The sequence below is a fragment of the Ovis aries genome, chromosome 25 (genome assembly GCF_016772045.2).
Source record: "Ovis aries strain OAR_USU_Benz2616 breed Rambouillet chromosome 25, ARS-UI_Ramb_v3.0, whole genome shotgun sequence".
NCBI lineage: Eukaryota > Metazoa > Chordata > Mammalia > Artiodactyla > Bovidae > Ovis > Ovis aries.
Genome location: NC_056078.1, coordinates 25,498,760 through 25,615,815, shown reverse-complemented (window position 1 = coordinate 25,615,815; position 117,056 = coordinate 25,498,760). Strand labels below are relative to the sequence as shown.

The following is a 117,056-nucleotide window of genomic DNA, read 5'->3' as shown; positions in this document are numbered from 1 at the left end:
CTGTATGTGGCCCCTCACTGCTGCTCTCTGGTCCTGGGCTCCCAACCAGCAAGCCTTCTTAGCATCTTTCAGACTTCTTTGGTTGTGTCTCTCTATCTCCAGGGTTGTTAGGTGTGCTTAGCAGGAGAAGCAGGGAAAAACAGGTCTATGCCTTCTCGTCTGGACCAGAATCAGGAACATCAGCATTCAGACTTTAGTAGTGTTTCCCTTATTCTTTTATAAGTTCTGTTGCTAAATGCTGCCTCAGTCATGTGGTTTCTGAAGTGATTTGTTAAGATAAAAACTTTTCTAATCAAAGACTATACAAAGTAGGGGACTTCACAAGTATTGGTCCAATAAATAGGAAATCACCCACCCCAATTTTATGGGAAGGAAGGGACACAAGGGACAGAACATTAGTCGGAAAAAATGTCAACAACAGAACCCCTGTTATGAGCGCCTCTGTAGGATGCTTTCACTCCTCTGTTCAAGTAAGGAAATGTAAAATACCCTTGTACTTGCTTACTGGGGCTGCAATAACCAAGTACCACAAACTGGATGGGCTCAACAACAGAAATGTTTTGTCTTATTGTCCTGGAAGCTGGAAGTCTGAGATCCAGGTATCTGCAGGCCTGGGCTCCCTGGGCAGGAGTTATCCCAGGCCTCTCCCTGCTTTTGGTAGTTCCTGGCTTGTGGCAGCATAACCTTAATCTTGACAAGGAATTCTCCCTCTCTGCTTATTTCCAAATTTCCCCTTCTATAAGAACATCAGGGGACTTCACTGGTGGGCCAGTGGTTAGGACTTGGCGCTTTTGATGCCATGGGCCCAAGTTCAGTCCCTACTTGGGGAACTAAGATCCTGTAAGCTGCATGGCGCACTGAAAAAAAAATTAGTCATACTGGGTTAGGTGCCCACTCAACTCCAGTATGACCGCATCTGAACTAATTACACCTATCATGATCCTATTTCCAAAACAGGTCACATTCTGAGGACTGAGTGTTAAGAATTCGAAATATGAATTTTTGTGGGACAGAATAACCCATAACAACTTCAGGCATCTGTTAAGTTCTTCATCACTGGTGCTGGATAAGGGTTATCTGCATACTTAAAGCCTCAAAGAAAGCCTAACCCTTGGGACAACAGTCATTCTACAAACATTTCTTGAGCTTTGGTTTTGTGCCAGGCACTGTTTCAGATCCTGTGGGGAAAGTGGTAATAAGCAGACTGGTGAGGTTGTGCACATCGTCTGGATAGGCCCCCTGTGTTTGGCAATAACCAGATCTCAGTGGCTTAAGAAAACAATAGTTCATTCTTCACTCCTTGAAAAGTCGTCTCTGCCTCTGGGCAGCTGTCCTCCCTGTGACCGCTCGGCCTTGGCCCACCCTGTTAACGTTTGCTTTCTCCTGGTGGTCACCATCACACAGAGAGAGAAAGGGCTGGAGCCTCACACTGCTGATTAAATGCTCTGAAGCGACACACATCATACATGTTCTTGGTCATTGGCTAACGCAAGCCTCATGGCCATGCCTAACCATGGAATAAAGTGTTACTATTTACATACAGTGGGAATGCAAATACTTTGAAACCTTCTTATACACAGGGGAGTACTCTTTTTTTATTTTTATTTTTTGAGAAAAAAAGAGACTCAGAGAACCTAAGTAACTCACCCAAGGTAACTCAAATGCTATGACTTAATCCAGTTACCTGACTTTGAGATCAGGGGTTTTCCCACTATTTTACACTGTTCCTTGGTTTTCACCGTCATTATTATGTATACCTATGACTGATTCATGCTAAGGTTTGACAGAAGACAATAAAATTCTATAAAGCAATTATCCTTCAATTAAAAAATAAATTTTTCAAAAAAGAAACAATGTGTACTTACTAATCCATAAGCTGATTATTTCCTTAATCATTTCTCTTTTGTTAAACTTTTTAGCTCTTTGTTATCAGTATCTTAAGGCATAACTTTTTTCCTTTGGGATTATTTTCTAAGGATAAATTTCCAGGGGTAGATTGTAAGCTCATGGAATACAGACATTTTTGTTCCTCTTATTTTGTTTTCTGCAAGGCTTCTGCCAGTTTTCAATGCAACATATAGTTTCATTTTTCCCCCATGGGCCTGGAAGTCAAAAGGAGCAACTGTATTGCTGTGGCTAAAGGATTTAGCTTATTTGAGCATTAGTATTCCCATCTCTAACATGGTGATAATCACCATCGTCACAGGGTGGCAGAAAATAGGTGAAGGACTTAGCCCAGCACCAGGGTCATAGTGGGGGCTTAGTGAAGACAGGTTGTTCACAGCTGTACTCCAGAGAAGAGGGTGTGCAGAAAAGGGTATCCTCCTACACTACTGGCGGAGTGTTTTTAAACTGGTACAAACACTATGGAAAACAGTATGGAGGTTTCTATAAAAACTAAAAATAGAATTACCATCAGTTCAGTCGCTCAGTGTCCGACTCTTTGCGACCCCATGAACCACAGCACGCCAGCTCCCAGAGTTTACACAAACTCATGTCCATTGAGTCAGTGATGCCATCCAGCCATCTCAGCCTCTGTTGTCCCCTTCTCCTCCTGCCCCCAATCCCTCCCAGCATCAGAGTCTTTTCTAATGAGTCAACTCTTCACATGAGGTAGCCAAAGTATTGGATTTTCAGCTTCAGCATCAGTCCTTCCAATGAACACCCAGGACTGATCTCCTTCAGAATGGACTGGTTGGATCTCCTTGCAGTCCAAGGGACTCTCAAGAGTCTTCAACACCGCAGTTCAAAAGCATCAATTCTTCAGTGCTCAGCTTTCTTCACAGTCCAACTCTCACATCCATACATGACCACTGGAAAAACCATAGCCTTGACTAGATGGACCTTTGCGGGAAAGTAATGTCTCTGCTTCTTAATATGCTATCTGCTGCTGCTGCTGCTGCTAAGTCGCTTCAGTCATGTCCGACTGTGCAACCCCATAGATGGCAGCCCACCAGGCTCCGCCATCCCTGGGATTCGCCAGGCAAGAATACTGGAGTGGGTTGCCATTTCCTTCTCCAATGCATGAAAGTGAAAACTGAAAGTGAAGTCGCTCAGTCTTGTCTGACTCTTTGTGGACCCCATGGACTGCAGCCTACCAGGCTCCTCCGTCCATGGGATTTTCCAGGCAAGAGTACTGGAGTGGGGTGCCGTTGCCTTCTCCAAATATGCTATCTAGGTTGGTCATAACTTTCCTTCCACGGAGTAAGCGTCTTTTAATTTCATGGCTGCAGTCACCATCTGCAGTGATTTTGAAGCCCAAAAATAAAGTCTGACACTGTTTCCACTGTTGCCCCATCTATTTGCCATGAAGTGATGGGACTGGATGCCATGATCTTCGTTTTCAATGTTGAGCTTTAAGCCAACTTTTTCATCAGATGCTCTTTAGTTAGTTCTTCTTCACTTTCTGCCATAAGGGTGGTGTCATCTGCATATCTGAGGTTATTGATATTTCTCCCGGCAATCTTGATTCCAGCTTGTGCTTCCTCCAGCCCAGCGTTTCTCATGATGTACTCTGCATATAAGCTAAATAAACTGGATGACAATATACAGCCTTGATGTACTCCTTTTCCTATCTGTCTCAACCATAAAAAAGAAGGAAATAATGGCAGCTGTAGAAACATAGATGGACCTAGAGATTGTCATACTTAGTGAAGTAAATCAGACAAAGACAAATATATGATATCACTTACATGTGGAATCTTAAGTGATACAAATGAACTCATTTTAAACAGAAATACACTCTCAGAAAACAAGCTTGTGGTAACCAAAGGGGAAAGGTGAAGAGGAGGGATAAACTAGGAGATTGGGATTATCATGTACCCACTGTGTGTGTGCTTAGTCACTCAGTCGTGTCCGACTCTTTGTGCCCCTTTGGACTGTAACCTGCTAGGCTCCTCAGTCCATGGGATTCTCCAGGCAAGAATACTGTAGTGGACTGCCATGCCTCCTGCAGGGGATCTTCCAAACCCAGGGATCGAAACCATGTCTTTTGTGTCTCCTGCATTCCTGGTGGATTCTTTACCCACTTAGCCACTGGGGAAGCTCGTATACTCACTACTGTATATAAAATTGATAAAACAGATTATTTATATATATAAAACATAATCAGAACCTACCGTATAGTACAGGGAACTCTCAATATTCTATAATAATGTATATGGGAAAATAATCTGAAAAAGAATGGATACATGTATAACTGAATCACTTTGCTGTACATAGGAAACACACAACACTGTAAATCAACTGTACTCCAATATAAAATAAAAATTTTGTTAAATATTGTACCCTCAGCAACACTGCATGATCAATGCATTTTTTTTTTTCAGGTAAGGTAATCTGAAGCATTGGCCCAGTTAATATAAAGGGGCCAAATGAGACCTCTGATTGTAAATTCAAAGTTCATTTTCACCATCCCTGAGCCCATGTGTGCATACGCTGCACCTGTAATGGCAATTAAGTCCCATCTAATCAGTGTATTTGCTACGCACAGGTTATATTGTGCTTTTGCACAGAATGTTCTTTACATAGAGAACAGCTGCCCCCACTGCTTTTGGGCCAAAGGGAATTTGCCTTTATACTGACAAAGTGAAGGTGAAGTTGCTCAGTCATGTCCGACTGCAACCCCATGAACTGTAGCCTACCAGGCTCCCCAGTCCATGGAATTCTCCAGGCAAGAGTACCGGATTGGGTTGCCATTTCCTTCTCCATACACTGATAAGAAAGCTGTGCAAATTGCTTCATGATGGGAAGCATTTATTGAAGAGTTATTAAGTCGAGTCAACTGCTGCAGAGTTGATTGGTCCCTCTGTCTCTGGGATCTTTCCTTTAGTTACTACACAACTGTTAACAGAAAATATTCACCAGGAATAAGATTAAGCAATAAAAATCACAAGTGTATGTGGCAATCTGGATTTTTTTAAAAAAGCCTGAAAACAATTTGCAATCTATCAAAATTTTAAATTTGTCTTTACCCTTTGAGTCACCAGTTCTGCTATAGAATTCATGCTTGTTGACTAAGAATAATAGCCAATCAGGCATACAGCCTACGGCAGCTTTGTTTATTACAACGAAACCTGGAAAAAATATCCAGCAGTCCAGTTGAGGAATGGCCAAATATTCATGCCATGTAGCAGTCAATGACATCACTGCATGTGCTGATATAGAAAAGACGTTCAAAAAAATCCAAGTGAAAGGAGAAGGTTGTAGTACTCAACAGCTGCTAGCTATAGCCTGGGGGCCAAATCCAGCCTGCTGGAGGTTTGGTAAAACATTTTACTGGAACACAGGCACACCCGCTCATTTATGAACTGCTGTGACTGACTTCTAGCTACAATGGAGAGAGAATTTAATTGTTGGGATAGAGACCATATGACTTGCAAAGTCAAAAATATTTACTGCTTGACCCTTTACCAAAAACTTTTGCCAATATTTGCTCTATCCTATGATCTTCTTTGTGTTTTTTTAACGTAGAAAGTATTGAGGGGGTGGTGAAAGAGATACGTTAATGGATCTGCTTGTATGGGTATAGACGATTTCTGGGGACAAACAGACAAAAATTAACCACAGCCAACAACTACTCTCTCAGGGAGTAGGCATGAGTTCTGTACGGAAGGAGTCAGGCCCAGGGAATTTCCTTCCACTTTGTAAGCTTCTAGGCTCTTTGGAATGCAAAGAGGCAAAATGGCTGTCTTATAAACAGCTATATAAGGAGGAGACCTTATAAACAGCTATGAAAAAAAGAGAAGCAAAAGGCAAAAGAGAAAAGGAAAGATATATCCATTTGAATGCAGAGTTCCAAAGAATAGCAAGGAGAGATAAGAAAGCCTTCTTCAGCGATCAATGCAAAGAAATAGAGGAAAACAACAGAATGGGAAAGACTAGATATCTCTTCAAGAAAATTAGAGATACCAAGGGAACATTTCATGCAAAGATGGGCACAATAAAGGACAGAAATGGTATGGACCTAACAGAAGCAAAAGTTATTAAGAAGAGGTGGCAAGAATACACAGAACCACCATACAAAAAAGATCTTCACGACCCAGATAATCACGATGGTGTGATCACTCACACTCACCTAGAGCCAGACATCCTGGAATGTGAAGTCAAGCGGGCCTTAGGAAGCATCACTACGAACAAAGCTAGTGGAGGTGATGGAATTCCAGTTGAGCTATTTCAAATCCTAAAAGATGATGCTGTTAATGTGCTGCACTCAATATGCCAGCAAATTTGGAAAACTCTGCAGTGGCCACAGGACTGGAAAAGGTCAGTTTTCATTCCAATCCCAAAGAAAGGCAATGCCAAAGAATGCTCAAACTACTGCACAAATAATTGCATTCATCTCACATGCTATCAAAGTAATGCTCAAAATTCTCCAAGCCAGGTTTCAACAGTCCATGAATTGTGAACTTCCAGATGTTCAAGCTGGATTTAGAAAAGGCAGAGGAACCAAGATCAAATTGCCAACATCTGCTGGATTATCGAAAAAGCAAGAGTGTTCCAGAAAAACATCTATTCCTGCTTTATTGACTATGCCAAAGCCTTTGACTGTGTGAATCACAACAAACTGTGAAAAATTCTGAAAGAGATGGGAATACCAGACCACCTGACCTGCCTCTTGAGAAATCTGTATGCAGGTCAAGAAGCAACAGTTAGAACTGGACATGGAACAACAGACTAGTTCCAAATCGGGAAAGGAATATGTCAAAGCTGTATATTGCCACTCTGCTTATTTCACTTACATGCAGAGTACATCATGAGAAATGCTGGACTGGATGAAGTACAAGCTGGAATCAAGATTTCTGGGAGAAATATCAATAAACCCAGATATGAAGATGACATCATCCTTAAGGCAGAAAGCAAAAAAGAACTAAAGAGCCTCTTGATGAAAATGAAATCAGATAGTGAAAAAGTTGGCTTAAAGCTCAACATTCAGAAAATGAAGATCATGGCATCAGGTCCCATCACTTCATGGCAAACAGATGGGGAAACAATGGGAAACAGTGAAAGACTTTATTTTCTTGGGCTCCAAAATCACTGCAGATAGTGACTGGAGCCATGAAATTAAAAGATGCTTTCCCCTTCGAAGAAAAGTTATGACCAATCTAGACAGCTTATTAAAAAGCAGAGACATTACTTTGCCAACAACTGTCTGTCTAGTCAAAGCTTTGGTTTTTCCAGTAGTCATGTATGGAGAGGTGGACCATAAAGAAAGCTGAGCACCGAAGAATTGATGCTTTTGAACTGTGGTGTTGGAGAAAACTCTTGAGAGTCCCTTGGACTGCAAGGAGATCCAACCAGTCCATCCTAAAGGAAATCAGTCCTGAATATTCACTAGAAGGACTAATGCTGAAGCTGAAGCTCCAATACTTTGGCCACGTGATGCGAAGAGCTGACTCATTTGAAAAGACCCTGATGCTGGGAAAGATTGAAGGCAGGAGAAGAAGGCGATGACAGAGGATGAGATGTTGGGATGATATCACTGACACAATGGACATGTGTTTAAGTAAACTCCAGGAGTTGGTGATGGACTGGGAGGCCTGGTGTGCTGCAGTCCATGGGGTCGCAGAGTCTGACACAACTGAGCGACTGAACTGAACTGAACTGATGCTCTTTGGTTTGTTTTTCTAAAAGCATGTATAAGATTTAATGTAAAGTTTTTTAAGAAAATCAAATAAAGTAGGAGGACACCAATGGACAGTGCTCAGCACAACTAGTGGCAGGGGGCTTCTAGTTATATATATATTTATATATATAATATACATATATATTAATAATATATATGTATGTATTTTTCAGTTCAGTTCAGTTCAGTTCAGCTCAGTTGCTCAGTTGTGTCTGACTCTTTGCGACCCCATGAATCGCAGCAGCCCTCCCTGTCCATCACCATCTCCCGGAGTTCACTCAAACTTATGTCCATCGAGTTGGTGATGCCATCCAGCCATCTCATCCTCTGTTGTCCCCTCTTCCTCCCTCCCCCAATCCCTCCCAGCATCAGAGTCTTTTCCAATGAGTCAATTCTTCTCATGAGGTGGCCAAAGCACTGGAGTTTCAGCTTTAGCATCATTCCTTCCTAAGAATACCCAGGGCTGATCTCCTTTAGAATGGACTGGTTGGATCTCCTTGCAGTCCAAGGGACTCTCAAGATTCTTCTCCAACACCACAGTTCTAAAGCATCTGAATAAGGACTGGGAGGGACTAGGCCCCAGAATCTGATTTTTAACCAGTTCCCCCGGTGATTCAAACATACCCCTATGTTTGAAACTAATGCTCTAGTCATAAATCTCAGAGATCAGCAAAAATTTCTCAAGGGGTTTTAGATCAGCATGAGATAACCCAGCAAACATCTACCACAGCAACAGTGGCAATGATGATAGCTCCCATTTGTGAACACTTCTCAAGTGTTCCGCCTGAGGCTATAGGCTCTATGTATTCATCTAGTGGGTATCCTTGTCCTGTTCCTGATCTTAGAGGAAATGCCAAATCACAAGTTGGAATCAAGACTGCCGAAAGAAATATCAACAACCTCAGATATGCAGATAATATCACTCTAATGGCAGAAGAGGAACTAAAGATACTCTTGATGAGGGTGAAAGAGGAGACTGGAAAAGCTGGCTTAAAACTCAGCATTCAAAACCTAAGATCATGGCATCCAGTCCTATCACTTCACAGCAAATAGACGGGGAAAAAGTGGAAACAGTTGCAGGTTTCATTTTCTTGGGCTCTAATATCACTGTGAACAGTGACTATAGCCATAAAATTAAAAGATGCTTGCTCTTTGGAAGGAAAGCTATGTCTCATGCATCGGCAGGAGTGCCACCATAACCCTTAAATAATTCCCCATTCTTGCCCCCTCCCAGGCCATGGTAACTACCCTTCTACCTTCTGTCTCTGCAAATCTGAGAATTCTAGTTCTCAGTACTTATGCTAGTACCCAGTATAAATGGAATCATATAGTATCTGTCTTTTTGTGACTGGCTTATTTCACTTAGCATGTCCCCAAAGTTCACTCATGTTGTAGCATTTGTCAGAATTTCCATCCTTTTTAAGGCTGAATAATATGACACTTTGTTTATCCATTTATCCACTGATGGACACTTGGGCTGCTTCCACCTCTTAGCTGTCGCGAACACTATTGCTGGGAACATCAGTGTACAAATATTTCTTTGAGACTCTGTTTTCAATTTTGTAAGTTATATACTCAGAAGTGGAATGCTGGATCATATAGTAACTGTATTTCCTATATTTGAGCAAATCCCCTGTTGATTTCTACAGGGGCTGCACAATTATACATTCCCTCCAACAGTATACATATTGGGAACACACAATTAGCTTAAGAATTAAGATTTCTTCCAAATTGTACTCTAGATTATGTTAAAGGGGAAACATTTAGAAATCTTAAGACTTTTACCTCCTCAAATTTTAGATTGATGGCTTTTCAGAATGATTTTTCTAGCATTATATGAACTCCTCTGGCTAATAAAAGGCTAAACATTTACATTTTTCTCAGGAGTTGAATGACTTTTTATGTATTAACACAGACGGTTTTCCAGTTTTTACCATGCTCAATGCAGGAAGGAATCACTAATTTTCATCATCCGTGCCCTTTTGGCTCCCTGGTCTCTCCCCTCCTTCATAGCCACATTTCAAATGGCACTGTCTAGTGTCACTGCCCCCTTTCTTCCCCTCCTGGCCTCCCCTTTGGTCACTCCAGTCCAGCATCCATCCCTGTTACTCCCCTGAAACTGCATGTATCAAGGTCATCCGTGGCCTCCATGCTGACAATTTCAGTAAGTGGTTAATTTTTATGTGTCGACTTGACTGGACTAAAAAACACCTAGATAACTGGTGAAACATTTCTGGGTGTGTCTGTGTTTCTGGAAGACATTAGCATTTGATTCAGTATACAAAGTAAAGAGATGTCCCCTCACCACTGTCAATGGGCATCATCCATCTGCAGAAGGCTCAAATGGAACAGAAACACAAAGGAAGGGCAAAATTTCTCTCACTTCTTGAGCTGGAACATCTACCTTCCTGCCTTTGGGCATCAGAGTTCCTTGTTCCACAGCCTTCAGACTCCAAGACTTACACCAACAGCCCCCTGATTCTCAGGCCTTCACACTCAGACTGAATTATTTCACCAACTTTTTTGACTCTTCAGCCTGCAGACTGTGGGACTTCTTGGCTTCCATCACCAAATGAGCCTGCTCCTTAATAAATCTCCGCTTACACAGATCTATGAACCCTATTGGTTCTTTTTCTCTGGAGACCTCAGACTAACACAGGTGCATTTCAGTTTCTGAGTTCCTGTCGACCTAATGTTGAGCACACATAGGGGAATAAGACTAGAATGAGGAGGAGAATTACATAAAACTCAACAAAAACCCTCCATCTCCAGATCACTCACAATAAAGGCTAAGTCCTCACAGTGGCCTACAAGGCTCTAAAGGTCTGCCCCTATTGAGAGATAACTCTCCATGAATCTCTCATATTTCTGTACTTCTTGTAGTGGAGGTACCAGAGGCCTTTATTTCAACTATCTTTTTTTTCAAAGATGTTTAGATAAAGAATAGCCTTGGAAAAGAGGCTCCATCTGGGCAGGGGATAGGTCTCTCTGCTGGCTAGTGTAATACTGACTCTATCTGGGTCAAAAGTCAGCCAAGTTTGCCTGCAGTCCACTATGAAAGACTGGGGTTCCCTAAGCTCTGGGTTCTTCAGCTGTGATGCAAACCCACTCTATGCTGCTCTGCATCGCCCCCAGAGAACTGGGTGGGGCCAAGTGCAACACATATCAACATGAAGCTCATGCTACTTGCTTTGGGTGAGGTAATAAAATCCTTGGTCTCTGCCCCAGGAGTCTCGTGTTTGCCAGTATCCACGGAAGTGTGCCTGGCTGACTCTTTAGGTGGTCTCAGAACCTTCCCAATTCTTAACCGTCTGCCCCGCACTTTTATCACCTCATCTCTTGCTACTATTTCCCTTGACACCCTGCCTGGCTATGCTGGCCTCCCAGCTGTTCCTGGAACCTGCCATGCACACTCCTCTTTGGGGCCTCTGCACATGCTCTGCTGTTAGCCTGGAACATTTCACCCCCAGATGTCTTTCAGGTCCTCTCCAAATGGCATCTTGGTGGGGCCTTCTTTAACAATAGCTTCACCACCAGTCAACAGGCTGACATTTGCCAACCTTAGTGAAAATGTTATCTCAGTCAGTTCAGTCGCTCAGTCATGTCTGACTCTGTGACCCCATGGACTGCAGCACACCAGGCTTCCCTGTACATCACCAACTCCCAGACCTTGTTCAAACTCATGTTCATCCAGTCAGTGATGCCATCCAACCATTTCATCCTCTGTCATCTCCTTCTCCTCCTGCCTTAAATCTTTTCGAGCATCAGGGTCTTTTCCAACGAGTCAGCTCTTTGCATCACGTGGCCAAAGTATTGGAGCTTCAGCTTCAGCATTAGTCCTTCCAATGAATATTCAGGACTGATTTCCTTTAGGATGGACTGGTTGGATCTCCTTGCAGTCCAAGGGACTCTCAAGAGTCTTCTCCAACACCACAATTCAAAAGCATCCATTCTTCAGCACTCAGCTCTCTTTACAGTCCAACTCTCACATCCATACATGACTACTGGAAAAACCAAAGCTTTGACTAGACAGACCTTTGTCAGCAAAGTAATGTTTCTCCTTTTAAAAACACTGTCTGGGTTGGTCATAGCTTTTTTCCCAAGGAGCAATCATCTTTTATTTCATGGCTGCAGCCACCATCTGCAGTGATTTTGGAGCCCAAGAAAATAGTCTCTCACTGTTTCCATTGTTTCTCCATCTATTTGCCATGAAGGGATGGGACTGGATGCCATGATCTTAGTCTTCTGAATGTTGAGTTTTAAGCCAGCTTTTTCACTTTCCTCTTTCACTTTCATCAAGCGGCTCTGTAGTTCCTCTTCATAGTCTGCCATAAGGGTGGTGTCATCTGCATATCTGAAGTTACTGATATTTCTCCCAGCAATCTTGATTCTAGCTTGTGCTTCATCCAGCCCAACATTTGGTATGATGTACTTTGCATATAAGTTAAATAAATGGCATCTTACTGAGTTTTAAATTTATTAACTTTTATTATTTTCTGTAACCTATATTTTTGTGTTTATGATGATTAACATCCATTTACATTTCCTTCCCTGATAATCATCTGATTCTCTCCTTACCTATTTTTTTAACAAATCTTTTTCATATAAAATTTTTACTTGCCTATGATGTAATTACAGCTTTCCTGGTGGCTCAGTGGTAAAGAATCCACCTGCCAATGCAGGAAAAGCAGGTTTGATCCCTGGGTGAGGAAGATCCCCTGGAGAAGGAAATGGCAACCTACTCCAATATTCTTGCTGGGTAATACCATGGACAGAGGAGCCTGGCAGGCTATAGTGCCTGGGGTCACAAAAAAGTCAGACATGATTAGGTGACCAACAGTAACAACAACGATGAGATTACACGCACTTTTTTCTCAACTTATTATCAATCTTTTGAGTTTATGGTGTCATCATTACTGCTGTTTAGCCATACAAGGTATTTTAATTTTTCTGTGGATGAATTTATCAATCTTTTATGGCTTCTGGATTTTCAGTCACAAATAGAAAGACCTTCTCTATTCCAGGAGAGTTGAGACTATAAAGAGTTGAGGCTATAAAGAAAGCTGAGCACAGAAGAATTGATGCTTTTGAACTGCGGTGTTGAAGACTTGAGTGTCCCTTGGACTGCAGGGAGATCCAACCAGTCCATCCTAAAGAAAGTCAGTCCTGAATATTCATTGGAAGGACTGATGCTGAAGCTGAAACTCCAATACTTTGGCCACCTGATGTGAAGTGACTCATTGGAAAAGACCCTGATGCTGGGAAACATTGAAGGCGGGAGGAGAAGGGGATGACAGAGGATGAGATGGCTGGATGGCATCACAGACGTGATGGACATGAGTTTGAGTAGGCTCCAGGAGTTGGTGATGGACAGGGAGGCCTGGTGTGCTGCAGTCCATGGGGTCACAAAGAGTCTGACACGACTGAGCAACTGAACTGAACTGATAATGTTTGAATATCTGAGTGCTAGATTCCCCTCCACGTTCTTTTTCAGAGACTGTTTTCTGACTATTCTTGTTTATTTTTCCGTTTGAATTTTAGGAACAAACAGGGTAGTTTAATCTTATTTGTACTTTTATAAGAATTATGTTAAATTTGTAATTTTATTTACAGAAAATTGAGATCGTTATATTGCATCTTCTCATCCAAAGGCATCATTCATCTTTCCATATGACTCAATTTTCTTACCTGTAAGATGAGAGCAATAATACCAATCTCATAGGGCTGTCCTCATAATTAAATGGGGAAATGCAGGTGAATGACAGTATAACAGGAACCAAAGTTTTGGTTTGGAAGTGTTTTGCCACTTCCTAGGGTATGAACTTGGGTTTGGTTACCAGGGTATTATGAACTTTGATTCTCTCATTTGTAAACTGGGGATAACAATAGTACCGGCTTCACAGGGCTGTGACGAGGGTCAAATGAGATGAGGCGTGCAAAGTACTCAAGTGAACTGGAACATAAGAACTCAATGAGCATTAGCTGTTCTTCTAGAAAACAGGTTATCCCAGGGAACTGTGACATAACGCTGAAGCTTACGGAAATCCATCTTAGGTCGAGGGCTCTCAGGTCAACTCTTCCTTCCGAGAACCTACCTACCCGCTGGTCGCCACTTGTGACTTTCCCCGAGCGTCTAGAAAAACACGCACTCGTATCTGAAGCCGCGAGATTGAGCGCCTAGTTTCGCTGCTAGACTCCAGAACCCTACCCCACCCATTGGGCTGCAGCGCTGCCACGTCTCGCGTATCCCGAGCTCCCTACAAGAGGTAGAGGCCGCCCCAGAGCGACTCGTCACGCCGAGGCCCGCCCCTCCGCGGCCCCAGTCGCTGGTAGGGCGGCACCGGATGGCCAAGCGCCGTGACGGTACCAGGGGGTGGGGCCGAGCACGCGCCCGGAAGTTCCGGGGAGGGGGTGTTACGTATATCCGGCGAGTAGCTGGCGGTCCCGGGTGCTGCTGGGCTCTGTGCTCTGAGGGAGGGTCCAAGCCGCCTGCTGCCGCCGGAGGAACCCCTTGGGCCGTGAGTCAGGGGGCCCCGGCGAAGGAGGGAGCTGGGGCCGGAGGCGCGAAGGTGGCGGGCAGGGAGGGTCTGGGTGGAGGGCGGCCCAGGCGAGGTTGGGGGAGGAAGTGACACGCAGGCGGTTCTGTGGGGCCGCGGGGCTTGTTCTGGGCGGGGACGGGCCGGCTTGGCCGGGTCTGCTCGGTTCCCTGCCGGCCTCACGGGTATCGGGTCCATCCGCATTTCTTTCGGGGGTCTTGGCAGCTGTTGGGCAGGATACCAGTTTTCCTGTCTTTACTGTGCGTCCCGGTTTGCGAATCGGCTTCACATCCCCTGTCTCGCATGATTCTCAGCCCTCGGTGGGATGGATTGAAGTCCTTGATAATTATCCTTGTTTTTACAGAGACTAAGGCCTGTAGAGGCATAGTGAATTGCTCAAGACCCCGCAGATAGCAAGTGTGACCGTTCGAACTAGATTTCCTGGCTCCTAGTCCAGGGCTCTCCCCACCCCCACTTCAGTCGTGTATTATCATCTGCTGACCTGGGTTGAACCCCGTGTTTTCTTCGGCCTCCCCCCTTTTCCCTCTCTTCAGTGCATGGGAAAAAATCTCGGTTAGTGTTCTCCCTTGTTCTTGTCTTTTCTCTTTTATTTCGGTACATCTGTTTAGGTTGTGATGGGGCTTTACAGAGTTTTGCAGTGGAGCTGACCTTTGACATTTACCCTGCCGCTAAGCAGAGTTTCCTAGCCAAAAGCCAGCTGCTTGCTATCCCACATCTGTCTGAAATAGTGTCTTAAAGTTGCTCGGAGCATATATAAATAACGAGTATGTGCAATATAAGTGATGCATAGGTTTTTTATTGACCGATCGTCAGTCTAGTGCTCTTTATTTATTTGAATCATCCATCCTTAAATTTGCAAATTTTAGGTACGTTGGCAGTGCTTTTGTTGGTAGTTAGAGCCCTTAAGCTAATTTGCCATAAGATGCCATAAGGTGGTAAAGTGGGTCAAGGCTAGAAAAGAAATAAAGTGCTAGTTATTTAACTTACGGTTTAAAAGTTGTGATGAGTTATAAGGATGAAAACATTGGCTTATCATAGGTGTAATTGGTGGTTTAAAAAAGTTTTTTTTTTTTTAAGCAGTTTTGTGATTTGCATTGGAATTTTATGTGATATTAAAAGGAAGGGCTTTGACTTTGGCATTAAAAGAGGAGGGTTTGAGTCTTTGCATTGTTACCTTTTCAGCTGAGCTCTCTTGGTTAAGCTGACTAATCTGGGACCATCAGCACCCTCATCTCGTTAAATGAAGTCAGGGATCCCTACCTCCTAGGGTTAGTGTGAGGCTGAAATGAGATGTATGTACAGGCACCTTATAAACTGAAAAACTACTCACTGGAGGGTGCAAAGCCTAAGATCTCAAGGATGGAGGCACCATCAGAGTCATTTCCTCTTTGGGTAGCACTACTGTGAGGTTCTTTGGGTCCAGTAAGGGGTTTTATTATTTTTTAACATCACCTTCATTTTGGAGGGAAGAATTATAGGATTTTCCAAACGGGGATATCAAGGGAAAATAAACTGGAAAGTTAAAGTAGTTCAGTTAATTATGAAACATTCCTTAAAATGAGATTTTCTGCCATTCTGTCACCTCCAGAGAATTTATCTAGTTGGGAACACTTCTATAATGATGTGGTAAAACTTTACGAAATGTCTGTAAAGTACTGACTGCAAACCAGTGTAGTACAAATGAATATATGTGTTGGGTTTTAAAGTTGAAATCAGTGGGAGTGACCTTAATGAGACATGCTTTCTAAAGGTGAGACATGCTTCTTCAAGTGGTAGAGAAAGAAAACAGGGAAGGATGACTGGTTTGGTAGGATTGCTGAGGAGAGGCATGTTGTTTTTTTACTTACCAACAGTGGAAACTTAAGCACAGGAACTTTGTAAGTGTATTTAAATCATTGGACTTCATACTAAATTTGGTTTTTCTACCAAAATATATTTTGATGTTGCTGAAGAAGGCAAAAAAATCCTTATTTAATATCTTTGTATAAAAGCTTTTCCCTCAGTCTCCACCCCCACCCAAACTCCCAAGCTTCTTTTGACCCACCTATGGTAAGCCATAGCAGATAAGCACTAAGCAGTCCTGAAAGTTTTCAGGTCAGGCCCCAGGCCTGATAAAGAAAACCAAACCAAAAACAGTAATTGGATGAAAAAGAAAATTAACATATGCTGTCTCATTCTTTAAATGAATATAGGTAGGTTTTTGTAGCTAACCCTTTTACAGTAAACCTTTACTTTAAAAAATAAAAATAAAACTTCAGGAATTTGTTTGATAACAATTGGCCACAACTAGTATAAAACCTTGGCGTTCAGGTGTTCTTGCTGTTGGAGAGCAGTGAAAGTGGGGGATCATTCTTTTTTCTGCACCAAATCTGAGGTGCTGAGGCAAAAATGCAGTGTGATCAGGAAATGCTGACTCTGAGAAAACTAAACACCCACCATTGGCTCTAGATTCTATTACTGTTACATTTAGAGGTCCTCTTGCTTATTCCCAGTATATGTATACCTTTTAGTAGCTTTGGGTCATCTTTTGTTTTGTCTAGCCTTATGGGAAACAGTAGAAAAAGTGATGTTAATTTCAGTATTGAGGTATGTACTTGGGTAGGAGCCTACCTCTATATCCTGAATGAATTTTCTTATTTTAAGAAAGTCCATATTTGTAAAATGGGTTAGGTGGGTCTTAATTATTCACATTATGATTGGACTGTCTTATCTCTTCATGGCTCTCCAACATAGTGCTGTCATCTTTTTCTAACTTGAGACATATCTATAAAAGAGGTTAAATGATACTGTTTAAGAAGAGATAGAATTGGTAAATGGAGCAGTGCAAATTGTGCCAGCTAGTAGGATTTTATCGAGCTTGTTTTTTAGAGTTGTTTACAAGAATGGGTTAATATGCTTTTCATTCAGGTTAATATGCCTTTTATTCTTGTTTTCTAGTTAGCACATCAGTGTGACATTTTGATCCAGATTATTGATGAGGGTGATTTCCTAGAAGTTTTGCTAACTGGCAGACAGCTGTGGTGTATCTAGGGAATGTGAATGAGCAGGTGCCTGGAGAAGTGAATCATACAGTGAAAGGAAAGTGTATCTTTAACGCCTAGTCCTCTGTGTATCATAGATTGGAAACTGATAGAAAATCAGGAGTTTATGCAGATCTGTGTACCCCAGAGACTTCCCTCCAGGGTGCAAAATCCTTTGATTTTTAGATCAAAAAACATGGGGCTGGAACCACGCATGAGGGCCAGCAAATGAGAGGTAACGTCTCTAGAAATGTACCAGCATTGAGAAGGCTGATGTCTGCTGCTTTCCTATTTTGTACAGGGAGTAAGCGTTAATAATGTCTTTCATCTTTGAGTGGATCTACAATGGCTTCAGCAGTGTGCTCCAGTTCCTAGGTAAAGCCATTTCCTTGAAATACACATTTCAAATGCTGCGCATTTCCTGAAACAATTTAAATATAGGTAGATTTTGCTGTGTAGAAGCTAATCATGCTATTATTATTATTTTCTTTTTAAGGACTCTACAAGAAATCTGGAAAACTTGTATTCTTGGGTTTGGACAATGCAGGCAAAACCACTCTTCTACACATGCTCAAAGATGACAGACTGGGCCAGCATGTTCCAACATTACATCCAAGTAGGTTTGAAAATACCTGGTGACCTTTTGTTATTTGAGGGTCAGTGTCAGGGTTGGAGGATGGATCTCCAATTGACGCAGTTCTTTTATTTACTGAAGCCCCAAAAGACTTGATAAAAAATTCTCTATAGGATATGCTCAAGTCAAATACCCATGAACCTAAAGACCTCTGGAACTTTGTCACTGTCTGTTCTCACTAGTCCTGCCATGGGACACATCTCCCATATCCACTTCTAAGGAGTAGCAAACACTTTGGAGAAAAAGAGACTTGGCTTTTTAAAATAACTGAAGGGTATTTTCACCCTTGTATCCTTTTCTTCACAAAGTGAAAGCTTCATTGGGTTTTATGTTTGTATTGGATTATAATTTTGGTAGCTTGGCCTTGTTGGATGGAGAAGTTTATTTCCTCCCTTTATTTTTCAGCATCAGAAGAGCTGACAATTGCTGGAATGACTTTTACAACTTTTGATCTTGGTGGGCATGAACAAGGTAAGAGATGATTCAGTGGAAGGGTGATGTTGGCTTCTGGATCATTTTGTTCCCCTTTTTCAAAGCAGAGTCTTTGAAATTGCTTTCTAATAACATGAATATTCCCTTACGTAATCATAATAATTGTCAAACCCAGAAAGTTTTATTTATCTACTCTATAGTGTATACTGCCTTTTTTGGTCATTTGTTCTGGTAAGCTCCTGTAAACATTTTTCCTCTCTTTTAAACAAGATCCAGTACAGTATCACATGTTGAATTTAGTCATGTCTCTTTTTTATCATTTATTCAGTGGAGTGTATGTAGGAAATTATTTGTAATTTTAAGTCATTTTAAATTTGTCAAGAGTTGCAAAGATAGTAGAGTGACTATTTGTGATGACTTTGATCTGAACTGATATTTTGTGTATTCTCCCCATTTGGGGCAGTTGGTGGAACATTTTCTTCTGCCTTGTTGTTCTCCTCAGTGCTTTGTGCCTTACTCAGCCTATGTCCACTTGGTTCCCAGATTCCTATCTGGTGTTTATGCAGAATTTGGGGCATCTTTATCTGATGGATGCCCACTTTATGTTTGGCATGACTTTATAGTCAGTGATTTCATTAACATTACACTTTTTTCATGTAATATTTACATCCTACAAAATCATATATGTAAAATCATCAGCACATAAAATACCTATACAGAAGTGATTGAAAGAACATGTACAGAAACATTAGCAATGGCTATGAGTTGATGGAGGGCTGGTTTCTTTTTTTCCTATAATAAACTTGTATCGTTTTCATTCGGGTAGAGAACAGAGCATGGTATCTTTTCTGCTTCTTTCAGAAGTATCTGTAACCACTTACAGATTTAAATTCAGAGATAAAATAGTTGTAAGCTGAACTGAGACCATCTGGAGAATGCAGAAGGAGGAGGTGTTTTTAGATACCTGAATTGGGAATTGTATATTATTTGGTGTGATAAATTTAGCTTTCAGGTTTTGATAAGAGTAGAAAAGGAAATTAATTTATGTACAGATGGTCTCCAACTTAACAACGATTTAACTTAAGATTTTTGACTTTACGATAAAACAGCCTTTCGTCATGCTGGGCAGCTCCCCGGTCAGCCATGAGATCCCGAGAGTAAACAACTGATACACTTAAAATCATTCTGTGCCCATGCACCATGCTTTTTTTCATACAGTATTTCATACAATCATATAGTATTCAATGAATTACATGAGAGAGTCAACACATTATAAAATAGGCTTTGTATTAGATGATTTTGCCCAACTGTAAGCTGATATAAGTGTTCTGAGCACTTTTAAGGTAGGCTAGGTTAAGCTATATTTGGAAGGTTTATCAAATACATTTTGACTTAGGAGATTTTCAACTTACAATAGATTTATTGGGATATAACCCCATTATAAAGAAAGATTTGTCCATAGTTTTGAGGAAAACGTACTTAACAGAAACATTTTTTCCATAATAACCTTGCTACATTTTACACAAATTACTGAGATGCTGTCTATTTGGAGGGTTTTGTTTTGTTTTGTTTTTTGGTATAACTTAAAAATTCAACTTATAAAAGTAGTCCAGGATTAATGTAGCAAATTCAATATATGATGAGTATACAAATCTGAAAGGTAAAAGTGAAATTTCCCCAACTTCTCCTTCCCAGTCCTGCTCTTCAGAGGTGACCACTGTTAAATGTCTGATGTAGAAGCGCTTCCTTAATCATCCCATAGAAATGAATAGGTTAGAAATTATAATACAGCTAAAGCACTGCTTCCCAGATCATTGTCACATCATGTTATAAACCAAAAATTGAAATTTATAAGGCACACTGGGTTAAATTAGAAGACTGAGGTAATTGGCCTGGAAACGTCAACCACCTGGCAAGCTCTGTCTCCCTGTGGGCTGAGTGGATGAAAGTGTCAGTACGCTTACGAGTTGGTTAGTTAGGAACTAACTTGGGACTAGAGTTATATGGATAAATACTCTGCATCCTGATACTGTAACTCAGAAGTTGCAAACTAAAATGGCTCCAGGGTGAGGTAGGTCCTTTAAGTGAGTGGAATTGGAAATGAGACAGTAGGAAGTGGTGGAAACTTGGACAGACTGAAGATCTGAAGCCGCACGTAAAGGGGCAGCCACCACTCAGTCCCGCTGATTATTATCCACCCAGTATATGTGGACTGATAGGCATGGGATTGCCAGATGTTGTACTTTTTGAGAAAATCAGGCAGAAAACCCTGATTTTAGTATTTAAATAAATCAGATTCAGTTCACGGACCATCAGTTTATTCGTCCTCTGTTTTGACTTAATACTGGCTAGGACTTGGAGAATCTGTACAGAGTTTAATGCTATTGAAACCTGGCCAGAATTTGCTTACTTCATAGACCATTAGGTTATTCATATTCAGCATATATGTTTTTAAATTGAGGCAACTGCAAACTTTGTCTTTTAGCACGTCGGGTTTGGAAAAATTACCTCCCAGCAATTAATGGGATTGTCTTTCTGGTGGACTGTGCAGATCATCCTCGACTTATGGAATCCAAAGTTGAGCTTAACGTATGTTTATATTTTCTTTTTCTTTTCTTGGCCTCTGTTTCTTCTAAGAAATACAACTTAGTAGTGCCAGTACTTAATCATTCCAGGTAACATTTGGTAAAAGTCCTAGCTACAGGAATAAAGTATTTTGAAATAAAAAACATTATTTTTCAATGTTCTGAGGAAACTTGGCTTGAATGCAAGTAAATTAACTTTGCTTAAATTTATCATAGGGTGATTCTATGTGCAGTTTGCTCAGGACATTCTGCAGTTAATGCCTGCTTCCCCAGCATAATTAATGTCTTTCCCTTTCATGCATCACATATGTTCACTCTTTATGATGTGTTGGCATAGTGAAACCTTAAAGGAGATATTAGAGTTCTTTGCGTTTTTGAATCTGTGCTCTCAGGTTGTACCTGCCCAACCTTTGGCACTGAGTGACTTCCCAGACCTTAACAGGCTGTTCTGTCTTCAGTTTTGGTCACATGCATTGTTTGATACTAACTAGGACTCGTGTCGGATTTTTTCCTTTGTCAACATTCCATTTTTCTTGTCTTGATATTTCTGTACCGCCTTTGTAATCCATACTGTGTCACTCTGCCTCTTCTTTCTCTCTGATTTATAACTCTCTGCATTCTTGTTCCTGGCAGTTTGAACCTCTCTTCTGGTGTAAGTATGTTTGTTGAATCTGAAGCTGTAGTCTTAAGATGCTCCCCTTACTTGACCCCTTGGCACTCGTCATTCTCTCTCTCTGTAAACTCCCCTTTACATTCTTGGTTTTGGTGTTTTCTCTGGCTGATACTTCTCTGACTCTTGGCACAAGCACCTGTTTCCCTGCTTAGCCCTTAAATCTTGGTGCTCCCCAGATCTATACTTTTTCCCAGGCTGGTCCAGGCTTCTCTCATTCTTTCATCTGCAACCCATCATGCCAGTGACCCCCAAATGGGTTTCTGTTATTTGACTCTCTCTTGAGCTCCAACTTCATACATAGTGCTACTTATTAGAAACTCTGCCTACCAATTCTGTCCTCCCAGAATGGAACTATTCGTCTTCCCCATCCTGTACTCGGACATGCAGTGAATTACTATAGATTTCACCACCACCTTGACACATACTACTTGTCTTTGCCCTCCTTAATATTCTTGAGTAGATCTCTTACCAGTCTGGGGATGAAATCTACAGCTCTTTCGCATAGCACATAAGTTCTTTCATAATCTTTCTTCTGTTTATTTCTCCAGCTTTTCTATTGCCTACCTTGAACTACATTCCAAACATAGTCAACAACTTGCCCTCTCTTGAATTTTCAGAAGTAACTGTCTCTGCCTGGTTTTCTCGCCTGACCCTTACCTGCTTTTGCTCGCAGATTTCTAAATGTCCTTTAAGAGATCCCAGAATTTAGATATGACTGTTTCTGAGACGCCTTCTTTGACCTCTCAGACTGTTAGACTCTCCAGCTTACCAGCGTCTGTTGTTTTTACTGATTTTATTAGGTCTCTCCCACTGGAACTTAGATATAGGGATCTTGTCTTATTTCTTTGTGAAACCCCCATATCTAGTAAAGCCTTGGGCATATAATATGTACTTTGTTACTATTTAATGAATGAATAACATCCTTACTCTGATTTTGTCTAACATTTCTTGGTACTTGAGATGTTCATAGTAGGTTTCCCTTTATCCTTTTAATTCTGCCCTCCTTTCCTAGCTCTTCCTGTCAGTGAAATAGATTCCTAGGCTTGAAATCTTTGCCACCTTCAACTCCTGTGTTGTCTGTCTTATCATTTAGACATCAGTCTCTTCACTTCTTTCTCCAGAATGCTTGCTGCACTATTCAGTGTGTGCTATTATCTTAGGCTAGATCATCATCCCTTACCTGAGCACCACAGATAGATACTATTTGAGAATTCATTGTGCTGGAAGTGTAGATTCTATCTAATAATTCCTGGATTCAGGGTCTATTGCAAGCTAACTTCTCAGACTGGCACCATAATATTTGTCATACCATCCCAGCTCATTTACTCTGTCAAGACACATCAACATAAATGCTTTAATCCAGCCAGGTGATACTCCATATGACTTTATGAACTCTTTCGACTGTAAAGCCATTGCTTATCTTCTTCATTGTTTGGGAAACCCTGCCCCTCCTTCAGAGTCCAGTTTAGTTTCCACATCTTTGTTAAGACTTTGCTTAAGTCCATGTCACTGTTTTATTTTCCTGAATGTCTTTTAGTATTTGTATTCTCTTCCTATTCATTGTGACAGTTAGTCATCCACTTGACTTGCTTTATTGAGAGATGAGCATAGAGTGAGGATTTCTTGAGCCAGGGATGTATATTACCTTTCTTTTGTCTTCCTGTCATTGTTGGGGATAGTATGTTGCACACAGGGGGCATCTAGTGAATACTTGCGGTTTCCTGTAGTCATCTTTGAGGCTCTGTAGCCAGAGCTTTGTTCTTCCTGGACAATGCTCAGTGGAGAGCTGAGGATGGTCTGTGGTTGGGTGATTTAGCTCAGAGTTAAGGTTCTGCTGCTTTACAGATAGATACAACTTTACATTATAATTGTTTTGAAGCTTTTGGGGAATCTTTAACTAATGTCAAGGTAATTTTTAGGGGCTTTTCGCCTAAAAATAAGGGTGTTATATAATGTCAGGATTAACTTTTAGTTAATCACTCAAGTATAAATATGATCAGATTTTCACTCTGCATTTGGTACCTTGTAGACAAGTGAAAGGCAAAATTATCCTCATTGTCTGGTGGGCTTTTATAGATTCCTCACCCAGCTCTTTTTTTAAAATCTTGGCTTTAGGCTTTAATGACAGATGAGACAATATCCAACGTGCCAATCCTTATCTTGGGTAACAAAATTGACAGAACAGATGCAATCAGTGAAGAAAAACTCCGTGAGATATTTGGCCTTTATGGACAGACCACAGGAAAGGTAAGAGAAAAAATCTTAAGCAGATACATTATAAAGGCAGCTCACAGCTTTTGAAACATTCATGTTTTACAGTCTAGATTTTACTTGTCTTTTAAAAGTAACTGGGTTTAACATTTATTTTTCTAGAGGTGATTTGTAGACTGTGAAGGCTGGAGCATGTTCTTTCTTTTCCTGTTTTCTAATGAGAGTTTTTCTCAGGTAGACAGAGTCTTTAGCTAGAAATTTTTTTGGACTGGAAATTTTAGGTTATGAAGAGTGCTTATTTATATCATTTTCTAAGCATTGAACTGAGAGTACTGGGTTATTCTCTGTGTTCCTGCTGAGAGAGGTGGGACTGTTACCCCCATTTGGAGATGAGGAAACTAAGGGTGATTGGTTCAGGTCTACACAGCAAGTCAGTGATAAAACCAGGAATAGAACCCAAATCTTCCAGATCAGTAGAATCTTGTTGCAGAAAAGTATGCTTGTGAGAGAAAAATCCAGATCGGCTCTAGTTTATTGGAATCCTGGTCTTTTCTGCATACGGTTTGGTATATTTAATTTTTTAAAATTTGCTTTTCTGGAATCTGTAACTTCCTGACTTTTTTTGCATGGTTCCTTAGTCTTGCCTCTTCTTGGTTATATAGTTCTTTCTAGAAATACTTCTTTTCATTAACTTAGTTTTCCATTTTACACACACTTGAATTTTTTATTTTCTTGACATAACCTGCCATTCGTATATATTTCTGAGTGCTTGTATTAATAAGAATGTTCTTATTTCTAAGAAATCCTGGACTTCTTTTGTCCGTAAGAGAACATGCTTTTCTTGGTTTGCTGCCATAGCTTTCCAGATGAACCAGTTCGTGTGTTCAAAGCAAAGGTGCTTCACAGTGAGAGAATCTGGGAGCAGGACTCTACTGAAAGCATGAACCCCAGAGACCTTGACCACATTTCTGTAATTAATCCCTGCTCAGATTTGCTTCTGATGGATGGAGAAAGTGATTTTTGTCATCACCCTTGCAAGCTTTTCCACATGGAAATGCTAACATCTTGGTTTTGCCTCCCCTAGGGGAATGTGACCCTGAAGGAGCTGAATGCCCGCCCCATGGAAGTGTTTATGTGCAGTGTGCTCAAGAGGCAAGGATACGGCGAAGGCTTCCGCTGGCTTTCCCAGTATATTGACTGATGTTTGGACAGTGAAAATAAAAGAGTTTTACTTCTCTGGACTGATCCTATTCACAGCTTCCTCATGAACTTTTCTAATAGAACAAGGAAAGCTCTCCGACCGTGTCTGGCGTTGAGAAGCCAAGAGTCTCTGTCTGCTCTCTCATCGCCCAGTGGTGACATGTGCTCTTCTCCACACTGTTGGGAGGTAACGCTGCCCCACGTGCTGGTGCAGGTCAGCACCCCGGGACTTGGAGGTGGCAGGATTTGTCGAGTAGAGCTGTGTGCCATCACGGGCCACCTGGAAAGAAAAACACGTCTCACCACTGTGGTTGATTTCAAAAGAAAGTGATTCTATTTTTTAAAGAAAGTGTTGTTAATGTAATTGGTGACCCTCCTCATAACTTTTTTTTTAAGTTCACAATATACTTGGTCCAGAGTTTTCTTTTCTTTTTTTTATCTAGTGAATGGCATTTAAATATTTCATAAAATTATGCACAGATACACGTTGGAGTCCAGAGCTGAGTTAAGTGAACAGCAGGCTGGTGAGAGAGGCTCCCCCGTCTCCCTGACTGCCTTTAGTAGGTGGCACCACCCTGTGTGCAGAGCGCCAGAAAAGAGCAGAACTGCAGCCTTGCAGCCGAGGCTGCTTTCCACTGTGCTGGGCTCCGGTCATGTCTCCTCCCAGTATGGATAGCAGATGGGTCACTGTGGAGGAGTTAGTTCTAGTGTGGGTTTTTGTTACTGTCTTTATTCAATAAACTACCAATTTCAGCCAGTCTTTACTTTTATGCAGTTTTAAACTTTCATTTCTTTCTATAGCACCTTTTTCATTTTCAGTTGTAAAAAGTGACTTTCGCCTCATGAAAGATTTGAGAACACCTCCCATGTCACATACTACAGGTGTGTCTCAGTCATTTTTGCAAATTCTAGGGGAACTTTTTTTCTCAATAGGAGAGTCACACAGGACAAAGTTACCAGCTTAAGGACTCTTAATTCTGTGAGTTGAGAAATTCGACATCTGATATTGTAGCATTTGTTTGAATCTAGGAAAGATTTATTCCACTTGCAGAATTTGGTTTCTTTATTGGACTTCATGAACTCTGTTTTTTTGTATTGGTTATCAATTTTTTTTTTTTTTGGTGTTAAAGGTTATCATCTGTAACTTTTCCAGATTTGGGGGGGTGGGTGGGAGGTGTTATGAAATTGTCTTTCTCCAGGCCAGAAATAACCTGGGGAAATTCTAATCCAAGAACTGTGTGTTGAGCTGTTCCTTTTGAGCCAGCATCACTTGTCAGTTAGCACCGGTATAAAAGCCTCTATGTCCACAGCAGTGTGATGAGGGTTATTTTTATAGCATTCCACTTCTCTAATGCCACGTGTGAAATTGGATTTTCATGATCTTAACCAATGTTTTACCCTTGTAGTAAAGGATGAAGGGATAAGAGATGGTCTTCATGTGGAAGGATATCTTCTTTAATGAAAAATTAGAGATATTTTTCTCAGAACTGAAAATTGTGATGTTGAGGCTTATTTGCAGAGGACTGAACTAAATTCAGTGGATTCTTGTTTTTAATGTGAGAGCATGGAAAGTGTGGATAACACATTCCTGGGGTGAGAGTATTTTTCTTTAGTTGGATTTCGCCTCATTAGTCTTCACTGACCTGTTGGGAAAGCATACTTTTCACGGCTAGGTACCAAATGCAGAGGCTCAATGAAGCATAAAGCTGGGAAGAGCAAGTCTTCATTTATTAGCAAGCATAGCTGGTTTGGAAAGGGGTTAAAGCCTTAAGTGAACAAATCTAGCTAATGGTGAATGAACTAGGTAGTTAACTTGCATACTTTTGATTTCCTTTGGCTAAAGGTAACCCACACTTCTCTATCCAGAGATAGGAGAGGTGTGATTGCTTCAGTGTTAGTTTTCTTCTTTTTTTTTTTTTTTTTCTATTTGTCCCTAGTCAATTTTTAGCAAGCTAGAAAACTATGGATTCTACACAGGGCAGCTCTTTGTGAAAGTGGTTTATTTTGGCCACCGGAGAAAGAGCTGGGATCGAAAAATCAAGTGGCGCCTGTCTGTTTCTTGCCCCACAGAAAACACAGTTCCTATGATAAAATAGAGGAAAGAAGCTGCTGTAAGGAGCTCAGCTCCTAACAGGATCAGAGCTTTGTACAGGAACTCCCATGAATTGAGACTTTTCATTCTGTTTTATCAGAGTGCATATATGTCCTATTTCAGGAAAAATAAAACAGTCATTTACAGAAGAGAGTCAATCTGTATCTTAAGCGTTTTAATAAAAAGTTAAAACAAATTTGCTATCTTGCTCCTTTTTGGCATTGGCTTGTTGAGTATGAACATACAACAGATACGAGAGACAAAAATTTTGCTATGAGGGGATGCAGGCTGTGAGTGTGTGGAAAGACCAGGCCAATTTACACATTCCACTACAAGTAATATATTTAGTACTGTTTGAGAGCCTTGCAACAAATGGTGGTCCCAGGATTGGTTATTTCTGCAACAGGATGGACATGGCAGACTTTTTGTACAAAATCTCATATATTAACACGCTAGTAGGGGCTGGATTCAGTTTAGCTGTGTTTCATCATTTGATATAAAATTGGAAAGATTCAGCTAAGTGTTACATTTTGCAAAATAGGAAAAGTAACGAAACATGCTTGAGCATTTACTAGGCTTGTAGGAAGCTTTGATTTAAAAAAACCCAAATAAGGTTATAAAATTTAAGTACTGGGATAAAATAGAATGGGAAGCAAAATGCAGCAGGTTGTTTTTGACTGAGTAGTAAATTACTGGAGACATCTTGAGCTTGAAACATACTGTGAAATGATGGCATGGGTTTTACATTTATATGAATTTATCTGTGCTACTTGAGTCAGATCAGAGCATGAAAATTAAAGGCTGAATCAATGAGCCCAGCACTCGGGGTCAGGACCCTACTGTGATGTGTCGTAAATAGAGAAAAACCTGATGCAAACAGTTCATGCTAGAGGCTTGAGCATCACTCTAAGAGAGAAAGAAACACTTTCTTAGTTTCTGGGAAGTTGGATAGTCAGATTTTACTGTGATCAAGCCATCTTCTGTGTCACAGAACTAACAGAAGACAGTACCTGCTATGGGAAAACTGCTGATTTCAGTACTGCTTCATACTATAATGGATCATTTCCCTTTCTCAGGTTTGTGTGACTGGAACTATTGAACATTACCCTGTATTGTGTTGCAGATAAAACCAAGCAGCATTAATTTATTCAAAAATTGACTAGAAAGGTTATGTAATGTAGTAATTGAATGTTTTTCATTAATGCTGACATAAATATCTACTAAAATAATTCATTAAAATTAATGTGTACTTTAGTTGATAGTGTGATAAACAGACCTTCATAAAATGTCTAGCTTGTGGTGTCTGCTTCAGGGATATCCAAAACACACTTGTTCCTATTCCTCTGCCCTCAGGGTCACTTCATTGGAAAAGATCAGGGATGGCAAACTAGCTTGTGGTCCTGATTTGGCCTGCTGCCTGTTGTATGACCTGTGAGGGGAAAAAAAGTGCAATTTTGTGACATGCTACAATGATAAAGAATTCGAACTCTTTGAATTAAATTTTATTGGAACACAGCCATCACACTCCTTTAGCTTTTGCATGCTATAGCAGTAGAGCTTAGTATTTGAGACAGAAACTATATGGCTCACAAACCATGGTCTATTTACACTATATGGCTCACAAACCATGATCTATTTACAAACCATGATCTATTTTACAGAAAAAGAAACCCCTAAACCATATAAATGTCATATGAAATGTGTATACTGCCAACTATAGGGTTGTGTAATTTAAAACTTTGACTTCGACTACTGTTTATCCTGGGATTCCCTGGTGGCTCAGTGGTAAAGAATCTGCCTGCCAAAGCAGGAGATGCAAGAGACCTGGATGGGGAAGTAAAAGAATACCCATTCCAGTATTCTTGCCTGGGAAATCCCATGGAGAGAGGAGCCAAGCGGGCTACAGTCCATGGGTTCACAAAAAGTTGGACACTAGTTAGCAACTAAACAACAACTGTTTATCATAGTTTTGAAGGGCAATTTTATTTTGAGCAAATCCAGTTTCCATGAGATTGGTAGTGTGGTCTTTGGCATAACGAAAGACCCTCAAGTTGTATCTTATGAGTTCTATTATCGCCTAGTGGATTGCTGTAGGGTTTACTTACAAAATTTCAAAGTACAGAACGGCTTCTTTGCCCGTCTTATCGCAGGGATCAGAGGTCAGATGTCTCCTACACCTGGGCAGATACTGACAGGACCCGTTAGGGACTGGGCAAGTCTACGCACGTCAGCACATATTTGTATTCCCTTTCCTGCAGCTCAGCGAACAGAGACGAGACTAGGCTCCGAAAGACCAGCACGCTCTTATCTCCTGGTAAAAGCCATATTCCTGTCACTCTCCCTGGGGTCGTCCTCCGGTCCTACAGCTCCCGCTTACATTGCGCAGGTGACCTGAACGGTCTAGGCGGGGAAAGGCGGGGTCAGCCTCAGCAGCCAATCAGAACTCGGCCCCTTGCCCAGCCAATGGGGTTTAGCCAATCCGGCCTGACGAGGAAGCCCTGGGACAGTGCTTGCGCCTCTTGCTTCCAGCTTTGGGTGGCGCTACGTGGGGTCAGCTGGTTCCGGTCGTGGTCGTTGCTTGCTCGCTCCCTCTTCGGGAAGCCCTCGGTGTGCCGTCCCGGAGGCCATGGGGCGTCAGTGGGGGCCCGTCATGAGGGCAGCTGAGCAGGCGGGCTGCGTGGTGAGCGCCTCCCGGGCAGGCCAGCCCGAGGCAGGCTCATGGAGCTGCAGCGGGGTGATCCTGAACCGTCGCCCGGGCCTGGTGCTGTGCCATGGGGGCATCTTCACCCCCTTCCTGCGGGCCGGCAGCGGGGCGCTGACCGCTGCGAGCACCGCCTTCCTGCCCGGCGACAGTTGCGGCGACGACCTGCGCCTGCACGTGCAGTGGGGCCCAACCGCCGCAAGTCCGGCAGGCCGCGCGGAGCGGGGTCGCCCGGGGTTGTGCACGCCCCATTGCGCCGGCCTGGAAACCGGCCCGCCCGCCCGGCCCCGCGGGCGGCCACTGCAGCCCCCGCGCCCCGCCGAACTTCTGCTGCTGTTGAGCTGCCCAGCCTTCCGGAGCCACTTCGCGCACCTCTTCGGCGGCGAGGAGGCCGAGCAGTGGCGCTTCGCAAACGCTGCACCGGATGATGAGATGTCGGAGGAGGAGGAGGAGGACCAGCTGAGAGCGTTGGGGTGGTTCGCGCTGCTTCGCGTGCGGCCGGAGACGGAGAAGGAGGCGGAGGAGCGAGGGCCGGTATTGGCCGTGGCGCCTCTCGGGGACGTGCCCAAGGGCGCACCGCTCCTGGCTTGCGGCTCCCCATTCGGGGCCTTCTGCCCGGACATCTTTCTCAATACGCTCAGCCGCGGCGTGCTCAGCAACTCGGCCGGCCCGCTGCTGCTCACCGATGCCCGCTGCCTGCCAGGCACGGAGGGTGGAGGCGTGTTCGCGTCACGGCCCGCGGGGGCGTTGGTGGCGCTGGTGGCTGCACCCCTCTGCTGGAAGGCCCGCGAGTGGGTGGGCCTCACGCTGCTCTGCGCCGCCGCCCCACTGCTCAGCGTCGCCCGAGCCGCCCTCTACCGCCTTCACCCTGACACTGCCGCCCTGGCTGCCCTCCTACCGCCTGAGATGGGTGCCCCGTGGGGCCTGCCCCTCAGATACCGAGACCCCGGGCCCCCTTGGGCAGCTGCGGCCGTGCTGGTGGAGTGTGGTTCTGTCTGGGGCTCCGGAGTGGCCGTGGCGCCCCGTCTCGTGGTGACCTGCCGGCATGTGGCCCCTCGGGAAACGGCGAGGGTCCTGGTGCGCTCCACCACCCCCAAGTAAGGCCCGCAAGGTTGCCCGCACTCCACTTCCTCACCAGCTGTCAGGTCTAGATCCCAGGCCTCAGGTCATAATCCTGAGGACTATGGAGGCCTTCTGGTCTCAGGCTCATGCCTTGGTGGTGCACTGTGTGTAGGGACCTGGGACCCTCCTCTCATCCTTGGTACTCAGAACCTCAGAGTAAGGAGTTCTTTGCTTCCTGGCAGAGGGTGAATGGGACTTGGGCAAGATGCCAAGCAACTCTGGAGGTCTGTGGCAGTGTTCAGCATCCCTGGCCAAGCATCACTGAGCTCCCACTCCCAGTCTGAATTCCTTCTGGGCAACTCCTGTCTTAGCCTTGCACCCACACACCAGAGGCCCTTGAATGGAATCTTCCTAACCCTGTTCTCTTTCCCCTGAATGCCTAGTGAAATGCCAGGGGCCAGGGTGCCACCCTCCTGGAGTAGGAGAGGAGCCTGTTACTCTTACTTGGTTTATTTCTTAGATCTTAACCAGAACATCCCTTCTGGATCAGAATGACAGATATGGGGTTCCACCTAATAAGAGTATTAGTGTGGGGCCCAGGCAAATAGGTATATTTTGAACAGTTGTGGGGTGGTCTTGGCCGCCAGTTTAGAACTTCAGACAGTCATTTGTCCCCTCTCTGCAAGGAAAGCACTCTTGCTGTCATGTACTTTCACTTGCTCTTGACAGTGGAGTCGGCAGCCTTGGCTTCTTGGCTTGATTTTCTAATACATGTTCTTGCTGTTTCTTCTGTAATCCCAGGTGCTTTACCTAGGCCAAAGCAAAGCACTATAGCACCTTGGTGTTAATGCTTGTTGTTCTCCTGTACGTGGTCCAACCCAACTTCTCAGCCCAGATCTTCCCAAATGCCTCTACTGAACTTCCAAGGTTAACCCAGCCTGGCTTTGCCATAAGAATCCCCTCTGACAATCAACAGGATGACCATGACTTTATAGGGAAGACTGATGCTGAGAATTTTCCTCTGTGTGTGGTCCCCAATTCCTCCCCCCTCCCACCATCCCCCACCCCAACCTACTCTTAGTCCTAGGGAACCCACCAGGTCTCCTGGAAGCTACTCCTGCAGAGTGTGTAACAGGCAGCCATGCATAATCTTGGGCAATGTGCTTAATCTGTCTAAGCTGCTTTCCCGGGAATTGACATGTAAAGTCTTCCTACTGCCACATAGTAAGAGCTATGGAAGCGCTAGCATCTATATAAACACGGACCCAGAGGATGAAATTGTATCATGTCTGTCCCACTAAATGACAAGACTGTTGGTATCAAATGAGGCAGAAAAGGAAAACCCTGGGAAAATCAGCCCTGGCTCCTCCCGCTAACTGTGTGCTGGTGCTGCTGCTGTTGCTACGTCGCTTCAGTCTTGTCTGACTCTGTGCGGCCCCACAGATGGCAGCGCACCAGGCTCTTCCGTCCGTGGGATTTTCCAGGCAAGAGTACTGCAGTGGGGTGCCATTGCCTTCTCCCACTAACTGTGTGACTGTGAGATGTATTTACTCAACCTCTCTGGGCTTCAAAAGCACCATCTGAAATGGAGATAATACCAGTGTCTAGTTCATGGGGCTGCTCTGAGGACTAAATGAACTGATGTCCATAGAACATTAACACCAGGCCTGGCCCACAGCGCTCCCTGGGGGCTGGGTGTCTGTGATCATGATAACGTGCAGGAACCTGTATAGAGAGGTACTCTGCACTTGTAAAGCATGTTTGGAAATTCCACAGAACAGCTAAGTGATGTGCCCAGAGTTGCTTGCGGGTATGTTCCAGGGCTAACACCAAATATTTTGAGTCCCAAGTTCATGATTTTTACTGTTACTCATTGTTTTGCTTCCTCCCAGTGCTAAAAGTTGGGAGAGCTAACCTGTCATTTGGTTTCTCTTGTGTCCAGGAGTGCCATAATCTGGGGACGCGTGGTGTTTGCCACCCAGGAGACGTCTCCCTATGACATAGCAGTTGTGAGCGTGGAGGAGGACCTAGATGGTGTCCCTGTCCCTGTGCCTGCTGAGCATTTCCATGAAGGTAATGAACAACGGGTCCCTTTGGTCAGGAAAGGACCTTGGAAAATCAGTGTTGGGCTCATCAAGCCTACAGATCAGGGGCCAGCTCCTCAGGTCAGCTTCCTCCTCACCCCTGCTGGAGTCAAGCTGGCACCTTGTTGCATCCTGGTTACAGTGCTTTGGCTGGAGTTGCTCTTAGAGGCCTCCTTGCTGTGCTCAGCATGCCCGCAGTGCTGGGGCGGGGGGTGAGGGAGCAGGTGGAATTCTCTGCGAAAGGTAAAGCATGTCTTTTTCCTGAGGCCCCGCAGCAGTGTAGTGTGGAAGTGCTGAACCTTGAGGACTCCTTTTAACACTACAGGCTGGTCTGTGAGGCTCCAGTGGCATGATCTGAGTAAAAGGCCTTGTGATGCTGCCACAGAAGTACCAGATGTTTTGGTTTGTGGATGTGATTTGTTATAACGTAACAAGGATTATGAGCTCACTGCTTTGGCATCTCTTCTGCTACTTACTAGCCCTGTATCCTTGGACAGCCAACTTAATATTCTTTGTCTTGGTTTCCACATTTGCAAAATGGGGATAATGCTACTTACTCCTAGGTCTTGTGAGGACTGGGTGAAATATTGCCTGTAAAGCACTTGGTGAAGGAAGGTGGTGCCATTTTGTAGTTATTGTCAGCATTTTATTTTCACCAATAGACTTTTTAGTCCCAGAAGTTGGGTGTTAATTCCACAAACATGTATTGAGCCCCTGGCTAGATGCTAGGAATCCTAAAAAGTGACTACCCAGTCCAGAAGGGGAATGACAGCTGAAGAGAAGTGATGGAGCAGATACAGTGGAGGTCCTGACCTCTTTCTGTAGGGGCCTGGGGAATGTTCTCATGGAGGCAACAGGCATCTGAGCAGAAACTAGAAAGGCAGACAGGGTTTGGAAATTTGGAGAGGACCGGTGGGGAGGGGCTTGGCGAGTGTATGAGTCCTGCCAGATGGAGGAGGCTCCCCAGCTTAACCCTCCTTCCTTCCCTGGCAGGCGAGGCTGTCAGTGTAGTGGGCTTCGGTGTCTTCGGCCAGGCTTGCGGGCCCTCAGTGACCTCAGGCATCCTGTCAGCTGTGGTGCAGGTGGATGACACACCGGTGATGCTGCAGACCACGTGTGCCGTGCATGGTGGCTCCAGCGGGGGACCTCTCTTCTCTGCCTGCTCCGGGGACCTCCTGGGTAACCAGCTCCTTGGCCCTCTCCCAGCCTTCCCCTGGCCAGAGCCTCAGTCCCACCCACGAGTGCTCAGTGGCCAGCCCTGGGAGCCACCCTCTGTCTGGAAAGATGATGGGCCTTATGCCCAGGGGTAATTAGCTAAGGTTTTTGGACTGTTGTGCTTCTGAGGTCGGAGAGGATGGATGCTGGGCTTGGAGGGAAGAGATCTGAGTTCTAGTGCTTTCTCTGCCACTAAGGCACTCCACGACCTTAGGTAAGTCACTTAATATCGTTTGATCTGTGAAACTCAGTAGTTGGATGAGTCCAAGGGCCACAAACTCAAAAGCCCAACCTACCAGTTGGGCAGGTAAAGTGAATGAGTGAATGAGTGAGTGAGTGAGTGAATATCTTCAGTGAGTGGAGGGCAAAGGAGAGACGGGGTGAACACCACTCAACTCTAGCACATTCTTGCCTCATTACAAAGATATATGGGCCTAACACTGGCTGACTTTACAGTTTTTCACAAGGAAGTGTGAACTCTTTTTTTTTTTTTTAATAAATATGTGTTTCTTAAATATTTCGATTTAAAAATTTTGTTAACTCAACTTTTTTTTTTTTAATCTGTTTTAAAAAAAGCCAACCATGAGTCCATATGGATACCTCCACCTACAGTCCAGCACACAGGGTTCATGCAAGCCTTCCCCTTCCCTTATTTCTGACTGAGAAACATTGCCTTTCTGTTGCTAGCTGCAGTAGATTTATTTATTTCTTCAACTGCAGTGTACAAAAGAAGTACTTTCAAAATTCCTAACCACATCCCTGTGAGAAACCGATTTACCAACTAGAAGACAGTATTTGAGTACCGTTCTTTAGCCTTAAAGTGTCCAGTCAAAAGGCTGTTTTCCAAAGTTTCTTAGATTAGCTCCTTCCCCTTCAGAATGGTTATGTGATTCATTTGAAATACAGTTGGGTACATTCATCCTAGTCTGCATTCCATCTTTCTCCCATATACTGGTTGACCTTCTAAAAGATGTATACAGATGAGTGGATATAGAGATAAATATAAATGTGTGTACGCATGAGTTTGCGTGTGTGTATATGTGTATACATATGTCTCTTATCTCGGTCTGCTGAGAGAGGCTCGAAGCCAGTGACATTCCAGTGGCAATGAGCATGCCACGAGTCCAGATCTTGGTTTCTGAGAGTCATTCTCTAAGAGAAAGAACCAGGAACTGACTGATTCCAGGGCTGCTTTGTGGTGCTGGAAAGGAAGGAAACTCTAAGAAAAACCAAATGATGAGCATGTCAAATGTTGAAAAACCCAAGAGCTGATGTGAAGGAGCTCCTGTGGGAACAATTTGAGCAACAAAACAAATAGCAGTAGTATTGCATTGTGACCCAAGAAAAGAATGAATACTCGTGAGTCTATCCTAATATAAGTTAATATTGAATGGATTTAAAAATGGAGCCAAAGGATAGCTTTCCCTTATGGAAGAATTTCTGTTAATAAATGTTGGAGAAATGAAGCTCAGTAGTTGTAGCACATGGGCCTAGTTACCCCATAGCATAGGGGATCTTCCCAGACCAGGGATTGAACTGGTGTCCCTTATATTGTAAGCCAGATTTTTAACCACTGGACTACCAGGCACGCCTATCACCTCAGTCTTAATCGTGAGAAAACATCAGGTCAACCCAAATTGAGGGACATTCTACGGAATAACTGCCCTGTACTCTTCAAAGTGTCAAGGCTGTGAAAGATAAAGACTAGAAGTGACTCAGATAGGAGGAGACCTAGGAGACATGATGACTAAATGCCACGTGGGATCCTGGATCAGAAAAAGAGCATTAGTGCAAACCCTGGTCCATCCAAGTGAGTTCTGTACTTTAGTTAATAGCATTTCACGAAGCTTAATTTCTTGGTTTTGAGCAATGTGGTGTGGTGACATAAGGGAAAGCTGGGTGCTGAATGTACAGGAACTCTGTACTATTTGGGCAAGACTGCTGTAAGCCTAAAATTTTCTTCAAAAAATTCATACACATGCACGGAGCCAGCCACCCAAAACTTATGTGTGAGTCTGGTGCATTTATTCATTCACTCAACAAGTACGTGTTGAGGTCTTGCTATGCCAGGCACTCTTCCAGGTCCTGGGGAGATTATGAATAAAACACAGCAAAAAAAAAACCCAAAAACAAAAACACAGCAGCCCGGCCCTCATGGAGCTGAAAGATAACAGAAGTTGGAGAGAAAAATAACAAAATAAGTGAGACATAGTGTGTCAGATAGTGTTAGGGAGAAAGTAAAGCCAGGAAGGAGGGCTGGGGCGTGAGGGGCCTATGTCGATACATGAAGCCTGGTGTCTGTCACTATGAGGAGTATTCAGCACCCCCGCCCCCCACAGGCCTAGGGCCTCCAGGATAGAGGTGGGTCTCCCTCCCTTCCCTGAGCCTTCGCTCATACCCTCTTTTCCTCTCTGTCTTCTGAACAGGCATCGTCGCCAGCAACACCCGGGATAATAACACAGGGGCCACATACCCCCACCTGAACTTCAGCATCCCCATCACGGTGCTCCAGCCGGCCCTGCAGCAGTACAGCCAGACAGGCGACTTGGGTGGCTTCCGCCAGCTAGACTGCGCCTCCGAGCCAGTGAGGGTGGTGTGGCGGCTGCAGCGGTCCCCAGCAGAGGCCCTGCGGAGCAAGCTCTGAAGCTGTGTCACCCCTCTGCGGGGGAGAACAGCCCTTTGATGCCGTGGGGAGGGCTGATGCTGGCGGCCTCATGATCCAGACGGGACCCACCAGAGCCCAGTTGCCTCCCCTTGACTACCCACCTTGCTCAGCTCTGGAGTCTGGACCAAACTTCTCTTTAGCCTCTGGGTACCTCTTACCGGGCAGGCCGTTTGGAGGTGCTTTCTCTCTCTGCCCCCTGACAGTAGACTCAGCTCTGCTCTTTCCCTTCTGGCGAGCTCAGGAGAGCCGTACAACAGCCCTGGTCCTGACAGAGATGCTGGCTGTAAGACAGGCCCAGTCCTGGTCTCGAGTCTGTCCCCTGTCACCTGATGATCGCTGGCCACCTGGAACAGCATCTTCCCTGGGGCCTTGGCTCCTCTCTGCCCTTGGTCAGAATGGGGCTGACAGAGCACGGGGGCTTCCTCGGAAAACCTCAGCAGAGGGGCTCTGCTCCGAAGACCAGAGGTGCAAGAAAAAGCATCGTCCTGTTCTGTGGACCAACAGTGGCATCCCTGGAAGCCAGAACTCCCGGCTTTTTGTATGTCAGGTGCCCTGACCTCTGGGGCACTCAGACACAGTGCCTTAGTTTTCCAGCCCGTGAAATGGGCCTCAGGGATATGGGGTGGGGTGGGTTGGAGGGGTTGGAATGTGTTTTGCTGGGCTATCTGGTTGGGGTTCAGGAATAAACAGGACCTCCAAAGGATGGGTCCTTATATGTCAGATTCTTTTTTCTTTCTTTGTTTCAAGAGTTGAATGGGGAATAGGAAAGCTCCAGGCACAGAAGTACACACTTTCTGTCCTGCTGTCTCAGTGGGGTTTGATCTCACAGGACACTCTTGTGTCAGACTCGACCTAGTAGCTGGTGGTAGTGCCAATCAGCCCTGGATGGGCTTGTAGGCCTGGGTCAGTAGTGGTCTTGGCCTGGTAGCAGGTGTTTACAGGGTGCCTAGCTGTGCCAGGCCTGGGGATGGACAGGAGTTGGGGAGTTCAAAGGTGAACAAGGCCACGGTGGCCCCTAGGAGCTAAGACCAACCCCTGAAGTCAGGAACATGTATTGCATGCCCAGGGCCTTGTGTGCGCCAGCCTTCAAGAAATAATTGTTAAATCATTGACAGACTGAATGCAATTTGGGAACAACTGGGACAGGAGTGAAATGGGGTGGGGCTCTAATCTAAGCAGAGAGAATTGCTCTGAGTACTTTGTTTCAATATCTATTTGTTGAGTGCCAGCTCTGGGCAACCACAGAACACTCTGGAGACAGTGATTCTCCTCTGTGTGGATTAGGAAAGGGGCCAGAGGGCAAATGTTTTAATAGCTCGAATGAAAGCCTGCAGTGAATTAACGGGTGGCGAAGGAGGGCTGGGGTCTGACTTGGCTGTGCGTGGGAGGGGAGAGGATTCATTCCAGCATGTGTGGGTGCCAAGGAGCCCAGGCTGTGCTGGGGAAACGGGTGTGTGCCCCCCACCCTGCCCCGATTGGTGGAGCAAGCAGGGCCTCTCTGCCCTGTTCAGATGGAAGACCGTGTCCAAGGGCCCCAAGGATGGAGGATGAAGCAAGGATTCATCCACGTGACTCACGAGTTGAACCCTGAGGGGAGACTAAGTGTTTACCAGATAGGCTGGAAACAGGGAGGGTGTCCAGGTTGAAGGCAGCAGGGGCTGGGACAAGGAACTGTGGAACTACACATTTGTCTTGCCAGGCTTCGTGGAGAAAAGATTGGAACGGAGGCTAGAGAACCAGTGACGATGGGCCTGGTGAGGGGAAGATGGCCGAGGCAGGCCTGGTGGGTGTGGAGAAGCTCCAGAGTCACACAGGAAGTGGGCTTGATTGGATGTGGGGCGATGCAGAGAGAGAAGAGGGGTCAAGCGGTGCTGGGTCTCTGGCCAGGATGGTGATGAGCGGCTGGCAAGTGTTGGGACAAGATGTTTCCCTGGGGCGTCTGTGGGACCTCAAGTGGAGAGCAGAGCAGGCTGTTGAGTAAGTCCCATGAGTTAGGATAATGCAGGAAAAGGTCCCTTCTCTCCCAGCTCAGTGGCTAAAGACAATAGAAGTTTGTTCATTGCTCATAGAAAGTCCAAAGCCGTGCACCTGACCAGGAAAGTTGGGGCGGGGGCGGCTGTCATGCATTCGGGGTTAAGGGACCCGAACTCTTTCCCTTCTACGGCTCTTATCCCTGGGCCTGGGACCTCAGACCCTAGCAGGTCTTCTGTATCCTGCTAGTGGGTGGGGCAAGAGAGAGTGGAGAAGATATTACGGCGGCTTTTTGTAAAAAATTATTTTTTATTTTGAAACAGTTTCAGACTTACAGAAAAGTAGCGAGAATCCCGACACACCCTTCCCCCAGACACCCCATACCGCCTGTGCCAAACACCTCAGTGATGTTCTCCGTGACAAAAAGACCGCATCTGGGATCATGAATGGTACCCACTTGCCCTGGCTCTCTCCCCACCTTGACGTGGAGCAACTCCTAGTCTTTCCTTGAGTTTGATGCCCTTGATCTTCCTGAAGTCATTTTATCGAATGTGTCTTAGTGTGGGTTTGTTCATACTTCCACATGATTAGATTCAGGATGTATATCTTTGGGATATTACATTAGTGATGTCTTCTCATTTTCTCCTGCTGAGTATCACACGATCTTTGTCAAATAACAGATGATAATATTGATCCTTTGACTAAGATGATGCCTGCTAGGTTTCTCCACTATAAATTTTCTTTTTTGTTTGTAATTAATAGGTATTTGTGTGGAAATATTTGAAGACTGTGTAAAAATACTGTTCCCCACCCAGTTTCATCTACTATGCTTGTCATGCATTGATGTCCCTTGACTAAATAACTTTAATGTTTGCCAAATGGTAATCTTTTGTTTTCATTTTTCCTCCTGCATTTATTCATGGGCATTCTATTGAAGTGAAAGCTTTCCCTTCTCTCTGTTTAACTATGTTTGTGTGGAATCATGGATTTGTATTTTAATCAGTGGATTATAATCTCTTATTGTCATTATTTTGATGCTCAAATTGTCCCTATTGCCTGGTGGGAACTCCTTCAAACTGACTTCTGTGTTCTTTTGGCCTCTCCTCCTCATTTTTTTTTTTTTTTAAATTAATTAAGTTGGCTGTGCCGGGTCTCACTTGTGGCACATGAACACTTAGTTGTGGCATGTGGGATCGTTCCCTGACCAGGGGTTAATCCTCGGCCCCCTGCTGGGAGCAAGGAGTCTTAACCATTGGACCACCAAGGAAGTCCCCTCCCCATCATTCTTTGAGAACTTCCTTCAAACCATACTGTTCTAGACTTACCTTGTACTTTCCCTGAAATCAGTCACTTCTCTGGGGTCCTTTTTCATTAGAGAATGGTCTACAGAAACAAATAACTAGGTACTGGGTTTACTTCTCACTCAGGTGTTGCTGCTTCCAGGCCCTCTCAGTAGACAGAACTTAGATCTGCATTTGTTTCTGTCTTTATATATTGTAAGCCATGAGTTAACACCGACAGTTGCAGTTTGAAACTACAAGCTCAATACCACAAGGTGCATTCTAGCTGTCCCCTTTTCATATTGGTACCTCCCTCCTTTCAGTGAGAAACACAGCTCCGTTATCCTCAATATATTAACTTGTTTGTTCCACCCCCTGCATGTAGCCAATCTTCTGACCCCATCAGGCTGTCCCTGCCTCTCTGCTCTGATGCTGCTCTTAAACAGGCCTCCATTACTGCTTTGCACAAGCCTGCCTCGTGATTTTTTTTACTTCATTAGTAAAAAGGGAAGAAAGTCACCCTTGCTTCTTAACTGCTTCAGCCCAGAAGTGACATTATAATCGTTCCTGCTCACATTCCTTCCATGAGAATCTGGCCCCAGCCAGCCCCGAAGTGGTGTGGGGGAGATTGGCAGATGCTCCTCGGCAGGCCCCCTGTGCCATGCAAGGGGAGAACGACCTTTGTGGAGAGCTGGCTGGCTCTGCCAAGCTGGGCCTTGTTTCAGTGCTGCTTTAGGAACAAAGACTCACTCGTATTACCAACATAAAAGTCAGTTTGCTGTTAGATGCTCCTGCACAGGTGCGGGAAAGTAGCTTGGCCTGGGGAAGCTCTAGGGCCCTCTCGGCATGAGTGATGACTCAGCATCCCTCTCTGCTTTGCTTCCTCTCCTGTGGCCTTCTGGGCACTGAGTCTCTCCTCCTGTGTTAGTACAATTTGGTCTTTCTGGCCCTTCTCTCCATGACCTTTTACCTCTAGATTTCCTTGTCATGTGCCCCATTATCAGATTTCCTCAATAAATGACCAAGAGAGCAAATATCTGCTTGAGCCCATCATTTTCTCATGCCTTGCTACATCTTGGAGCAGGTGCAGTGAAGAGCCTGGGGCTGCCAATGTTCAAGAGCAGGAACCTACAGGAGCCTGAGAAAGGATAAGCAGTAGCACAGGAAGTAAGCCAGGGGGGCTAAGACCTCGGTCAGCAGGGCAGACACCAGGATCTGTTTTCCTCTCTTCTTTCCGCCCATACACTGGACGGCATCTCCTGGCCATCCCCACGGTCAGGTGTGTCCATGAGTTCCAAAGCACAGAAGGGAGGTACCCCACTTCCAGGCCCTGCCTTTTCTGTGCCCTTACCCCCACCCGCTGGGAGTGGAGACATCCCTTAAAAGACAGCTTGGCAGCCACTTGGTGAAGACAGCCCCTTTAGCTGGTCCTTGGATGATGGTGTGGAGTGGGCAGCCGCGTTAACTAGTCCACTGGCCTGGTACTGAAGCCCAGGCAAGTAATGCACTTCTGTTGTATTTGAGCCATTAGACTGATGCGGGGTGGGGGTGGGGGGGTCTGCTTGTCACAGTAGTAGAATCTAGCTTCATGAATATAGCCTTCCCCTAGCTGTGAGCACTCTGCCAGACCACATTTCAAGGGAGAGAAGAAACTGGAGGATTCCCCCCATTGTTTGAGGGTTGTGAATTTCACTAAAACTGACCAGGTTCTTCAGATAAAGTTAAGAGTTGTCCCTTCCTCAAATGGGAATACCGCTTCCGTTTCTCTGGGCCCTTGAGTTGATCCCAGTACCACGGCGCTCCTCCCAGCCCTGGGAGCCAGCAGTAGAGACACCTGTTGCTGTCATGGAATGTATGCCTTCAGGCCTTGCTGAGAGCCAGCAGTGCGTCTTCCTCTTAGGTTCTGGGATATTAGACAACCTGCCTGATGTTCCTACTATTATTATTATTTTTTTAATTCAAGGTTCCCATCTTTCACTTTTTTCTAGCTATTTTGCCAGTGCTATGCAACATGCGGGATCTCAGTTCCCGGATCAGGGATTGAATCCGCGTCCATGGCATTGGGACAAGCTTAACCACTGGGATGCCAGGGAAGTCCCCCTACTAATCATTAAGGTTCCATAGAACTACTGACGTTAGGGCATCTGAATTGTTCCGGCACCTGGAACAATTCCGGCATCTCCGGCACCTGGAAATTCAAAGACAAAAGTCCCTTATTGGGCAAGGAGCCGCGATTTTCATCGCCAAAGATATGTACACTGTTGAGTGGAAAGAGAGGAGTGATGTGGGGACAAGAAGGTTCCACTGGGACCCCCTCCCCTCTCTTGAATCAAGGTGTTCCCTGGTTGCCAAGAAGGTGTTGAATGACAGTGACACTTTCCCTAGTTTTCCTGGTGGGGATCAGGTCCTTGGAGACAGGCCATACCAGCTCTGCAAGCCACGCCCCAAGGCCAGCATGGACCCCTGCACGCCTCTCTCTCCTCCCTCCCAGCTTCAGGTTTGTGCTGCAATTTTAATAAGTCCTTTCCTTGTACCCTGCCAGTTGGAATCCAGTTCACCTGTATCGGTCCAGTCCTTCCACGAAACTCTCCTTGACCTTCCCAAGCCCCAGGGCTGTGTCCTTGCCCCAGGCAGGCCGTTTCCCACAGTGCCGGGGTGTGTGCCCAGTGCACTTCTGATACCTGTGTGACTCACCACTGAGTCTCTCCTATGCCTGCTCAGTGACCTCTGGCTCCCTTAGGGATGATGCCCTGGTTTTAGGGTCAAGACCCAGCTCCTCTCCTTTACTAACTGTGTGATTTTGCTGATTTATTAGCTTGAGTTTCAGTTTCCTCATCTGTGAAGTGGAGATGAATAAGACTTACCTTGGAGGACCCACGTGTAAAGTAAATTTGAGAAGCTATTCAAAGCACTTAGTTTGTGTTCAACAAATATTAGTTACTATGTTTCTAAGAGTACTGGTAGGGTTGTTTCATCAGATATGAATCATTCTGGTTGTCAGGGGCTGGATGGAGGCAGGAGTGGAGAGGGACTGCTCATTGAGTATGGGGTTTCTTTCTGGAGTGATGCAAATATCCTGGGCTTCCCTGGTGGCTCAGACAGTAAAGAATCCACCTGCAGTGCAGAAGACGTGGGTTCGATCCCTGGGTCAGGAATATCCCCTGGAGAAGGGCAGGGCAACCCACTCCAGTATTCTTGCCTGGAGAATCCCATGGACAGCTATGGGTCCTTGGGGTCACAAAGAGTCAGACACGAGTGAGCAACTAATATTTTGGGCTTCGCTTATAGCTCAGTAGGTAAAGAATCTGCCTGTAAGGCAGGAGACCCGGGTTTGAGTCCTAGGTTTGGAAGATCCCCTGGAGAAGGAAATGGCAACCCGCTCCAGTATTCCTGCCTGGAGAATTCCATGGACAGAGGAACCTGGCAGGCCTCAGTCCATGGGGTCACCAGGAGTCAGACATGACTTAGCAACTAAACGATGGAATATCCTGGAGTTAGATAATGGTGAGGATTGCATAGCCTTCACCCCATTGTTTTACATTTTAAAAGTGAATTTTATGGTATGTGAATTATATCTTAATTTAAAAAAATCATTTAAGCAGGGACTTCCCTGGTGGTCTAGAGGTTAAGAATTTGCCTTGCAATGCAGGGGACTTGGGTTCAATTCCTGGTTGGGGAACTAAGATCCTACATATACCTCAGAGAAACTAAGCCTGTGCACCAGAACTACTGAGCATGAGTTCCATAACTAAAGAGTGTGTGCACCACAGCAAAAGACCCCGCAGGCCACAACTAAGCCCTAGTGTAGCCAAAGAAAGAAATATAATTTTTTAGTCATTTAAGCAAACATTAGTGAACTCTGAGGAAACCAAGGGCTGGGGTCAGTGCCAGATGCTGGGGACTCAAAGTCCAGCAAAGCCAGGTCTCTGCCCCAAAGAGCTAGTCAGTGGTGGTTGTTATCCTCAGTGTCAGAGTTTAACAAGCCCCTCCCCACACCCCACTTTCCTCTAGATCTTCCCAGGTGGTGCTAGTGGTAAAGAACCTGCCCACCAATGTAGGAGACACAAGGGACATGGGTTTGATCCCTGGGTCAGGAAGATGCCCTGGAGTAGGAAATGGCAGTCCACTCCAGTATTCTTGCCTGGAGAATCCCCATGGACAGAGGAGCCTGGCAGGCTACAATCCATTGGGTTGAAAAGAGTTGGGCATGACTGTGTGCGTGCCCTCCCCCGCGCCCCCCCCCCCCCACCCCCCACACACCATTTTCCTCTAGGGATTTCAGGAGGACTACGAGGAGATACAAGCTATTTGGAAGTTTGCAAAGCCCAGGACAAATGAAGGCTCACTGCGCCCAGAACATCAAAGCCACTCGGGGCTCTCTGATGCAACCCTGAGAGGCAGGGGTGGGATAGGCAGGGCTTATGAGCTCTCTGTACCCCACACTCTGGCACAGTTGCTCTCCTGTGACCTCAAGGCCTGAGAGAAGGAGGTGCAGACTCCCATGCCTCTGACTGTGTTCTTTTCTTCAGCTCATGTTCTCACTGGGCAGGGTGCCAGCTGGATGGGAGGAGATGGGAGGATTCCAAAGGACCAGCAGATGCAGCCTGAGGTGTATAGGCTAATGATGAGCATGGGATGTTCATGGGAGGATGCCAGCTCCTCCTCCACCTTGAGATGATTCTGGGTACCAGCATCTTCTAGATGGAATCGCTCACAACACTCCCTACACCAGGGGTATTGAAAACAAGACCTCTGACCACAGCTTTTGGAAAAGGTACAGAAATGCTTACTTCTAGCATAAACAGTCATGAAAACCAAGGCAATAAAGGGCACTATTCAAAAGAGCACCGGGCTGGGAGAGAGGAAGCTGCCAATGTTCTGCGTCATAGCCTTGGGCAACCTAATTTCCTTATATCAAAGAGCTGTAATAAACAGCCGCTCTGTACTCTGCTGCTGCGTGCCAGGCAACATACTAACACACTTCACACAAATGATCTCACTGAACCTTTTATTTTTTTTTCTCCATCAACTCTTCTACAACGCTTTGTGTTAGTGCTAATATTTGCATTAAATAGATGAAGATGGCTTTGCTGTTTTGCTGAGTTGTGTCTGACTCTTGGCGACCCCGTGGACTGTGGCCTGCCAGGCTCCGCTGTCTGTGGGATTCTCTGGGCAGGAACACTGGAGTGGGTTGCCATTTCCTTCTCCAGAAAATGGCTTATCTGTCACCAAATTGGCTCGATCCTACCTCCAGTTTACATCAGTATATTTCTTGACAGAGTCCAACAGCCTTCTTCTTCCCCCTGGACTCTCCTCCTCCTAGTTCCTCGAGTTTCAGGCAGCCCTCCGTTCCCCCATCTTTTCACCTTCCAACTTGACTCAGACCTCACTCTTCTGTTTAAAACCCAGCAGTGGGACGTCCCTGGTGGTCCAACAGTTAGGTCTCCATGCTTCCACTGCAGCGGCGTGGGTTTGATCCCTGGTTAGGGAACTAACATCCCTCATGCTGTGACCAAAAATAAACCAAAACCAAAACCAAAAAAAAAAAACCCCAAACAACAAACCCAACAAACAAACCCAGCAGGTGCTCCCCATTGCCCTGGACAGTCTTCACCAGGGCCTGGAGGCTTGTGCCATCCTGCCACGCTGGGCTGCTCTGTCCCCAGCCTCTCCTGCAATGCCCCCATTGTCAGTTCTTTGCCTCTTCTCTGCTCAGGGCTAATTTATCCTTGGAGAGAGGCCTTGGCACCCTTCTTTTGCCCCCAGTCTTTCTTACTGCAATTAGTAATATATATATATATATATATATTTTTTTTTTTTTTTCTTGTAGTGTAGTATCTTTTCCCAGACTATCAACCTCGAGGAAAGCAGAAACCATACCTTGTCTTGTTCTACCTTTTACAACCCCTCGCCCCAACCCCGCTCGCCTAGCACAATACCAGACATGGATTAAGTGCTCAGCTTTTTACCTAAGCGAGGGCAGAAGGCTGGTGATCCGCGCCGCCGAGGTCCCACAGCCCGCGTCGGAGCCCCGCGCTCCAAGGAACGGCGACTGGTAGGGGGTCCCGCAGGGGAGCCGGGCCGGCGCAGCGCGGGAGGCTTCGGCCGCAGGGGTCAAGGACACACGGTTGAGGCGGTTGATTCCTGGGCCGCTGCAGTTCCCTGGGGGGCCGCCAGGGGCACAGCCCAGGCTGGAGGGCGGACGCGCCGAGTCACGCCGGCCCGGGCGGGGCCTCGGGCCGGGCGGCGACAACGGGAGCTGCTGGCGGGAGCGGGAGCGGCAAGAGGCCGCTGGCAGGTGAGGGGCACGCCGGGCGGGCTCTCCGGGACCCCCGCGGCTGCTGGGCCCCAAGTTGCCCGGAACAGCGGCGGGGGCCGGGGCGTCCGATGTGGCCTTGGGAGGAGAGGGCGATCTGTATGGGAAGCGGGGTTCAGGCCTGCACCGCCCCCCCGGTCCCCCAAAAGTCAAGGAGGAAGTTTGCTCCAGCGAGGATGGAGCAAAGTTGCCTGTCACCTCGTTCATGCCCAACCCTGGAGATCCGTGCTAAGTCTTCCCAAGTAAGACAGACACTTCCCCCGACCCCCATCCCGGGAGGGCTCCGAGGGTCGCGGCTAGACGGTGGAAGCCGCCGTGGGAGGACTGAAGCCGATGTCACAAGGCGGGAGAAAAGCCTCAGGGTCAGGAGGAAAATGCGGGGGTTACCCAGGCTCCAGGGTGCACTGGGAGGTCCGCTCCTCCACGGAGCTCCAGCTTTCCCGGGAACTAAGGCCAGAGGTGACTCAAGTAACTCGGATTTGCCAGCGGGGTCCAGAAGTTCCTGATCCAGCAGGAGTTGCTTTTGGTGCCTGATGTCTGAGATTTTTGTTTCAGAGCACCCATTAAATATACCCTGTCTTTCCCCTCTGGTTACACTGTCTCTGCCCCTTGATTGTACCATGACATTGAGAGAGGCAAGAGGCTTGGGAGTTGATGGTGCCACAGCAGGGCAGGCACAGGGCAGAGGTTCAGACTTGGTTTGGGAAGGGGCTTCCACGTATCCCAGCTCTGCACCTTGTGTTCAAAATATGTAAACGTGTTAAAACATCAAGGAGACCTCCTTGGGTATGTACTTGCCCCAGGCTGTCAGAGGCCTCCAAGGAGTGCAGTCAGTAACCTCGCATTTGGAGAGTCCATTTCAGAGCGGGAGGTGAGACCCAGCTGGATGGGCCTTTGCTCAGGACTATCCATCAGGTAAGTGAGGGGCTGGGCAGAGCAGGTATGCTCCAGGGCAAGCCTGATCTCTATGTCTGGTGGTGAAATGAGGAAGCCAGGGTCCAGGCACAGACTGTGGGGATGTTAGGGGAACCACAAAGTGACTGGCTCCCAGGAGACTGTACAAGTTGTGTGGCCTGGGTTTTGGCACCAGAGGCTATATGACACATGAAGGAACCGGTCTGTCCAAAAATGCCCTCTCCTGGGACATGAAACGACAACCCCTTTTTCAGACTTTGAGTCCCTTTCGGAAACTGGTCTTTTGGGGTTTTGTTCTGCATATGTTTCCTGAGGAGCTGGCTGTGGAGTGCCTACTCTCAGCCCGGGCCCTGGTGTCCGGCGAGGGAGGCCATTCACCCCTTTGCCTTCCCCTGTGGGGAGGGGTATGTTTATGGTGTTTTGAGTTACTCTCTAGGCCCTTTCAGATCTTCCCCAGTGGCTCAGTGGTAAAGCGTCCACCTGCAATGCAGGAGACGCAGGTTCGATCCCTGGGTCAGGAAGGTCCCCTGGAGAAGGAAATGGCAACGCACTCCAGTGTTATTGCCTGGAGAACTCCCTGGACAGAGGAGCTTGGCAGGCTATAGTCCATGGAGTCGCAAAGAGTCAGACATGACTGAAGCAACTTAGCATGCATGCACACACGCATGCTAGGCCCTCTCATCCAGGTCAGCCGCTCTGGAAATGGCTGTGGAATCTACCTTGGGCATAACCAGTGAGCTCTAGAAAGCTGTAGGTTTTATTTGTAATCTCTATGAAACAATTCTGGGGTGATATCCACCCTTTGATCGGAGCCCACATGGTCCCCGCTGTGTGTCTTCTGAGACGTGACCTCTTCACAGCTTTGGCCTAAATGTAACTTGCTTGTTTTTCAGTTGATTTCTAAAAGCCCTTTGTTTTATTAGAGAAGAGTCCCGTTGGGATCAGGCTGAGTGTCCTTGGCAGAGGAAACAGGATTTACTGAGAAAATCTGAGTATAAGCCACATTGTGTGTGTGTTTGGGAAGGGGCAAAGATGGCATTACTTAGGAGTTGCTGGACAGTTACGATTTGTTCTCTTGAACCTTCTTTTATGCTGACATTTCTTCATCTGGGAAGATTCAGTTAAGATCCTCTGTGCTCATTCTCTTGGCTTGATGATCAGTAAAATCAGATGGTGAGTTTGCAGTTCCTCAAAAAGTGAAGTCTAGAGTTACCATGGGACCCAGCAATTCCACTCACAGGTATATACTCAAGAGAATTTTTTTGTTCATGCAAAGAGTTATACATTCATAGCAGCATTATTCACTTTAGCCAAAAGGGGGAAAAAACCCAGATGTCCGTCAGTGGACCAAAGGATAAACACAGCGTGCTATCTCCATACAATAGAATATTATTACTCAGCCATAAAAAAAAAAGAAATACTGATACAAGTAACAGCTTGGATGAATATTGAAAATATCATGCTAGGCAAAAGAAACCAGAAGCAAAAGGTGTGGAGTAGGCACATCTATAGTGACAGAAAGATTAATGATTGCAGGGGTTGGAGGGAGGAAGGAATGAGAAACGAACTCTAATGGATATGGAGTCTTTTTTAGGGGAGTAGTGATGAACATGTCCTGGTATTAGATTGTGGTGATGGTTGTACAACTTGACGAATGTACTAGAATCCACTGGGTTTTACACACTAAGATAGTGAATTTCATAATATATGAAAAACATCTCACTGCACCGCATGGCTAATGGAATCTTGGTTCCCTGACCAGGGATTAAATCTGGGCCCTCGGCAGTGGAAGTGCAGAGTCCTACCACTGGACTGCCGGAGAAATCCCCCAAATATCTCAATTTAGAAAATTAGGTGGTAGGAGGCCTGCTCTGTCTTTAAAACTTTATTATTTCTGTAAAGTGGCATACTCACTTAAACATATTCAAACAATACCAAAAAAGAGGGGAAAAGCTCAAAGAAGAAAGTAAAAACATCATCTGGCAAGCACTATTAGCATTTAGGTTTAGAGTGCAGATGTCAAACTGCTGAGGATTAATCTTGGGCAAGTTCCTGAAGTTCTTGCCAAAATGAAGAGGAACCCCTGCTACTGAATGCAAAGATGCTGCTGAAAGCTCCGTGGATGCCCGCTGTTGTCATCATTCCATGCATGTGTGTAGGTGTGGTTAGGCACCTGTGCTTGGTGGTCCACAAGTGAGATCAGGCTCTATGTGCTGTTCTATTGTCTAACTTTTTCATGGACAAGCTTTTTTTTTTTTTTTTTTTTTTAAGACTTTATGATGTTTTTAGAGTAGTCATAGGTTCACAGAAAAACTGAGTGGAAGGCACAGAAATTTTCAACACGCCCTCTGTCCAGCACACGCATAGCCTCTTCCATTATTGACATCACTCACCAGGGTGCTCTGTTTGTCACATTTGATGAACCTACATTGACATAATCACCCACAGACCATAGTTTATGTTATGGTTCTCTCTTGGTCTTGTATGATCTGTGGGTGCAAATGAATCATGAACAAGCTTTTCATGTAAAAAATCTTTCACTGTTAAATTGCCTCCAGAATATTCCACCGTATGGGTGTATAATAACTAGCCTATAATCTCCCATTGGTGGAGGTGTCCACTGATTGATGGAGTTGCCCATTGGTTCAGGCTGTTTGCCCAGCCCTGCTACTACGTTAGAACCTATAGTTCAACATCACCAATTGCACACTTGCTTTCTGAGCCCCTACAGGGTGTGTGCCTGGGAGTGCAGATCTGTGGCTTAAGCCAAGGGTTTAGGTGTCTGGAGAAGTAGGTCACGGCTGATCAGAGGGGAGTCCAGGGCCCAGGTGAGAATTGGCATTGGATGAGCCAAGGGAGAGGAGGGTATCCAAGAGTGTTGGGCAAGGGAGGCTGCCGAGGAGAAAGGGTGGAATGGGCTGGAGCGCCGCCAGGCCCCCTGTCCGCAAGTGGGTGTGTCAGGGGTCAGTGGAGGAGAGAGAAGGGCAGATTCCAGGAGAGGGGCCTCAGGCAGCTTGTGGCTAAGAAATGCCTCCTTTCCCCAACCCGGCTATGGCAGCCCTTCCTGGGCCTGGGTGTGTGCTTAGGCCCCACTCTGCACCTGGACAACTAGAGAATCAGTTCAATTAGGGCTGTGCCTAGTTGGGTGAGGCCAGGGTTTGCCCTCCGGGGAACCGGTTAATGATCCTGGGGGCGCTGAGGGAGCAGGAGTTCAACTCATCTGACTAACCCACTGCACGTCCAGCCTGTGCTGGGCTCACGGGGCTTTCTTCCCTGTGAGGGCCCCAGGGCAGCCTGTAGGTGCAGACACTGGCCTGACGTGACAGTCCTCTGGCGTGCTGGCCCCGGTCACCTGCTTTCCTGGTTGCCCAGACCTCTTCCTTGAGCCCTTCACACCTCCTCCCCTCCTGCCACTGGACTTCTTGGCCCAAGCTATTTCCTCTGTGATGAAGGCCCCTGGCTCCAGCTGTTTTTCAAGGCTCCACCTCAAGCTTCCCTGGGTGGCCCATGGTGGACCCCTCTCCCCAACAAGCTGGTAGCTTCTTAGTCCTATGACCCCCTGGCTTTGGAAGCAGAGCTCTCTGGGTGGTTCTCTGACCTCTTCACTGGCTGCTGGCCCCAAGGGCAGGCTGGCACAGAGGGGAGCCATGTTGAAGGGGGCAGGTGAAATGTACCCCTTCCATAGCCTGCCTGACCACCTGCCACATTCCCAGGCCCTGTTCAGCTCCTGGTGTCTGCTTCTGTCCCTGGCTGGTCCCTGGGGTCCTCTTGGGTCCTGGCCCAGTTGGCAGATTCAGCCTGATGAACACTCCTCGGGCTATATCTGGGCAACCTTTCTGAGGGCCTGGGACCATGAAGGTGACAATACCTGTGGGGGGGCTTGTTTTGGTCCCAGGCCTGTCAGTTTCTCACTTGTAAAACTGATTCATGTTGACATATGGCAGAGGCCAATAAAATATTGTAAAGCAACTCAGTTCAGTTCAGTCACTCAGTTGTGTTCGACTCTTTGCGACGCTATGAACTTCAACATGCCAGGCCTCCCTGTCCATCACCAACTCCTGCAGTTTACCCACACTCATGTCCATTGAGTCAGTGATGCCATCCAACCATCTTATCCTCTGTTGTTCCCCTTCTCCTCCTGCCCTCAATCTTTCCCAGAAAGATTTCAAATGAGTCTTTTCAAATGAGTCAGCTCTTTGCATGAGGTGGCCAAAGTATTGGAGTTTCAGCTTTAGTGTCAGTCCTTCCAATGAGCACCCAGGACTGATCTCCTTTAGGATGGACTGGTTGGATCTCCTTGCAGTCCAAGCGACCCTCAAGAGTCTTCTCCAACCACAGTTCAAAAGCATCAATTCTTCAGCGCTCAGCTTTCTTCACAGTCCAACTCTTACATCCATACATGACCACTGGAAAAACCATAGCCTTGACTAGACAGATGGACCTTTGTTGACAAAGTAATGTCTCTGCTTTTTAATATGCTGTCTAGATTAGTCATAACTTTCCTTCCAAGGAGTAAGCGTCTTTTAATTTCATGGCTGCAATCACCATCTGCAGTGATTTTGGAGCCCCTCAAATTAAAGTCAGCCACTGTTTCCACTGTTTCCCCATCTATTTGCCATGAAGTGATGGGACCAGATGCCATGATCTTCGTTTTCTGAATGTTGAGCTTTAAGCCAACTTTTTCACTCTCCTCTTTCACTTTCATCAAGAGGCTCTTTGGTTCTTTGCTTTCTGCCATAAGGGTGGTGTTATCTGCATATCTGAGGTTATTGATATTTCTCTTCCAATAAAAAAGTCATAATTAAAAAGAATGGTAGAATGCATAAGTTTCAACACATTGGGGACCATTTAGTCAATGAAAGGCAAAGTTAAAAATTCCCTCCAATCTCCTATGCCAGATCTGCCCTCCCTCACCCAGGTTTTTACTTCCCCAGAGGAGAAATTGGTGTGTATTTGAATACCAATGGCAACAGTGCCTGGAGGTCCAACCATAAGCTGCCCCCATAAGTGTGAGAAGATCTGGTGACCACTGTGTCTTGGAAAGCTACTGTTCAAGGACATTGCGGGCTGGCCCCTCCCATTGCAGAGGGTAAATGAAGGCCCAGAGAGGGGCGGTGTTGTGCCCCAGACCACACTGATGATGCAGGGCAGAGTGGTGGCCTTCCAGTTGCCTGCAGTGCTGCCTGAGGGTACAAGGTGGGCCGGAATGTGCTTCTGCATTGCTTTTTGGCAGCTTGCTGTCTGTCTGCTTCCTCCCCACTCCTCCTTGCTGTGCTCATGCGTGTGTGTGTGAGCCTGGGCCACACCTGGCCTGCAGACCTGGCCCTCTTTCCTTGTAGATGCTCTCTTTGATTGCAGGTCCCCTTTCCTGGACATCAAGCAGGACCTTGCATCACCTGCCGCTCTCCCTGGAGCCCTCATGATCAGCGCTTCTCCAGCCTCTTTCTCACCTGCAGACTTCCTTCCTGGTCCTTAACCAGCACTGTTTCTTCTCTCAGCAGAGCTTCCTTCTTGCCCCCTCTTTCCTGGGGGATGTCACCCAGCAGTCCCTTTGCACCTCCTCTGCTCCAGCAGCCCCCTCCTCCTGACCCCATTGTCATAGCCTCACACCGCAGCCTATTTTATAGGCTGGTTGTCTTACCGGCTAACTGATCTCCTTAGACCTGGGGCTGAAGCTGGTGGCCTGTGAGCTGGGTGGAATCTGGTCACTGTCTGCTTAGTGCGCTCCTTAAAGAATTCTGTTTGTTCCTTTAACGTGGTCTCTGCTCACCAGCTCCCCAGAGGCACACCCACTGTTCCTTGGTACTGTGCACGCATCCAGCTTCCCACATCATCATCTACTGGCCCTTTGAGTTTGAAATCCTCCCTTTAAAAGGGCTAAGCCTTATCTTTCTGTCTGTCTCTGACTATGGCATCCACAGCACAGAACACATCAAAGAGCAAGAGGTTCATTAATTTATATTATTGACTGAATGAATATATTAATGAGTGAAAATAAGTGCAAAATAGTTGTTTAATGTGTGCAAAAAAAAATAATCATGGTTGTAGGCGCACAGAATGTTTCTGGAAAGATTCATATAAACTTGATAACAGTAGATGCCTTGGAGAAGGGAACTGGGGGGCTGGGGGGATGAGATGGAATTAGAATACCCCTTGTTCCTTTGGAATTTAATTCAAATTTTACAAAAGTTGGAGTTTCATTGAAAGGTGATTGCATGCTTTCAGAAAATCAAGTCTTGGCATTTGAGGCCATTTTTGCTGTGGGCCCACCTCTGCCTTCTCAACCTTGAGCCCCCCGAATCTGATGTGGTCTTTCCTCCTATCCCAGTAGTGCCTGGTCCGAGATGGGGTCCCAGGTCTCGATGGATGCGGGAGCCGTGCATGTTGTGATTGTGGGCGGGGGCTTTGGTGGCATCGCGGCCGCCAGCCAGCTGCAGGCACTGAACATCCCTTTTGTGCTGGTGGACATGAAGGACTCCTTCCACCACAACGTGGCAGCCCTCCGGGCCTCCGTGGAGAGTGGTAAGGGGCCCCTCTCTGGGGCTTTCTTTGTGACAGTGGCCTATTCACCACTGTGGGTCAGAGGGTGGTTTTCTCCCTTTACGGCAAGGTGCCTAAATTCCACCATTGACAGGTTCTGGGGAATCCTAAGTCCCTGCCCTTAAGCAGCTACCACATGAAGGCCCCAGAAGTCAGAGTGTGAGCTTCCTTAAGGACCTAGGGCTCAGACTGGGTGCTCTAGGGTGTAGTGGCTACCCAGGGGTCGTTTAACCGGCGGTGTCACTGTTGGCATGCAGCTCAGGATGGGTTCTGAGTTATTCTGGCCTCCTGTGGGCAGCCCAGCTTTATACTGCAACCTCCTTCCTATCCATTCCCCAGGGTTTGCCAAAAAGACATTCATTTCCTACTCGGTGACCTTCAAGGAAAACTTCAGGCAGGGCCTGGTGGTCGAGATAGACCTGAAGAATCAGACAGTGCTGCTGGAGGATGGCCAGGTGAGTCCAGCGGGGCTGGCCGTTCTCAGCTGATTTCAGGAGGCCCCAGGGATGTGGCTGCTGGTGGGAGGATACCTGGGCTGGTCTCCTCAGGGACGAGGCGCCCCCATCCCTTCCCTGTGCCTGGAAGATAGCAGATGCCTCCTGAGCCGAGGCCAGACCCCAGCGGCCACAGGAGTGGTGCAGACATTTTTGGAGCCCTCCCTGTATGCCAGGCACTGTCTGAAGCCTCGTGTGTTCTCCTTTAATGCCCACTGTGACCCTGGGAGGGAGGTGCACCCCAACCCTCCACCAGCATGTGGACCCAGTTTTTTTCGCCCAGCCCAGAGGCCCCCTCGCTGTCTGGAATCAAGGGGTAGGTGCCACGATCCCACATCACCCAGTGGGGGAGGGGTGCAGAGGTTTCCCAGCACCCAGCCTGGTATAAGTTCAGTGTTTGGTGGATCCCCAAGGGACCAGAAATCTGTCAGTGAGCTGCGACCTGCCCACCCACTGGAGGATCCCCTCCAGCCTGGCCCTCTGCTCTAGTCAAAGCTAAGTGGGGGTTGGACAAAGGGGCTCCAATTCCTGTCTTTAATGAATGAGTGGTTTCTTGTGAATTAGTCCTCCTTGAATCAATTTTAAGACTATAGAACCTCTGCTTGGCATGATGATAGAAAAAGTCCTTATCCTGTAGTTTTGGGTCCCTGAGGGCATCTCAGGCCTCCATGGGGGAGTGGTGAGCTGAGTGGGATACAGATCCTCCATCTCCCTCCCATCAGAGCAGCTCTGCCTTTGCCAATTTTATATCTGTAACATCTTACGGAAAAACCCGAAAGAATGAACTTTTTGGCCAGCCCAAGGGATTTTCTTCCCTTTTTTTTTTTCTTCTTTTGGCCAGAATGGGGGAAGTTTCTTCTAGAATAAATGTAGTAATAGGGAAATTCTAGACTAACTCCACATTGGAAGCTAGAATCCTACTTATTCCCCAGAAATAGTTTTTTGCCTGGTAGAGCCTGGGGTTGGATGCAGAAGCCCAGGCTCTACCCTCACCTTTTTTTTTTTCCTTGCTCCTCCCAGGCCCTACCCTTTTCACATCTCATCCTGGCCACAGGCAGCACTGGGCTCTTCCCAGGGAAGTTTAACCAGGTTTCCAGCCAGCAGATGGCCATCCAGGCCTATGAGAACATGGTGACGCAGGTGAGCTGCCCACTGCCAGGGGCAGGGATTGAGGACAGAGCTGGGGGTGTGCCGGGAGAGCGAAACAGCTGCAGGAGCTGTTGTACAGGGCCTATGTTTTACAGAGCGGGCTTGGATCCATGCTCTTGGTTCTCATGGGGATCCTGAGAGGTGGGTGGAATGGGTCTGTCCCCACTGAATAGATGAGGCATGGGGACCTGGAGAAGGTCATGCAGCCGTGTGACTGAGGTCAGGCCTTTCCTTCTCTGCAAAGCCACTGAGAGGCCTGGGGAACTTCTCACATAGTCATGAGCAGACGTTAGACTTGAAGTTAAGAACCTAGCCTATGAACTCAGGCAGATCCGCTCATCTGCAAGGTGGGCAGGTAGTGAGAGCTTAGTAAGAAATGCAGGGAGACAACCAGCAAGAGCCTGATCCCCAGGAAGGTTATTTGGACCCTGAACTTGGAAAGGGTTCTCTATGCTTCCTTGGTCAAGGTACCCACTTCCTAGTCTGGGCCCAGAGGTGGGGTGGACTTGAGGGTGTGCTTATATTTCCTGCTTCTCCAGGTTCAGCGCTCACAGTCCATTGTGGTGGTGGGAGGAGGCTCTGCAGGAGTGGAGATGGCAGCAGAGATTAAAACGGAATACCCCGAGAAAGAGGTAGGCCAGTGACCTTGGGTTTGAACTCCCCAAAGTGGGCTTCTTTTTTGTCTAATGAACCTCAGAATTTGCTCAGGGCCTGGGAAGGGAGTCCCATTAACATAAAGTGGGAGCATGTGTTTCCCATCTCCTGCTCTCTGTACTGGGCCCCCCCTAAAGTCCCATTCTGCTGGGAATTCTTCCTGGAGAGCTAGGGTGTGCCCTCATTCAGTGAGGGGTTCTGCCCTCTAGGCCAACCCGGAGGATCAAGCCCAGGGGAAAAACATTACAAAAGGTTAACTCCTGTGTGCCCTGCAGCAATTTCTCCTTTGTGATAGAAACTTTGATTACCTCTTTTTGCTGACAACCAGCTTGGTCAAAGGTTCCCTCATTGGTGTCTTGTCTGGGTAAGAGACGAATTTCCTTGGTGGCTCAGATGGTAAAGAATCTGCCTGCAATGCAATGCAGCAGACCTGGGTTTGATCCCTGGGTCAGGAAGATCCCCTGGAGGAGGAAATGGCAACCCAGTCCAGTATTCTTGCCTGGAGAATCCCATGGACAGAAGAGACTGGCAGGCTACAGTCCATAGGGTTGCAAAAGAGTGAGACATGACTGAGCGACCAACACTTACACTTTTTCTGGATAAGAGACAGTAGTCTTCTCCCTGGACAGATGGGGGACCCTGCAGCGCACCCCTCACAGCCCCTGCTGGGGAAGGACTGGCCAGCACTGCTTTCTTGCCCGTGAGAGGGTGGTCCTGTTCCCATTTGTCTTGCTGGCATCTTGGAGACAAACGGAGCAGGCTGTAAACGCTCAGCCTAGGGCTGAGTGATGCTCACCAATTATGGGTCCATGAGGCGAGAGCTTGCGTGTAGCTGATGCCAGATCAGCTTCTGGGAGCCACGTGGAGCCTGTGGCTGGTTCTTTTTCCCTAGGGAAAGGCAGGTTGGTTTTGAAAAGAGAGATCAATATAGGCTAATTTAATTATATGGCTATTCTCTGATGATTTATTGGAAATTATTATGAGTGACTGATGTAGAAGTTGATTAATTTTGATTTATGGGGTAGAGACTGGTCTGAAGTAGTAAATAACTCAGTGTAATTCTTGTATGTTTATAATTAGTAGACAGGTAAGAATAATAGTAGTGACCCTTTATTGAGGAGTCAGTATGTGCTGAGTTGGGGCTTCCCAGGTGGCTCAGCAGTAAAGAACCCACCTGCCAACGCAGGAGATGCGGGTTCAATCCTTGGGTCAGGAAGATCCTTTTGAGGCAGAAATGACAACCTGCTCCAGTAATCTTGTCTGGGAAATCCCATGGACAGAGGAGCCTGGTGGGCTACAGTCCATAGGGACCCAAAGAGACATGACTTGAGTACGCACGTACATGTACTGAGCTCTGTACTTTCTGCTTAGCCACTTCATCATTACAAAATTCCTCTGAGTGGGACTGTCCACCTTACAAAGTCTTTGGGAGGTGTCTGAGTGGATATCTGAGATGGGATTTCAACCCAGGCAGTCTGATTTCAAAGTCCAAGCTCTGAACATCTCTACAGGCTGCCTTCCACTTCACTGCACTGACCCAGGCAGCAAATAGACATGCCTGGAAGCACCAGTTTTAGAACCAGCTTTGGTGTAAATGTCAGCCTGATTTACAGGGTGTCAATGGCTTACATAGAGACTGTGTAAGTGTCCAAGGATGCTTGAAAATAATTTTCCACATGTCTCTCGGTGAGGTATGTGTCAAGAAGCATTGGCACATCTGAAAGAATTCTAGTCTGGGAGATATGGGTTCCAGCCCAGCTCACCATTAACTGGTCTGAAAGTGAAAGTGTTAGTCGCTCAGTTGTGTCCAGCTCTGTGCGACCCCATGGAATGTAGCCCGTCAGGCTCTTCTGTCCATGGAATTTTCCAGGCAAGAATACTGGACTGGGTAGCCATTCCCTTCTCCAGGGGACCTTCCTGACCCAGAGATCAAACCCGGGTCTCGTGCATAGCAGGCAGATTCTTTACTGTCTTATAACAGATCTGCCAGTGGGCCACTTACTTCTCTGGGGCCTCAGATTCCTCACCTGTAAACTGGAAGTTGGGAGGAGGTGGGGGAGAAGCGCTGCTCTGTTTTCGGGCCTCTTTGTGTGAGTGGGAGACTCAGTGTTTTTTCTCTGCCCTGTGGTTCTTTGCCCCCAGGTCACTCTCATTCACTCCCAGATGGCCCTCGCAGACACAGAGCTCCTGCCCTGTGTCCGGCAGGAAGTGAAGGAGATCTTGCTCCGGAAAGGTGTGCAGCTGCTGCTGAGTACGTGCAAGGCCCCTCCTGCCTGGTCCCTCTCCCCGGCAGAGACTTGGTCTCTGTCCACAGTCTGAGTGAGGCTGGCCGTGCTCAGCCCAGGCCCTCCGTTCCGTGCCCATTTAGCCCACTGTTCTCCTGAAGGTGTGTCTGGGCAGGGCCGAGGCCCCGGTCCTGACAGACTTCTGTGTGGTGGAGGCAGCACCGTCCTGGATGTTGCTTTGGATGGAGTACAGGTGGGACCCATTTGTTGAATGGTTTAAAAATCACATAAAATATTCTACCTGAATTATGATATCTCTTTGGTGGAGAGAAGAGGTGTTTTTGGTTTGTATTTTGAGGGTGGTGGGACTTCCCTGTGACTCAGATGGTAAAGAATCTAGACCCTGGTTTGATCCCTGGGTCGGGAAGATCCCCTGGAGAAGAGAACAGCAACCCACTCCAGTATTCTTGCCTGGAGAATTCTATGGACAGAGGAAGTCTGGCGGGCTACAGTCCATGGGGTCGCAAAGAGTCAGACACAACTAAGAGACTAACACTTTCACTTTTTGAGGGTGGTGAAGAGCATGGCTTTTGTCCACAGCAGGAGGGAAGAGATCTACCCAGCATATTAGGGTGGGGCTCTTGTTCTGGGAATGTGATCCCCCCAGTTCCCTCCCTGACCCTCTCACCTTTTGCTGGGAGGGTGAGGTGTCTGCTCCATGAGAGCCCTCCCCGCTCCTGGGCTTCATGGAAGTGGCTGTACAGCCCTCCTCTAGGCAACAAGGACAGTGGACCCCTCGACTTCCCTTGTCCCTGACGGGGAAAAGCCTGGAGGGCTCGTCCTGCCTGGCTGGGCTAGTGGAGTGCACATTCAGGGAGGTGGTTTCCTCAAATAACCTTTTGGAGAACCTATTGGGAAACTCAACCTCACTTCCCCAAGTTGCTTCTTGGAACCTGCCTCCCCTTGGGTCCCTTGGGACCAGATGTCCTGCTGTTGCTTCTCAGGGCTGCAGAGTGCACTGGTGTCTGGCTGTTAGGCCAGCCCTGGCTTGGGCCTCGGCCTTAGAGACACACCTGCCCTCCGCCAGCCTCCTGGTCAACGAGCCTCCCCTGACAGGTGAGCGGGTGAGCAACCTGGAGGCGCTGCCTGTCAATGAGCATTGTGAGTGCATCAAGGTGCAGACGGACAAAGGCACGGAGGTGGACGCCAACCTGGTGATTGTCTGCAACGGTATCAAGATCAACAGTGCAGCCTACCGCAGCACGTTTGGTAAGTGGGAGGCTGAGCGGAGGGCCCTTCTGCAGGGTACCTCTTCTCTCTCCAGCCCTTGGGAAAGGTCCTGCAGGACTCTGCCTCAGGAATCGGCGCTCTGCCCCCCACCCCCACCCTATCTCAACAGCTCATTTGGTGTCTTCTGAATGGTGACATCACACTTCAAGTTTGGGTCCACTCCTGCTGTGCTTCCCTAGGCTGTTTTGATGGTGACTTAGTTCAAGGCGAAGGCAATGGCACCCCACTCCATTACTCTTGCCTGGCAAATCCCGTGGGCGGAGGAGCCTGGTAGGCTGCAGTCCATGGGGTCGCTAGGAGTTGGACACGACTGAGCGACTTCACTTTCACTTTTCACTTTCATGCATTGGAGAGGGAAATGGCAACCCACTCCAGTGTTCTTGCCTGGAGAATCCCAGGGATGGGGGAGCCTGGTGGGCTGCCATCTCTGGGGTCGCACAGAGTCGGACTCGACTGAAGCAACTTAGCAGCAGCAGCCCAGTGACCGGACTCTTCCAAAACTGGATCCCGCGCCCCTAGTGGTTAGAGATGGAAACAGGTTTCAGAGAGAAAGATTTGCTTTCTGTTACTTTTCTCTGCTTTTTCTACTTTTCTCTGGGCTTCCCTTGTACCTCAGTCAGTAAAGAATCTGCCTGCAGTTCAGGAGACCTGGGTTCGATCCCTGGGTTGGGAAGATCCTCTGGAGAAGGAATGGCAACCCACTCCAGTATCCTTGCCTGGAAAATCTCATGGACAGAGGAGCCTGGTGGGCTGCAGTCCATCGGGTCCCAAAGAGTTGGGCACAACTGAGCGACTAACACTTATTTACTTTTCTCTGCAGATGCAGGGGAAATTCTAGGGTCAGGCCTTTCTCTGTCCATAGGTGCTGCTCTCCCAAAATCCTGACCCAGGCATTTGACCACTTGAGCTTGGAACAATCTTGAGGAACGGGGGCGATAATGAAACCTCTTGTTCTTAAAGCTCAGCGTTGACTTATTGAACTAAAATGGAGATGAGGGAGCTGGACCCATGGCTCCATCTGTGAGCTGGAGACTCAGTGGTTTCTTCTCAGGCCCCACTGTGGGCGTGTCCCCAGGTCCCCATCATGTGCTCCCCAGTACCTTTCCTAGATAAGAAGCTCCTGTTGTGTGTCTAGCAGAAAAGAATGATCCAATCCCAGAAAGAAACTAGTCCTGGGTGTTTGGGGGTGGGATCGAGGGCTTAAAATGTACAGAGATCCCAGGACTTAACACCTAATGGTCCTAATGTTATATTTCCAAAGGTAAATTGTTTAAAGTCCCTTATAAAGAAAAGTTTATCATTTATTAAAGCCCTGCAGTTATTTAAAAAATCTGATCCTCATTCAGAAGGAAATCCAAAACTTGCCTAGGTTGTGACTTAATCATCATAAGTGAATTCTTGTTAATCGTGGTAACTTATAAAGATTCAAGTGCTTTGTAAGAAGTGACCCTTTCCGATATTTCTGACCAGTTTCCACCCTAGAATTGTAACCTCACCTTTGCATGAAGCATTCTGAGGTGGAGAGGTCAGGCAGAAATAAACCAGGAAGGAGACTTTCCTCTTGAGGATGTGCCTTTAGAGGGTGGCCAGACCAGCACCACGGCCAGCCCTCATTGCGGTTCAGGTGCCACGGCAGCTCAGGATCTTGGTTTCGGGCTGGTTCTTCCTGGCAGGTGACCGGCTGGCCGGCAACGGTGCTCTGAAAGTAAACGAGTACCTCCAGGTGGAAGGTTACAGCCACATCTATGCCATCGGAGACTGCGCCGACGTGAGGGAGCCCAAGATGGCCTATCACGCCGGCCTCCACGCCAACGTCGCTGTGGCCAACATTGTCAACTCCATGAAACAGAGGCCCCTCAAAACCTACAAGCCAGGTCAGGAAGCCCCACATGCGGCACAGTCTTAAGAGAGTTTGGGTTAGATGCGGAGAAGCCTTTGTGGACTTTAGGATGCCTGAATGCTAGAACACACTCTGAAAGTTAGGGATAGGAACCCGCCCCCACAACCCCAACCCCAACCCCAACCCAGAGCTCTAGGAAGGTATGTTGGGGACTTGGCCACCTTCCTGAAGGCCGTATGCATTTCCCCACCCCGACACTGAAGGCCCCGGGAAGGGTTTGTGCCCAGGGAGTTGTAGGTCCGTGAACAGTGAGCAGGATTCTAGATTGTGTGCGTGTTTCTGCTCTGCAGGTTCACTGACGTTCCTCCTGGCCATGGGGAGAAATGACGGCGTGGGCCAGATCAGCGGCTTCTATGTGGGGCGGCTTATGGTTCGGCTGGCCAAGAGCCGGGACCTGTTGGTCTCCACGAGCTGGAAAACCATGAAACAGTCTCCACCCTGATGGGGAATCCAGGAGAGAGACAGGTACCACCGCCGCCTGGGGATCAGATTTCTTGACAGATGGTACCCACTTGACAAATGCCTAAGGGGAAAAGCTCTTTTCCTGGAGTAAGATGTCAGTGAAATGCCGACCAGACACACAATTTATAGAAAACCAGAAACTGGGCGAGGGAGAGGGATGTTAATGTTAAAACAGACACCCCTAAGGGACTCGTTCTGGGTTTGCAAAGGTGTTGCACTCATGCTGGCTGAAGGGTTCCCTTGTTCCTGGGAAGGGCATAGCCTGCCTTCTCTACCCTAGCCTCCTCTTGGGTGTGTGCGTGCGGTATGTGGCATTCAGAGCTCTGAGTAGGGGAGAGAGCTCCCTCTCCTGGTGGCAGGAAGCATCTCCCTGTCTGTAAGGGCAGGAAAGAGGGCCTGCACAAAACCAGCTAAGGAAAGGGGGCTGGGATGGAGCGATGGCCTGCATCCCAACCTCTCCCATCACATGGGGTCTGGGGAAGCCTGTACATCCTGCAACACTCAGATTAATAGGAGCCTGATTTTTCAACTGTTAGTCCATACCATTTTTATTCTTCATGAAACAAATATTTCTATTTTTAGATCCTGATTATATACCATAGGTGGTATTTAAGAAGCATTAGATGAAATTTCCCTCCTGGATAGTCCATTCTACCAGAGAGCGAGTTTTTATAGACCTAAAGGGTTAAGACAGAAGCCTGGTCTGCCAGCTGCTGGGGGTGTTTAAGGAAAGGCAGCCAAGCTAATGTGACCATTTTCACCGGTTGCAATCTGGCTAACATTCAGCGAATAGATTGGGGTTCAGCAGGGGAACCCCTGCATGCTTCCAGGCTAGCATCATGGGCAAATTTGTGACAAATCTCTAGCTGATGCTGGGGCAGGAGTACCCTGTGGGAACCCTGTGGTTTTGTTCTTCTGATTTCCTGACCAACCCCAATGTCACTTATCTGGAGGCTCAGCCTTGTGGCAATAATGCCTGCCACCAATGATGTTAAGGTATAAAAAATAAAAAGTTGACTCCTCTGTTAGAGAGAGGACTTCTAATCAGGCACAAGCCTATTTGGGACCACAAGCCTAAGGTGGAAGTGGCTGAACAGTTCATCTGAATAAATTCAGGCCCTGCCCTGGCCCACCCTCTCTCTCGCTGCCTACTTTTAATGGTAACCTCTGGGTACTTGGCCAGAATTCTTAGGATACCAGCCTCACTAGGGTCTTGTGGTCTATCCTGTCTAGGCTGTGGCCCAAGTCTGTTCCATGCTGTTGCCCATGCCTTAGAGAGACTGTGCCTCTCTCCCAAAGAATGGCCACCCCATGGAGGCTTCACCCAGGCCTCCATTCCTGCGGACCACAACCAACCAGGCTCCCTTCCTGCAAGCGGGACCTGCTGCCTGAGAAACACAAGCCATTGCGTGCCGTCTGCCCTGGGGCCTGGCATGGTGGGAGCCTCTGTCCTGTAGGGACAGGCCCTGTTCTACTTATAACATTCTAGAAGTGTCCATCCACGGGGACACAGTTCTCCAAACTGAGGACAACGTTGCAATAAAAGAATATATTGTAAGAAAGACACTGGATCTTTTATTTTTTTTCCTTTCATTTTCTTTAAAAAAAAAACAAAACGAAACAAAACAAAGCCTGAAGCAAAATCTTTTTAAGAGCAGTTACAGATATTATAGGGTTAAAGGTGGGGGCACTAAAACAGAAAAGAAAAGCACCAGTGAGATGCCTTTCTAATTTTCTTCTCTCCCATCACTGAATACAGACAGCCAACAAAAAGCCCAAGTCACTTTTTTTTTTCCGCCCTCTTCCCTTGCAAAAAAAGGAGAAACAGAAGATTTTAAGAATTTTGAAAGGATTTTGTGTGTGTGTAAAAGTCAATGCTATAAATCTAAACGAAGTCTGTGTTTTTTTTTAAAAAAGTTCTAAAACAACAGGAAGAAAACACATAGAAAGAAAACCCTGGTGGAGACCTGGTTAATTACGGACTGAGGCTCTTTTTTAACGCGAATATAAAATAATGGAAATGCAGAGGGCTCTTCCCATGGGCAGGGCCTGCTCCTGCGGCTCCTGCTACCCGCTTCCCTTTCAGCTGCCCTCCGCTCCCCTGCCGTCACCCTTCCTCTCTCCTTTTAAAGATAAAACCCCGCTCCTGTGACTCTGATCCTCCTGATTCCCGTTGGTGAGTGTGGTGGCCGCCGGTGGGCGCAGGGCGGCTACTTGGCATCCAGCTTGGCCATCTCCTGTACGTAGATGCCGATGCTCTCGCTGTCGAAGAGGAGGAAGTAGACATTCTTCAGCGAGGATGCACTCGAGTCATCAAAGTGGGCCGAGATGGCTTTGAGGGTCACCTGGGCTGCCGTCTGTTTGGGGAAGCAGTTTCTGTGCCAAAGGGAAAGAGGAGCCAATGTCACTTTAGTCCTGGGGCCCATGAAGGAACTCTGCCCTCAGCCCAGGGTGGGGGCAACGTGGTTCCTTCTTATCTTGGCACCAGGCCCTTGTTCCTATCACTCAAGGTCTTACTGTGTGCAGGGGGGGTCCACACACAATCTCTTTTGACCCCAGGAGAGGGACAGCTTGGGAAGGAGACGGGCAAGGTCCTTGTAAAGTCCCCACTTCACAAGTGCCACACTGGCTCAGAGAGGCACCATGGTTTTAGGGCTGGCTGGTGAGGAGCCCTGTGTTTGAATCTATGTGGCCTGACTCAAGTCCGGCTTAGCTTTAAAAAATACCAACTCAGTATTTAAAATACCTGATCTTGCAGAGAGCCTGTATAGTTTTTATTAGCTCACTCAAAACTGGTTTCCATGCTAAACGGATTATCTATTAAAGGGCACAAATGTATGCTCAAAAGAGGCACATCGTCATTAGTTCCTGTTCCATGCATTTCACCTTCCTCTCACTAACCCATGTGGATGTGCCAATGTAATTTCAGCAGTGATGATTCTGGGCAGGGCCCCAAGCCCCAGGATGCCACAGGAGAGCTGTCTGCCAGGGACCCAACCATCGTGGTGACACCCTGGCCCCCCTTGGGTGGGTCTGGGATGGGCTGGCCTGATAAGAATTCTTCTTGGTCAGCTGTCATGTCCCAGCCCAGAACATCCTGGCACGTGGTCGCAGCTGTATGCAGAGAATTCCATTCAAAGTGTCTCCAGGCCAGCCTATGGAGACCCAGCACTGCCCAGTTAGGTTGGGATAGAATTGCGGCAGGAAGCTAAGCCTCATTCCTTCCCTCTCTGCCTTCCGGTATGACTCAGCCGTCACATCTTCAGACTGTAAATCATCTTCGATATGGAGGACTCTCAAGAGAGAGGCTGTTCAAAATTAAAGCAATAATTCCCTCTGGCTGTGAGTGGAAGGGGAGAGGCCATGCTACATGTGAGGACAGACAGCCTCATTATTTGCCTGAAATATTGCTCCCGTGCCCAGCTGGGGTCTGTGGCAGAGACAGCAATCATTTCTCCAAACCCTGAAAGCAAGCCCTTGCTGAGGACCTTTCACTTCTCCAGCCTCAGCCGCAGGGCTCGCCCAACCCCAGAGCAGCATGGGATTCCCCTGGGGACTCTGAGATTTGCATCCTAACTCTGTGGGCTCCCTGCTGCTGGTGGGTGGACCACGCTTTCAGAAGCAAGCGCCTTCGAGCCTGGTGTTTCCCATTCTGTGTTCTAGACAGGGACAGCTGGTGGGCATGTGGCCTTTGAACCCGGCTCTCAAAAAGGAACTCTGCCTCCTGTTCCTCCTGGAGGCTACCTTTCTCTGTTTCGAACGATGGAACCTGGGTTTCTCACTCTGTCGCCTGGTCAAAGTGCTTGGCTGCCACCGGCAGGCCTTGGTTGCGTCCTCCGGGATGGCCAAGCTGGATGTCACCAAGTGGGAGTGCAGCTGATTCCCAGGGAGAAAGCTGGATGAACTGACCCAGCATCCCTGCCGCCCGCCCAGAAGAGAACATCTTACCTGCCGCTGGGGAAGGGCGGGAATGCCACCGACTTCAGCTTCTTGTCCTCTGCTGCCGAGAGGCAATTTTTGATGGTCTCTTCAAGCTGCTCTTCACATTTGTCAGAGCCCCACTGAGGAATGTGACAGTGGATGACAAATTTGGCTGCGAGTCCGCTCGACTGGCTGACGGCAGCTGCGACATGAGAGAGAGATGCTGCAGGTTATTTCTTATGTCTCCACACTAAGCCAGGGGGTTAGGCTGAACCTCCTGCGTCCTCCTCAGGAGAGGAAGAGCCGTGGCAGAATTGCTTCTGACGGTTGGCACAAGTTTCAGGTACACAGTGGAAACAGATGTTACAGTATGCCGCAGACGTTCACATGGTCTGCCTTCTGGCCTCCTAATCAAAGGTGTGGGGCTTCCCAGGTAGTATGTGTGCAGTGGTAGAGAATCTGCCTGCCGATGCAGGAGACGTGGGTTCGATCCCTAAGTTGGGAAGCTCCTCTGGAGGAGGAAACGGCAACCTACTCCAGTACTCTTGCCTGGAAAATCCCATGGACAGAGGAGCCTGGTGGACTACAGTCCATGGGGTCACAAGGAGTTGTACATGAGTGAGCACACATGTGCACACACACAAAGGTACACAGTGCACTCGTCTCTGACTCCTGGAACCTGTGAATGATAACTTACACGGAAAAAGCGACTTTGCAGATGTGATTAAGCGAAGAACAGTGAGATGGGAAGGTTATCTTGGACTATCCAGCTGAGCCCTAAAGGTATCATACAGGTTCTGATAAGAGGGAGGCAGAGAGGTCAAAGGTAGGTGAAGGCACTGTGACAGAGGAGCAGGGGTGGGAGTGATGTGTCCAGGGGCCAAGGAATGCAGGAGGCTGGAAGCTGGAGCGGGCTTCCCAGGTGGCGAGAGTGGTAACGAGCCTGCCTGCCAATAAATGCCGGTTCGATTCCTGTGTTAGGTAGATCCCCTGGAGGAGGGCAAAGCAACCCACTCCAGTATTCTTGCCTGGAGAATCCCATGGACACAGGAGCCTGCCGGGCTACAGTCCATAGAGTCACAAAGAGTCGGACATGACTGAAATAACTTAGCACAAACAGAAGCTGGAACAGGCAAGGAACAGCTGCTTTAAGAAGGAACCAGCCCTGCCAGCACCTTGATTTCAGCTTAAGACTAACTGCGGCCTTCTGATGTCCAGAGTGCTAAGACAATACATTTGTGTTGTTTGATGCTACCAAGTTTGTGCTAAATTGTGCAGGCCTGTAATAGTTTCTAGTGATAGGAGACTAATAAAATGGCTTTTAAAAACTGACAATCCCTCTCTTCTCTCCCCATCTGAGGTCCTGACTTGGTAGGTCTGATGCAGGCCTTGTGCTTGGTGACTTGAGGACCCTCCATAAGTTGAGACCCACTCTACTAGGTTGTACACCTCCTTGGACAGGGACTGTCTTTTGATCATCCCTGTATACCTGAGAAGCCTGCAGCGAGCAGGTGTTCACAATAGGTTGTGAAGTTAAATCACAGCTGCTTGGTCTCATAATTTCAGTTCATACTCCCTATTTTTTTTTTTTACTCCCCCAAACCTCTTTATTGTCAGTGCCAGAGCTGATAGTGAGGAGTTCTAGGTAAGTCCTTGTGGCCATTGATCTCCAAAGGAGCGGTTGGGTCTGATCCACTGGCCACTCTCTGGCCCCTTGGGGGCGTCGGTGGCTGCAGCCACCTGCTGCTTGCCTCTAAGCCACCCACCTTGTGGAGCTGGGGCTCTGTGCCATTCAAGGAACCAAATTTAGCAGAGGCCCCCCACCCTCCTGCAGTGGCCAGGCTCTGGGAGACCGGGGGACTTAGAGCAGGTCACGCTGCTATGGCAGCATTTCTGACAAATATATGTCTGCCGCGTTCCAGAGCAGCATGTGGGGTTGGTTTAAAAGACTTATTTGGAAGGTATGATGCCCATCCAGTACACGAGCTGTGTTTCCTAGTGATGTCCATCCACTGTGCTGAAGAGGCTATACCTGCATAGGCCAGGGTGGGTGGCGACAAATGCAAGGGGCGTCCCTTGCCTGTCGGCTACAGCTGTGAACGCCCTGCCTTCCCAGTGCCCAGGCTGGTGCCAAGTGTCTGATTAGTGACTGAGTGAGTTAAGAAATCAGTCAATGTAAATACTGAGGCAGCAGCGGGCATGACTGGTTGACTCTCCGACCATGCACATTTGTACACCAGAAGCAGAATGTTCCCACTGGCCTTGTGGTTCAAGGGAACCCAGTATCGTGGGGATTGGCACTGCCTGCTTGGGGCAACTTCCCTGAGGCCCTCACTGTTCTTATACGCTGCGGAGATTTCAGCTCCTTACAAACCAGGTTGATTTATTTTATATATGTTTAAAATATGATCATGTTGCCAGCTGAATGATACTCTTTTTAATGTTAAAAGTCATTTTAAATAAGAGAAATGTACTCCTAGTGGTAGTGTTAAGTGAAACAAGAAATGTGTTAAGTTAATCAAGAAAAAATGGCGTGCCTTCTCATCCCCTCTGACACTCTCTATTTACACTAGGTTTTTTTTTGTTGTTGTTGTTGTTTCTTTCTTTGGTTTTTTTGGCCCATGCTACATGGCATGTGGGATCTTAGTTCCCCCACCAGGGATTGAACCCAGGCTCCCTGCAGTGGGGACCGTCAGGGAACTCCCTACACTAGATTTTGAAGGAGGTCCATGGTAGCAGGTCAGCCTAAAACAAAGCATTTCTATGGCAACTGGAAATGGAAACCCCCGCTTATAGTTGTAACGATTTAGTGTTCTCTAGAGGCGCCAAGGTGAAGGTCAAGTGATCTTGGGGCTCGCGACCCTGATATCTGGTAGAAACATCTACTAATACTCTTTATGTGATGTGATGTCCCCTGGTGAGTCACCTTCACTTGGTGGGGACCATGCTCTGAGATGGCAGAGTGGCTGCAAGGAGCCTCTAGAACCTTCCTTCAGGGGAGCCCAGCACCTTTTCAGAGTCACCACCGTCAAGTGGACGGCAGGGCGGCCCCTTGTCCTGCTGGGAGGCTGCGGCTGCGGCCGATCCTTGGTCTCCACGGCCCTGTGCAGCAGCCCCTCCTTCTCCTGTCCACCCAGGCCTAGTGTTCTCTCTGCTGCCACTTGGCCCTGGCTCCTACGAACCATTTTTGTCCTCAGTTTTCATCAGCTGCTTACCAGTGACCTTGCTGGAGCCCCAGGTCCAACAGGTGCCCATCAGAGTCATCGCTCGCGCCCAAAGCCAGTTCCCCTTTCTCTGTCTCTGTCACTGGCACCACCTGTTGGCTTCCCCTGACTTACCTCACTCCAGGCCCGTCTGCTTCACTTTTACCACCATGTCCCACCCCTCTCCCATCCAGCTTCCCGGCTGGAATCTGGATGCACTTATAATCGCTGTGGGCTTGGACCGAGATGAGTTCTTCCACAGGGAAGTTGCATTTGCTTCTATGTCATCTGGGGACTCTACCATACCCAGGTCACGTCCCACTAGCCTTCCCAATTGAGGTTTTGGGGCCACAGTGCAAATCCACAGGCGTACCAGCATGTGGTTCAAATTCCCTAGTGAGGCTTTTCCCCATTGGTCTACCCAATGCCAAGGTCAAGACAGGTACTGGCTGCCCTTTCTGCATGGTGGGTCCATGTTTTGCTTTCTGTTAAACTGAAGGTGCCCAGGCTTTGTGTGGGGTCTCCTACTGGACACTACATCTTGGAAATGTATTCTTTCTTACAATAAGGACATATCTTACAAGTGATGGTGTTTTGAAACTGAATGAAAAAAAAAATGGTCTAATTTAAACCCGATAAACTATCTCCCCTTTTCCAGATGCACCCACACAAAATCCTTCTTCCCAGGGAGATAACTGCTGTTTGGCCCTGGGGCATGAATACTTGGCCCTAACAGAGGGATCCGCTTTCTTAGCTCATGCTTGTTTCCTGCAGCTCTCTCAGTCCTTCTGGATTCATTTCTGTTTCTCCCTGTGAGGCTTCTGCGGTCCTTTCAGCAACAGTCTGTGGACCCCTGACTCTCAACTTTTGCTATCTGAAACTCTGCACATTTTACCCTCCCTGTTGACTAATAACAAATAACATGTGACCTTCTTAGTGCACAGTCCTCCCCCTTGGTGCTTTGAAGACACTTCTGTCTCCAAGCATCTTTTGTTGCTGACAGGTCTGCTGGCAGGAGAACCATCTTTACAAATGTCCTGCCTTTCCATGGGCTGCTTTTCAGGTTTCTCTTGATTTTTTTGGAAATGCCACCATGATAGGCCAGGTTTTGGATTTATTTTGATTTTTTAAATATACTCAATGTTTTCCACCTGAGGACTCAAGGGTTTCATTCTGGAAAATTCTCAGTCAAGACCTTTTTTAAAATGAGGTATAGCTGATTTATAAAATACTAGTTTCAGGTGTGCAACATAGTCCTTCAGGATTTGTATAGATTATGCTTCATTTAACCTTATGATAAAATACTGGCTATATTAGCTGTATTCCCTGTGCTGAACAATATATCCTTGTAGTTTATTTATTCCACACATAGTAGTTTGTAACTCTTCATCTTTTTATTAATTATTATTATTAATTTTCTAAACTTTTTGGCCCATGATACAAGATCTTAGTTCCCTGACCAGAGACTGAAGCTGTGATCTTGCAGTGGGAGCATGGAGTCTTAACCACTAGACTGCTAGGGAAGTCCCTTCATCCTTTTACGTTCTGCTTCTCTACCTCCTATTTCCTACCTCTGGAACTCTTTAGCAGCATGTTGGAGGCTCTCGTTTTATGCAGAGAAGCTATTTTTCTCTCCTTCCCATCCTATCAGGCAGTTTGCAGGTGCTTCCCCAAGACCCCCAGTTAGGATCCTCTCTTACACGGATGATTCAGGGCTGTCTCTGGGTTATACAAGAGATGGGATAGATGCAGGCACTCGGCTGATGGGTGACATGGCCCTGGGCTTGGGTGAGGGGACCTCTGCACCCTTCTGCTACTCTAGAAAATGGACTTCACACGAGCCAGAGCCCAAGATGTCGGTCAGAACCTTGGCTTCCTGTAAGGGCTGAGATTTCATCCAGCCCCTTCTCTCAGCAGGGAAACTGGCTCGCGTCCCTTCCAAGTGTGAGGTGACTCTAGTTCCCTCAGCAGGTGGCCTCCTGATTTCTCTGCGTATTACCAGAACTGCAGCCCAACTCCCACATCCCCTCACTGTTGCTGCTTGCAGCTCTCCTATCTCTGTCTACATGGATGCTTATGTTTTATGTCAGCATGCCACTGTCTTAAAAATTTTTTTTTAGTTTTTATTTATTTTCGGCTATGCTGGGTCTTCGCTGCTGTGCGAGGGCTTTCTCTAGTTGTGACAAGCAAGGGCTGCTCTTCATTGTGGCGCACGTGCCTCTCATTGCAGTGGCTTCTCTGTTGCAGTGCACAGGCTCAATAGCTGGGCTTAGTTGCTCCACGGCATGTGGGATCCTTCCGGACCAGGGACTGAACCCATGCCTCTTGCACTGGAGGCAGATTCTTAGCCACTGGACTACCAGGGAAGTCCAATGTCTTAAAATTTTACAAAGGAAATTCTATCTATCATCGTATGATGAGTGGTACGTGCAGACTGTAAAGTGAGGACATGCGTGTTTTCTTGATCAGTAGCCCTGTAAGTTTTCTTGCAATCCAATCTGATCGTGACATTCCCCAGCTTCTATTTTCAAAAGCACCTCTCTTAGTCTATACGGAGTCAAATCCAGACCATTAGCACAGTCCGAGGGCCAGGCCCATCTCCGGCTGCTGTTCATCTCCTCCCTGCCGGCTCCTGACCTTGCCTTCTCACACTGTGTCCCTACTGCCCACAGTGTCCTTGCCCCCACATAGATCTCGCATCCTCACTGGCACTTCCCCAACTCCCCAAGCAGAGTGTGTGGCTCCCTCTCTGTGCCCCACTTATGTGTCTGTCTCACCTTCTCGACTGTCTAGTGCTGGAGGACAGGAGTGGGTTTTCTTTGTCCTTGGAGCCCCTGCCCCAGGGCAGCACTTGGCACCAACTAGATGTCCCTGGAGGCAGGTGTGAACATGGATCTGAAGTCAGACCCACTTGTCAAAAAGTTACCTTTGAAAGTAAGTGTTCAAACAAACAAAAACCTGTGCACAGGTGTTCAGAGGAACTCTATTCACAGAAGTCAAAGGTGGAAATAACCCAAGTGATGAATGGATAAACAAATGAAATAGTATTCAGCCCTAAAAAGGAACAAAGCACTGATACCAGTTACAGTATGGATGAGCCTCCAAACATTTTAAGTGAAAGAAGCCAGACACAAAAAAATCACATATTATACAATTCAATTTATATAAAATATCCAGAAGAGGCAAATCTATAGAGGGAGAAAGCAGACTGGTGGTTGTCAGGGGCTGGGGGAGGGACGTGACTACCAAATCCATGTGGAGTTGCTACAGAAGGTGGTAACGAGTTCTGGGAACCAGGTAGCAGTGACAGAGAAGCAGCGCTGAGTATACTTAATGCCACTGCACCGCACAGGTTTAAAGGTCACAATGGTAAACTCTGTCATGCATTTTCTGCACACACAGAAAGTTACCCAGCCATTCTAGACCGGTTTTGGGTGAGCTGAAGATGCCAATGGGCCCGAACTATCTAGACCCTTTATAGACCCCGTGGTGTATGAAATGATCTATGTGGGCCTGCTCAAATTATCTGAGAGATGCTAAAAACACCTTCCTGACTGGCTGTGGCCTGTTTTGCTCTGTGAACTGAATGTGTGTGAAGCATGTCCTGCTAGAGGGGAAGGTGGCTGGGGACGTGACCCAATTCCACACTTACCTTCAGCTACTTCCAAAGGGCCCTGGGACTTGCGAAGCTCCTTTACTGTTTCCAAGAACTCCTTGCCCCCAGCCTTTTCCAAGGCCTTACCTGTGAAGGACAATAGCGGAGAGCCATTGTGGTTGCCCTTTTCAAAGCCATTAATTTACACTGGTTAACAGTTTTACTACGTCTTAAAAAAGTGCTTAGAAAGTAGTAATCAACTTTTGCAATTAAATCCTGGTTACCGGGCTTCCCTGGTGGTCCAGCACTTAAGAATCTGCCTGCCAAAGCAGGGGACAAGGGTTCAATCCCTGGTCCGGGAAGACCCCACATGCTGCATGACAACTAAACCCATGAGCCGCAACTACTGAGCCGGTGCTCCAGAGCTGGTGAGCTGTAACTACTGAAGCCCACGCGTCTGGAACCTGTGCTCTGTGACAAGAGAGCCACTGCAGTGAGACCTCTGTGTGCCCCAGCTAGAGCGCGGCCGCCACTCTCTGCAACTAGAGAAAGCAACATGCAGCAACAAAGACCTAGAACAGCCAAAAGTAAATAAACAAACCTCAAAAATTAAAAAATTAAATCCTGGTTGCCAGTGATCACTGGCGGCAGGGGTCCCTATGCTTCTATCCAACAGTACTTAGATGCTAGCAAACTTTTTTTTTTAAAAGAATTATTTAATATTTTATTTCACTTACTATTGCTTCTAACGTATCATAGGAATTATTTCCCCAAAATGTTAATCACAGCTGGATTGAAAGAATATTTCTAAAATACAGTAATGTTGTTTCCAACTGTACCACACTATAAGTCTCCTGGAGAGTCAAGGGGTTTGCTTTTGTGGAATGCGAAACGAGCACAAGGAACAGAAGCTATTGAGGCAGGTCTAGGCCCTTCAGTCAGAATAGGGAAGAGGCAAAGAAGCTGCTCTGAAGATGCAGAATGCCACGCTCCCAAATTAGAAATTTAAAAAATGGCCCAGAAAGACAACAATAAAAAAGAAGCCTTAGAAGTTTGCGAAGAGGGAATTTCATGGTGGTCCCGTGGTTAGGGCTTGGCACTTTCACTGCCGGAGCCCGTGGTGTGGCAAAAAAAAAAAACAAAACAAAAAAACCCAAAACCAAAAGTATTCTGCGAAAACAAAAGTATAACTTTAAGGTTTAGGGTTAGATAAATAAGGTTTTCTTTTTTTTTTTAACTTATGTCTTTATTTCTTAACTTGATATTTTATTTAGAAGAAGAAGTCTCCACTGTAGAGGAAAAGGATACTGGAGATAAAAAAGACTGATCCCTCTTGAAAGCAAAAAGGAAGCATAAGAAAAACCAGAAGGAGAGGCATAAAATGGGAGAAGTTATCCCAGTATGAGTGCTATCAGAGTAAGTCAGTGGTACAAGTTATATTGTTGGCTATCGCCACAAACTCTTCAAAGGACCTTTTTAGAGGTTGATTTGTTCATAGAGCAGTCTCAATGACATGAACTCTTAATGATCTTTTTAAAAAATTAAGGACTCAGAACCTCCACTGGGTTTGGGATCTGACCTTGAGTTTTTGTTTCAGCTCTAGTGTTTTTTTCTATTCTACTATCACCCACTACTTAAAAATAGAGCTATCTTTATTGTTTTCCTGATATAAAAATGCAAATATTGTAGAAATGAAAAAGAAGGTAAAACTTTAAAAAATAAACTTATTTTATTTGTGAGAAGCTGCTGCTGCTGCTGCTGCTGCTGCCAAGTCGCTTCAGTTGTGTCCGATTCTGTGTGACCCCATAGACGGCAGCCCACCAAGCTCCGCCGTCCCTGGGATTCTCCAGGCAAGAACACTGGAGTGGGTTGCCATTTCCTTCTCCAATGCATGAAAGTGAAAAGTGAAAGTGAAGTCGCTCAGTCGTGTTCAACTCTTAGCGACCCCATGGACTGCAGCCCACCAGGCTCCTCCATCCATGGGATTTTCCAAGCAAGAATACTGGAGTAGGGCGCCATTGCCTTCTTCGTGTGAGAAACTAGGACACAGTTAAGTGTTAATCGCCCTGTTGTGTCTGATTCTTTGTGACACCATGGACAGTAGCCCACCAGGCTCCTTGGTTCGTGGAATTCTCCCGGCAAGAATCTTGGATTGGGGTTGCCATTTCCTTCTCCAGGGGATCTTCCCAACTCAGGGATCAAACCAGGGTCTCCTGATTGCAGGGAGATTCTTTACCAACTGAGCCACTGCTGCTGCTGCTGCTGCTGCTAAGTCACTTCAGTCGTGTCCGACTCTGTGCGATCCCATAGATGGCAGCCCACCAGGCTCCGCCGTCCCTGGGATTCTCCAGGCAAGAACACTGGAGTGGGTTGCCATTTCCTTCTCCAATGCATGAAAGTGAACAGTGAAAGTGAAGTCGCTCAGTCGTGTCCTAGGACACACTTAAGGCAGAGCTCCAGATTAAGGCCACTAGGGGGAGGCTTTCCAAACGCAGTGAGTTAAAGGCAGTTGGTAGAGCCTGGGCTGGGTTTGAGGCGTGGAGGAGTTGTCACCATCTCTATGTGCAAGAGAAACCCTGTTTCTCTGTAATACTAGTTTTTGTTGTTTGTTTTTTGTGTTTTCTCCCACCCAGTGCTATCGTATCTCCATTTCAGCAAAGCAAGTGGCCTCTGATGCCAAGGGGGACACACAAGTGAGCCCGGCAGCCTGGGGCCCCTGGTGCTGCCATCCAGGGCTGAGCTACTAGTATCCACCCCAAATCACCTACTTCAGGAGCAAGTCCTCTATCCCAGGAACAAAACCTTTTCTTTACTCATTTCTGTCTTGTAAAAATGGGTGAGATGGTGACCATTTACTTGCCATCTTATTATTTCTAGTGTCTGGAAGCTTACCTTCCTAGGTTCCTCCACTAGCCTCGTCCCACTGGTGGGACAGGGGGCAATCCACTGGTGAAATAATTCAGTGTATAGCCTTACAGACAGCCTAACTTGTTCCAGATGTCAATTTCCTTTTTACCAGTGGTGTTCTCAATACTGCAGCTTAAAACACATGCACAGGTTTACCCAAAACAAGCACAACAATACTTAGAGTAACACTGCTCATTATAGCCCATGTTGGAACGGCCCCGGTGCCACCAGGGGTACATTGGATCAACAAACTGTCATATTCCTACAACGGAACACTGCACAGAAAGACAACGAATGAACTACAACCAAGCTCAACAACATGTGTGGGTTTCACAAAGCTGAGCTAAAGGCGCCAGACACGAAAGGAGACGTACTGCACGACTTCTATAAAATCTAAAACAGATGAGGCCCCTCTATGCTATTAGAAGACAGGATAGCGGTAGGGACTTCCCTGGTGGCCCAATGGTTGAGACTCTGTGCTTCCACTGTAGGGGGCGTGGGTTCAGTCCCTGGTGGGGGAACTAAGATCCTGCATGCTGTACAGAGCAGCCACAAACAAACAAATAAACAAACAAAAAAAAAAAACAGAGGACATCATAGTGGTTACCCTCAGAGAAAATGGTCCTGGGATGAGGGATGAAGGGGCCTTGTGGGGTGCTGGCAAGGTTCTGTTTCATGATCACAATGCTGGTCACACAGTTTTATTCATCAAGCTGTGCATTAATCATCTGTTTTTGCATGACACTTCAATAAAAATTTCAAAAACATATGCATATTAAAAAATTAGTTTTTGATCCCTGGGTCAAACCTGGGTCTCCTGCATTGCAGGCAGATTCTTTACTGTCTGAGGCCCCAGGGAAGTCCCAATACTTCAATGCTGTTCAGTTAAACACAACGGCAGAGTTTGATTGACAGGGTCCACCAAGCAGAGGCTCTCCAGCTGACAGAGACCAGCCTCACGAGAACTTGCCAGAACAGGAGCTATTCTAAGGCACATCTCCTGAAGTCTCAGAACCTTACCTATATCTTCCTTGAGGTCAATCTCGGCTGTGGTCGGGTGGACGATGCCCTCCACTCTCATGGAGCCAATATGGCTGATGTCACTCTGGGTCAAGGACAGCTGCATTGGGAAGAGAAGATGGAGAGTTGGGCGAGTAAGTCCTCCGGAAGACCTTCACATCTGTGCGTTCTTTCACTGACTGCCAACAGAAACGGCTCTACGTGGAACAACCATCTCAGGTTTCCCTGGTGTGTGGTTTTCAGTAGGCTCTTTTGAGCTCAGTGGATTTGATATTCACCCTGAGGTTAGCAACACGCAACAAATCTGCCTCCTCTTCCAGGAACAGGAATGGGATCTCCCTTCCTTTTCTTCTCCCTATAGATTATGTCCTCATTTCTCTTCTGGGTGGTCTTGGCGTTTGACGTTGTAGTTTCTGAGTAGCTCCTGCAAGAAGCTACTCAGTTCCCAGCATTCTTTCCAGAGCAGCACAGACCTCTGGGGACAGGGACGCAAAGCCAATCACTTCTGCAGGAGAGAAGTGATGGGCTCCGGGATTCTGACCTGCCTGTGTATGGCCACCTTGTCTTTTGGGGACCTTGGAGCCACACTTGTGAAATGCTGCCCTAGGGGCGTGAACTGAGTGGAATGGAAACCATTCTCCATCATCTTCCCACCTGAGCAAGAACTTCTTGCTCCCCTATTTAAGTGAGAGAAAGCGAATCATCTCATAACCACTGACAGCCCCTAGAGCGGACATAACTTCCACTCTTTGCTCCCCTGCTTTCATCAGTGATAAATTAGTAACCTGCCACTTTGATGCACTTCTCAAAACATGCTCTTGCCAATGGCTTCAAAAGAGGTTCTACCACTGTCAGGCTGCAAACATTCGCTACCTGAGATATGATTAACTGACTCTTTCCACACGTGTCTTATTGCAGCCCCAGTTGACTTAGTAGATAAATTGTCTGTTATGCTTGTGGGAATGAATTATCTGCATGTTTGGCGGGGGCTGCTGTTGTGCTGCTGAAAACTGTTGAAATGTATAACCCAGTTTGTTTTCTTTCTGAAGCCTAGAAAGGCAAGCAGACTGAATTATTGGCAAATAATTCACTTCTAACACCAGGGATATTCAGGGAACATATCTTTCTATTTTCTTTTCATGATAAATTACATCACACCATGTAAAGCAGGCCTCCCAAAGGCTGGTTGAGAAAGTTAGCCCTGGATTTGTTTTTGGTGAGCACAGGAATAACTGGGACATGGGAAGCAGAAAGATACTGAGCAGAAAGATCCACTGGCTGACCAATGTCAGCATAAACAATTCTCAGCACTAAACAGCTTGTTTATCCTCACAATGCAGACATTGCCATAGCTTTTCAATTTAAAAATGAATACAAGACCAGAGTGAAAGTTATATCAGGGCAGGAATGGATGAAGGTGGCATCATTGCTTGTAAACAGTAGGTTATAAAAGTGCAGTAGTGCTTTATGGCAGCACATTACAACTTTCTTTATTACCTTCTGCCCTAGCACAAGGCTCTTAGAAGACAGGATAGTGAATCCATCCCCTGGCCCGTCTTCAGAGGTGGAATTTGAAGTCCCTTCTTTATCGCTGTCCTTTGGTTTGGACTGTTGGTAGAAACCAGAAGGACAGATGAGAAATCATCCAGAAAAAGCCCAAAGTGGCTTTTAAGTCTTTCCCTTGGTAACCACCCCGTTGGATATAAAAGGAAGTGGTCAGGTGTTAGGTTCTACCGTTTTTGATGGAGGGAAGCAAGGGATACCAATCTGGGGAAAAAAGGATACTACAAAAAATAAAGTGTATTTAAGGGATTCTTCGGAGAAGGCAATGGCAACCCACTCCAGTACTCTTGCCTGGAAAATCCCATGGATGGAGGAGCCTGGTAGGCTGCAGTCCATGGGGTCTCGAGGAGTCAGACATGACTGAGCGACTTCACTTTCACTTTTCACTTTCATGCACTGGAGAAGGAAATGGCACCCACTCCAGTGTTCTTGCCTGGAGAATCCCAGGGACGGCGGAGCCTGGTGGGCTGCCATCTATGGGGTCGCACAGAGTCGGACACGACTGAAGTGACTTAGCAGCAGCAGCAAGGGATTCTTATGCACCCACAGTCCTTACTCAAACCTGGACACAGGTATGTTATTCTTGCTCTTTTCAACACCTGCACCTCATGGAGGCTGGGGTCATTCATAGTACACTGTTCAATCTCCCTTCTCCCCAGGACTCCCTGGGGCACAGCGGCCGAGAAATGAACTCTTTTGTCATCTTTTTAGTCATCACAGAGGTCCGAGGAATGAAAACTTGAAACCCCAGAGCAGTGCTGTCCAACAGAACTTCCTTCCCTCGTGGAAATGCTCTACCTTTGTGCTGCTTGGTACTGTCAAGCATGTGAATTGCGGCTGGAGCAACCAAGGAACTGAGTTTTATTTCATTTTAATTAATTTAAATTCAAATTTAAATAGCCAAATGTCACTAGTAGTTGCTGTACTGGGCAGCATATGAAAAATATGACTCCACAAATGGTATCTCTGAGTTATAGCTACGTAGCATATCAGGTTATCCAAACACCTGAAATGCCAGTGGCTGAACTTAGATGACTCTCTGTGGAAGGCTAGAGATGTGTCAGCATGCCACATGGGGAAGGTGGGAAGTAGTGTTCCAGGCCAGCATCTCTCACCGAAGATTTTGGTGGGGGCAGTGGAAGGGGTCCGGAAATGTGAAAACCACCATGTTTTGGGGTTGGAAATCTCTAGTAGACCCTGCATGATTATCTGAGCTGGTCTCAAAGACTCTTTATTTATTTATTTATTTTAAAGATTTTTTTGGATGTAGCTAATTTTTAAATTCTTTATTGAATTTGTTACAGTATTGCTTCTGCTTTTATGTTTTGGTTTTTTGGCTTCCAGGCATGTGGGATCTTAGCTTCCCGGCCAGGGATGGGTTGAAGCCACACGCCCCTGCAGTGGAAGGTGAAGTCTTAACCACTGGGCTGCCAAGAAGTCCCCTCTTTATTCTTTTTCACAGACATTCCTATCATTTCCTCCCCCCACCCACCCACGGTACCAAACTGAGGCAAGTCCCCAGTCCTTTGGAGATGCTGGCAACATCCTCCTCTTTGGATGGTTCAACTTCCCTCCTGTTCTGTGAGTGTCTGGGGCTCACAGGTACCACTAGGCTTACCTTTTTGGATGTCCGTGGTTTGGCAGCCTTCGATTTCTTTCCCCCCTTCTTTCCTGATGTGGCCTTCCTTCCTCTTTTCTCTGGGGGAGGGGAGAGGATGGTTTCTGACTTGCCTTTGGTCCCTCGCTTTTTGGCCAGCAGTTCAGGGTGGATTCTGGGCAGGACGCCTCCGCTGGCGATGGTGACTCCTTTTAGCAGCTGAAGAGAGACGATGTGTGAGCTCAGACAGCAAAGAGCATGTTGGTTCTGGATTAAAAATGATTCTAACTGTTGGCAAAGAAAGTGTTAAATCTGGTCTCTGCTTTCCAAAGAAACTGCAGGATACACGAGATTTAACTGGTTTTCCCTGTTTCACGGGTAGGGCTTTTCTCTGTAAGGTATCAAGGCAATCCACAATTTTGTATGGAAAAAAAAACAAGCAAAGTGAAATGAAAGCGTAGACAGGGTGGAACCAGGGATGTTGCCCAGAGCTCAGAAATTCCAGACATAACAGAGGATAAAGAGCTTCAGACGTAGGAGCACAGCTTGACAAAGTGGGGTTCAAAGGTTAATGCAAGGGCTAGACTCAGTTAACAACCTTCCTCACTCCTTTGATCATGCATTCCATCAGTAAAATATGTTTGGCCATGCACCTCCCAATGGATATCTGTTTACTCTAACTAATCGACATGAAGTGCTACACTAATACATTCTGCACAGTCTATAGCAGTGCCACTCCGAGTGTGGTCTGCAACCAGGGCCCGTCCATACGCTATTATTACCCATCTGTGGCAAAAGCGGTACAGAAATCATGAGGAAGCGTCTCATAAGTTGATAGAGTTATTGTTTATCTACTGGATCTAGTAACAACAAAATTGTAGCTGGTAGTTTGTATATTTTTGTCTTTTAATTTTTCTAGTAATTACTTTTTATTTTATTTTTGGAAATTATCAGTTCACGTTGGATTGGAAATAGGAACTGATTCTTAGCCACAAACAGGCTGAAAAAATAAGACCAGAAAACAAATACAAATGAAAGTTCTTATACTATCTACCTGCTACCTCGCACATCTTCCGTGGGGGGAATAAAGGTGGGAATTTACTTGATTTTGGAAACAGTTTTAAAGTATAAAGGGTTAGTTTTGATAACAGAAAGAAGGACACTTCTGCCCTCATCAGAATAAATCATCAACAAAGACTGGGTGAGGAAACTGTAAAGAGAAGAACACGTGTGTACCGCACCTCCCCCAGCAACACACAGAGCTTGCTTTTAAAGAGGAAGCGAAGCTCTGGCAAGATTCAGAATATATAATGGAGTCTATTCCAGAGACAATTTTATTTTGAATCTCAGTCCTATACTATCTGAATGTTTCAGTGTAGATGTAACTGGGCACTACAGCAGGAAGGCTTTCTAACCAGCTGGGTCCACAAGCAGTAATGTGTTTGGTAAATCCATTTGGTGGCTGGTGTCAATGCTTCAGACGTACCTGGTTGAGCTCCTCGTCATTGGCAACAGCCAGCAGGATGTGTCTTGGGGCTATCCGGGCCTTCTTGTTGTCCCTTGCTGCATTCCCAGCCAATTCTAGAATTTCCGCTGAAATTTCAAGGGAGTGTTAATAGGCAATCATAGAATGGGGTCTGAGCTTTCCAAAGCTTTTCTTTGGAAATGGTCTTTGAGTTTGATCACTTTTACTCATTTGCGATTTTTATGTCTGGGGCTGGAAAGAAATCCAGAAAACTGAAAAGTACTCAGGTCACAGACATGTAAGGTATTTTAGAAAGACCTGATATATGATCCTGTGGCAAAGTCTTCTAGCTGTCCCTTGACATTAATTCTCCCCCATCTTTCTTAGCGGTAGACCTCTGATTTTTTGCTGAGCCCATAATCACAGGAATGAAGACAGTATTCCCCAATCTCCCTTGTTGATAAATGTGGTCATGTGACAAAGATCTGGTCGTGTTGCGTGGTACTTCTGGGAAGTATCCGTCAATGACAGGACAGTGCTCTTCTTCCCTCTTTACTGGCAGACTGAGGACACGATGGCTGGAATTGAGCAGCCACCTTTGTCCAAGAGTTAAGAAGTGGATTACAGAGCAACAAGATAGAAGGAACCAGAATCTCTTATGACCGTGGAGCCTCCTTGTCTTCTATAGACTTCTTTTGTATGAGAGAAAAAGAAACTGTCTTGTTTAAGCCACATTCAGCAGAAAGAAGGTGAAGTCGCTCAGTCGTGTCTGACTCTTTGCTACCCCATGGAGTAAAGCCCACCAGGTTCCTCTCCATGGGATTTTCCAGGCAAGAATACTGGAGTGGGTTGCCATTTCCTTCATCCAAGGGATCTTTCCAACCCAGGGATTGAACCCAGCTCTCCCACATTGCAGGCAGATGTTTTAACCTCTGAGCTACCAGGGAAGCCCACACTGAGCAGAAGTTAACCCTTATTAAAACATAACCCTAATATAAAACCCAAGTTTCTTTCACTGTGCAGCCATTTCTGAGGAGAGCTGAGACCCCTTTCAGAATCTCCTTCCTCTTCACTTAATGCCCCTGGTCCCTTACGTCCTAAAGGAAAGTGGATAGAAAGAACTGATTTATACTTGGGAGTGAGGAACTACTTAACCTAAAAGGTGAACTCCTAATGGGAATACCTTCGAGACCTAGGAAGGGAGCTTTGTTGGGCCCCAGGGGTTTTTCACATATCCCTCAGGACCTAACCATGGCTCTGACTTCAGCAAACGTATCATTTGATAAATGTGAAAAAGTTTAAAGAAAAGAATATTCCTAAAAGTATTTCACATACTATTAAAATTTTGGAGTCAAAATTTAAAAAAATCCATAGAATTGGTTTATACTCCTGAATGCTTTCTCCTTCCACCTTTGTTTTATTTATTTTTTTATTCTTTCTCAATTTTAGAAGTATGTTTTGCTAAATCAAATTTGTCTGCCTTCAAAAGTATGAATGAGCCTGTAAAAAAATTCCTTCCCTAGAAAGAATTCCTTCCCTAGCGAAAAAGGCAAAGTGTCAATGTGTTATATGTGGGGGTGGGGGGAATTGTATGTGCATGAATGTGTTGTAATGTATGTATGTGTCCAGGTGTGTGTGTACGTGTGTGTGTTGAGGGGATTTGCTGGTACAATGGCATATATACTAAGCCCTAAAATTAACAGACAATTTTGCATGAGTCTATACAATCAACCCAATTTCAAATAAAACAACATATGCAATTGCCATCATTCATAAAATCTATGGCAATAAAATAAAAAGTTGGCATAAATACGCCATATTAACTAAGCAAATGTGATTAACAAAAAATTAGAATAAAATAAGCATTAGAGTTAAATATTTATATGGCATTTCCATAATGAAAAGCACTAAATCACTGCAAATTCATTCTCACATCTTTTCCAGGTTATTAAGCAAGGAATATGGTGTTTACCAACAATTCATTTACACAGTCACGGCGTTTTCTGAATCAAAGATTGAGGCACTGCGGTTTGAAAAATATGAGCAGGCTTGTTGGGAATGGAACACAAGAGCATTTGAAATGAATGCCATATTAGATATCTAACATGGTTTGCTGCCTTCGGATTGTTGCCCAACTTTTCTTTCTTTTAAAAAGGGTGCCCAATGGGGCTTCCCTGGTGGCTCAGTGGTAAAGAATCTTTCTGCCAGTGCAGGAGACTCTAGTTCGAACCCTGGTCAGGGAAGATTCCACATGCCGCGGAGCATCTAAGCCTGTGCGCCACAACTCTTAAGCCTGGCCTCTAGAGCCCGAGAACCACAACTATTGAGCTCATGTGCTACAACTACTGAAGCTCGAGTGCCCTAAAGCCTGTGCTCCAAAACAAGAGAAGCCACCACAATGAGAAGCCGTGCATTGCAAAAGAAGAGTAGTTCCTGCTCGCCACAACTAGAGAAAAGCCCACTCAGAAGACTCAGCACAGCCAAAGAAATCAATCAATCAACTTATACAAAAGGGAACCCATGAAAAGAGTTGTCATTGTAAAGTCTTCACAAATAGCTTGTGTTATGACTCTAGGCTGAAATGTATAGCACCCCACTGAGCACAATTAAAAGGACTTTCCTATACCTGCTGATCCCAGGGGCCCCAAACCTGGGAGGAAGGAGCGCTCCACTCACCCCTTTGTCTAGATGGTGGAAATGGGCCTCTGAGTTTTAAGCTTCTGAACAGATGAATTTCTTCGAGCATCATGGACCGTAACTGTCCTGCCTCTGTCACCAGCATTTAGAGGAAGCAGTTAAGGATCCTCTCCAGGGTTCATCAAATTAACCATCAGTATGAGAGGCAGGGCTAATGGGAAGCTTGCAGCCCATGCTTGCAGCCTTCAGGAAGCCCCTAAAGGTCAGGTTATTTTCAGCTTGACAGACAGATGCAAAGACTGGATTCTCAAAGGGAAAATCTGCCCTCATCGTACACGGCCACAGGAAGAGGCTAAAGGCAGCAATTTGTTAGAAGGCGCAATGCAGGCCTACGGGTGAGGCTGGCCCGTGCGCAGCTGGGCTCTTGGACTAACTCTTCCGAAATAATTTATAGGGAGGAAGAGCTTGATCAGGTGCTCGAGTGCGAAAGCAGAGGTAGAACTTTTTCCTTTTAAAGAGAAAAAAAAAAAAGAATACACAGCAGAAAATCTAGACCTAGAAGTTCTTTTCTCTGTTGGATGTTTAGCCTAAGCACTCCTTGGGGCAGATTTCACCATTTAAATGTTTGAAATAACGTTAATCATTATTAACATTTTTGAATGTTGTTATGACAAATATATTCATGTCAACTATAAAAGTTTGCTACACTCCTGAGTGGTTTTATTGATTTTGGGAATACAAGTATCCTTGTGCGAACTGGCAGTCGATAAAAAAACTGAATTTATATGGCACACAATGTTTCACTGCAAATTTTGTGGGAAGATCATAATTTGTTAAGTGGTGGAGAATTCCATGGAAGTCTGGAAATTTCTACAGCAAACCGCTCACTTCTCACAAGTCACACTTCCAGTCACAGTAACCATCTGGAATACAACTGATAGTAAAAAGAATGATTTCTTAGCCAAAAAGGATGCAGGAAAGCTCATCACGCACATTCTTCTTGGAAGAGCCCGTGCCGTCTCATTCTGGACACAATCTAACCCAACAATGGACAGCTCAGCTCACAGGAGATGGGAAATACCAGAACGCGGGACCATCTCCTGCCCTCGCCTCTGCACGTTTATCCACCCGCCCACTAGGTGGCGGTGTCCCTGGTTTGGGTGCTCTGCTCTGCTCAGGCTGCGCAGTCTTCTGGGGAAATCTCTCTGTCACAGCGCCCGCTTCCATCCTCCTTCCCATGTCACCAGATCTGTCCCTCCAGCCCTGCCATGATGTCACGTGGGTGTTCTGCAGGTAAATCAAACTCACCACATCCCCAAATCTAAATCATTCCCAGAAACAGGCTCTTCCCATCACCCCTGGGACTGGCAGTTCCATCCACACACAGACCTGGAGTCATTCTCTATCCCTACCTCACTTTCTCCCTCTCTTCACTTGGCCTCATCAGTCTTACACACCTTTTTTCTCTTCTCCAAACTTATTGCCATTACCTGAGTTAAACCTCTCTTCTCCTCCAGCCCAGATAAGTGTGGTGGCTGCCTAAGTGGTTTTCCCGTCCCCGGTTTTGTCTTCCTGTAGACCCGTGCCAAAAAGGCCAGCACTGGCCGATGGCATCTTAGTGCAAATTAGAAAAAGATGCCCCTTCTTCAAGATGCTGGACTGCCCTGCTTTTGTTAGGACAAGACGCTTTACCGCCATCTGCTGGAAGTGTTCATAAGTTACAGTTCTTTGAGGTCTATGATGTGAATGTTACTACCTTAAATGTATGTCCTTGGGCAGTGTACAACCTGTGCAACCACAGGTGTGATCCTGGCTGCCAAAGTGATCTTTTCAAAACCCAAATGTAAAAAGTAAAAAATCAATAGATTAAAAAAAAGTTTGGTGTTAAATCAGTTCAGTTCAGTTCAGTCACTCAGTTGTGTCTGACTCTCTGCAACCCCATGGACTGCAGCATGCCAGGCTTTCCTGTCCATCAGCAACTCCCGGAGCTTGTGCAAACTCATGTCCATTGAGTCGGTGACGCCATCCAACCATTTCATCCTCTGTCGTTCCCTTCTCCTGCTGCCTTCAGTGTTTTCCATTATCAGGGTCTTTTCTAATGAGTCAGTTCTTCATATCAGGTGGCCAAAGTATCAGTCCTTCCAATGAATATTCAGGACTGATTTCCTTTAGGATGGACTGGTTGGATCTCCTTTCAGTCCAAGGGACTCTCAAGTCTTCTCCAACACCACAGTTCAAAAGCATCAATTCTTTGGTGCTCATCTTTCTTTATAGACCAACTCACATTCATACATGACTACTGGAAAAACCATAGCTTTGACTAGATGGACCTTTGTTGGCAAAGTAATGTCTCTCCTTTTTAATAAGCTGTCTAGGTTGGTCATAGCTTTTCTTCCAAGGAGCAAGCATCTTTTAATTTCATGGCTGCAGTCACCATCTGCAGTGATTTTGGAGCCCAAGAAAATAAAGTCTCTCACTGTTTCCATTGTTCCCTATCTATTTGCCATGAAGTGATGGGACCGGATGCCATGATCTTCGTTTTTTAAATGTTGAATTTTAAGCCAGCTGTTTCACTCTCCTCTTTCACTTTCATCAAGAGACTCTTCAGTCCTTCGCTTTCTGCCATAAGGGTGGTGTCACCTGTGTATCTGAGGTGATATGTCTCAGATATTTCTCCCGGCAATCTTGATTTCAGCTTGTGTTTCATCCAGCTCAGCATTTCGCATGATGTACTCTGCATATAAGTTAAATAAGCAGGGTGACAATATACAGCTTTGACGTACTCCTTTCCCGATTTGGAACCAGTCTGTTGTTCCATGTCTGGTTCTAACTGTTGCTTCTTGAACTGCATACACATTTCTCAGGAGGCAGGTAAGGTGGTCTGGTATACCCATCTCTTGAAGAATTTTCCAGTTTGTTGTGATCCACACAGTCAAAGGCTTTGGTGTAGTCAATAAAGATGTTTTTCTTGAATTCTCTTGCTTTTTCTATGATCCAACGGATGTTGGTAATTTGATCTCCGGCTCCTCTGCCATTTCTAAATCCAGCTTGAACATCTGGAAGTTCTCGATTCATGTACTGTTGAAGCCTGACTTGGGAGAATTTTGAGCATCACTTTGCTAGTGTGTGAGATGAGTGCAATCGTGCGGTAGTTTGAACATTCTTTGGCATTGCCTTTCTTTTGGATTGGGTTGATTGCCATTCTTTCCCAGTCCTGTGGCCACTGCTGAGTTTTCCAAAGTTGCTGGCATATTGAGTTCAGCACTTTAACAGCATCATTGTTTAGGATTGAAATAGTTCAACTGTGAGCGATTTCATCACCTCCACTAGCTTTGTTCATAGTGATGTTTCCTAAGGCCCACTTGACTTCGCATTCCAGTATGGCTGGCTCCAGGTGAGTGATCACACCATCGTGGTTATCTGGTCATTAAGATCTTTTTTGTATAGTTCTTCCATGTATTCTTCCCTGGTGGCTCAGAGGTTAAAGCGTCTGCCTGCAACACGGGAGACCCGGGTTTGATCCCTGGGTCGGGAAGATCACCTGGAGAAGGAAATGGCAACCCACTGCAGTACGCTTACCTGGAAAATTTCATGGACAGAGGAGCCTTGTAGGCTATAGTCCAAGGGGTTGCAAAGAGTCAGACATGACTGAGTGACTTCACTCACTTCACTCACTCCATGTATTCTTAGCACCTTCTGCCTCTGTTAGGTCCACACCATTTCTGTCCTTTATTGTGCTCATCTTTGCATGAAATGTTGCCTTGGTATCTCAAATTTACTTGAAGAGATCTCTAGTCTTTCCCATTCTATTGTTATCCTCTATTTCTTTGCATTGGTCACTGAGGAAGGCTTTCTTATCTCTCCTGCTATGAATTAAATTTACCCATTGGTGTTAAATGGATAGACCCAATTGTCTGGAAATGATGTGTAAATGATAGGTTTCTCGGTTACATGAAGATTTCATGAAGTGCTCTCAAATTCAACCTTGGTTTTTTTTTTTTTTCCCTTTGTCCATGCTGAGTGGCATGTGGGATCTTAGTTCTCCAACCTGGGATCGAACCCATGCTCTCTGCAGTGGAAGCATGAAGTTGTAACTACTGAACTGCCAGGGAAGCCACTCAACCCTGTTTTAAGGCCAATTTGTCCAGTCAATTAAAAATAATTACAGAACATTTTCTCACCATAAAATGATTATAAATATCATGACATCAATATCACGATATTTATTGCTGATGGATACAAAATTCTTTTCCAGAATCTGGGCTTGCTTTTTCAGTCCATTTCCCTCACTTACATCAGAGATGTAAACTGGGCCAGCATGTAAACTGAACTATGAATGTGATGTCCATTCTCGGAGGCTGGTGGATGTTTCTAGATGAGCAGTCCAACATGTACTTGAGGCGGAGTGTGCAACCTCCCCCATAGGTTTGGACCAGAAATGGCCTATGGCTCTAAAGTCATAATGACGTGTGAACCTGGGGTCAGCCAGGCAGCCAGTCCAGAGAAGACCAATAGTTGGGCAAGGCCAACTACTATTTCTCCCCAAGCACCTGAAAATTTGTGCAACCTTTTTTTTTGGCTAAGTAGCACCCACTCTTTTGTTTTTTTCCATTTGGTATAGATTTTATTTGTTAAATATTTAAATTTTTAATAGATTTTATGAAATTGGGGGATCTGCTCCAGGAAAAAATAAAATGGACTTTAAAATATGGATAATTTCTTGGTACAGTTTTACTTAATAGAAAGAATGGTTCATGAATTTCAAAGATTTGTGAAATATGACTTTGCATTTTTACATGCTATTTTTAAATAATTTATTTATTTTTAATTGGAGGATAATTGCTTTGCAATGTTATGTTAGTTTTTGCCATACAACAACATGAATCAGTCATGGGTATACGTCCCTTCCCTCTTTAACCTCCCTCACACCCACCCACCCGCCCCCATCCCATCCATCTATGTTGTCCCAGAGCACCAGGCTGAGTTCCCTGCGCTAACAGCAACTTCCCGTTTGTGTCTATTTCACACACGGTAATGCATGTATGTCAGTTCCACTCTTTCAGTTCATCCCACCCTCTCCTTCCCTTGCTGTGTCCAAAGTCTGTTCTCTAAGCCTGTGTCTCTATTCCTGATCTGCAGATAGGTTCATCAGCACCCTTTTCTAGATTCCATATATATGTGTTAATATACAATATTTGTTTTTCTCTTTCTAACTTACTTCACTCTGTATAACAGTCTCTGGGGTCATCTGCCTCACTAGAACTGACTCAAATTTGTTCCTTTTTATGGCCAAGTAATATTCCATTGTCTATATGTACCACAACTTCTATATCCATTCATCTGTCAATGGACATCTAGGTTGCTTCCATGTCCTGGCTATTGTAAATAGTACTGCAGTGAACACTGGGGTACATGTGTGTTTTGCAATTATAGTTTTTCCAGGGTATATGCCCAGTAGTGGGATTGCTGGGTCATATGGTAGTTTTATTACTAGTTTTTTTAAGTATCTTCATACTGTTCTTCATAGTGGCTGCATCAATTTGCATTCCCACCAATTTACACGCTATTTTTAAAACCCTTTTCTTTTTCTTAAAAAAAAATTTGTATTGACGTATAGCTGATTCACAGTGTTGTGTTAATTACTGCTGTACAGCAGTGACTCAGTTACGCATACGTATAGGTACATTCTTTTTGTGTGTGTGTGTTCATTTACTTTAATAACACTACATTTACCATGCTATCACCATGGAATGTAAATTCAAGTTAGACAAGAAAATTTCACAAGTACAGCAAAGCATTCTGTGATATACCAAAGTTTGTATAATGTCTGACTAAACCAGCTTGCTCATCAGTCACTTCCATTATAGGCATTTTATTTAGTTGATTCTTTTGGAGAGAATAAACATACTGCACACATTTAAAAAGTGTTTTTCATTTACCTTTGCATTAGCACTTAAAATACACATTCGTTTCAAAATATCAGTTAATATTACTCTAATATAACAGCAGCAAAATATAATTCTGCAACTACAGAAGAGCTAAAAGGGATCTACAATTTAAGTTATTCTCATGTTTACAACTACGATTCTAAAATAAATACTATTCCAAAGTGGCTCTGTTACCAGCTTTTTAGGTTTGGTTTAAAAACACACACAGACTTGCAGGGAGGTTTATAACGTTGTATTCCATGCACTGTTCTGAAAGGGTTCCTCAAGAGCCAACCAGTCCTTAAAACAGAACTCAGTCCACAGGGCAGTCAGAAAGTGAAATTAACTGGGGTAAATAGGATTCCTACATTACATCAAAAGCATATGGTATTCTGCAGCAACTGGGAGCATTTTCAGGATTGGCATGTTGTCTTCTTTGGAACTAACTTCAACGGAAGAGTTTAGTGGACAGGTACCGCTATCAAGTGTATTTAAAAGTGACATTTTTTTTTGTGCTGATCTGACTCCTCTGAATGACCTAGCTAGCGAACTAGTCACCAGTAACTTGGTCACCACGCAAATCAAGCCTGCAAGAAAGGAAGCCCATATTCAAATTACCATGTTCTTGTCTGACCCAAACAATTTATTTTCAATATACACATATGAGCTCAATATGCGATGTCTAACTAAAGCAAGCACCACCAACAAGACCAAGATGGCATCTCCTCTTCTAAGGTTTAGTTTTGCCCAGAATTCTTGATACAGGGAATAGCCCATACCAAGAATCGTTGCTCCCACAACAAAGCCTTGGGCTGCCACACGCATGTGGGTCAGGTGAACATTCATTTTAGTGTTTTCCCTGCTTTTCAATCTATATAATCCATATGCAACAATTGCTGCCATACCTGCCATTCCAATGGGGACCAACAGTGAGCTTTTAGGGTAAGTTTAGATCCCCGATCTTCATCAAATGAAGAAAGAGAAACATCTGTGTCGCTTGACATAGTGACTGAAGAATCTTCAGACAACTACAAGACGTTTCAGGTTCCTACTGGCTTCTTGTACATTCTTTTTCATGTTCTTTTCCATTATGGATATTGAAGGGCCCCAGTATGCCACCTCCTGCCTTCAATGCCTTCCCCTGGCACGAGTGTGCAAAATGTGCACATTCTCACGTGTCCCTCAAAGCCCTGTGCCCTGCTCCCCCATCTCATCTCTCACCCTTCCATTCCCCAGCTCTGCTCCATGTACACAGAAATGCCTCCAGGTCCTGCAAGGGGCCACATACTTCCTCTAAACTTCGATCTTCACTCTCGTTTCTCCGCAACCTGACAAATAACCCATCTGAGTCTATACAGCTCCTGCTAATTACTCATCATGGCTGCCCATCAGAATCTTTTGGGGAAATTAAAAAAAATCCTGATGCCCAGGGATTATCTCAGAATCTTTGGGAGGAAGATCCAGGCATCAGGATTTTAAATCAGTTTGTTAAAAAACCAGGATTGAGAACCTGATTTAGATCTTTATAGCCCTCGCTTGATATTAGGCAGCCTCCCCCTGCTTCCCAAAGCTCCTCTAGCTTCCCTGCCCACAGGCATGCCATCTTCTTGTGTTGTTTTTTGTTTCTTAGCTGCACCAGGTTTTAATTGTAGTATGCGGGATCTTTAGTTGAGTCATGTAGGATCTAGTTGCCTGACTAGGAATTGAACTCGAGCCCTCTGCATTGGGAGTGTAGAGTCTTAAACACTGGCCCACGAGAGAAGTCCCTTTTTTGTTGTGTTTAATGTTCTTTGGTCCTGCTAGAATGTAAACCCAGGACCACATCTGTCTGTCTTCCTTTGTATTTTCAAGGCCTGGTCCAAAGGAGAAACTCAGTCAATATTGTCATGAAAGTTGAAGGTCATTTCAAGGGTGACGGGAGACTTTCACACTTTCAACTCCTTTCCCTAAACAAAGTCAATTCATGCCCCTCTCCCAAACAAAACAAAACAACAGCTAACAGAAATCCTCCTTTTACTTATTCACCAATGGCCTGCAGCAATGATTCATTCTTTTGGCTTAAACTCCTCGTCTCATTAAAATGCAATACAGCCCCCAAATAAACCACCCTTATGGAATTAGTCATTACACTTTACCCTGAATGATTTCATCAGCTCTTCATAGAAGAGAAAGGAGAAGGATAAGCATTTATTGAGTGCGTCCTATGCACCAGACATTTTACATACATTGTGGCTCATTAACAAAGTTAAATGAGCTTAGCTCTGAAAATACTCAAAGATCAGAGAGGTTAAGGAATTAGTCCAAGGTAATAGAGCTGGTAAATTGAGAAACCCGATTTAAACTGACATCTAAACCCCTGCTCTCAATTCCAGCCTGAGTTTGGAGAGGAGGAAAAAGCACAAATGGAAGGGATGGAAAGGACACACAGAAGCCAGAAGCCCCGCTGCATCTTCTCCATTTGACCCAGGGCAGCTGGAGGCTGGCCCTGGGAAGGAGTGTTGTTGGAAACACCATCCTTCCTCCTCCTGTCTCCCACACTTCATGTCCAACCTGTCAGCAGATCCTGTTGACTCTGCCTTCAAAATCCCTCAGTACTCTGATCCCTCCTCAGAAGCTTCACCGGCCTCTCCCCAGCCTCACATCTCTAACCTGGGTCTCCGCAACTAACTTCCTTCCTGCCATTTCCCCTGCTTCGGCCTTTTATCCCTCTGCCTGCAAGGTCAGGTTGCTCTGCCTCCGCTCAAACCCTTCAGGACAAGCTCTCCTTCCCCGACCAGCCACCGTCCCTCGGGCCTCCTTTACACTTTGGGCCCCTCCCTCAGCCCCAGCCTTCCAGCCCCACTGCTGCTTCTCAGGCACTCCCAGCACCTGCTTCCCTCTGCCCCGAGGGCCCACCCCACATGCCCCTTCCTGGCCTCCTTCAGGTGCCAGCCCCTCACTGGGCCTCCCTTCAGCTCCCAGCCTCCGGGAACAGCCTCACTCCCTCCCTGCTTTATTCATCCTGGAGCACGTGTCACCATCTGACACAGCACATACACCCCACTCATTTCTTGACTCCTCTGCTCACTCCTTTCTCTCTCCAGAATGCACTCTGCTCCAAGGCAGGGACTCCTGTCTGCCTTGGTCTCTGCTGGATCCTCAGCATCTAAAACCACACCTGGCATATAGTAGGTGCTCAATAAATGTCTGATGAGTGAATGAAGGACTATGAGAAAATGGGTGACGTTCTACTTTGAGAGACACCATCAGTCTTCACGGATGTGCTGTCTCAAAGTCCAGAGTGTGACATTCAGGCTATAATATGCATTGCTATGGGGTCTCGTGGAAGTAAGCCAAAATAAATGAAAAATCATATAAACAGCCCAATGCTATTACCAGGAAAAAGTCTAAGGACTTACTGTGTGCACTGACAGGTAGAGGCTTGGCCAATATTTGTTGAATGCGTGGAGAGGAAAACATAAGCTTTCTCATCAAACACATGTGAACCAAAGAAGAGAGTCTCTGGTGATTGAAAAGGCCAAATTTTGTTTTATTATGCACAGTTTAGGCTTTGGCTAAGTGGAGGCACAGGAAGTACTAATTATTTTGATTATACAAACATTGTAATGGGGCAGTGTATTGAAGTAGAAAATGCATGGCTTGGGATTGAAGAACCTCAGGGAACCCTGGCTCCCTGCTTGTAGGCTATGGCATCTCTGGGTTACTCAGGATCTTCTTGCATCAGTGGGTGATATGGACCTGATAGGTTGTTTTAAAGCTTCTATCATCACTTTCAAAGTCCCTCCTCTCCCTCCAAGTCAGGAGATTTTTTTCTTATCAAATCCCTGGGTCCCACTCCAGACCCAATGAATCAGACCCCAGGGGGTACAGTCTGTGCAGCCAGGAACCTGCATTTTAAAGTAGCATTCATGCTGCTGAAAGACTGGCTAAAATCTCACTCCTCTGAGTGATCCCTGGACCAGCAGCATCATTGTAGCATGTTAGAAATGCAGAGTCTCAGGCCTTACCCCTGACCTTGTCCACAGGATTCCCAGAGCGACCCCCACTTTGAAAAGCACTGCTGTATCACACTTGATTGATTTGCCTTTCAGATCCCTCCTGCCCTTCTTGCCAATCTCCTCAAGGATCCTCCCAAAAAACTTCTAGCTCAGGAACCAGCATTTCATTTCATGAGAAGATAAAGACTCAAGATGCCAAGGTCTGCCTGATGGAAGCTCTAGCAGGAGGAGGTTTCCATGGGTGGATCACAGCAAACCTCCTGCCAGTAAGTGTTGCTTGGTGAGCGATGGGGGACCAAGAGGGCAGAACAGGACTGAGTAGATAAAGAGAAGGAAGAGGCTGCTCTTGAAGGAGAAGCAAGAGGGAAAAAGGGACCTGGTGACAGAAGCAGGGTCATGTTGCCGCTGCAGGGAGCTCAGCTTCCCGGGTAAACAGTTTGGGGAGTTATCTCATGGACTTAACTGGGATTTAACCCTGGTATCTGGAGAATTTGTTAACCTTGGGCAAAGTCAGGGATATTGTTGCTGATGGCTAAAATGACCTCTCAAGGAACTAATCACATTTCTTCCTATGTATTTTTATACTTAATATATTTCATATATGAATATATGTTTTGATACTGTGAAGTTTGATTTCTGTTTAAGACATAGGAGAGCCACAACAAAAAAGTTAAAGTCCTCAAATAGACAGAGACCACACACAACAAAATGTCATCTTTCAGTAAAAAAAAAAAAAATTTTAGCAACCAACATAGGAAATTATTTCCAATATATCTGTAGACAGAGGACAACCTCTGTAATGGCGAGTAAAATTAAAATATTGTTGGCATTATAGAACCAACTGAAGATGCTTTCAGTGCCAGAGTCAACATTACTTCTGGACACTGAGTCCATTATTTATGGACATCGAGTTCAGTACAGCAGGAGTACTGAAGCGAGGACCCTGGAGTGAAAGTGAAAAACTCTCCTGCAAAATGAATAGCAAGCCCCTATCTTCCCTGTAGTTTGTCTTCTGCGGGAGCCTAGAAATTTATGTATTACATTTATATACAGCAAGACACACCTCTCTTGGGGTGGTCTAGAAGAGTCCCTTTGTTTCTCTTCCCTTCACGTTGATCCTCTGTCCTCTTCCCTAAAGCCAGCAGGAGTCAGTTTTAGTCAGTCAGGCAACCCGAAACCCCAATACCCCCCACAGCGACCCTGAGACAGCCACAGGGCGAATCAAGGCTCTCCTGCCCAGCCTGGGTGTAGGGGTGGAGCGGAGGTGGGGAGGGTTACTTGGGAGGGGTTACCTGACCCGCGTGTTCACATTACCTGCCAGGTACTCGATGACTGCGGCCATGTAGACGGGAGCACCCACGCTGATCCGGTACTTGAACGTCCCTTTCTTCAGGTACCGCATCAGCCTGCCCACCGGGAAGATGACCCCGGCCCTGGCTGAACGTGACAGCTTGGACATTTTCTTCTTCCCGCTCCGGCCCGACATTTTGCCTTAGTTTCCCTTGCAGCTTGCTTTACAGGGTGGCCTCTGGGCACTGACTCAATGCTGGAAAGGAAAGATGGCAGGGTGAGGAAGGGCGACTGGCCGACGGCTTGAGAACCGCAGTGCAGCCCCAGAGCACCTGATAGCCCCGGGGAGGTAGCTGAGACCTGGCTGCCACTGCAGGGTGCTGCAGATGGGGAGCTGGGTGTAGGCACGCCCACCCACAAACAACTCCCCATCCCACCCAGCCAGCCCAGCCTCTGTAGGAGACGCCACAGAAACTCAGGAGAGGGATACCCGGTGGTCAGTCTCCGATGAAATCCCCTTCATCATCTGCAGAACCTGTGAATTGGCTACTCAAGCATGTTATCTGCTGATACTTTTTAAGTTGACCTGTCTTGATACTCAGAAATGTCTTTTCATAGTAGGCTTCCCTGGTGGCTCAGATGGTAAAGAATCTGCCTGCAATGTAGGAGATATGTGTTCTATCCCTGGATCGGGAAGATCCCCTGGAGAAGGAATTGGCAACCCACTCCAGTATTCTTGCCTGGAGAATCCCATGGATGGAGGAGCTTAGCGGGTTACAGCCCATGGGGTTGCAAAGAGGTGGACACGACTGAGCGACTCTCACTCACTCATGTGGCCAAAGACACTTTGGAGGTGTGATTAAGTGGGAGAGATGATCCTGGATTATCTGGGTGCGTCTAATGTAATTGCAAGGGTCTTTCTAAGAAGGGAGGGAGGTGAGAGGACTGACAGGATGACAGCAGGAAATGGGATTCTCCCCTCAGAGCATCCCAAAGGAACCAGCCCTGTTGACATCTTCATTTTAGCCCACTGGAAATGATTTTGGGACTCCCCTGGTGGCCCACTGGATAAGAATCCACCTGTCAGTGCAGAGGCTACAGGTTCGCTCCCTGGTCTGGGAAGATCCCACATGCAGAGGAGCTACTAAGCCCATGGGTCACAACTACTGAGCCCACGTGCCTAGAACTAGCTTTGAAACCCGAGAGGCCACAGCAATGAGAAGCCCGCTCACTCAAACTATAGAGTAGCCCCTGCTCACCGCAACTAGAGAACGCCCATGTGCAGCAATGAAGCCCCAGCGTAGCCAAAGAAATAATAAAATTAAGTTTAAAAAAAGAAAATGATTTTGGACCTCTGACTTCTAGAACTGTAAGAGAATAAACTTGTATTATTCAAAGCCACTAAATTTGGGGGATAACTTGTTACAGCGGCAACAAGCAAACTAATATGGTTCCTCTTTGCCCTGATTTGCTTCTGCCTCTTGTTAATAAAGAGTACAAAGTTAATACGGCCATGCTTATCAGAATGGTTTGCTTTGACCCACAACTCAGAGCTGATGTGCACCTTTTAGATGGAAACACTTCTCTAAATTCTCTAGTAATGTAGCATCCTTGCAAACAAATATGACAAAAGAGGCAGTTTTATTGAATATGCTAATGCAGAGTAACACAGCAAATGAAAAACCATAGTGCAACTCAGACTCTTGCTCTTTGGAATGGGGAACCCAGGGTGATTTGGGGGAGGAACTTCAGAATCAGCACAAAGAGGTGACTTCAGTACAATGCATGGAGAGATACATATATGATTCATTGTTATTTCAGGAAGCTATCTTTAGTGCAAAGATGAAAAATAATTATATACTTCTGAAGAAACCTTTGTAAGGCTAAAACTAATTCAGAGAATTGTAACAGAGCTTAACCTGTTGGTGGAGAGAGTTATTATAACCAAAAAAAGAAATATAAGCTAGAATAAGTAAAAGCAAATTACAAACAAGAAGGATCAAAGAAAAGGAAACAAAAGTTTTCTAGGAAAAATGTTAGTGAATCAAACCCCTCTGGCCCAAAGGCAACATTATTTTCAGTGACCATTTTCTTTGGGGATGGAAAATGAGAAGGAGAAGGTCAAGAATAAAATTGGTTCTACCTGTTGAAGCAACACAAATTTTGGCTCGGTCGGTTTGCCAACAGCCAAGATGTCATGAAAGTAAAAAAAAGGATAGAAGAAAGTGCTAGATAAATAAACTCATGACTAATATGAAAGATACAGAACTGGGATTTAATCCAGATGGAAGACTGAACATGGGGTTCAGTTTTCTAAAGTATCTGATTACTCTGTATGACTGAGGATTTTTATATAAAAACTATGGAATTAGCAACAAACCCCATTCTCAGCACCCTCTTATCTCAGAGGTAAATGATGTAAGTTAGAGGCATTTTTAACCACATACTTTACATACATTCTTTTTGTATGTTCTTCACTCCTATTTTATGTCATTTTGCCACCGAGAGATGTAGGTATTCATCAAAGTTAAGTACAAGAACGATGAGCAAACAGCCTAAGAACTTTATCTCTTTCCCAGTAAGGCACAAGGCTAAGACAGCACCAATGTTTTTAGAACTTCCACATTTCTGTGCGTTTGCTGCAAACTCTCACAAATCCACTTAGAGCTGTCCTCTCTGTGATGGAGCAAGTAGCTGCATATTAGGACTATGACCATCAACTCATATTAAAGAAACTTAGGTCAGGCATTAGTAGTAAGTGTATGAAGTACCTACTGGTCCGTACCGTCCTGGGGGACAGGGAACACTCCAAACAATGTTAAACAGTTGCTGTCCTCAGGGACAGCTTCACAGCACATGCTGGCTAGCCACTGGTGACATTCAGAATTGGGGTGGCCCCTGGTGTAGTGGAAAGAGCCCGGGACCAGGCAGGAGTCCCTGGGTGTGGTCCCACTTCATGACCAGCTATGGGAGCTCTGTGTGTCATTCATGTGGGCCTCCTCTATAAAACAGGGAGGTGACTAATTGATCCTGAAGGTCTCTCTGATCTTAAACATTCCAATCTTTGGAAACGCACTTTCCAGTGGCTCTGGAAAAGAAGCTTAGTCTCTTTAAGAAATGAATTCTGAAGGGTGAAAAGCCTGTGCAGGTGCATAAAGATGCGTTAGTGTTGCTAACTCCACTAAACCAATTATGTGCTTTTTCCAGTTACCAGTAAGTTGGGGGAGGGGGAAGATTAGTAGGTGTGGTTGCCAAGGAAACCACCCGAGAAGCCCATCACAGGATGGATATACTCTGTGGCAACAGTGCGACATGCTGGATAGTCAAAATCTCTCTGACAGAGAGCAAAACCCATGGAGCACAAAGGCCACAAGGGCAGGACCCCTTCATCCCCCCATGCCCAGGACATTTTCTCAAATGAAAACAGACAAGGAATGACTAGGTGTGCAGGATAAAGCCACCCACGGACTCGCCCAGAATTAGCCAAGTGGAGTCACAAATTGCCGTACAAGTTGGAAATGAGGACTGGCAGTAGAAGAGAAATAGGGGACTTTAGGGAATTGATGCCTAACACATTCATGAAGATAAAAGAGCCAAGAAAGGAAAACAAGGGTTAGATCAAACAAAGTAACGTACGAGCTGAACACTATAAAATGTAGGGATCACCCCCAACATTGCACTTTGTATCGAGAATTTCTTCCTTTGACTTCCAGACATGGCAACCCACTCCAGTATTCTTGCCTGAAGAACCTCATGGACAGAGAAGCTTGGTGGCTACAGTCCATGGGGTCGCGAAAGAGGACACAACTTGGCGACTAAACAACAAAGGGCCTTAGAGCTAGGGGTGCAGCGCTATTTGAAGTCTAAATGTGAGGTGGACTGCTGCGCGTGCTTTAGTAGGACTGGAGAGTCTTTGTGTCTGCGGACCTGTCTTTTTGATAGGAAACCAGTGACCACAACCAGTCGCCGTGGCCAGGCACAAGAATAATCATTTGCATGAAATACAAGTCTCACTTCAGGAGGTCCTGATCAGGAGAGTGATATATTCTGCCAACCTCCCAGAAACCCTCACGGTGGAACCCATCTTGGCTGAGAGATGCCCGGGCCACTAGGAAGAAGCCAAAGTCAGACCAAGTATGGGCACAGGCAAGATGACTGGCCAGAGTCAACCCAAAAACTAACTCCACCACCACCATAAACCCTGAGACAGTGAGCCATGCGCAGAGCGGTTCTCCTGGGTTCCCTTACCCTGCTGCTCTCCACCCCCTTGCCAATAAAGTCTTTTGTTTTGTCAGTAGGTGTGTCTTCTTGGACAATTCATTTCCAAGTGTTAGACAAGAGTCCACTCTCGGGCCGTGGAAGGGTCTCCCTCTGGTTGCATGTGCAGCCACTGTGCTCAGTTTAAGCAGCCAGGTGCCTAACTCCTGGCCTCAAGGGCTGGCAGGCCCCTGCACGTTGAAAGAATCAGACCACGTCCAAGAATCCTTCGGGGAAGCAGACAGCAGGCTCATGGGAGCTAATAGGTCACACCTGCCAGGACCCATAGATGGAAGGAAGGGTAGAACCTCCTCGGCCCACTTGAAAGAAGACCCTACTTTCCAAATCCCCCCTTGCCCACTAGCTTGCGCTGGACTCCACCTGGAGCGGTGAGAAAAGATAACCTTTAACTTCCTTCTTTTCCAGACCACCCAACTCTATGCAGGCTTGGTAATAGAGGAGTTAAAAAACTTGAATGCAGGTTTCCCTCCTCTTGTGAATATGAATCTCTGTGGAGGGCCACGCCTGGAAAGAGAAAAGAACTACGGCAACGTGAAACTTGTTTCACTAGACTAACAATTAAATGTTTACATTTACTTACCTTCTCCTCGAAAACAAGCTCTGTTCTAATTAGGCAGAGCTTAAGGACTACAGTGTGATGTTTGTTTATAGGACTGAAGAAGGAAGATGGCTGGATGAAGCTCTTCCAGTGGTTATACACACTATGTGGGGGACGGGAGGAATGGGAGAGCAGACCAGATACAAGCCAGATCCGCATCATACCTGTCCTTCCACATCTGAAAGACTAAGGTACGACTACTGTAGAAAGTCTCATAATGACTTGCAAAGTGAACAGACGAATTGTGAGCGTGTTAAGTTGAGGGAGGGCAGGAAAATAAAACTCAGAGAAGAAGCAGGGAAAATAAGTGTGGCCTGCTCACTGCCTTTCACCTCTGGGAGCACAGCGGTTGGGAGGACACCACTGGTTTTGTGTGTGCTGGGGAAGAGGGCATATCAGACTCTGTTGTTTTAGGATTTATTTTTATGTTTGGGTTTTAAGTCCATAAGAACACTGATGGGTTAGACTTTACAGGTATCACAAGGGTTAATATTAAACTGCAACACTGACTCAGACCTGGGCAATAAATCACACCAGTCTATTTAAATTACTATTGTATTTCATTGATTTCACGATGCACTTAAATGTTTTTTTTAATCTCTAGAAATCAGTATGCATCTTACAATCTATGAGATCATAGATTCAATGAAAGTATTTATGGAGCACTTATTATTGAACAAGAAACTACATTAGATACTGTAAAATATACATGGCCTTTGTCCTCAAATATTTTCCAATGAAGTTACATGACAGATCATGATAAAGTTTTAAAGATGCTAGAGCCATGGTTCCCAAACTGTGTGCCAAGGGACCCTGGGACAAAACAGTGAATGTTGAAGCTTTCAAGTGGACTAAGGTGATAGTCAACCTCTGGTTGCCTCTACACCTACCAGCTTATGTGGTTCCACCGGTAGTTCAGGGTGGATTGTACTATCTTCCTTTTGGTGATTCCATATCTTTGCAAAGCTGAGTTATTGGCTGTTGTGATTAAAAGCAAGTGCGGGGTGAAAATGAATGTGAATGAGAATGGGGTGTTCAATCTGATTCCAAGGTGGGAGAAATCATGTACTGTTCAATAGGTGTACACCCCCTCTTTCTAACTCATCCCTGGTTATTTAAGACTGGGATGCAATTGTTCTCCTAATTCATGCGTTATTATTTTTTCAAATGGCTACTAAATTGTTAGGACAGAAATACTTCTTAAGTTGTTGAGATCGAACCACTTAATAAATGGAATGGAGGGCTTTTCTTCTGGGTTCTGTGAAAAGAAAATGGCCAAGACCCTACATTCTCTTGTGAGCTTATATAAGCTGAAACATATAATTAGGACCAGCTCAAGGTCTCCCTAAAGCCGGGAAAACAAGAAAGTTAAAGAAGTTATATAAAAATTTTTGAATTTATCTTTAAATTTAATACTTGCACACAACAGTAAAATAAAGTGAAAAGGTGAAGAAGTTTATCATTTTATTTCAACCACTGATTGCATTGAAAACTTTAAATAATGTTTCAATTCCCATTACTGACTCCATCAACTTCAGGTCTTCCCTGACAGCTCAGCTGGTAAAGAAACGGCCTGCAATGCGGGAGAGACTCCAGTTTGATTCCTGTGTTGGAAGATCTGCTGCAGAAGGGATAGGGTACCCATTCCAGTATTGCCGGGCTTCTCTTGTGGCTCAGCTGGTAAAGAAGCCGCCTGCAATGTGGGAGACCTGGATTTGATCCCTGGGTTGAAAGATCCCCTGGGGAAGGGAAAGGCTACCGACTCCAGTATTCTGGCCTGGAGAATTCCATGGACTGTATAGTCCATGGAGTCACAAAGAGTTGAACACGACTGAGCAACTTTCACACACACAACTTTAGGTACTGATTCCTGAGCCTTCGCCATGTAAAATGAGGATGTGCGAGCCCCAATCTTTCCTTGGCCCTCACCTCCTGACTTTATTTCCCTATTTCCACCTCTCCTGCATTTTCCACTATCCCGAATTACAACATTTCTATTTTGTTCTGTAATCACAATTTTGTCCCTAGGTGAAATTTTAAAAATAAATGCCAATGAATAGCATTAATATGACGAAGGCTTTGTAAATATCGTTCCCGTCAGACCTGAGTGGGATGCTAGCATCACACTTCTTTCTCTGTGGTCCAACGCCAGCACATTCCACACACACACCCAAGTTACTATGGGCATACCTCAGAGATATTGTAGGTGTAGCTCCAGCATGACCCCATAAAGTGAGCCACACAAATTTTTTGGCTTCCCAGCACATATAAAAGTTATGTTTTCATGTCACTGTGGTCTATTAAGCATGCAATAGCAGTATGTCTTGGGCTTCCCTGTTGGCTCAGACAGTAAAAAATCATCTGCCTGCAATGTCGGAGACCTGGGTTCAATCCCTGGGTTGGGAAGATCCTCTGGAGGAGGGCATGGCAACCCACTCCAGTATTCTTGCCTGGAGAATCCCCATGGACAGAGGAACCTGGCGGGCTACAGTCCATGGGGTCACAAAGAGTCGGACCCAACAGAGCAACCAAGCACACAGCACAGCAGCATGTCTAAAAAAAAGTACAGACCTTAACTAAAAAATAATTTACTGCTAAAAAGATGCCGAAACAGCTACAACAGAAACATCCAAGATCACTGATCACAAATCACCGCAACAAAAATAATCATCACGAAAACGTTGGGAATACTGTGAGAATTACCACAATGTGACAGAAACACCAAGTGAGTCAATGCTGCTGGAAAAACGGCTCCGGTAGACTTGTTCAAGGCAGGGTCGCCACAAAATTTCAATTTGTGAAAAACTGCAATATTTGCGAAGCACAATAAAATGAGGTATTTGTGTAATTACAGTTGACCCTTGTTATGTGCAGTAGTTCCTTTTTTTTTATTAAAAAAAAAAAGCTTTATTTTATATTGAGTATAGCCAGTTAACAAAGTTGTGATTGTTTCAGGTGGACAGCAAAGGGACTCAGCCATACATACACCTGTACCCATCCTCCCCCAAACTCCCCTCCCATCCAGGCTGCCACATAACACTGAGCAGAGTTCCACGTGCTACAACGTGTTCTATAAAGCAGGTAGGACACTGCATTAGTGAGTGGTGAACAGCTGTTCTGGGGAAACAGGGTTGGGTTGCTGTGAGCCTCTGATCACAACATTTTCATCAACGGATCAATACACAACCTTGTCTGATGTATGTTTCTGTTCAAAGACACCTTATGTAATATGAATTGTTGATTCACTAACACTGAACTCATGGCTAGCATCAATAACTCTTGCTTGAACAGAGCTTATCTAACACACGTACTTTCTACATAAGGCACATCTCAGCCTCCATGCCCTTAGGAACACTAGACATCGCTTCAAGACCACACTTGGGGGTCATTTTGAACAGTGAGGTTACTAACAGAAAGCACAAAACTGAAAAACACGGCACTAAATAGACCATGATGAAGACTCATGTACAACGTGGAAGATGAGACAAGAGGGCAGAGTGTGGCCTTGTTTGATCTCAGCTGGGAAGGTGTGCCGTGGATGGGTCAGCTTTATCTGCTCTGTGCATGTCTTTGAATGACTGCAAAAGTGCCACAAGTATTGATTTTTGGGTTACCAATAAATTTCAGTGAGTGGGCAAGTTAGCATATATGGAATCCATGAATAATGAGGGTTGACCGTACTTATCTTTGCTCCTGTTGACAGAAATGTGCCTTGGGAGTTCCCTGGTGGCCTAGTGGTTAGGACTCTGGGCTTTCACTGCAACTGACTAGTGCTCTCATGCTCAGCCGTGTCTGACTCTGTGATCCTACGGACTGTGGCCCACCAGGCTCCTCTGTCCATGGGAGTTTCCAGGCAAGAATACTGGAGTGGGTTGCCATTTCCTCCTCCAGGGGATCGTCCCGACCCAGGGATTGAGCCTGCATCCCCTGCATTGCAGATGCATTCTGTACTGCTGAGCCCTTGGGGAAGACTTCACTGCAAGGTTTGGGTTTGATCCCTGGTTGGGCATCAACCAGCTTCTAGGTCACACTGTTGTTTGCAGGGGGCACTTTTCCCCCAGAGACATTGTTCCTGGAGCCCTCTGCCCTGGGCTCCAGTGTGGGGTGGTTGTTCTACCCAGTAGTCATCCTGGGGCTGTCTTCCCAGCTCATCCTGGATGCCACGACTTCCTCCTTATTGGCATTCTCCCTTGTTTTCCTTTTATCTGCCTCATGTTGCTCTTCCGGGACAGTGCTGAGAGGTGAACTTTTTCTTATACAAATGAAATTGTCCTTATTGAATGATCTTTGGATTATTATTTGGTGGAGTTTCTAGCATTAAAGTCATTTTGCTTCAACGTTTTGAAGCCATTGAGCCATCATTTTTGACATTCAGCTTTATAGAGAAGTTTGGTAGACCCCATTCCCCAAACTTTTAAATTTTCTGTGTGTTCTAAAATTTTACAAGGATGTGTCTAGGTGTCAGCACTTGAAGATAAGCCTGTTCAATCTGAAAATTTTTCAAAACGTCTGGAATATTTTCCTGTCATGTATTTGATTATTTCCCCCACCTCTTTTATTTCTCCCCCTTCCCCCTTTAACTGTCTCTTAATGGGATGTCTGTAAACCAGGTCTTGGATCTCCCAGATTGCTCCCCCAAGTCTCAACCTTTTCCTTCTGATTCTCAGGCTTTTAAATTTCTCTCCCCACTCCTTTTCTTCCCATGCAGGATCTTAGTTCCCTCCAGGGATCGAACCCATGTCCCCTGCAGGAAGTGTGGAGTCCTAACCACTGGGTTGCCAGGGAAGTCCCATCTTTTTAATTTCGGTAATCATATTGCTAATTTCTGAGCATTCTTTCTTGTTCTTTGATTGTTCCTTTTTCATAGCATCTTCTTTTATTTTTATTTTTTTTAATGAATGCACCATGTCTTCCAATCTCCTTGAAACTAGCTGGGGCGTGTTTACATCATTTTCTTTCTCCAAATTATTTTATTGACTCAGTTCAGTTCAGTCACTCAGTTGTGTCCGATTCTTTGCGACCCTATAGACTGCAGCACGCCAGGCTTTCCTGTCCATCACCACCTCCTGGAGTTTACCCAAACTCACGTCCATTGAGTCAGTGATGCCATCCAATCATCTCATCCTCTGTCATCCCCTTCTCCTCATGCGTTCAATCTTTCCCAGCATCACGGTCTTTTCAAATGAGTCAGCTCTTCATATCACGTGGCAAAAGTATTGGAGCTTCAGCTTCAGCATCAGTCCTTCCAATGAATATTCAGGACTGATCTCCTTTAGGATGGACTGGTTGGATCTCCTTGCAGTCCAAAGGACTCTCAAGAGTCTTCTCCAACACCACTATTCAAAAGCATCAATTCTTCGGCACTCAGCTTTCTTTATAGTCCAACTCTCACATCCATACATGACTACTGGAAAAACCATAGCCTTGACTAGACGGACCTTTGTTAGCAAAGTAATGTCTCTGCTTTTTAATATGCTGTCTAGGTTGGTCATAACTTTCCTTCCAAGGAGTAAGCGTCTTTTAATTTCTTGGCTGCAGTCACCATCTGCAGTGATTTTGGAGCCCTCCAAAATAAAGTCTGACACTGTTTCCATGTTTCCCCATCTATTTGCTATGAAGTGATGAGACTGGATGCCATGATCTTCGTTTTCTGAATGTTGAGCTTTAAGCCAACTTTTTCACTCTCCTCTTTCTTTCATCAAGAGACTCTTTGGTTCTTCTTCACTTTCTGCCATAAGGGTGGTGTCATCTGCATACCTGAGGTTTTTGAGTCAGTTGCCCCATTTATTTCTTTTCATCTTTCTTGTTCATGTTGGCTTTCCTACCATGTCTGGTGATCTTTGGGGATGCATTCATATTTATGAATGAAAGACACGGTTGCTTACTACAGGCAGACAGAAAAGCTTTCCACAGCTACTGTTTGGTAGGCATCGTTCCTGTTTGGGACCTCAGGGTACATGCATGGGGCATGCCAATTAGCAGGCATCATCTTAGGATGCTTGGTTAGGAACTGAGAGCCCTCAAATGGCAGAATGAGAGTTCTACTTGGTAGAGCCATACCCATCCTCCAGATTCCAGATCTCCTCTGTAGTTGTTCAGTTTCTTTAGAGAAGAAACCTCAGATTGTCAGTTTGGAGGATAAATGCCAGGTTGACAGAAGCCCGACTAGGAGTAGGGGAGGGAGAGAGACCCATTCACCTAGCTGTTCTGGAGACAGACCTTCAATGACTTTCCATTTTTCATCCTGCCCAACTTCAGGGCAGCTCCCCCCTGCTTTTATTCTTAGCTGTGGCTCTTTCAGTGATGCCATTTACGTTTCTATGTGCTTTCAGTCACAGAAGGAAATTTGCTGAAATCTCCCTCCCATTTGCTGATTACCATCAGCAGTCCCCACTGCTTGGTTGTGAAGGGCTTATTTTCTCTGTACATCTTTTACCATTATTTCTGTGGGCTCCAGAGGAAAAGCTCATGTGCTCTAGGAAAGCGCAGGTGCTCAGAGTCCATCACTTAGGACCGGAAATCAAAAGTGTCATTTTAATTTAACATCTTAACATCACTTGGGAATTAGCCTAGATATGCGTATACCAGTAAAGAGAAAAAGCTCAAGAGTTTTGTGATTGAATAAGAATGGCATATTGAAAAATTCAGATTTACTTTCATCACCAGGTGAGTCAGTGGAAACTAACTGGTCCTGAGACAACTAAGGAATACAAAATTTCTTATCAAGACATTGTAGGAGACTCGGACTTCCCCAGCAGTCCAGTGGTTAAGACTTTGCTTTCTGTCGCAAGGAGCTTGGGTTTGATCCCTGGTCAGGGAGCTCAGATCCCACATGCCTCTCCGCCAAAACCTCAAAACATAAAACAGAAGCAATATTGTAATAAATTCAGTGTGCTAAGTCACTTCAGTCACATTCAACGTTTTTGATCCCATGGATTGTAGTCTACCAGGCTGCTCTGTCCATGGGATGCTCCAGGCAAGAATACTGGAGTGGGTTGCCATGCCCTCCTCCGGAGGATCTTCCCAACCCAGGGACTGAATCCATGTCTCATGTCTCCTGCACAGGCAGGCAGGTTCTTTATCACTAGGGCCACCTGGGAAGCCCAGTAAATTCAGTAAAGATTTTAAAAACGGTCCACATCAAAAAGAAAGATTGTATAAGACTCACTAGTAGAATTAGATTCAGTGTGTCTGTATTTGCATAATTATAGCATATGGAATTCCTATAAACAATATTTAAAACTATACTGTAATCCCAGATGGGAGGAGTGGAAGGAAAGAAAACATCCTAAGCAAGCATTTGCCCTTATTGAATGAACTGCTCTTGGTGAGAAACAGCAAACTTTACTTAATACACTGACTGCCTTCATGAAAAGATGAAATAATCTGGTTTCTTTAGAACAATGTGTGTGTTGTGTGCTTATTCACTCAGTTGTATCCGACTCTTTGCAACCCTCTGGTCATGGGGATTCTCCAGGTAAGAATACTAGAGTGGGTTGCCATGCCCTCCTTCAGGGGATCTTCCCAACCCAGGGATGGAATTCAGGTCTCCCGCATTGCAGGGGGATTCTTTACCAGCTGAGCTACCAGGGAAGCTCTTTTTAGACCAGTATCTTTGTTTAATTTAAATAAGTTCTTTCTCAAGCATAAATAGCTGATCGAGAATAAACTAAGTTTCATGCCCCAACTTCTTGAAGTTTTTTATTATATACAAACTGATGGGGAACAAGACAAAGTAGCCAACTGGCAAGATGGCCTGTTAGCAGCCGCCAGCAATTCTGATTTAAATGACAACTTTTTCTGCCTCTGAGCTTCAGCAAACCATCTTTTAAAAAGAGATAGCAGTCAGCATTTGAGATTGGCAGCAATAATTACAGGCCAGTGTGTCACAGGCGTAGTTTGATTGGGCTGATGCGCCACCTTGATGAAGGATCTAGACTATCAAGATAGTTTATTTTAAATACTCTTTTGAGGGCATTCCCTTCAGAAGTATATAAATCAAAATGCTTTTATACATACATTATGTTAAATCTAGAACTAAGAGGTCTTCTCGCTTTTGAATGATAGAAATAAATTTAAAAACAAACTTCTGTAATGTTTATAATCATGAAATTCATAGTGTCATCCCCTAATGGATTCTTTTTAAAATTGCTAAAATTTATTCAATTTATTCATCTTCAGTTCCCATGATATTTCCCTAATCTGTCGTACTATGCTTCAGAATATTTTCTATTGTAAATATTTATGAAAAAAAAAAACAAAGTAGATCCTGCAATAAGCATCTTTACTTTTGTCATTTCAAAACTATCCTTTGGGAGAATAAAATGAGATGAAATAAAATTAGGTAGGACATAAGGGAATTCAATGTAAATACATTAACTGTATGTAGAAATATGTTTTTAAAGGGTAGAAAAACAATTCCAGTCTCATATCTGATAAAATTCTAACATATTTCAGTGTGTTACTATAAGTACTGTATTAAAATAATAGTTTATTAGTGTTATTTTGTAGCTGTAAAAACCATTTTCAGTAGCACTAGCTAAATCACTTGCTCTATTACACTTCCATTTATGAACTCCAAGGGCAAATCATTATTGCACAAGTAATACTTTCCAAACCATTTTCTTCCAAGGCCACCTTTAAGTGAATGAGAAGAGTCAATAATTTTATCGTCATATATGTTAAAGCGCATTAACAATTTATAATGTAAAGAGCTATATCAAATGCAATTTCATCAAGATGACATGGATCAAATTAACTAAATTAACCAACCACGAACGTTAGAACCAAGCATTAACCCAATTTATTTAAATTATACTATTGGATTACAAATCAGTCCCGTTCAAAAAAGCATTTCAAATCATGTCCTGGAATAATCTGGCGGGAAAATCAACTGCCAGCACATTCTTTATAATTCAGAGGCAGAAGATATGCGGCTGTCTGAGACATTTTAGAAGGGATGGAGGGCAGAGCGTGGGATGGAGCCGATGTGGAGTGGACTTAGGCTATCTGCTGCTACTATAGTATATGGTGACTTTTTAAGATTTTTTTTTGATGTGGACCAGTTTTAAAGTAAAAATCTGTTACAACATTGTTTGTGATTTTTTGGTCATGAAGCATGTGGGATCCTAGCTCCTTAACCAGGGATGGAACCTGCACCCCTGCATTGGAAGGCAAAATTTTAACCACTGGACCACCAGGAAGCCCCGAGTCTTGTACCATCTCTGGATAAGAAATTTTATATTCCTCAATTATCTCTGGTGACTCTTAAAACATTTTGTCTTCATTGAACCAGAGTTAAGGATTTTTTTTTCTTCTTTGTTATTAGCCTTCTGTTGCTTTCTAATATAAATATATTTGGCCATCTATGGTATTAATTAGATGAGAAATGAGTATACAGGAATGAATAAAAATACTTTGAATTTTCTTTGATTCTGAGTTAGTAACACATCCCAGAAGAAAATGAGCCAGTTTGCCTTCCTGAATCTATTTATTCACGGAAACCACAATAAAAGAAAACACTTCACTGAGTCCAGCCTGGTTTTGTCTTTTTGCTCTTTTGAGAATTAACAAATCAGAACAGTGGGCATGCTATCCTGTTTCCTTAAAATCGAACAGTTTCAGATTAATAGTGAGGTGTATTGTTATAACAGTGACCTGTCCTTGCAGGGGACTAGCTTTGAACCCAGATGAGCTGCTCAGTGGGAGGGAAGGGGATGTAGCCTCCTTTGGTGGTGACTGGACCAGTCCATCAGTGAGTGGGCTGCAGCCCCTTGTGCTGCCTGACCTACCAGGGGCTTCCAGAGACATTCAATACTGCTGGGCAACTGAGGATACAGGTGGCGCCACTTGCGGGCTCTCACAGCTACAACAGACTGTATGCTGAGCAGAGGCAGCTGTCCTGGAGCCCCTCCTCCTCCATCCCTCGCCCTGCCTGCCTCTCCCCACCTTGTGTTCCTTACGGTCAGTCCTCAGGCAGGGGCTACCTTGTGGGCAATAGTGGCTGGGGGCTGTTGCTTCGGTTCTATGCTGGTGACAGGCAGTGTTGCTCCCTGGTCAAAGTGGTGAGTGTCCCCCATAGTCTGGGGCCCTGGCAGGTTATATCACCTGCAATAGTAGGGAGATTGCCAGCCATATGGTGCCATTCCATCTGTGGGTGGAACGAGCTAGACCTCACAGTGTGCATAATAGTGGGGCAATGGGAGGATTCCAGGTCTGCAACACCCAGCTGTGGCTCTCGGGCAAATCAGTTGATTTTTCAGAACCTCTCTTTTGCTCAAATGAAACACCTTTCAGAATATATATAACACGCAGAAATAGGGGGAGTTATGCGGATTGGAATGGGGAAGGCCTGGGAAGCTTGACGGCTTGGTCCCCACCCTTTATTGTCTTGGGCCTCCAAGGAACTCTGGGCCTGTGGTACTCCACTGGAGAACCATGGTGCTAGCGGACCTCTGAGGTCCTTTCTGACCTAAAAGTTTCTGCTACTCTAGGAAGATGCTTAAAATGTCACTCCTTCTGACCCCCCAACCCCCATCTGTTACTTTATTCCTAGAAATGGAACAATCAGGTAGAATTAAATCATATGCTGGTGATCTTTCCTTTGAAGTCACTATTCCATCACCCATGATAACCACAGAAAAGAAAAAGCGACCCGAAAAACTTTACTGAGGTTATGGCTTGTTTCTTTTCCACCCCAAGACAATGATCTATATTGTTTACTAAAGAATAGCCAGGGGTGAAAATCCAGTTTAGAAGCAGGGGGCAGTGCTTGAGTGGATGACCACCTTACTGAAATTCTGGAAGATTGGTCGATTTGGAAGTTGAGCACTCTGGTGGGGAACCCAGTGAATTATCGTCTGATCCAAAAGCTTATGCTGTATATGGTATAAGCTACTGGAACTTACCTCTTTGTATTCTTCCACCACTATGTGCTGTTCTGGTTTTGTTGAGCAGTGAAGGCAGCAAAAATACAAGTTACGCAGTTCTGTGTATGAACCATTACTGAGGCCAGATCAGTGAACACAGGGTCTGGGTTTTCCCAGAAAGTCTGATTTCATTCTGTTAGATTTTTATCCTGTTGTCATGGAAATAACCACATTTAGGCATCGAAACTGTATCATCAGGACTACTTCTCATATCCAGAAATGACCTTCAAATCTTTGGTCAGACCATGTGTTGCAATTTTGACCTAAACTATACTATTGCTGTACTTAATTTTTGTGGCATCACAGAATCAGCTGAAATAAACATCCCTGTACGAGGTTGGTGGTCCTATGCCTGTTTCCATACACGTTCTGTCAAAGCATGGGAATTTTGACTTGAATTACTTACTCCATTCCAAGTCGAAATTGGCAATGCCAGTCAAATAAATCGGGCAAAGTATGATGGATGGTGAGATGGATAAATGAACAGTAAGGGCTTCAGAGAAACCACCAAATTTATCTTATTTAATACTTCATGACAAAGACAGTTTAAAGTACAGTGTGAGGTGGTTCAATCTGATGCTCTTTATCTTTTATTGATATAGTCAGGTAAAATAGTGACATAAAGAAGAGTTTCAACAGAAAATTTGCATACAATAGCATTAAAAAACTTTAAAAAGAACATAATCTGAGAATCAGTGGAATGCTGGTATCTCCTGTTCTCTCTGCGCACACAGGAGGATATGGTTGGTGGAGTGAGACTGCCTGCGTGGGAGTCCTAAGTCTACCACCCACCAGTTGTGCGGTGACCTTGGATACATTTTAATCTCTCCTTTCTTTTCTGCAAGATGGGTATAACAACAGTACCTGTCTTTACGGCTGTTATAAGAATGAAACTCATCAATACATATAAAATGCTTGGAACAGTACCTGGCAGGCAGGAAGGCATTTAATAAACATTAGCTATTATGACTTATTTCCACAAAAGAAAGTTTTAGAGACTATTTTTATAGAATGCAGGCTAACATTTTAATTCAAAAGCGACTTTTATAATAGTACAGCACTGGATGTGTGTATAACATGAGGCTTAAAACTCAGTGATGTCTTTCTGCTTCTCTCATTCCTCTTAGGAGGCAATGTGAAGGGGTGGAAAAGAAACGTTAGTCCTGGGAGGACACCAAGAGCCACATGCTCTGCGGGAATGCTTTTGTTTCCCTCAAGGCCTGGCACCTTGGGCCCGTCTCGTTCTAATCTCATATTCCCATCTTCCATCTGCCTGGGAATTCACAATCATCACAATGTTAGACCCATAAGATCTCACAACATCATAACTTAAGACTGAAAAGGACCTGAGTGATCAGTCATTTAGACCCCCTCCCCAATTTCTGCCACAATAAAATGAGGGGTGGCGGTCACTGAATGACTTGTCCATGGTTACACAGTCTGAGACCAGACCAAGTCCCCTCACCCCCACTTCTGGAACCCTGGTCTGGGGCTGTTTCTCATACCCTTTGTTGTATGTTTCATCCACACTGGCACCTTGCATAGTATTATCTACACATTTGACATTCAAAAAAATATTCCTTCAGTGAGAGAGTGAAACCAACCTTAACACTTTGTTTTCAAAGTATTTTGGGGTCCCTTTTGTAATATTTGGGGAGAGGGAATGGATCACCTTCTCAAACACTTTTCCCTCCAACCTACTTCCCAGTTCATATCTCATTGAGTATCCAGACGAAAACCAGTCCTCATCCTCGTTTCCACCACATTCCTTTCCATTTTTATTTATTTGAAGTTTTTTTGACATGGGCCATTTTTTAAAAGTCTTTATTGAATTTGTTACAATTTTGCTTCTGTTTTATTTTGTTTTTGTTTTTTTGCCCTGAGGCACGTGGGATCTTAGCTCCCAGACCAGGGATCGAACCCACACCCCCTGCATTGGAAGGTGAAGTCTTAACCACTGGACTGCCAGGGAAGTCCCCCCTACATTCCTTTTCAAAGTGCCGTTTTCCAATACCACTGTTGGGACTCATGTCCTCATTTTTTCCTTCCACATCTAACTTAAGGTATTCCTAGAATCATAGCGATGAAAGCAGCTGTGACCTGTTCATTTAGTTCACTCCCCAGCCTGAACCTGGGCAGGCAAGACAGGCCAGGATTCAGCCTGTGAGGGAATGTACATCATCACGCAGAAGAAAGAGGAGGTGCTAGCTAGAGCCTGGCATCTCCATTAGGCTTCCTTCTCCTGCCTTGTCTCCCCTCCCTCTTTCCCTCCAATCCTGCTACATTCCCTGTGAAGCCTTGCCCAAATCCTCCCTTCCAGCTTAGAATTCTGTTCTCCCTTTAAAAACTGTTGTAGCATTTTAATTATGGCTTTTATTACATATTATCAATCACTTTGAAATTAATTGTGTTTAGCTATCCAAGCAACATACAAATTAACCCAAGTTGTAAAATTTCAAATATTATAACAATGGTTATGGATGGGTATGATTAATATGACTAAACTCCTCCACAATGCCTTTAATTCTTGTCTCTTTTAGTGGGTGTCTCATTCTACTCCTTTCCTATCTGTTTATGTATGCATTTTTACTTATACAAATTCATGGTTTTATTTTGTTTTTATGAAAGTGGTACCATTCAATATATATTGTTTTGCAATTTGCTTTTTTCATTAGTAATAAGTCTCAATGACCTTTCTGTCTCAGTATACATAGGTATACTTCATTCTTTTTAACCACTTCCTACTTTCCAAGAAGATGTACAGAGTTTATTCAGCCATTCTCTACTGATGGCCATTAGGTTTTTTCAATTTCAAAATTACCAAAACTCTGCCATGGAAGGGAATAACATGTGTACACGCCTTCCTGCTTCTCTACGATATATACTGAGAAATGGAATTGCTGGGTCATAGAATGTGCACATTATTAACACTGCCAAACTGCCCTCCAAATAGGCTATATCAATTTACACACCTGTCAGCAGTATATAAAAGTACCCATTTCCCCATTAGTTTGCCAATCTTAATCTCCTTTCCCCTTCTTTTACCTTCATATATAGTTTATTTCCTAGGTTTGGGGGTGTAAGCACTCTGAAAGCAGGGTCTAGGATCTCCTCATATTTGGAATTCTTCCCCCATCCAGTGGGGTTTAATAACTGGTACTTCACAAATGCTTGTCGAATGCTCTCTAACCATAAGTTTTCTGTTCACCTCTGGTTAATACACACTTTTCAAAAGCATTTAGCAAGATAGCATCTAACTTTGAGAATGAAAACAATTCTAAGAAAGTTGGTTGTTGTTGCTGTTGTTTTTGCACATACCTCCTTCCTGAACAAGTTACAGATATCTTTCATTTAAAGTTGTTTAAGACAGGATTCTCTTCTGCCTCACTGGCAGGAAGCAGTGAAAACAGACCTGGTTATCTCAGACAATAGCTAGCAGGGTGTCCCACCCGCTGGGAAACAGGAGACCAAAGGCGCCTCAAAACCCCAGGGAACTAGACAAGACGGAATGGTGAGGGAGCAGGGTCACAATCTGTGGAACATTCTGGACCCAAGAAGGTAAATTCTTTTATAGGGTTTTGAAATAGAGGAAACCATTAATAATGTCCAAAGTGTGGCAGTAAATGGATCTGGGTGAGGAGGAACTGTGACGGGGTAGGAAAAACCAGAGTGAGAACTGGGCATATTTTTAAAGGAAATGTGGATACAGGAAATAAGGGTTTTAAAGGTGTGAATTACGTGATTCAAGAGAAACTTCCCTCCAAGCAGTGCCTATATTTATTTATATGATAATCTTGAGCTAAAGCAATTCTAAAAATCGACTAGTGAAGTTCCAAATCTTGCTGTTTTGAACATTAATTTGAAAATAAGAAGAATTTTACAAAGGGGTAAGAGCTTTCAGCTAAACGTGAACTCATTGAGAATTACATGTAACTTGGTTTGTGTTTCACAAAGGAACTGTTCCTAAATAAGAAATAACATAAAGGAAGACACATGTTCGCTCTTAACAGTGTTTCTTTTTCTCTCACCTAATGAACCGTTTCAACAGCAACTGCGCAGCCCAGTGAGGGTACAATTGCATTTCGACACAAAAACAAATGAAAAAAATGAGGAAGTTGTTTGCTGTGCTGGACCGATTGAGGAATGGGCCCCTGAGGTCTCAGGGGGCTTAGACCGAGGCCAGGTTTTGAATTCCCCTGGGCTGGAGAAAGGCTAGAAAGGCTAATACTTTATTTCATTAGCGCTGTTGGAAAACCCAAACTACCTTTAGTTTACCATCAGGGGTTCGGGGGCTGTGGTCCCTGCGACACCCCCTTAAAATACACAGGAACCCGCGCTGTGGTTTCTCAGCCTATCCTCGTCCCTTTCATCCCTTCGCCCACCCTGGGGCCATTGCCAATAAACCCAGCAGTGACCAGGCTTAACTCAAGTCCGCGGCGGCCCATTTCAGGCCACGAAAAATCAGGGTCTGGAAACAACTGGAACAGGAGGCTCATTTGGCCCTTGAGAGGCTCAGTGCCCTGGCCGTTGTCGTGTGGAACAAAGAGCGCAGGAGCGGAGGGCGCCCCCAGGAGGAAAGGTGGGGAAGGACACCCGCGGGGGGAATTCTGGAGGCGGGCGAGGCTGGAACTAGGGTGCTCCTGGAGAGCGGGCTGGGCGCCCGGGGAGGCAGGGCTGGTCCCCGCCCCGCGCGCGATTCGCTCCGCATCTGGCGCCCGGCGCAGCCCTTTCCTGAGTCCTAGACACTTTACTTTTATTCCTTTCCACCGTAATTATTATTATTATTTTCCCGCGCAAAGCAGGAACCTGGGACTGCCCAAGCTAGCGGCGGAGGGGCCGCCATTTCCCGGGGAAAGCGCAGCGCGCGCGTCGGCACCGGGCGCCCCGGAAAGGAAACCGGAGGGGAGTGCCCGGCCCCGAACCCTCCTCCGCACCGGCCCGGGGCTCGCAGCCGCCCGCGGCGCCCCGCTCACCGCGCGGCAGCCCCAGACCTTAGCCCCCGGGGCCCGCGTCCCCGGCCTGACCTTCTCTGGTGCGGCCCGCCCCCGGACCCCGGTCTCTTCCCTCCACCCGGCGCCTCCGCGCCCCCTCCATTGTCAGCCCGGAGCAGCCGGCGCCCGACCTGGGCACCCTCGGAGGCCCCCAGAGCGGCCTTGCCTGGGCTCTCTCGGCCCCTGCGCAGACCACCGCCCCCGGACTAGCCCTCCTCTGCGGCCGGGCGTCTCCCTTTTCCCCCTCTGCGCCCCCAACTCCGCATCCCCAGGAGCCCTCCGCTCCCTCGGGTCCAGCGTCGCCCGGGGCCGGCGGCTGGACTCCGCATCCCTTCTCTTCCCTCCCTCATCGCCCAAGATGCCCCCGGCTCCTCGCCAGCCCCAGGAATTTTACCGCTTCTTTAGCAACCCCCCTTTATTTCCCGAGAAGGCAAGTTGGGCAGCTTGATTTATTAATTTTTCTTTTTCTTTTCTTTTCTTTTTTTTTTTTTGCGGCAAGGATCGGCTCTCCGGGGAGCGCCCGCAGGGGCTGGGCAGCGGGGAGGGGCAGGGGGGTTTCTCCGGCCCCTGCACTGCCCCCGCGGCTCGTTTTGTTTCCAGACCCCGAAGCCCCCTGAACAATAATGCCACCGCCATGGCGGGCTCACCTGGTGCTGCGCCGCCTGCTCCGGGCGCCCGGTGCCCTCCGCGCGCCGCTTCCCGGGCGCAGGTTCGGCCGGCGCGGCGCCGGTGCCGGGCAGGACTCTTTGCCTTTCTTTGGGTTCTATCTGTGCGTGTCAATGGCGGCAAGCGGCAGTTCTCCGGGCCGCGGATAGTAGCGGGGGGAGGAGGAGGAGGGAGAAGGGATTGCTCCTTCTCCACATAACCACCTCTAGGAGGAGTCGCTCAGCCTCATCCCCCGCCAGCCCATGCTCCGCGACCGGTCCGGGGCTTTCGGTGGGGCTTGATGAGCTATTGTCCTTCAGGAGCATTAATGATGAAACGGCGCGGCCTCCGCTTAGCTGGCGGATCCGCTGGATGCGCTGAGGGCTTCTTGCTAAGATGAGGCTTCCCCCAGAGCTGGTGATTGAGGCGCTATGGTCTCGATCCAGAGTCTCCTGTTAGCGGGATCCACCTTTGGTGGAAAAAGGTGGTGTGGGCGTTCATGTGGTAGTCCTGGGGAAAGCCTTAGAAGGTGAAAGGGAAAA

At 45.9% G+C, this 117,056-nt stretch overlaps 4 protein-coding genes and 1 pseudogene across 17 annotated transcripts; 3 read left to right on the top strand and 2 right to left on the bottom strand.

The window, feature by feature from the left end:
- The first annotated feature begins 14,040 nt into the window (after positions 1-14,040).
- SAR1A (secretion associated Ras related GTPase 1A) lies at positions 14,041-27,224 on the top strand. 2 transcript variants are annotated; one of them, XM_004021431.5, is made up of 8 exons: positions 14,041-14,142; positions 14,525-14,733; positions 17,503-17,576; positions 17,698-17,817; positions 18,241-18,306; positions 20,753-20,856; positions 23,641-23,772; positions 24,821-27,224. In XM_004021431.5, exons 3-8 carry the CDS (start codon positions 17,519-17,521, stop codon positions 24,935-24,937), a joined length of 597 nt encoding a protein of 198 aa, XP_004021480.2. In that variant the 5' UTR covers positions 14,041-14,142; positions 14,525-14,733; positions 17,503-17,518; the 3' UTR covers positions 24,938-27,224. The 2 variants fall into 2 exon arrangements, with proteins under 2 accessions (XP_004021480.2, XP_004021479.2); XM_004021430.5 differs by lacking the exon at positions 14,525-14,733.
- Positions 27,225-29,555: 2,331 nt separating this feature from the next.
- On the top strand, positions 29,556-41,040 carry TYSND1 (trypsin like peroxisomal matrix peptidase 1). 2 transcript variants are annotated; one of them, XM_015104410.4, is made up of 4 exons: positions 29,556-30,826; positions 32,734-32,864; positions 33,869-34,054; positions 36,517-41,040. In XM_015104410.4, exons 1-4 carry the CDS (start codon positions 29,655-29,657, stop codon positions 36,732-36,734), a joined length of 1,707 nt encoding a protein of 568 aa, XP_014959896.3. In that variant the 5' UTR covers positions 29,556-29,654; the 3' UTR covers positions 36,735-41,040. The 2 variants fall into 2 exon arrangements, with proteins under 2 accessions (XP_014959896.3, XP_027818164.2); XM_027962363.3 differs by lacking the exon at positions 33,869-34,054.
- Positions 41,041-46,234: 5,194 nt separating this feature from the next.
- Positions 46,235-89,784, top strand: AIFM2 (apoptosis inducing factor mitochondria associated 2). Of its 12 annotated transcripts, none has more exons than XM_060406856.1 (11): positions 46,235-46,304; positions 47,126-47,237; positions 53,566-53,759; positions 54,117-54,232; positions 55,292-55,411; positions 55,960-56,052; positions 58,217-58,307; positions 59,416-59,568; positions 61,263-61,463; positions 61,780-61,954; positions 83,167-89,784. In XM_060406856.1, the coding sequence occupies exons 2-10, from the start codon at positions 47,209-47,211 to the stop codon at positions 61,929-61,931; spliced, it is 1,149 nt and encodes a 382-aa protein (XP_060262839.1). In that variant the 5' UTR covers positions 46,235-46,304; positions 47,126-47,208; the 3' UTR covers positions 61,932-61,954; positions 83,167-89,784. The 12 variants fall into 12 exon arrangements, with proteins under 12 accessions (XP_060262839.1, XP_042096874.1, XP_042096875.1 ...); XM_042240940.2 differs by having other exon boundaries at positions 58,217-58,325; XM_042240941.2 differs by lacking the exon at positions 83,167-89,784 and adding an exon at positions 63,185-63,513.
- On the bottom strand, positions 63,504-116,685 carry LOC101108627 (core histone macro-H2A.2). The gene is made up of 9 exons (XM_027962449.3): positions 116,517-116,685; positions 95,099-95,330; positions 81,244-81,350; positions 79,779-79,976; positions 78,095-78,205; positions 76,598-76,697; positions 72,728-72,817; positions 65,900-66,074; positions 63,504-64,327 (listed from the first exon to the last, which is right to left on the bottom strand). Exons 2-9 carry the CDS (start codon positions 95,268-95,270, stop codon positions 64,162-64,164), a joined length of 1,119 nt encoding a protein of 372 aa, XP_027818250.1. The 5' UTR covers positions 95,271-95,330; positions 116,517-116,685; the 3' UTR covers positions 63,504-64,161.
- LOC105604970 (HIG1 domain family member 1A, mitochondrial-like) lies at positions 89,784-92,668 on the bottom strand (annotated as a pseudogene).
- Positions 116,686-117,056: the final 371 nt, after the last annotated feature.

What these genes read in the sequence shown, in the direction of transcription:
- AIFM2 (XM_042240940.2), top strand. Translation starts at nt 47,209, where the DNA reads ATGGGCCTTTGCTCAGGACTATCCATCAG. An exon ending in CCGGGCCTCCGTGGAGAGTG is followed by an intron (nt 53,760 to 54,116) that starts GTAAGGGGCCCC and finishes TCCATTCCCCAG; the next exon opens with GGTTTGCCAAAAAGACATTC. An exon ending in CCTCAAAACCTACAAGCCAG is followed by an intron (nt 61,464 to 61,779) that starts GTCAGGAAGCCC and finishes TCTGCTCTGCAG; the next exon opens with GTTCACTGACGTTCCTCCTG.
- LOC101108627 (XM_027962449.3), bottom strand. Translation starts at nt 95,270, where the DNA reads ATGTCGGGCCGGAGCGGGAAGAAGAAAATGTCCAAGCTGTCACGTTCA. An exon ending in AACCACGGACATCCAAAAAG is followed by an intron (nt 78,206 to 79,778) that starts GTAAGCCTAGTG and finishes TTCTACCAACAG; the next exon opens with TCCAAACCAAAGGACAGCGA. An exon ending in TGACCTCAAGGAAGATATAG is followed by an intron (nt 72,818 to 76,597) that starts GTAAGGTTCTGA and finishes TGTCCTTCACAG; the next exon opens with GTAAGGCCTTGGAAAAGGCT.
- TYSND1 (XM_015104410.4), top strand. Translation starts at nt 29,655, where the DNA reads ATGGGGCGTCAGTGGGGGCCCGTCATGAGGGCAGCTGAGCAGGCGGGC. An exon ending in TGCTGAGCATTTCCATGAAG is followed by an intron (nt 32,865 to 33,868) that starts GTAATGAACAAC and finishes CTTCCCTGGCAG; the next exon opens with GCGAGGCTGTCAGTGTAGTG. An exon ending in CTGCTCCGGGGACCTCCTGG is followed by an intron (nt 34,055 to 36,516) that starts GTAACCAGCTCC and finishes TCTTCTGAACAG; the next exon opens with GCATCGTCGCCAGCAACACC.
- SAR1A (XM_004021430.5), top strand. Translation starts at nt 17,519, where the DNA reads ATGTCTTTCATCTTTGAGTGGATCTACAATGGCTTCAGCAGTGTGCTC. An exon ending in CAGTGTGCTCCAGTTCCTAG is followed by an intron (nt 17,577 to 17,697) that starts GTAAAGCCATTT and finishes TTTCTTTTTAAG; the next exon opens with GACTCTACAAGAAATCTGGA. An exon ending in AATCCAAAGTTGAGCTTAAC is followed by an intron (nt 20,857 to 23,640) that starts GTATGTTTATAT and finishes TCTTGGCTTTAG; the next exon opens with GCTTTAATGACAGATGAGAC.